Source organism: Hyaena hyaena, unplaced genomic scaffold, assembly GCF_003009895.1.
Source record: "Hyaena hyaena isolate Hyena2069 unplaced genomic scaffold, ASM300989v1 scaffold_432, whole genome shotgun sequence".
NCBI classification, from domain to species: Eukaryota; Metazoa; Chordata; class Mammalia; order Carnivora; family Hyaenidae; genus Hyaena; species Hyaena hyaena.
This window is the reverse complement of record NW_024081063.1, coordinates 1,186,499-1,310,287: the sequence shown is the minus strand read 5'-3', so window position 1 is coordinate 1,310,287 and position 123,789 is coordinate 1,186,499. Positions and strand designations below refer to the sequence as shown.

At 42.7% G+C, this 123,789-nt stretch overlaps 4 protein-coding genes across 8 annotated transcripts; 2 read left to right on the top strand and 2 right to left on the bottom strand.

Annotated features, from left to right (window-relative positions):
• The first annotated feature begins 15,396 nt into the window (after nt 1–15,396).
• On the top strand, nt 15,397–33,593 carry HSP90B1 (heat shock protein 90 beta family member 1). The gene is made up of 18 exons (XM_039252882.1): nt 15,397–15,581; nt 16,578–16,680; nt 17,389–17,530; nt 18,037–18,153; nt 19,187–19,518; nt 24,112–24,223; nt 24,432–24,551; nt 25,256–25,372; nt 27,360–27,497; nt 27,581–27,658; nt 27,993–28,058; nt 28,669–28,938; nt 29,192–29,437; nt 30,070–30,206; nt 32,054–32,132; nt 32,224–32,379; nt 32,640–32,756; nt 33,298–33,593. The coding sequence occupies exons 1-18, from the start codon at nt 15,533–15,535 to the stop codon at nt 33,325–33,327; spliced, it is 2,409 nt and encodes an 802-aa protein (XP_039108813.1). The 5' UTR covers nt 15,397–15,532; the 3' UTR covers nt 33,328–33,593.
• A 3,786-nt stretch (nt 33,594–37,379) lies between these two features.
• Nucleotides 37,380–44,478, bottom strand: CUNH12orf73 (chromosome unknown C12orf73 homolog). 2 transcript variants are annotated; one of them, XM_039252868.1, is made up of 3 exons: nt 44,367–44,478; nt 43,919–44,036; nt 37,380–37,858 (listed from the first exon to the last, which is right to left on the bottom strand). In XM_039252868.1, the coding sequence occupies exons 2-3, from the start codon at nt 44,024–44,026 to the stop codon at nt 37,763–37,765; spliced, it is 204 nt and encodes a 67-aa protein (XP_039108799.1). In that variant the 5' UTR covers nt 44,027–44,036; nt 44,367–44,478; the 3' UTR covers nt 37,380–37,762. The 2 variants fall into 2 exon arrangements, with proteins under 2 accessions (XP_039108799.1, XP_039108800.1); XM_039252869.1 differs by lacking the exon at nt 44,367–44,478 and adding an exon at nt 44,253–44,358.
• Nucleotides 44,479–50,983: 6,505 nt separating this feature from the next.
• TDG (thymine DNA glycosylase) lies at nt 50,984–71,324 on the top strand. Of its 4 annotated transcripts, XM_039252890.1 has the most exons (11): nt 51,005–51,090; nt 53,759–53,954; nt 59,016–59,158; nt 61,706–61,947; nt 62,998–63,067; nt 64,412–64,547; nt 64,732–64,814; nt 64,901–64,995; nt 67,817–67,988; nt 68,407–68,532; nt 69,436–71,324. In XM_039252890.1, exons 3-11 carry the CDS (start codon nt 59,065–59,067, stop codon nt 69,564–69,566), a joined length of 1,149 nt encoding a protein of 382 aa, XP_039108821.1. In that variant the 5' UTR covers nt 51,005–51,090; nt 53,759–53,954; nt 59,016–59,064; the 3' UTR covers nt 69,567–71,324. The 4 variants fall into 4 exon arrangements, with proteins under 4 accessions (XP_039108820.1, XP_039108819.1, XP_039108821.1 ...); XM_039252889.1 differs by lacking the exon at nt 53,759–53,954 and having other exon boundaries at nt 50,984–51,090; nt 69,439–71,324; XM_039252888.1 differs by lacking the exon at nt 53,759–53,954 and having other exon boundaries at nt 50,984–51,090.
• Nucleotides 71,325–71,493: 169 nt separating this feature from the next.
• Nucleotides 71,494–113,228, bottom strand: GLT8D2 (glycosyltransferase 8 domain containing 2). The gene is made up of 10 exons (XM_039252892.1): nt 113,053–113,228; nt 97,667–97,713; nt 94,631–94,723; nt 87,156–87,327; nt 81,265–81,382; nt 79,993–80,077; nt 79,260–79,372; nt 76,969–77,135; nt 75,594–75,706; nt 71,494–72,079 (listed from the first exon to the last, which is right to left on the bottom strand). Exons 2-10 carry the CDS (start codon nt 97,683–97,685, stop codon nt 71,907–71,909), a joined length of 1,053 nt encoding a protein of 350 aa, XP_039108823.1. The 5' UTR covers nt 97,686–97,713; nt 113,053–113,228; the 3' UTR covers nt 71,494–71,906.
• Between the last annotated feature and the right edge of the window lie 10,561 nt (nt 113,229–123,789).

Genomic DNA, 123,789 nt, shown 5'->3' with positions numbered 1-123,789 from the left:
GCCTGTTTCCGTCTGTGGCTCCCTCTCTCTCTGACCCTCCCCTGTTCACGCTGTCTCTCTCTCTCTCTCTCCTAGAAATAAATAAAACATTAAAAAAAAAAAAAAAGAATGTGCTAATAGCCAAATATGGAAAGAGCCTAAGTGTCCAACTGATGAATGGATCAAGAAAATGCAGTTTATATATACAATGGAATACTACATGGCGATGAAAAAGAATGAAATCTGCCATTTGTAGCAACATGGATGGAACTCAAGGGTATTATCCTAAGTGAAATATGTCAGGCAGAGAAAGATACCATATGTTTTCACTCATGTGGAACTGGAGAAACTTAACAGGACCATAGGGGAGGGGAAGGGGGAAAAACAGTTGGGGGAGAGGGAGGGAGGCAAACCATGAGAGACTCTTGAATACTGAGAACAAACTGAGGACTGATGGGGGGGAGGGGAAGGGGGCTGTTGGCCTGGGGAAGGGCACTTGTTGGGATGAGCACTGAGTGTTATACGGAAACCAACTTGACAATAAATTATATTAAAAATAAAAAAATAAATAAAAAAAAAGTTTAAAGCAATGATATAGATTTTCAAGTATAAGTATGTAAACATTGGTAAAGCTTTTATCTCACGTATAGCTATGGAACCATAAACTGGTAATTTCAGAAAGGTATTGGAAGATATATTTAGAAGATAAATGACAATGTATTTCAAAATATATTAAAGCGTTTATAATGTTTGACTCAATGATTCCACTTTCTGGGAATCACTCCAAGGAATTAATCGAAATAGTGAAAAACTATAGCCATTAAGATATTCATTACATTGTTTATGAGAGGAAAATGGTAAAAGAAAGAAAGGAAACTAAGTGGTCTTTGCCAAGGGACTAGCTAAAAGGATAAAAGTACAACCATGGATGGCAGATTGTGCATCTGTTAAAAGACAGTTATGAACTTTTGCTTGTAGCCATGATAGAAGGAGAGGTACTAGAGTTACCTATCCTCTTCAGAAAATTAGAAAACTGGACAAAACACATTAAATAGCTTTTATTCAGATATTAGACTTCAGGAAGTACGGGAGCATAAAGCCTAAGCAAACTAAAGTATATCAGAAAAAGTACGGGGTGCCTGGATGGCTCGGTCTGTTGAGAGTCTGACTTTGGCTCAGGTCATCATCTCAATGCAGTTGGGCTTTGCGTTGACAGTGTGGAGCCTGCTTCAGATTCTCTGTCTCCTTGTATTTCTGCCCCTCCCTTGCGCACACCTGAACACACTCACTCTCTCTCTCAAAAATAAACAAAAAAGAAAAAGTAGACTTCAGAACAAAGAGTATTACTAGGAATAGAGAGTGACATTATATGATGATAAAGTAGTCAGTCCACCAAGAAGACATAACAATCTTAAGAGTATATGTACTTAACACCAGAGCTCTAAAATACACAAAGCAAAAACTGGCAGAAATGAAAGGAGAAACAAACTCTTGATATACTTAGAGATTTCAACATTCTTCTCTCACTAATCAATACTTCAAGAAGACAAATAATCAGCAAGGATACAGAAGATCTGGAAAACACCATCAAACAACCTTACATTTTTAAAATATTCCACCCAACAACAGCAGAACACGGATTCTTCTGACATGCATGGAGAACAAGCACCTAGATAGATCGTATACAAGGCCAGGGGTCAGCAAACTACAGACAGGAAGTTAAAGCCCTTCTGCTACCTGTTTTTATAGAGAACATTCTATTGGAACATAGCTATTCCCATCCATATATTATGTATTTCATGCTTCAACAACAGGGTTGAGAAGTTGAGCCTGGGAGGAGGCTTTGAGTATAAAGCCTGAAATATTTTCTATCCAGCTTTTTATTTTATTTTATTTTATTTCATTTTATTAATGTTTATTTATTTTTGAGAGAGAAAGAAGGAAAGCAAGTGGGAGAGAGGCAGAGACACAGAGAGTCTGAAGCAGGCTCTGCACAGTCAGCACAAAGCCCAACACAGGGCTCAAACCATGAAATCATGACCTGAGCCGAAGTTGGATACTCAACCGACTGAACCACATAGGCACCCCTCTACCTGGCCCTTTAAATGATGTTTGCCAACCTCCATTCTATGCCATAAACCAAAACTCAACAAATCTGAAAAAACTGAAATCATATAAAGTATACTCTTTAACCACAAGGGAATTAAATTAGAAACTAGTAATAGAAAGATAACTAAAAAATTCAGAAATTTGGAGAATAAAACATCACATTACATTTCTAAATTTGTAAATTCATGGGTAGAAGAGAAAGTCAAAAGAAAATTAGAACAGTGATAGAAAGCAGTAAGAAGCCACCGCTTGCCTGGTGCAGGGTTGGAGAGGGTGGAAATAACTTAGAAGAGTCACATGGGAACTCTTCGGGGCAATCGGAATGCTCTATATCTTAAATATAGTGGTGGTTAGGTATAGGCATTTCTCAAAATTCATCAACTGAACATTTAAAATGGATGCGTATAGAGGCACCTGGATGACTCAGTCAGTTGAGAGTCTGATTTCAGCTCAGGTCATGATCTCACGGCTCTCAGTTTGGGTTCAGGTCAGGATCTCACGTTTTGTGAATATGAGCCCCGCATTGGGTTCTCTGCTGTCAGCGCAGAGCCTGCTTCTGATCCTCTGTCCCCCTCTCTGCCCCACCCCTGCTCATGTGCTCCAGCGCGGTCTCTTTCTCTCTCTCAAAAATAAACATTTTTTTTAAATGGATGCATTTAAATTTTATGTAAATTATACTGAAATAAGTTTAATTCTTTTAAATTTTTTTTTTCTTTATTTCTAGGAGAGAGAGAGAGACAACATGAGCAGGGGAGGGTCAGAGAGAGAGGGAGTCACAGACTGAAACAGGGTCCAGGCTCTGAGCTGGCAGTCAGCACAGAGCCCGACGCGGGGCTCGAACCCACGAACGCGAGATCATGACCTAAGCGAAAGTCGGACACTTAACCGACTAAGCCACCCAGGCGCCCCGAAATAAGTTTAATTCTTTTTTTTTTTTTTTTTATTTATTTCTAGGAGAGAGAGAGACAGCGTGAGCAGGGGAGGGTCAGAGAGAGAGGGAGTCACAGACTCTGGAACAGGCTCCAGGCTCTGAGCTGTCAGTCAGCACAGAGCCCGACGCGGGGCTCGAACCCACGAACCGCGAGATCATGACCTGAGTGAAAGTCGGACGCTCAACCAACTAAGCCACCCAGGCGCCCCGAAATAAGTTTAATTCTTAAAAAATCTGAGAACTAGCAAGAGGAAAATATTTATAATGGTTGGGGGAAAAGAAAAAACAAAGTATAGGCCCTAATAACAATAGTGTTAACAAAATGCAGCCAAGTATTGGAAACAGCACACTACAGAGGTGAAAGGTGCAAGCTCAGAAGAGCAATTCTTGGGGCACCTGGGTGTCTCAGTCGGTTGAGTGTCCGACTTCGCCTCAGGTTGTGAACTCATAGTGGTTGGTAGGTTCTGGCCCTGCATCTGGCTCTGTGCTGACAGCTCAGAGCCTGGAGCCTGCTTCAGATTCTGTGTTTCCCTCTCTCTCTGCCCCTCCCCTGCTCGCACTCAGTCTCTCTCTCTCTCAAAAATAAATAAACACTAAAAATTAAAAAAAAAAAAAAAAAGAAGAAGAAGAAGGCCAATTCCCTGGATTCAAGTTCTTAGAGTAAGTTTCTTAATTTCACCACGCTTCAGTTTCCTCATCTGCAAACGAGGAATGACAGGATCTATATCACAAAACAATTGAGAAGATCAAACAAGTTATTAGATGTAAAATGCTACGAACAGTGTCTATAACAAATATCTAATGAATGTTAACTAACATTATTAGAAGAAATGCACATGAGGGAAAAACAGAAAAGAAAAATGACACAGTAGCTGTGTTAGAAGGGCTCATTATGCAGATTGTAGCATGTCTATTTCTCTAACCAAAATGACTGTCCTCTTATGCCTGGGCTGCTATCCAGGGACATGGCATCCAGATCAAGGAAGACCCAGAAACGTCGGGGCCAAGGGAACTGGGGCACAGGAGCCACGGCCACAGCCGCCTCGCAAGTACCGGAAGCACCCAGGTGCTGGTGGAATGCTGGTGGCATGCATCGCCACAGGATCAGATTTGACAAATAGCACCCAGTTGGCATGAGGCATTACCACTTAAAGAGCATCTGCCCAACTGCCACCCTTGATAAAATGTGGACCATGGGCAGTGAGCAGACACAGATAAATGCGGCCAAAAAGAAAACAAGACAGGAGCCGCTATCATTGATGTGATGTGATGGCACTACTACAAGGTTTTAGGGAAAATAAAGCTTCTGAAACAACCTGCCATCTTGAAGGCACAATTGTGGGGACGGAGGGGGCTGGAGCTGTGGTTGGTAGCTTGCTGCTACGTGGAGGGAGGTTCATTAAATGCTAACAAGTGCTTTTCAAAATAAAAAGGCTGTAAATTATAGCGATATTATTCTATAATTAAAGCTTTAAATTAAAAACAATCTCCAGAGGCACCTGGCTGGCTCAGTTGGTGTAGCGTGTGACTCTTGGTCTGGTGGTTGTGAGTTCAAGCCCCACCTTAGGTGTGGAGATTGCTTAAAAATAAAATCTTAAAATTAAAAAAATAATAATAGTAATCTCCAGGGGTGCCTGGGTGGCTCAGTTTATTAAGCATGGGACTTTGGGACTTCAGCTTCGGTCATCATCTTGCAGTTCTTAAGTTTGAGCCCCACATTGGGCTCTCTGCTGTCAGCATGGAGTCCACTTCAGATCCTGTCTCCCTCTATCCTTCCTTTGCACCTTGTGTCTCTCTCAAAAATAAACATTAAAATCATCACCATCATCATCATCATCATCTCCACACCTTGCTCCACAACTGCTCATAAAAAGCCTTCTCAGTTTTGCCAAATTAGGGAATTAATGGTGGGGGGTAGGGGGGGCGGGTAAAGGACACCTAAATGGAAGGAGTCATTTAAGAGTGGAAAGAAAACATAGAAAAGTAAGACATGACTTTTAATTTTACTTTAAAGCAATTTAAGTCAAAAAAATTTTAACTAGAAATTTCATTATTACCATAAGTGGAAAACCCTTATCATATGCCACAAATAGATAGTAGCCATAAAAATAAATGCATTAAAAAACAGTGTGAAAAATTCTAGTTAGATACACTTCTCTTTTTATTGAAAAGGTAGATTAACATGTACTTATTAGAGAAACATTTAAGACAAACTTGTACCAAATTAACTTTCTCTTGGCATAATCAAAAAGACTGAAGCAGAAATGAAAGGTCCAACATCTACACCAGGAAATGAAAGGTATTTAATATCCATCCCTGGCCCATCTGACAGCAGCGAGGGGCATCATGGTGGGTACACTCCTAGAGGTTGAGCATGGGTTTTGGAGTCATATAAACCCTATTTCAAACTGACTCTGTAACTAACACCTGCATCTGTAAATCTGGAAATGATGACCATACCCATGTGACAGGATTAAATGAGACTTTGCATAATAAGCACCTAGTAAGACTTTTTTAAATAAAAATTTGTTTTAACACTTCTTTTTTTAAAAAATTTTTTAGTGTTTATTCTTGAGACACAGACAGAGCACGAGTGGGGGAGGGTCAGAGAGAGAGGGAGACACAATCTGAAGCAGGCTCCAGGCTCTGAGCTGTCAGCACAGAGCCTGACGTGGGGCTTGAACCCACAAACTGTGAGATGCTGACCTGAGCAGAAGTCAGAAGCTCAACCAATTGAGCCACCCAGGTGCCTCTTAGCACTTCTAAAATGGACCTTCCATAAATATCCTTCCCAACAGATTTCTTAAGCAAGTTATCACTGTTTTATATTTTATAATCTAAAGGTACATACTAAGCTCTCAATGTGTGCTATTCCTATTGTTGTCAAAGTTACTATTACCTTTATAACATGTTTGCCTTCATATTTTATGATAAAGTAGCCTCAACGGTCTTTCTCCATGGGTCAGCGCACTTTATAACTAAAAGTCATGAGAATATCTATTAACTGGTCATAAGTTCCTCTGACCTTTTACAGAAATTTCTCTCAATATTTTAAGGCTTAGAAATTTCTATATTCAAATGCCACACCCCTTACCTCCCACCCACAATGACCACAGCACCTAAGTTTGGCAATTTCACCCTTGACAGCCTCAGATTTTTTAAGCTTCTTATGCTTAAAATGTCAATTGGTGGGAATGTAAATTGGTACAACTATTCTCAGGGGCAATTTTTAGTATCAAAATCCTTTTAAAACAAGTCATACTTTTTACCAAGCATTCCAATTTTTTTTTAGAGAGAAAGAACGCAAGGCGCCCCAAGCATTCCAATTTTAAAAATTTATTTTGTATATCATTGCAGCAATATTTATGACGGTTTAAAATTGGTAAGAAACTAAAGGGCAAACAATAATAAGTTGGACAATTACAGCAGTCATGACATGAAACAGTGTTAATCCATTAAAAGACATCTTGGAAAAATATTTACATGGGAAACTGTTTACCACATATTGACAAGCGAAAAAGAAAGTTTCAAAAACAGTGTTATTGTGTGATCCCCATTTTAATTTAAAAATATATGTTAAATTTTAGGGTACCTGAGTGGCTCAGTCAGTTAAGCGTATGACTCTTGATTTCTCTCAGGTCGTGATCTCACAGTTGTGAGATCGAGTCCCTAAGGATTCTCTGTCTTTCTCTCTTTCCCTCTCCCCCTCCCTCATGGGCTCTTTCTCTCTCCCCCTTTCTCAATAAATAAATAACTAAATAAATAAATAAAAATATATGTTAAATTTCAACACAGATTTAGACACCAAGATGCTAATAGTGAAAAGTCTCATAAGGCATATGCATTATTTGAAATTTCTTTCTTGACTTTTCTTTTAATTTTCAATCTTTTTTACAGTACATATTCATGGCTGTTGAAATCATTACACAATAAAATTTCTTTTTTTAAAAAAAGCCTTTCAAACCCTTCCCAGTAGTCAAGAGGTGGCTAGAACAATGTAAGAAATGCTTAAGGGGTACCTGGATAGCTCAGTCGGTTAAGCATCCAACTTCAGCTCAGGTCATGATCTCATGGCTTGTGGATTCCAGCCTCACCTCAGGATCTATGTTGACAGCTCAGAGCCTGGAGCCTGTTTCAGATTCTGTGTCTCCCTCTCTCTCTCTGCCCCTCCCCCCTCACATTCTGTCTCTAGCTGTCTTAAAAATAAATGAACGTTAAAAAATCTTTTTAATGAAATGTTTAAAATATAAGTTCTACTTTGGTCGGCCAAAACCTAACCTGGGACTTCATCTAAGCTCTCAGGACAATAAATTTCCTAAGCTTGTTAAATTCATTTTTAAAGGGGGTGTGCGGGCGGTGGGGGGGGGGGGCTTGATATGGGAGCATACATTAGTATAGCCTTTTCTCAGAGGAACTGGTAAATACCCATAGAATTCTGAATGTACATACGCTTTGATCTAAGTATTCCAAAACCACATATTTATCCCCCAGACAAACACGCACAAACACGAAATCCTGTGTGTGTTAAAGCCCTGTCTGCAGCATTGATCGTGATAACAACAAAAGCTGGAAACAATACCAAAGCATATCAAATAGGACAGCAGATTAAAAAGGAATGAGATATCCAAGATGTATTAAATAGAATAAGCTAATGTGTATTGTTCAATTTGTTTTTTTAAAAAATCAAAGATTTCATCTTTAGTTTAACCACACACATGTACCTTTGCACAAATACACACGAACAAATTTTTGGCATGATGCATAAGGAACCTCTATCAGTAATGACTTCCAGAGAACAGGGGTGGGGAGGTGGGAAGAATCTACGACTTTTACCTTTGACCTTATGCTTTTCTGTACCAATTGGGCATTTTTTTTTTAAAGCCACAAAAATATAATAGTTTTATCACTTAAGACTGAAAGAGAGAGCTGTAGAACAGCAAGATTTCCAAGATTCCTTCTGGCTCTAAAACTCTATTTAGTCCTAACATAAATTGTCAGCAACATGGATTGGATCATGCAAAATATCAACTTACCACAACTTAAAAATTAACAAATCTTATTTGAAGTTCAATTCCTCTTATGCTCTGCTAGTGTCCAAAATTGATAAAAGACAATTGGATAGATATTTTTTAATTGACCTATTTTTCTTAAGCAAACTCTAGGGAGATGTTTGTTTTTAATGAATAGAAAAGGGGCACCTTGGGAGCTCAGTTGGTTGAGCATCTAACTACTAATTTCAGCTCAGGTCGTGATCCCAGGGTCATGGGATCGAGCCCTGTGTTGGGCTCTGTGCAGAGCACAGGACCTGCTGAGGATTCTCTCTCTCCCTCCCTCTCACTCTAACCCTTTCCCATTCATTCTTTCTCTCCCTCTCACTCTCTGTCTCCAAAAGAAGAAAAGAAAATATGAACTATAAGATTACGGGTGAATTTAATTTAAACAGGTTTAGGGGTACCTGGGTGGCTCAGTCGGTTAAGCATCCAACTTCGGCTCAGGTCATGATCTAGCAGTCTGTGAGTTTGAGCCCTGCACTGGGCTCTGTGCTGACAGCTCAGAGCCTGGAGCCTGCTTCAGATTCTGTGTCTCCCTCTCTCTCTGCCCCTCCCCTGCTAATGCTCTGTCTCTGCCTTTCTCTCAAAAATAAATATTTAAAAAAGAAACAGGTTTAAACTTAGGGCTCCTGGCTGACTCAATGGGTAGAGCCTGTGGCTCCTGATCTCAGGGTTGTGAGTTCAAGCCTCATATTAGGCATGGCACCTACTTAAAAACAAACAAAAAAATAGGTTTAAACTTTCTAATTGCATAAGAAAGTTCCAGCAGCCAGAGATTTTATTAGCAAATGCAGGTAACCATATTGTGAATCTAAAGTCAATTCTCAAGCAAGATAATTGGTGTGAGCTGGGGCAGGGTATAGGGACAAGATCACAAATAATCCAATATTGCAGTTAAAACTGGTCAAAAAGAAGGTATAATGTAAACTACAGGTGCAATTACATTAAATATTTAGAAACACATTTATTGTTCTATTGTCAAAATAATGCAAGTTCTACAGCTTGGAAACATTAAACATTACATAAATTGCTTGAAGAAAAACCACCAAAAAGTTAACATAAGAAAATAATGATGGCTACTTATTTTCTTTTTTTAATGTTTATTTATTTATTTTTTTTTTTTGAAAAAAAATTTTTTTAATGTTTTATTTATTTCTAGGAGAGAGAGAGAGACAGCATGAGCAGGGGAGGGTCAGAGAGAGAGGGAGTGACAGACTCTGAAACAGGCTCCAGGCTCTGAGCTGGCAGTCCGCACAGAGCCCGACGCGGGGCTCGAACCCACGAACCGTGAGATCATGACCTAAGCAAAAGTCGGACGCTTAACCGACTAAACCACCCAGGCGCCCCAATGTTTATTTATTTTTGAGAGAGGGAGACACAGAATCTGAAGCAGGTTCCAGGCTCTGAGCTGTCATCACAGAGCCCAACATGGGGCTCGAACTCAAGAAACGTGAGATCATGACCAGAGCCAAAGTTGAATGCCCAACTAACAAAGCCTTCCAGGTACCCCTAATTATGGCTGTTAAACGTCTTAGCAAAAAAAAAAAAAAATTTGTGTGTGTAATAGTAAACTAGGACGAAGCAATTCTATATCTGCTAGGTAGAGCCACATCTATTTTTACAACTTACCATGATGGACAATGTGAGGCCGACCAACCCTTCTGCCGGAACCACCAGAGAAGCCGGATAAGACACCTGAGAACTTACTGGAAGGCATCAGATAGCAACCCAGGAGACCAGGATTGGAGGAGACGAGACTCCAGAAAGAAAGGAAGTTCTGAGAAGTCAGCCCTATATTCTCTGTTCCTTTCCCCCTCAAAGTACTTGCGGATTCCTGTGCCACAAGGAACGTGTATTCTTGGAGCAAAGCACAGTACTGATAAGCTGCACCTCATAGTGCCAGTGCTAGAAATACAAAACTTGGAATTCAGGAACCACCGAGGAGGCCTGGGGAACACCATAGGCTTTCCATTCGTATTTTCTGGATGCTCAAGTGAAGGGTCTCCACATCCTTAGTGTGCTCACAGGTGCTCTCATTTTCTGCTAAGCAGTAATTGTTTTTTGTGTGTAAGATAGGAGCCCACTTCACTTTGCTGGAGATGGGTAACCGGTCAAGGCCATCATCACTTATGAAATAAACTGGCCATTTCCCTCTAACTAGAAAAATCGCTTTTGTCACATATGAAATTGAGACAATCTATTTCTGGATTCTCTCTGTTGTTAAACTGATCTGTTTGCCTATTCAAACATGGGCATTTATTATTCCTTTTGACTGTTCATCATTGAACTCATTCCTTTTATCTGGGGGAATCTTCATCTTAAGATTCTTATACCCACCTTATGAGCCCAACCCTCACAAAAGCACCTGAAAATGCCAGATAGAACCTTTCTCAGCTTCCCTTGCAGCTAAAATGTGATAGCAGCCAGCTTCTAAAATGGCTCCAGTGATGTCTGACTGGTATTCCCGTCTTTGTGTAATCCCCTTTCTCACTGAATAAGGGTTACTGCAGAAGGGATGGTGTGTGATTTCTGAGGTTGGTCATGACTTACTATGGCTCCTACCCTGTTTTTCACTCATTCTGGAGAAAGGTGTCATGCAATGTGCACAACCAGACAGCCCTATGAAGGTCATTAGGCGAAGAACTGAGACCTCCCACCAGCAGCTGTATGAGTGAGCCACCTTGGAAGCAAACCCTGCAGCCTGGCATACCTTAGATGACAGCACCGCATGCTGCAGCCTGTCAAACCTTAGATGACAGCACCGCATGCTGACATCCTGACCACAGCCTCGTGAGAGGCCGTGAACCAGAACCACCCAGTTCAGCGCTCCTGGATTCCTTACCTACAGATACGGTGAGATAAGTGTTTCCTGTTTTAAGCTGTATAGTTTGGGGATATTTTGTTACATGGCAATAGGTAATACATAGGGTCTGGCACCTGACCCAACTGTTCTATTTGTTTTATCTTCTTCAGTAGCATTTTCTAGTTGTTTTTCATGTTGGAACTATGTCTTTCTTGTCATATTACTCCTAAATATTTACTGGGTTTTGCCTCTAATATAAATGAAGTCTTTTAAATTTCCATTTCTTTTTTTTTAAATGTTTTTATTTATTTTGAGAGAGAAAGGGAGTGCAAGCGAGAGGCAAAGAGAGAGGGAGAGAGAGAATCCCAAGCAGACTCCACACATCAGCACAGAACCCAATGCGGGGCTCAAACCCACAAACCATGAGATCATGACCTGAGCTGAAACCAAGAGTGAGACACTTAATTGGCTGAGCTACTTAGGCACCCCTTAAATGTCCATTTCTGTGGTTTTTTTTGCAAGATTAGAGCAAGTCTATTGGTGTTTATATATTTATCTTATAGTTAATAATTTACCAAACTCACTGTGTGTGTGTGTGTGTGTGTATTTTTTCTCCCTAACTAGAGTCTCTTGAGTTTCCAGGGTATACAGTCATTTCACCATAAGAAGGAATTCCAAAATGAAAGACTTCAACTTTCCTAAGATTAGTGCCAAATTTCTTCATGTTCCTGTCTTAGACCCTCCTAAACAGTGTGGGACAATACTGACAATAAAAGTCATGTCTGTCTAGTTCCTGATTCCTACTGAAATGGGTTGTAGTGTTTTGCTGTTTACAATGATAGTTTATAGTTGATAGTTACAACGATAGTTGCTGTAGGGGCACCGGGGTGGCTCAGTCAGTTAAGCGTCTGACTTGGCTCAGGTCATGATCTCACAATTTGTGAGTGAGCCCCGTGTCAGGCTCTGTGCTGACAGTGCAGAGCCTGGAGTCTGCTTTGGATTCTGTGCCTCCCTCTCTCTCTGCCCCTCCCCTGCTCACACTTTGTCTCTCAAAAATAAACAAACATTTAAAAAAAATTAGAATGAAATAAGTCAGGCAGAGAAGGACAAATATCATATGTTTGCACGTATAGGAGGATTAGGAGGAACTTGACGGAGGAACAAGGGGGAGAAGAAGGGCGGAAATGGTGGGGGAAAGGGAGAGAGGCAAACCATGAGAGACTCTTGAATGCTGACAAAAACTGAGGACTGATGGATGTGGGGGGGAGGGGGGGATGGGCATGGAGGAGGGCACTTTGGGGATGAGCACTGAGTGTTATGTGGAAACTAATTTGACAATAAACTATTTGTAAAAAGAAAAATAAAAAAAAAATAGAATGACAGGTACTATGATTTATCAAGGTATAGTTTACATACAACAAAATCCACTTTTTTAAATGTTTTTTTAAATTTATTTCTGAGAGAGAGAGAGAGAGAGAGAGAGCGTGTGCAGGGGAGGGTCAGAGAGAGAGGGAGACACAGAATCTGAAACAGGCTCCAGGCTCTGAGCTGGCTGTCAGCACAGAGCCCGATGCGGGGCTCGAACCCATGAACCACGAGATCATGGCCTGAGCCAAAATTGGATGCTTAACCGACTGAGCCACCGAGGTACCCCCAAAATCCATTTGTTTAAGTGTAGAGTTATTTTTAATCTACCATGTGTACTAACCACCTCCAGAATCAACGTCAAAAGCACTTTCATCACTCCAAAAAGTCCCCTCATACTCTTCTGCAGTCATTCTCTCATATCTTTGCTTCACTTTAAACAAGACACACATACTTATGCAATTCTGCTGTTAATATTTGTTCAAGCTCTTCACAGAGACCAAATCTACACTGTTCATCTCTATACTGCCAGCATCTTGCATAACGCCTGGCACATACCAGGTCAACACTTCCTGAATGAATGAATCAATCAATGAATCAATGAATGAATGAACCAACCAGCAAATTCACCATGTCGCTCACCCCCATTCCTTAATGCTCCCTCATTGCAACTGCTTTCCTGCCGTCATCTCCCTGGTCTGCATTCTCCCTGACTCCTCACTGTTGGACCACACCTGTCACTGGGTAAGCTATCCATTGCCCCGATGGCAGCCCTTTGCCCATGTGGTTTTCTCTTCCAAGAAGAAACTTACCAACAACAATAACGAAGGTAGCTGTTTCCAGTAGTGTCCATGGACCTACGGTGTCAAAGGGAAAAACGAAAATTAGAAAGCAACGGAATGATTCAAATTTAGGGAGTTAATAACAGCCTGGGGTATAAGTTCTGGAGGACCTAGACCAAGATGGGAAGTAAGAATCAATAATGGGTCAAAAATCATAAAAGGTAGAGACTCCAGGGGAGAAACAGCAAGGCTGGGATCTGAATAAGCTGCCCTTTCCTTGTACAAGGTGCACAGTCAGGGATCCTGTCTTAAAGGGGCAGAGCTGGGCCAGACAACAGCCAGCCATCTTCTGCCAGACTCTGTTTTAGGTCGGCCTGCTTCATAGATTCCCACCACCATCAGATGGACCGTCTACCCACAAGCAATGGATCTATTTTGGAAGACAAGTCTCATTCTCAGTTCCCTCCAGGTGCAACAATGAACTAGCCACCACTGACCAGTTCAGATGGAATTAGCAGTTTCAGAACTGATTGCTTACTTGTTCAGAACTAGAGAGAAAAGGGGAAAAAAAAGAACTAGAGAAAAAGGTGAAGAAGTTGGGCTGTGAAATGCAGAAAAGTGAAAGAACTCCCCTTTTTCTAAAAGCAAAATAATAAACAAGGGTTAAAAGATACAAAAATGCAATTATTTGAGACTTCTGAATGTAATTCCTACCCTAGTTTACTCTTTAAAAAAAAAAAAAAGACACAATCACAGAGGCATTTTAAAGAACTTTGTTAAGGTACTCTTTGCTTACTAATAACAAATCTTGATGATTTGGGCAGATGTAAATAATTCACCACAATGTGTAAACACCAACCACAAGAGTTAAGATTGGCAAACCTAAATAGGGGAAGTTACAAAAGGTTATGGCAGACTGTCACTGAAAAGTTTGTCTTTAAGAATTTGGATAATTATCTAAAAACAAATTCAAAGTTCCATGTTCCTGGAGGAAACAAGAAGGGAGTGTTCTTTGTTGGAAACGGGGTCAGGTTCGGGGGCGTATGTAAAGACTAGGTTAAAGAGACACAGAAAATACTTCCAAAGGCTCGAGCTTAGGGTGAGGGACTTCCCTCAACGGAAAGACACCTGGTGCTTTGTGTCTTTCTAAACCCTGCCTAGGTGTTTCTATGAAGGGACAAAGCTGCACACCCTTTCATTTGCAGCCCCACAAGTTTTGCTTTCAAATATCTGCAGGTGTATCCTCCTAAATCGAGTAAACGAGTTTTGTTTCTTCTTTGTGTGCTAGACGTAACTTTACTTACGAACACGCTCTCCACCTGGCTTACAGTAGGGATTCTAGGGCCATCAGGCACCGCCTTTGAACTTCAGGAGTGAGTTGAGGGCATCAAAATTGTTCTTAATTTTCCCCAAGGGGAAAAAAAAAAAAACTCTTCTGCAAACCGAACCAGGGAGGCCACAGGAGCCAGCCACGGAACGCAGAGATGCAGCGTAGGATCAGTGGCCGAAGTGCTGCCGGAGGAGCCAGATTCGTGTTTACCAGCAGGAGGCGGAGCCGTGACTCGGAAAGGCCGACCCCAACACTGGGCGGCTCTCTAGGCCTGTTTCTACAGGCTGTGATACACTGGGGAGTCCTGGAATAAGCACAGACATCGACTACAAACAGAACAAGACGGAAATTCTAAAACCTGCAACACAGAATCCCCGCGACACGCTGGGTAATGCGGAAAGGCCAAGCTACGGAGCTGGCCCAAAGGCCAAAGACTTCAATTCCCAGCATTCAATACAATGTAACCCCCGCCCCCGGGGGCGTTGCATGCCGGGAACTGTAGTTTCTCACTGTCCCCATCTAAAAAAGTGCTCAGGGGAATTTCAAACTCTCACGTGTTTCTCTTTTCCCAGAAGCGCTGCCAAAGAGGAAGCTGACAGCGAAAAGTCGCGCTGGAATTATTCCCAATGTGACCCCACAAGTAGACCGGGAAAGAGTGAAGAACCGTTGCCATGACCACCGTTTCCCCTGGTCACGGAATAAACGCGCTCCAGGATCCGGAAGTAGTACCCTGCGACTTCTCTAAAACTGAGGATGTGTTTTGTGCTGACGTTCATTGGGCAGTTTCACTTAGGGGCAGAAGCTTCCCAGGCAGAGGGGCGGTCCTGTGTGAGACGCGCCCGCGGAGCCATTTGATTGGAAAAGAGAAGCTACGGTTGACCAATCGGAGGGAGCCACGCTTCGGGCATTGGGCACCGCACCTGGACAGCTCCGATTGGTTCACTGCGGTCCCCCCCACGAGTCCCCATTGGGTACAGAGGGTGCGTGGTGCGGCACCATTGGTGGGTTCGTGTTTCCCGTCCCCCGCCCGCGAGAGGCTGGGGTGAAAAGCAGCCCGACCTGTTTGGGGGGTAGTGGGCGGACCGCGCGCCTCGCAGTGTGAGGATCTGAGCCCCGTGGTGGGGGGGGTGGAGGCGTCTCCTGCGATCAAAAGGGACTTGAGACTCTCACCGGCCGCGCGCCATGAGGGCCCTGTGGGTGCTGGGCCTCTGCTGCGTCCTGCTGACCTTCGGTGAGTGATCTCGGAGGAGCGGGCACCCCCGGACGCCCCCCCTCCTCAAGCGCAGCCTCTTCTCGAAGGTTCTGGGGGCGTTGAGCCTGGGAGGGGGATAACGGGGCCTCCATGGGGCTGAGGGGGATCCTTCGCTTTTCCTCGAAAGAGGCTCGGCTCGAGGGAGTTCGCGCACTCTCTTCTTCCTCTGGAAAGGAAGAACGAGGACCGAGAACATTTAAATCCCTTGCAGATCTCCTAGTGTTCGCGCCTAGAGGTCTCAACCAACTTGGGGTGGGGCGCCTCTCGGTCCCCCGGGAGCATTGCGGGTGCCCATTCCGGAGGACTTTTTTTGTCAGACGCAGGAGCCTCCAGCCGTCCGAGCTTGAGGACCCCCCCCGCCACCCAGTCTTCGAGCCTTTGACCCCGCGTTTCCTTTTCTTAGAGGCTGGTCTGGGGAGCGTGGGGCTCAGAGTCAGGAGAAAGGCGGTGTCAGCGTGTTTGCTTCACTTTGGCTCGAGCTCTTGGCCGTCTCAGAATCTCCTCACCTCTCTCCCCCCCGATCAATTGGGCCCGATTTCAGTTCCTCTCGCCAGCGGTTGCGCCAATTCTATTTGTATTCTGACCTGTGAGACTGAAGGCCTAAGTTTTGGCGTGGTCACTCGGAGAGCCATGCGCCGGCCTGCACGCAACACGTGTAAACGTAGAAGGGACCTGGTATCAAATCTGCTAAACTTTATTTATAAAGCATCCCGGGGCCGCTCTTCAGACGTGATGCCCGCCTTCGCGTTTCAGAATCTACTGGACGGCCCAGAATCTGAACTTAAATACGAAATATGCCAAGTTGGGTTTACGTTGGCTGTTTAAACTAGTGGATCCTTTCTTCCCTCCCCACCTCCCATACTTAGCACCTGAATTTTGCAACCCCATACCCTTGCCCTGTTTGATCATAATCCTTCGGAGAAGCACACGAAGCAACGATGGTTAAGATTTTTCTGGTGTTAAATCTTCCTTCAGGGTCAGTCCGGGCTGACGATGAAGTGGATGTGGATGGTACAGTGGAAGAGGATCTGGGTAAAAGTCGAGAAGGCTCAAGGACAGACGACGAAGTAGTACAGAGGTCTGTGTTCTTTTGAAACTGTTCATCCCTACGTATCTCCTAACTTGCCCCTAGGACTGAGGGGCCGAAATGGAATGAATTTCTTTTGAGAACTGTTTTGATAACTAGATTGTAGATAGAATAGTGCTGTGACTTTCCAGAGGACAGTTGGCTTTATATTCCGTAAGTGTATAAACTTAGTAATTTTTAGGTAACCTCTTGGGCCCCCCCACCTTTGTGGACCCACGTATCACAAGTCACATGCTCTACCAACTGAGCCAGCCAGAAACCCCTAAACTTAGTAATTTTAAAAAATTTCTCGCAAATGGGCAGTGTTTTCAAACTTGGCCCCTTAGGACTTAATTGACAGTTTTGTAGGCCACTAGAGGCCAAAGCTTCCCAGGCAAAGAGGCGGTCCCACATGTGAAGGAACATAAAAGCCAGTAGGATTTTGCTTTCTATTTTTAGTAGAGGAAAGTTGGGTTTATTTTTCTGACAATTTTAAGAACCGAGTATTCTAGCTCAGTTGTTAAGGTGGTAAAATTTTACTGTGGCCAAAAAAAAAAAAAAAAAATAGAAATAATGTGTTAATAATATTTTATAAAGGTTTCCATTTTACCCCTTTAACCTGTAAGTCAATCTTAGAAGACCACTGTGCTCTCAGATCTAAGTTTTTAGAGAGAACTAAATAAGCAATGCAGTATTTGTTTATCAAACTTATTTCCTTAGAGAGGAAGAAGCTATTCAGTTGGATGGGTTAAATGCATCCCAAATAAGAGAACTTAGAGAGAAATCAGAAAAATTTGCCTTCCAAGCTGAAGTGAATAGAATGATGAAACTTATCATCAATTCATTGTATAAAAATAAAGAGGTAAGCAACATGTGGTTAATATTATTTTGTCTCTGTACAACAGCATACTTGTTTACTTTCATAATAAATGTACTTAACATAGGAATTTGAAGTAAGTAGTTCTTAGCAAAGTTTAAATACCCAGTATGTATAAAAATTGCCACTAGATACTTATGGGGGGGGGGGGGGCTTAGGCATTTTCACCTTTTTCCTTTCCCCTCCAAGTATGCTCAGAGCCTATTAATAGTCTGGAGGGCAGTCCCACAAACTGCGCCCTGTGTGTTGCATACGGAAAGGTGTTACTGCTCTCACCTGTTCAGGTATCCCTTATAGTTGCTACAGTTCTTTGTGTAAAGAGCTGTACCTCCTTTTACCAAGAGAGTAAAGCCACTTCTGTACCATAAAGAGTTTCATAGAGTGCTTTTTCAGAGTACCGAGGAGACGTGAAATGAATTTGACTTTAAATTTGATGTTTTGTGTTATCTTGAGGCTAATCTAAGTGTGTGTTAAATCTGGCTTTCATTTAGATTTTCTTGAGAGAACTGATTTCAAATGCTTCTGACGCTTTAGATAAGATAAGGTTAATATCCCTGACTGATGAAAATGCTCTTGCTGGAAATGAGGAACTAACTGTCAAAATTAAGGTAAGCTTAAAAAAGGATTTTTTTAAGGCAAAAAAAATCCTTAGTGATAGGCAGTCTTTATCAATCAAGATAGGCCAGGTTATGCTGCACTAATAATAATCCCCAAGCCTAGGGGCTTAAATTGGAGTTTAGCAAAATATGGCCTATGGGCCAAATCTAACCTGCTCCTTCTTTTTATAAATTTTTATTGAAACACAGCCATGCCTATTTGTGTGTTATCTATGACGGCCTTTGTACTACACAGTAGGTTTGAGTGGTTGTGACAGAGACCATATGGCCCACAAGCCTAAAATACTTACTCTCTGGCCCTTTTTCAGAAAATGTTTGCTAGCCCCTGGCTTAAATCATCAATCACAGGCCACTGTGGCCTTTGCTTCCCATCATCCTCATTCCTGGATACAGGCTGATTGAGTGGCTGCCATCTGGAGTGTAGGTGCAGAGAGCGCGTGGAGGGTCTCCTATCCCTTAAAGGCTTTAGCCTGAATGCTACATCCCTGACTCCCACTTGGCAGGTCATTGGCCAGAAGCAGTGACATGGCCTCAATAACCAAGAATGAAGGAAGTATATTCCTCCTGTTTCCAGAAGTCAGAGAGCTGGGAATATTTAGTGAAGAACATTGCTCACCACAGATTGCAAATTGAGAGTCGTTCAAGTTTTGAATCCTTTTATTTTCTATGAAAGAAATAGGCAAAATAGAAAATTTTATTTTTCTTAAAATTTTTTTTTCAAAAATAACTAGTTTTAATTAGGTCTGTCTCTGCCCTTTGACATTTAGACGAGTCTCTGCCACCTTTATATTGCTGCTTTCTCAAATACGCTGAACTTAAGATTATTCTCTATCAAGATGCTTGTGTGTAAGATACACATTCTCTGAGAAGGCCATAAAATACTATAAGAATCTAAAATAACCCAGTTTAGTTCTCTGTGTTGGAATTGATGTGACCCAAAACAGGTAGTTTCTAAATCTGCAGCTTACTGTTTACTTGTCATACAGTATTAAGCACATCTAACTATCTTGTTCTTGCCTTTCAGTGTGACAAGGAGAAGAACCTGCTGCATGTGACCGACACTGGTGTAGGAATGACCCGGGAAGAGCTAGTTAAAAACCTCGGTACCATAGCCAAATCTGGAACAAGCGAGTTCCTCAACAAAATGACTGAGGCACAAGAGGATGGCCAGTCAACTTCTGAATTGATTGGCCAGTTTGGTGTGGGCTTCTATTCTGCCTTCCTTGTAGCTGACAAGGTTATTGTCACGTCGAAACACAACAACGATACCCAGCACATCTGGGAATCTGACTCCAATGAATTTTCTGTAATTGCTGACCCAAGAGGAAACACCCTGGGACGGGGAACGACAATTACGTGAGTGTTGCTAATTCCTAATAAGAGTTAGCCCCGGCGAGCATCTTGACTCTGAGCAAGTAGCGTGTTCTGGGCCTTCATTCCTTGCCTGTAAAACGAGGAAATTGACCTGTTCTCATCACTTGAGGAACTATTTGGAGGCCCTCCTGAGGGCCAGACACCAAGTTATAATAGCTGCTGTACACAGAGGGCAGAAAGTCCTGAGAGTTAGTCCTTCAAGGGGAAAAGGCAAATTGGAGGCCTCCCGGAAGTGGGTTGATTCAAGATTTGGGAAAGACTTGGGAAAGAAGCGTCAGGTCTGTGGAGGGTTGTGGCATATAAAGGCATAGAGAGGCACAGTCTGTTGATTAAAGAAATTCCTTTCAGTTGGTGGCGATTAATGATAGAATTTCTGATTAGCTTTTTTAAAGTTTTCTGAAGATGATCTGGAGGGTGGTGGGGACTGGGTGAGGGGAGACTCTGGGTGACCCCCGAAAATCCTCAACTGTGGGAGGAACTGGTGTTGGGGACCGGGGGGCGGGGGGGAGGAGGGGAGAGACCAGGTGCAAATAAAGAGCTTAAAGTTCATGAAAGTTCTTCAGAAGAAAGAAAACCTCTTGTTTTGAGGACGGTTGCAAATTACTGAATCCAAATCAGAGTTTGGTTTAAGCCAGTAACTATAGATGAGGCAGTTCTTCCACCCAGTATCTCTCGGTATTTATAGCACCTTGAACAGTTTTCTGCCTCCCCCCACACCTTGCCCCCCAACAAACATGACAAGTTACTTCTATTTGCTTAATACCCCTGCAATGACAGGTAAATCTGAAGCTGCCAACTCTGGGCCACATCAGAGAAATTCCATCTCAGGGGTCATCTGACGTTTTCCTTCCTGCCAGGTGAAAATGTGCCTACAGCCTCCACTTTTCTTTTTTTTTAATTCAGTTGTAAATTTTCTCAACATAAGAATTTTTAAGTATTCCAAATGTAAGAAATCATGTATGTATCTGTTCTTTTGACCAGTGTCCTTCACTGAGAAACTTGATGAGAAAGTGCCATCTTCATTTTCATAAATGCTCATTTAATTAAGATTAATTACATGAGTGCATTTTAATACTTCTACTAATTTATTGTCCCCAATTTACCTTTCTCTCCCTTTGTTATTCAGTCCTAGCTCCTGCTTTCCTTAGGAGGCATCACTCATAGTTCTGCCCCAACGCCCTCTCTGTTAGGTGTTAGAGGAACGTAGGTAAATCTCCTCTCCTGACTACAGGGATAGAGAACAATGTCCCCAGAGGAGCTGGTGTCCTAGGGTGCTGAGCCACAGGCGGGATTATCTAGGTGGAACTTCCTTGGAAGCAAACATGGTTGAATGTTCCATTTTCAGAGCCTCACCCTTGACTGGCAGGTATTTATAGGAGTGAGTAAGTAGGGGTAATGGGCACATATGGACAGCTTCCTGCAGGCAGCATGGATGGCTGCTCACGGAATGAAACTTTATGAGGGCTTTCCCTGAGCGAAATCACCATTTTTCAAGTCCTTTACCCCAGCATTTATTCAGCAGGTAATCATTTGAGTGCCTGTAACCTGCTAGGGTTTAGAACTCCGGTGGAGAGTAAGACCAGTGCAATCTGTGCTTCCATGAGTCTCAAGTAAAAAAGAAAAATGTGAAATAAATTCAGAGTGGCAAATACCAGAAAGGAAGCTAGAGCACATCTCCTTTGTCGGGAGGACTTTCTGGGGCACCTGACTGGCTCCATCAGTAGAACATGCAACTCTTGACCTTGGGGTTGTAAGTTTGAGCCCCACGTTTAATGTAGAGATTACTTAAAGTCTTGGGGCGCCCCAGTGGCTCAGTCGGTTAAGCATCTGACTTGATTTTGGCTCAGCTCGTGATCTCACAGTTCGTGGGTTGGAGCCCCATGTCAGGCTCTGTGCTGACAGTTGGAGATTCTCTCTCTCTCTTTCACCCTCTCTCTCCCTCTATCTCTGCCCCTCCCCTGCTTGCATTTTATCTTCCTCTCTCCAAATAAATAAACCTTATTAAAAAACAAATATAAAATTTAATTTTTAAGGATGCCTGGGTGGCTCAGTTGGTTAAGCATCCAGCTCTTGGTTTTGGCTGAGGTCATGATCTCATGATCTTGCTGACTAGGCTGATAAGTGCAGAGCCAGCTTCAGATTCTCTTAAGATACATAAACATTAAAAAGTAGTAATAAAATATTTTTAAAAGAGGAGAGGCCTGCTGAAATAATGGTAAGTTAGATTCAGATATTCTAGGAAGCAAACAGAGTATGTTGGAAGTTCCAAAGGCAAGAGACCCATTTAAGGAACTGAAAGTCTAGACTGGACAAAGGAAAGAGAAGTCAAAAAAGTGATGAGGTCAAGGTTCTACCATATATATGGTGTACATATATGGTATATATATGTGTGTGTGTGTGTATATATATATGTGTGTGTATATATATATATATATATATAGGGCTTCCATCTTGTATTTGACCAACGAAATAGAAGTCTTCAATTCACCTGCTACCTACTCCTTCTATTCCTATCCCTAAATTAGCACACCCCCCCCACACACACACACTACTGAGAGATTTTGTGAGGATTGAATGAACTCATGAAATTAGCATCCAGTAAGTGCTGACTACTAACTAGTATGTGTGCTTCTGTCCTTGCTATTTATTGTGAGGGAGGTAGTCTGCATTGTTCCCTAAAGCTGATCGCTGTGTCTCATTTGCTGCTTCTGTCTTCCCTCCTCAGAGACTAAGCGTAAGTTAATTCCAGCCCCGTCTTTAAAGGCAGCCTTTCCCACATGCTCCCTCTTTACCATCAAAGCCTAAACATATTCAAGTCTCAATGGGGAAGGAAGAGGCAGGTAGTGCCTCACCCCCTTCTGTCAGGCATATCATGACTTGATTCACCACCTTTCCATTGAAGTAAGTCACCAGTAATCTTGTTAATTCCAGTGGGTTCAGGGCTTTTTAATTGACATTGCTCCTAGCAGTGGATTCCTTTTTTTCTTAGTTTTTCTCTTGTGTTTGCCATAGAATTCGGTGTCTACTGCATACCCCTTAAGACAATTCCTTAGTTTCCATGGCCCTGTGTATCTTTTTGTTTCCTTTCCGTTCTGCTTAAATGTTGATAGTATTTCTCTTTCAAAGGTAACTTTTCAGCCCTTTCTCATTATCTTGGTGTTCCTTAAGCAGTCTTCCTGTCATACATTCAGCTTCCAGTTCTTGCTCAGGGTCCTGAGATCTCTATTCTCAGTCTGAATCAGGGTTCAGCTGACTTTTTCGTAAAGGACCAGCTAGTAAATATTTTTAAGGTTTTGGTTAATAGGATCTGTCACATGTCACAGTCCTGATGTCCTTGCTTGGAAGTGACCATAGACCATACAGGATGAGGTTGTATCCCAATAAAATTTCTTAGAGGTGCCAGCCATTGTTTGCAAACCCTCAGTTTCCATCTCCCTACTGGGCTCTGCACTCCTTTATCTAATTGCCTTTTAAATACCTCTGAGATGTAATCATTAGCTTCAACTTGGATCTACAACTGAACTCTCCTCCAACCCCACATCACCAAGATCCTGCTCTGACACCAGAGGCAAGGCCATTTCGCTAGGCTTTGCCATCATGAACTGTCTACCTGTAGGTGATGCTACTATCCTGTACACTTTCCGAAGCAAGAAGGGACCCAGGATACGACATTGTCCATATTTATTAGAAGCCCAAACACCAGTACATGGGCTTCCCACTGGGTTTGAGGGTATGTTGTGAGGTGTTTGGTGAGTGAAGGTGGGTTTTGCAGAAAGGACGGTAAGGAAGGAAGAAGAGAAAGCAATAGTGCAACTTGCAGTGTTAGAATTCTCTAAGCCCACGCTGTTCGGGAGATCCAGAAGCACTTTCCCCCTGCACTCACTGCCCAGTATGGCAGTGCAGCTAAAGAACTAACTTGAAATTTTATTTAAATAAATGTGACTGATGACTACTGTTTTGGTCAGTGGAGAGATAAACAGTATTCCAGGTTAGTTTTTAAAGGAACATGTTTTTATTAAGGGTTTGCTATCTATAGGAGAGGTTTTTTTTTTTTTTTTTTTAAGATTTTATTTTTAAGTAATCCGTACACCAGTGCTCGAACTCATAACCCCAAGATCAAGAGTCCTATGATCTTCTGACTGAGCCAGCCGGGCTCCCCTGTGTTCACTCATCTATAATAATTTGGTTTTGAGAGTAACTGTCAGAATGCTTATAATTTCATTTTTCTCCAGAATGTTTTAGTGCCTTCGCACCTTGAGCTAGCTTAACATTTCAGTTCTTCAAATGAAAAAACAACAAAACATATTGAGAAGATTGGAACATTTGCACTTATTTGGGACTAAGGATATTTTCCACCTGAGGGATACAAGGAAGATTCTTCCCTATATTGTACTCCTATTTAGTATATTTAGCTCACAAACCATCACTGGTGATGAGAGTTTTTAATGCAAAAAACAGGGGCCATCTTGGATTTCGCCGAACTATTAGCATTGTCAGGGAGGTATTTAGATGAATTTATAGTCCAGTCTTTTAAACCAAGGATGTCTTTCTAAACATGTCATATCTTCATTGCAGCCTTGTTTTAAAAGAAGAAGCATCTGATTACCTTGAATTGGATACAATTAAAAATCTCGTCAAGAAATATTCACAGTTTATAAACTTCCCTATTTATGTGTGGAGCAGCAAGGTAAATCTACATTGATTAAAAGGTCACGTGTGCTACGTTGGCACATATTTAAATCTTTAACACTTAACAGCCACATTTGCCCTTTCAGTACAGAAGACTCTGGGTTTTCTTACTGAAGACCTGTTTGAGCTATAATTTTGTTTCGCATTCTCTAGATGAAATCAGGATTACTAAATAAATGAATTTAACCATAATTCTACTTCAATAGACTGAAACTGTTGAGGAGCCCATGGAAGAAGAAGAAGCAGCAAAAGAAGAAAAGGAAGATTCTGATGATGAAGCTGCAGTGGAAGAAGAAGAAGAGGAAAAAAAACCAAAAACCAAAAAAGTAAGTCTGGTTCATCTCCGCGCTAAAATGCTGTTTAGGATAGGTCCAAGAAAAAGACTGAGTTGATTTGCTAGTGTTTGTGCTTTCTGCCTCTGAAAATTTTAAATAGCAAACACAGGTCATTTTTTATGATTAGTTTTCCGAGTTCTTTATGTTGCCCAGGACTAGTGGCTTATTGTGTTCTGAACTTTAAAATTAAAAATCTTTCTGCTTTTGTCATGTGTATATTAATTATAAAATAAACTCTCTTACCTGTTCAGATAGCAGAGGAGGTAGAAGTAATGGTGGTAGGTTTGAGGAATATTTCTATTGTAAGATGTTAGGTTGCTGTAAGTCAAACTAGGAATAAATAATATGTATAGCCTACTAACCTGAAAACAAATATTTTCAAAAAATAACAGTTTCTAAAAAAAAGAAGTAACATTTTAGCTAGTTCAGAAGAAAAACTGTGATTTGCTTTTTATCAATTATAATGATAACCCATTGCCTTTTTTGTATTAAAGATCAGTCTTAAATGTTAAGAGAAAAAAAAATGTTAAGAGAAACACTTTGGAGTTTTTTTGAGATTTTTGATCCCATTGGTGGGAGCCATAGTAGATTCGGAGTGTCTGCTGGTGTTCCCACATTCACTTGAAATGCCCTGAAGTTCTAGTTAACCACGTGTATAACTGCTGGCACTGACTAACTGTGTCCTGTACCTTCAGGTTGAAAAGACTGTCTGGGACTGGGAACTTATGAATGATATCAAGCCGATCTGGCAGAGGCCATCAAAAGAAGTAGAAGATGATGAATACAAAGCTTTCTACAAATCCTTTTCAAAGGTAAATACTACTTTAGAATAACGTGGTGAACATTTCTAAGTCAAAGCATTTTTAAATGGTTTTATAACTATTTCAACACAGTTGGTTTCTTTTTTAATCTTGAGTGTTTTATATTATGCATCTTAAAAACCTACTCTGAGAAGGAGTCCGTAGGCTTCACCAGATTGTCAACAGGTCTATGTTACGAAAAAGATTAACAACTGCCTACATATGTAGGCAGATGATTTCCACAAAACATAATATTTGTATTGAATGGCTTTTAACATAATTTGGGTTTTTTTTTCCATTTCTAAGAATGAATACCTTTTATTTTTAAAAAAGTTTTTATTTGCTTATAGTTGACACACTTTAGGTTAGTTTCAGGTGAACAACACCAAGTCAGTGTCCCTCCACACTGTGCCCTGCTCACCACAGTGTAGCCACCGCCTGTCCCCATCCACTGCTGTTACAGTACCATTGGCAGTTCCTCCCGCTGTACCTTGTACTCCCGTGGCCCACTCATTCCGTAACTGGAGTCCTGCTCGTCTTCCCCCGTTCTGCCCATCCCCTGCTCTCCTCCCCTCTGGCAACCATCAGTTTGTAGGTCTGATTCTGCTTTTTGTTGGTTTATTCCTTTGGCTTTTAACATTACCTTTAAAAAGCCTACTTACAACCTCAGACCTTTATTGTGATATAATATGCTTAGGAGTAATTATTAAAGCTGTGTTTCTTTGCCTCTTTGCTTATATTGCTCCCTTTTACCTGAAGAATCCAAAACTGGCATTGATTAAGATTGTTTGAAGTTCATATTCCCTGTGTAGCATTTTGTACTGAACAGAATATTTTAATAGTCTTAGCATGGCTAGATAAAACTTAATATCCAGCGTTTATGTTTTGTAATCTTTATTTCATCTATTGATTTGTTTCTTAACCTTCTTTGTTTTCCTCATGTTAACATCCGACCACCTTTTAAGTTTTATACAAACTCATACAAACTCCCCTTGGTTCTACCTCCACCTCTATTGTCCTGAACCGGAGTTAGTCCCAGTGTAGGCAAACATGACGTACTTTCATCTAGTAGGTCAGCTGCATTAGAAACAGTGTGAGCCCCTGGGTGGTGCATCCAACTTTGGCCCAGGTCATCATCTCGAGGTTTGAGCCCCACATCCGGCTTTGCACTACAAGTACTGGGATCCCTCTCTCTCTGCCCCCTCCCCACTTGCATGCACACAACTCTCTCTAAAATAAACTTTAAAAAAAATAACATACTGTGAGCCACACGTGGGATTCTAAACTTCTTAGAAGCCACATTTTTTAAAAAGTTGAAACAGGCGTAGTTAATTTTTAATGATTTATTTAACCCAGCATACCCAAAATATTTGAACACATAATCATTATTTTAAAAATTAATGACACATTTTACTTTTTTGTTTTGTTTTGTACCGTATCTTCAAAGTCTGGTTGTATATTTCACGCTTAGCCGCATCTCTTGATTCGGATTAGTCATATTCCAAGTGCTTAGTACCCACATGTGGGTACTGTAATGGATAATGCAGAACTAGGGAATTTGTCTTTATGATTTATTTACATACCTCTTTACATCCACTGCTGTGGTCCATATCCCAGCGGAAGAAATGTGTTTCAGAGTACTTCTTTCTGGGTGAACAGTATACTCATGAAGCATTATATGTTGTCATTTAGATAGGATCAGGACTTCCATACCCTGTCCTCTGACACATGTGGAACCTGGACCCTTCCATCCTTCCCCCAGTTTAAGAGGCTGAGTGACACTATTGATGGTCATCAGCAAAACCACATGCCTAGCCACTTTATAAAAAAGCAATCTTAGCCAGTTCTTCCCTCCGTTCCTCTCCCCACCCCCCTTTAATTGGCAAGGGGACTCTCTTGTTAAGTGCTAAACTAAATGTGTGCCACAGAATAAATCACTTAGCCTTTGCACTGCCTTTTCCCGATGCCTTTTGAATGACTGAATGCCAACTTCCCATAGGAGAGTGATGACCCCATGGCCTACATCCACTTTACTGCTGAAGGGGAAGTTACCTTCAAATCCATTTTATTCGTACCTACATCTGCTCCTCGTGGTCTGTTCGATGAATATGGATCTAAAAAGAGTGATTACATTAAGGTGAGTTCTTTAAGTTGTAAAGACTGAGTTTAAAATTTGAAAGTATAATTTCCAGAAAGTGACCTTCCTTGGTCTCTGCTTAGCTCTATGTGCGCCGAGTGTTCATCACAGACGACTTCCATGACATGATGCCCAAGTACCTTAATTTTGTCAAGGGTGTTGTAAGTATCTGAAATATGGGGAAAGAGGGGGGGTCATTAAAAACAGGAGGGGCGCCTAGGTGGCTCAGTCAGTTAAGCATCTATCTCTCTTGGGTTCTGCTCAGGTCATTGTGAGTTGTAACCCCGTCAGGCTTCGTGCTGACAGTGCAGAGCCTGCTTGGGATTCTCTCCATCTCCCTCTCCCTTTTCCCCTCTTCCTCATTCCCTCCCTCCCTCTCAAAATAAATAAACTTTAAAGGGGTGGGGGACAGATATTTTTTTGGTTTTGGTTTGTTGGTTTGGGTTTTTCCCCAGTGTTTCTATTACTCACTGAACTTTGTTTTGACATCTGAAGGTGGACTCAGATGATCTGCCTTTGAATGTTTCCCGGGAAACTCTTCAGCAACATAAACTGCTTAAGGTGAGTGAGTGTCTCTGGGAAGAGACTGGCTGCTTTCTTTCCTCTTTGGGCCGTGGGAGACAGGCCCCGTGAACAGAGTCCTCAGTTTGAGACTAATCCTTGGCTCTTTAGCTGAAGAATTAAATTTTACTCTAGAATTATTAAATTCTATGAATCTGATTATTTTCCCCCAGGTTTTTATAAAAGTTTCAAACATACAGAAAAGTTGAGAGAATTGTGTAGTAAACACCCATATAATCCCACTACCTGGTCTAAAGATCGATATAAACATTAGGGGTGATCCCCGAGGTTCTGGGATCAAGCCCTGCGTCAGGTTCCACACTGAGCATGGAGCCTGCTCTAGATTCTCCCACCCTGCCCCTCTCCCCTGCTTGCACTCTCTCTAACATATCTCATCATTAAAACCATCTTGTGACTATTTCCACTGAGAGCTTCGTTTCTGCCCAGTCTGACATAGGACTGCTTACCATTCCCCGCCCCTTGATAAACGACAGTGACGAGGCCATGTCTTTGGATCTTTCACCCCTACTCTCTTGCTGCCTTCCATATGGAAGGTTCTCAAAAGTGTGAGATGACATTGGCTAATGAGTTATTCTCTAATTTTATTTAGGTGATCAGAAAGAAGCTTGTCCGTAAAACTCTGGACATGATCAAGAAGATTGCTGATGAGAAGTACAATGATACATTTTGGAAAGAATTTGGAACCAACATCAAGCTTGGTGTGATTGAAGACCACTCAAATCGAACACGTCTTGCAAAACTACTTAGATTCCAGTCTTCTCATCATGCAAGTGACATTACGAGTCTAGACCAGTATGTGGAAAGAATGAAGGAGAAACAAGACAAAATCTACTTCATGGCCGGGTCCAGCAGGAAAGAGGTAAGCAACTCCAGCTGTCGGGCACCCTGGTATGGAGCCAACTCTTGAGAAAAAATAACTTAATTGTGACGGTGCACTGGAGTTGTTATGAGGCCTGCTCAGTCGCTGACAGGAAAGTCATTTATATTCGCCGCACCTCTTATTTCTCCACCTGTAAAATGGGGTTGTTAGTTCTAGATTAATGTAGCTGCTGGGGTGAACAGGTATACCAGGGCTAGCCTTGGAAACTTTATCACTTCCTTTAATTTTACAGGCTGAATCTTCTCCATTTGTGGAGCGACTTCTGAAAAAGGGCTATGAAGTGATTTATCTCACAGAACCTGTGGATGAATACTGCATTCAGGCTCTTCCTGAGTTTGATGGAAAAAGGTTCCAGAATGTTGCCAAGGAAGGAGTGAAATTTGACGAAAGTGAGAAAACTAAGGAGAGTCGTGAGGCAGTTGAGAAAGAATTTGAGCCTCTGCTCAATTGGATGAAAGATAAAGCTCTCAAGGACAAGGTATACTTCTGGAAGTTAAAACTTGTGAAATTTTAGTGTCTGCATTTTTTGTTTTTTAATGTTTATTTGAGAGAAAGCTCAAGCTGGGGAGGGGCAGAGAGAGGGAAAAGTTGCACAGAACAAAATTTAATATAGTGGTTAAATTCGAGGGAGGAGGAGCTTAAAATTATAAACTACAGGGGATCCTGGCTAGAGTAGTCTGTAGAGCTGACAACTCTTGATCTTGGTGTCCTGAGTTCAAATCCTACGTTGGGTGTAGAGCCTACTTTAAAAAGATTTGTAAACTACAAAGAATTTAAAGGATAATAGTGGTTATTGTGTATGTATGTGGGTACTGTTCGGTTATTTTTTCTTTGTAACAAAGTTTTCTGTCGTTTAATACTGCTTTTGTGGTAACTTAAATTTTTACTGGTTAAATTTGTCTTCTTTGTGCTTAAAAGTTGGTGTTTATTTTTGACCAAAAAATTCCTATTAAATGACAAGAGTCTCCTAAGAATCTCAATAAGAAACCTTTTTATGACCTGCCTGTGTTTGATCTTAACTAGTGAGTCCTTAAGGAATTGAAATTCAATTACTGAATGGCCTTAACTGATGGTATTTATGTGTATCTAACTTTGATTTCTTATCCTAAGATTGAAAAGGCCGTGGTATCTCAGCGTCTGACAGAGTCTCCGTGCGCCCTTGTGGCCAGCCAATACGGGTGGTCTGGTAACATGGAGAGAATCATGAAAGCTCAAGCCTACCAGACAGGCAAAGACATCTCTACAAAGTAAGCGTCCTTGGGAAGGTCCCTGCAAGGTTTTCGTTCTTGGCCAGCCGTTAGTAGGTGATGCCCACTTCTGTACAAAGAACTGATGGGTTTTTAAGTGGCCGCCACTAGAGACAAGATTACAGACAAGCTCCTCGGGCATTAGATTGATAAAGTAAAGGTCTTGAGCTCATGATTTATTTTATAGTATTTTTATATACAAATGGAAATATATATAATCTGTTACATATATTGTTTTTTAGTTTGCATATATTTGGCCTGGTGTCTGTATTTCCTCTACTTTTTTTAGATATTAATGGTTAACAGATGAAGCTAATGACCATGATTTGTTATTTGAGATAAATCCTTTTTAACCCCCGTCCTTCCTTCCCCACATAGTATGCCCGGCAAAATAAAGGGTAAAAGACCCATGAGTGAACAAGTTTATGAACTTAAGGGCTAAGTACTGGAGGTACACTGGTTCTTCAGTGCCCTTTATTTTCAGGGAATATATATGTATGTCTTTTTTTTTTTTTTTTTTTTTAATGTTTATTTATTTTTGAGAGCGAGCACAAGCAGGAGAGGGGCAGAGAGAGCGAGACACAGAATCCAAAGCAGGCTCCAGACTCTGAGCTGTCAGCACAGAGCCTGACGCAGGGCTCAAACCCACAACAGTGAGATCATGACCTGAGCCAAAGTCAGACATTTAACCGACTGAGCCACCCAGGTGCCCTTGTATGTCATACTCACATTGTAATGTCACAGCAGTGGTCTTGAAAATGACAACTTCCCTGTGTTTATTCTCCCTTCTCCCACCTGGAATGTCTTCTTTTTATTTGCTCTCTACTCATGTTTTCCCCAAGGCCTAACTTACGGATTCTTCTCATAAGTGTAGTCTCCATTATCACATTTCCAAAACTCTGTATATATGAAGTATATTTCCTATTTACTTATTTTTATTTTATTTTACCTATTTATTTATATTTCCTATTTATTTATTCCCCAACATCTAATGTTTCCACAGTAAAGTGCTAACATGCTATCTTGCTTCTATTATGTCTTGTTCCCCTGAAGATTTTGTAGATTATAAACCCAGGTAGAAAATAGGTTTTTGCTTATACTCCCATTGTAACAGTATAGTTGCCATTAAATAAACGTCTGTTTATTTCAGTCATTTATTAACAGGAAGTTCCCTTCCATTTGACAAGCAAACACCTACTGTGTCTATACATAGTGAATAGACATCATGCTCTCTTTTTGCCACTCAGACCAGTCAGGATAACAAACCAAGTCCTAATCTTCTCAACTGTCATCTATAGAGGCCATACCAAGATAGGGATAGATGCGGTTCCTCCCTATCCTCCTCTCTAGGAGGGAGACCAGTCACAGCTGATAGCAGAAAACGAAAGGTATGAAGGTGTATTTAGAATGCATTGGGAACTGAGCTCAGATAAAGAAACCACTGATGTGTCTTGGAACCATATTGGTGAAGACATCATGAAGAAGGTATTAATTAACCAGCACCCAGAGACCGCCTAGATGTGTCAGAATGCCAGCGGGGGGGGGGGGCGGAGCTGCAGTTAATGAGGAAGTGAGAACAAGTGTAGAGGGGATGAAGACGCTAAATCCATTCATTCATCCGCTCAGCAAAGTGTTCTAGGCACTTGGGATCCATTAGTAAATAAAATTGTTCTCTTTATTGTACTCTTTCATCTACCTTGCCCTTTTTAAAAGGCAAAGCATGGTGTAGCAATATAAAGAAGTCTTGATATTTCCAAGAGTTCTATATAATTTTAAAAATGTATAGAATATGGGAAATGTATGGAGCCTGAAGTCTGATGTTAATGTTCGTTTTTACCCCTTCCCAGTTACTATGCCAGCCAGAAGAAAACATTTGAAATTAACCCCAGACATCCCCTGATCAAAGACATGCTTCGACGAGTGAAGGCAAGTAGTAGCACAGCCATGCTCCTTAATCTTTTCATTGGAATACTTAGTACCTTTTAATATTAATCAGATGTCACTTCTTCCATCTCAGGAAGATGAAGACGACAAGACCGTTTCAGATCTTGCTGTTGTTTTGTTTGAAACGGCAACACTACGGTCAGGATACCTGTTACCAGACACTAAAGCATATGGAGATCGAATAGAAAGAATGCTTCGCCTCAGCTTAAACATTGACCCTGATGCAAAGGTTTGAAACCATTTATTGAAATGTTTGACTCCCCAGTGTCACACTGTGCTAAAATTAATAAGAAATTCCCTTTTATACCTTTTTTTTTTTTAATCTGTCTCCCTTTGCTAGCTTGACTTAACTCTAATTAGCAGATTTACTGTGCAGTTCTGGATAAAACAGGAGTAAAGTTAATTATGATCTTCTACATTTAAATGAGCAAAGTGAAAATAGATCCAAGGTACTGGATCTGTTACTGAGCTTAGAAGTGTTGCGCTTAGGTGGAAGAAGAGCCTGAAGAAGAGCCTGAAGAAACAACGGAGGACACCGCAGAAGACACAGAACAGGACGAAGAAGAAACGGATGCAGGAGCAGATGAAGAAGAAGAGACAGTGAAGGTATAGCAGGGCAAGGATGGGACTTGTGTGGCAGTTCTTGCACAGCTAGGCAAACTTGTATTTTTAGTTCTGTCATTAAGACCGCATAGGTTCTAGAAGTCAGGCTTCAGGAAACCTGCCAAAAAATGGGCATCTAATCAAATTCAAAAGCTGGAGCAACTCCTTTTTTTTTCTCTCTAAATAAAGTGTATACTTTCGGCTTCCCACTCCTTTTGTTCCTTTATTTTAGCCATCCATTCTTGAGATATTTTTAAACAGATTCTTCCTTACCCCACAGGGCTTCTGCAGTCTTTGCCATTTGCTTCTGCCTTTCTATATAGCAGCTTTAGGCCAGTTGAAATTTTTGATGAATTATGTTCAGGGGCCGTTTATCTGTTGGATTCTGAATTATTTTGCAGATCAACAAATGATGTTCTAGCCTACAGGTGAAATAATGGAAATACACTGGGCCCATTTCAATTGTTTTTTTATATGTGAACCTTGTGAGCTAAGGGTTTTTTCTGCTAGTTTTTAATATCTTCTCATTTTTTTATTTTCACAGACATCTACAGCTGAAAAAGATGAATTATAAATTATACTCTCACCATTTGGATCCTGTGTGGAGAGGGAATGTGAAATTTAAGTCATTTCTTTTGGGAGAGACTTGTTTTGGATGCTCCCCCCAGCCCCCTTCACCCCTGCACTGTAAAATGTTGGGATTGTGGGTCACAGAAAGAAGTGGGTTTTTTAGTTGAATTTTTTTTAACATTCCTCATGAATGTAAATTTGTACTATTTAACTGACTATTCTTGGTGTAAAATCTTGTCATGTGTATAAAAATAAAAAAGATCCCAAATATTCAGTGTCTTGCCTATCTTCATAAAGATTGTATAGAACTTTGTATACTTGGTGGATTTAAAAAGGCACCTACATAGAGAAAAGATAATGTTCCTTATAGAATTCCAAAAAACATTGCAGGAGGTAGAGCGTGGAGCTTAAACTCCTTTCCATTTTGAAAGTGGCGAGGACTTAGTGGCTACTCTCTAGCGCACAGAAAGGGGAGAAATCGTTTCTTCGTAGCAGAGAAACCTGGCAGACATGACCTTAACCTAGTGATTAAGGTTAGTATTAGTGATGTCCTGTATCCCTGACAGGATGTGGGAAGAAGGATACTACCATCTCTGGTATTTCGCAAGATAACCTAATATCAGACAAACCTATAACACGAACAGTACTTCACAAAAGTTTCAAGGTCAAAACCAAGGACCAAAATAGGTTGACAGAGACTAAGGAGACATGGCAACTAAGTGTATTCATTACCTGGATTAAACTAAAATTTAAAGTCTGGTGTGTAGTTAATGATTCCTTGGCTTTTGACCTATACACCATGGTGATGTAAGAGGACAGCATCCATGGAAACCAGAAGGCACATGGGGACTCCGTACTATCTTTTTGCAGTTTTCCTGTAAATCTCGAGTTATTCCAAAATAAAGCTGTCTCTCAAACACCCATAATCCTACAACAGAGATAACGATAGATCTTGAGTGACGGTCCTCATCAAGTGATCATTTAATCTCTTTAGAAATGTATTCTTCTATATGAGAAACCGGTTTCTGTAATTTCACTAGTTTGTAGCCACCTGAAATGGTCAGTCTTTTTTAACTGAAAGTCTGACTTGTTTATTCAGAGATCATGTGTATATGAGAAAATTCTGTAGAAACTAACTTTATTTTCTTAGGGATTAAATTTTGATCATCTAGGACCCTTTTCTGGGCTTGTATCTCTGTTGCTTGTATGCTTCTTACTCCTCCCTCCAAGCTATTCTAGGGTTAATTTGCAATAATCACTTTAATGGCCACCTTACTTGAATGTATATTTTTAAAAATCTTTCTTTTATAAGAGAAAATGGGAACTCTGTCATCCTCATGGGGGAAACATACTATGGCTTCTTTTCGTGACAATGTTATATTGGCTATTAGTTGTACTAGTTTCCAGTCTTTTGGCCACTATAAATTGCCATTTTTAGTAAAAATTGTTATATAGAAATTAAAGCCGTCACATTGCATCAAATAACATCTAAAACTTTTGTTCCTCAGAGTCCTCCAGTTACAAATTCTGAGTGAGTTTCCATGGTTTCCAGCAGGAAGCTTAGAAAGCCTCCGACTCCCTCAGGTTTCGGGAAAACAAGCAGCTATGGCCTAGTAGCCTTGCACAGCTGTTTGACCTCATCTAATGACTAAACAGCTTGCAGCTGATCTATCTGGAGTTGTTTTCTCCCACAGCTGTATTAAGGAAGAATCTAGTACTACTCTTAATTTTTGGCTTATATGTCCAGGAAGCACTAGAATGATTTGGTATACAGGATGTTTGCTAAGGAATGCGCTTAGATCAGCACCTGTGGAAGGAAAGGAAACGGGATGGAGCAGAGGGAGAAGGTGAGAAGCAAAGCACGTCCAAAGATGGCCCCAGTCAACCCCTAGGGAACTGAGCTAAACCGGCCCCTCAGAGTTGTGCCTAATGATAGGAGGTATGTGGGTCTGAGCAAGGCCACTCTAGCTGATAAAATCCCTGCAGAAGCCAGGACAACTGAAGGCTGCTCAGTGATAAGCATTGACTGCCTTGCCTTAGGGAATCTTACTGCATTTCCGTGGCTGCCATAATGTATACTTTTTTTTTTTTTCTTTTTTATTTATTTCTAGGAGAGAGAGAGAGACAGCGTGAGCAGGGGAAGGTCAGAGAGAGAGGGAGACACAGACTCTGAAATAGGCTCCAGGCTCTGGGCTGGCAGTCAGCACAGAGCCCGACGCGGGGCTCGAACCCACGAACCGCGAGATCATGACCCAAGCGAAAGTCAGACGCTCAACCGACTAAGCCACCCAGGCGCCCCTGTATACTTTTTAATAATAGGGGTCCACTTCAAAAAAGGAAGAAATACATACTTTGGTGAAAGTCACTTATTATCCTTAGAATTAGCACTTTACTGGGGGGCCTGGGGAGGGGAGGGGTGCGCTCAGTTAAGTGTCCTGATGGTTTTTTTTTTTTTTTACATTTTATTATTTATTTTTGAGAGCACGCAAGTGGAGGAGGGGCAGAGAGGAAACAGAATCTGAAGCAGGCTCCAGGCTTTGAACAAACATTCAGCCCAGAGCCCGATGTGGGGCTCGAACCCATGAGACGTGAGATCATGACCTAAGCTGAAGTTGGACGCTTAACCGACTGAGCCACCCAGGTGTCCCAAGCATCTGACTCTTGGTTTCATTCACCTCAGGTCATGATCTCAAGTTTGTGAGTTCAAGCCCTGCATTGAGCTCTGTGCTGACAGCAGAGAGCCTGCTTGGGATTCTCTCTGCCCCTCCCCCATTTGCTCAATCTCGCAAATAAACATTTTTCTAAAAATGCAGAATTCCAAAAAACTCTTTTTGGAAGAATAGCCCTAAATAAAAAGCCAACCGCTCTATCAGTTACTTTTGTCCTTTATTTATAGACTCAGAGGAAGACTTGAAATGTTTGTATTACTTTCCTAGGGCTGCCATAACTAAGTACCACTAACTGGGTGGCTTAAAACAACAGAAATGTATTCCCTCACTGCTCCTGAGGGCAGAGGTCTAAAATCCAGGTGTAGCACAGGCCATGTGCTGAGACTGGCTAGAATCCCTCCTTGCTTCTTCCTGGCTTCTGGTAGTGATCCGCCATCCTTGGCACTCTGGGGTCATAGCTGCATCACTCCAATCTTTGATGTTGTCACCTGGCATTCTCCCAGAGTGTCTGTGCTTTCCTCTTCTCATAAAGACACCAGTCATGTTGGGTTAGGACCCACCCAGATGACCCCATCTTAACTTGGTTATATTTGCAAAAACCCTATTTCCAAATAAGGTCATGTTCACAGGTACTGGGGGCTAAGACTTCAACATGTTTTGAGAGAGGACACAATTCACCCAATAACAAAGCTCATTTAAGCTTTTTGGTTACTTTAAAATATATTTTATAAGAATAATTACATGGTGGGGCGCCTGGGTGGCTTAGTCGGTTAGGCGTCTGACTTTCGCTTAGGTCATGATCTCGCAGTTCGTGGGTTCGAGCCCCGCGTCGGGCTCTGTGCTGACTGCCAGCTCAGAGCCTGGAGCCTGTTTCAGTCTGTGACTCCCTCTCTCTGACCCTCCCCTGCTCACACTCTCTCGCTCTCTCTCCTAGAAATAAATAAAACATTAAAAATAATAATAATAATAATAATAATTACATGGTAACAGGGTTCTCAAATTTGGGGGTAAAGAACTTCCAACAGTCCAAATGACGTCTTTTATGATTTTGTCAAGCGCACAATCCCAAAAGAACTCCAAACTTTGGGGTGCCTGGCTGGCTGAGTCAGTTAAGCATCTGACACTTGATTTATTCTCAGGTCATGAGCTCTTGGTCTGTGGGATCGAGTCCTGCGTTGGGATTGGCACTGACAACACGGAGCCTGCTTGGGATTCTCTCTCTCCCCTCACCCCTCGAGGACCCCGCTTGCACGCATGCACGTTCTCTCTCTGAAAAATAAACTTAAAAAAAAAAGAGAACTTCAAACTTTAAATATTTCAACTTAATTCAGTTTAGTAAAAATAGCACTTTTCGGTTTTAGAGAAATATTAACTTCATACCATAAGCTTTCGTTGTCAATGACACTTTTATTATAGTTAATTTAGAAATTCCCATTATGCCATGGTAGTCAGGCTTATTCAGAGAAATAAACCAGAATTATAAGGGTAGGAAACACTGCAGATATTCTTTCTCACATGACATTCAAAACCAAGTATCTATTCAACCACATTCAAAAAGCTGATGATATACTTTGGCAGTTCTCAAGAAACACTGGTCAACCCATAACTAAATCTCAGTGCATCAGTTAACACCTGAGCACCTCCCCTTGCAGTCAGCATTGCATTAGGTGTTTAAAGATTAGCAGTTTGACTCAATAGATTTTAAAATATGAATTTAATACTTAAATATATTATTCACAGAGTTCTTGGCAGAGTTGTATTTTGAAGCTTCTATTGCTGAGAAATTTGAGGTTCATGTTGTCTCTTTTTCAGTCCCAAAAGCTCCGTTCTGAGTTCTCCAGGCTTTGGTGGAATTTCAGGTATTGACTATCAAAAAAAACAAAAACAAAAAAAAACCATAGGTAGCTGTGCTTTTGTAGTCTGTAAGTAAACGTGACCTGAAAGGCATCAAAGAAAGTAAAAAGTAGAAAAAAACAAAAAGTCCCTGTGCACTCAATCGTAAATCCTGATTCTGAGAATCTGTGGCTAATCGAAGTCCCTTTCTGGCCTATACTTGTAGGACTCTATTATCCAGACTGTGTCTTCAGTATTACAGAGCTCACAGAGGGAGAGTTTACATCAATATTAATGGACAGATCACAATCTTAATAAAGCTTTCCACATTTTGAAATTCATTCTGCACCATTTACTGACTCTCCACCATGTGGCTGGCACAGGAAACAGGTATGAGAAATCAATTCATTTATTCAAAAACAAGTGCCTCTGGGTGTTGTATGTAAGCCAATTTGACAACAAATTATACTAAAAACAAACAGTAAGTGGCTATTATGTGCAAACTGTAAAGAGAAAAAAAAAACTGACTTCAAGAAAAGTGGTCAGGAAAAGCCTAAGTTAACTTCCTCTTTTTTGTTTTTTTTTTTTTGCTAACAGCTTTAGTGACATATAATTTATACACCATACCATGCACCTGTTTAAAGTATACAATTATAATTCAATGGCTTTTGTTTTACTTATTTTTTAATGTTTTATTTATTTCTGAGAGAGAGAGAGAGAGAGAGACAGTGTGAGCAAGGGAGGGTCAGAGAGAGAGGGAGACACAGAATCTGAAACAGGCCCCAGGCTCTGAGCTAGCTGTCAGCACAGAGGCCGACATGGGGCTCGAACCCACGAACCATGAGATCATGACCTGAGCCGAAGTTGGACACTTAACTGACTGAGCCACCCAGGCGCCTCAAGTGGCTTTTAGTATATTCACAAAAGTGTGCATCCATCACTCCAATAAATTCTGGAACTTTTTCATCACCCCAGAAAGAAACCCTGTGCCCATTAGCTGTCACTACTGTTCCCCCACCACCCTCCTCCACACTACGCCACTGCCCTGGGCAACCACTGGCCTACTTTTTGTCCCTACAGATTTGCCTGTTCTGGACATTTCATATAAATGGAATCATACAACATGTGGTCTTTTGTGACTAGTTTCTTTTACTTGGCACGTCTTCAAGCTCTGATCCATGCTGTCAAATACATCTGTACTTCATTTCCTTTTAGGACAGAATAATCTTCTATTAAAAGGATATACCATAGTTTGCTTATCCATTCACCAGGTGATGGACATTTGGATTGTTCCCACTTTTTTACTCTTATGAATAATACTTCCGTGAACATTTGTGTACAAGTTGTTGTGTGAACATACGTTTTCATTGCTCTTCGGCTAAGCCTCGATGTGGAATTGCTAAGTCCCCTGACTCTATGTTGAACTGGTTCAGGAACTGCCAGACTGTTTTCCAAAGCAGCTGCACCATTTCACATTCCTGTCGGCACTGTAAGGGGGTTCCGGTTTCTCTACACGCTCACCAACACTTGTCACGAGCAGTCTGCTTCTCTTCGTTATAGCCACGATAGTGGTTAGGAAGTGGTATCTTACTGGGGTTGTCATTTGCATTTCCCTGATGGCTAACGATGCTGCACACCTTTTCATGTGCCTCTTTTGTCTGAAAAGGTGCCTTCTGAACAAAGACAGGGAGGAGGGGAGAAGGGCAGCCATGCAGGTATCTAGGAGTGTTTCAGGCAGAAGGAACCACAAATGCAGAGGACCTAAGGCAGGAACATGCCTCTATGGGCAAGGAACAGCAAGGTGGTCAGCACGGCTGGTATGACGTATTCGACTAGAGGTTAGGAAGAGACGAGGACAGAGGACAAAAGGGGGTGCAGAGATGCAAAACCACTGGAGAGTTCCAGGCAGAATGACATGCATGACCCGACTCAGGCGTAAAAAGAGGGCAATGGCTTTATTGAGGAAAGACTGTAGAGGAGCAGGGGTGGAAGGCAGAAGAAGGCCAGGGAGCTGACACGGTCACTGAGGTAGGTGGGAGGTGACTGACAGTGGCTTGAATTAGGCGGTAGCAATGGAGGTGGTGAAAAGCAGGGAGATTCTGGATGCATTCTTCAGATTGAGCCAGTGGGATCTGCTGTCACACACGGTATGAGAGAGGCGTTAAAGAGGACTGCTAGGTGGGGGCCTGAACAGCAAGAGCGATGGAGTCACCATCCACTGCGACAGGCAAGACTTCAAGAAGGCCGGGTGTGCTGGGGGAAGACGGGGAGCTCAGTCCTGAACAGGCTCACTGCACATCCAAGTGCAACTGTTCATGATGATTCAGAGGCGTAGCTACTTCTAGCAGCTGTCAGCTAACACTGTTAGGTCCTAAGGAAAGGGACCACATGGTGATCTCCTCATTTCTTACAATCCTAGGAGGTTATAAAAAGCAGGCAAAAACTGTGCTCAGGACCCTTATAAGTTCATAAGATTATAGAGAAGTAAAATCTTTACTCAAATTATTTTATATAAAATATTATTCGAGCATAATTTCAATCACATCAAAAAACCTCAATAGCTTTTCAATGCCTGAAGTTCAAACACCTTGATCTGGTTTATTTTACTCTTTTATCTCCTAACAACTAATTAATACTAAAGAAACAAAATCGTTTAGGAAAGAATACACAGTGTGGGGTCAGGGTCATAGGAGAAGTAGGGACCTAAGAGACATGCTTCACAGCAAAATTCTCATTTTGAGGTGAAAATGACTTTCCAAAAAAATCAGTGATGGGAACTGGAATAAAAGGCAGACTAACTAGTGTGACAATTTCCTATCTTAAAACTAGTCCTGGGATGTTGACATTCCAATCCCTTTACTATAGGCAAAGAATGTAGCTTGTTTCATGTTCATCAAACTGTGGAAACTAATTAATTTAGAAGGGCTCTCTTCTCCCCCAGGTCACAAAAGGAAATTACATGGGGGTGCCTGGGTGGCTCAATCAGCTGAGTGTCTGACTCTTAATTTCAGCTCAGGTCATGATCCAGGGTTGTGGGATGGAGCCCAGTATCCAGCTACATGCTGATCTTGGAGCCTGCTTGGGAGTCTCTCTGTCTCTCTCTGTCTCTGTCTCTCTCTCTCTCTCTCTCTCTCCCTTCCTCCCTCCCTCCCTCCCTCCCTCTCATGCCCACTGCCCCTCTCCTCCACTCACATGTGCTTTTTCTCTCTCTCTCTCTCTCTCAAATAAAAATAAAAAACAAAAAAAGTAAAAACAAAAGGAAATTATACGAAATCACAAAGCCCTATAAAATACAATAATACACTATACCATACACCTGAAACTAATATAACACTGTATGTTAACTAACTAGAATTAAAAGAAAAGCTTTAAAAAATATAATAAAGTACAGTAACAGCATGTTTCAAATTTCTACAAAGTACAGACACTCATGCACACACAGGCACATACATGTGGAGTAACTGGAGTCGCCAATACACTACAAAGCTAAAATGACAATTCAACTTTTATTAACAGAAAAATAGCACTTTCACTTACTAAAAATATATAATATATATTACAATATTATATGCATTTTATTATTATATGTTATATATGTAAAATATATAACTTTTAAAAGACTAAAAAGTTTACCCACATCAAAATTTAACAATGTCAGCAGACATTCTAAATAGCAATTTGCATATGTATACAGTTGTGTCTGGAGACACCCAAAAATGAACACTTCAACGTGAGTCCTGAGACTGAATTTTTTTTTTAACCAACCATTCCTTTGATAATAAATAGATTATAAACTAAGGAAAACAGAACCAGTAAGTGTAATGCAAAAGTAAATGAAAATGCAAAGAGCAGCTCAAGCAAAAGCACACTTTGCATTCCGGGAGAGTGTCCGCCTGAGTCCTGCCTCCGTTCCTATTCTGAGGAGCTAAGCTGGACAACTGAGATGCGTCCTTAATGCTGCTCCCTGAAGCCAGCACCGAGCATGAGCTCGAGGCAGCCGTCAGGGTGTCTTCTGCTCTGTGCTCCACCCAGACCTTCTAGCAGTGAAAGACTCCTACAAAGGTGGTTACAACAGTGACAGTGATTGCTAGAACAATACCAACAGACGCCGCTAAAGAACACAAAGCCTTTAAATATTAGTAAAGCATCCGGCATCCTACACATAGCTGGCCAGCCCTGGCAGTCAAGTCCCTAGAGAGGTACCCTACTGCTGACGTTATTGCCCAGTCGGGATGAAGTCGCCTGAGACGCCTCAGTATGATCCTTCTAGAGATTCTGGCTTCATGCTGCCTCTTCTCAAGGTCCAAGCAGCAACCCTGCATATTCCCACTTACAATGAGATGAGTGAATCAAACGTCAATTATCTGGTCAATTTCCCAGGGTCACATAACAGGCGTTCCTTCCTCTGTAATGCCTGCATCATGTCAATTCCTCACGAATTAATGACTCAATTACATTTCTCTGGAAGGTTCTTACACTTTTCTGTCTCCACTAAATATCCATGATGCATCCTCAGAACTCACAGGAGGAGCAGTCTATGGTGGTAAGAACGAGCTACTTCAGCACTGTTTGTACAAAAACTAGGTACCCCCAAAATGTCACTAAGAGACTGATTAAATAATATACAGAACACTCTATTATGAAATGTGATTCAATGGTCAGAAAGGAAAAAGGCTATTGATATAAACATACGTCTATTCATATAGATTTTAACCAAAACAAGCAAGTTACAGAGAACTGTGTGTAACTCCTAGTTACATGGAGGAAAACACCCTATAAACTCTGTGTGTGTGTGTGTGTGTGTGTGTGTGTGTGTGTTTATTTAAACAACAGTAAAAGTCTGCAAATATACACTCTTCAAAAAATGGTAGACATGTGGGGAACAGCCTGGAGAAAGGGGAGTTTAGTAAATGGGAGGGAGGGATTTTCACATTCTCCTCCACATGCCTGAATTCAAGCTGAATGTTTTACTTGCGTATTGCACCACTTTATTAACAGGATCAAAAAAGAGAAACACTAAACAGAAAGCTCAGGCTTCAAATCCTCAGTAAGCTATGTTATCCTGGAAAATCACGTTCACTCTTCTGAACCTTGGTTTCCTCCTCTGAAAACAGGAATACCTCCCAAACTAATTGACAAGGAACTGAAACTAGAAACACAACCGGTTGGTTCTCTGGGTTACCTGCCCAGAGTCCGGGCAGAAAGGACCGTTCCCTACGCGGTGCTCCAAACCACTCTATTCACACCTGCAGCGTAACACCTGGCACACGCATGTAATTCTTTCCACTGTGCTTCCTTGCCTCACCTCCGCAAGACCAGAACTCCTCCCAGGCACCTGTATTTCCTGTTCTAACTCCATAGATGCTTATTAAAATTAATGTAAATTTCTCCCTTTTTTGAATGTCTATATTACCTCCTTCTTCAATCATCAAATATTTACTGAGCATTTACTACATTCTAAGCTCTTCCTAGGTGACTGAGATAGAAGGTGAACCACGCAGGCCCAATCCCTTCATGGAGATGACATTCCGGTGGAGGAAACAAAGAACGACTACATTGACAAAGGAATAGGAGGAAACAAAGAACGACTACATTGACAAAGGAATAAAATACTCGCAAACTGTCACAAGTCCCTTCTGGAAACAAAGGACTGAGACAGAATAGCGCAGGAGGAATCCTTCAGGAACTATCCAAAGGACCCTCATCGCTGGAGGCAATACTTGAGCAGAGAGACGTGATGTTCTGAAGTAGGAAACCAACCCCAGATCTGGGAGGAAAACATTCCAGGAGGAGAAAAAGCATGGCCTCGAGATGGGGACAAGCTTGATGAGTTTGAGAAACAGCAAGGAAGCCAGTGTGGCTGCAACACTGGGAAGAGGTAAACGGCAGATTAAGGCCAGTGGCAGGCATGTGACAGCTAAGACCCGCGTAAGACCTTGTTAAGAACAGGGCATGCATTGCTCTTAATGCAATGGGAATGCTATCCTAGGGCTTAGGTCCACGGCGGAGATGCTTCTAATTCCAGTTTAAGATCGTTTCCGTTGCTGGGGGGAGAATGGAGTGGTCCGGCGGCCAGGCCCCTCCTGCACTCACCAGATCAGGCCGGTAGTACCTGTGCACCACTTCGGCTCCTGCGCACATGGCCAGGAGGCTGGCGGCGAACATTTTCAGGTAGGTGGCCCAGGACACGCCCGCGGGCATGGTCGAGGGGCTGGACGGGGACGGAAGGAGGGCGGCGTTAGAACGCTTCCAGCTCGAGGCGAAACAGGCCACCGGGTTCTCTCCCACCCCGCGCCCCGGGTCCTCAATTACGAAACGAGCGCGCGGAGGGGCCGAACGTCCCCTCCACGCCTGAGAGCAGCCTCCCAGGGGCTCTTAGTGTCGGGGCTGGGCCTTTGGAACTGAAAGGCAGATAGATCTTGCGCACCAAGCGGAAGGCCGACAGCCGGTGGCTTCCCCGCGCCCCAGTCACCTCTAGCGGGAGGGAAAGTGCACACCGCACTCCCCACTGGCCCTAACTGCGCGCCCCGAGAGACCTTACCGCCAAGTGCCCTAGCGCTCGGCAGACGGTCTGACCGCGGCCGGAAATGCGCCGGGGTCGGAGCCGACGGCCCGCGGGCGGAACCGAAAGTACAGGGCCTGAGAGCCCCGCCGGACCAGAAAGTCAGGAGGGGCGCGGCCACGTGACCGGGCAGATCTGGGACTCTGGGCTGGAGCCGTTGTCTGTTTTTTTCTTTCTTTCTTCCTCTCTTTCTCTCTTTTCTTCCTTCCTTTATTACTTTCTTCTTCTTCTTCTTCTTCTTTTTCTTTCTTTCTTTTTTTTTTTTTTTAACTTAGTTCCCAGTGCTTTCCCAGCCCCAGGCTCTCATCGGGCTCATTACTCTCCCTACAGTAAAATCTGCCGCATATGCGGATATCGAATTTCGGGCTCGAAGCTGGCAGGATTATTGTCCCTCGTTTGTCCTTTCACACGCCTAAGAAAATTGCTTACGGGTTGATTGGCATGCCGACCACTACGTGCTCAGATGAGGTCACCTCCAGTGAATGAAATAAAAAGCGCGCTCTGTTCTTGTGTCCTTGGACCTGAAGCAAAGGCACACTCACACTGCTGTTTTCTTGGGCTGTGCTGCCACTGAAAAAAAAGAAAACTGAAGTCCACATTATTTAATCTATGCATATTTAGATTGTGCTATGGGTTTTTGTTGAGGAAAGGTTAACGCAGGACTATATTCTGAAGCATTATGGTTGTGTATGTAACATGAATCATGATACACTCACCTTTTAAACACTTTTATGGAAGTATATGTGACATAAACCACTTATTTTAAATATGCAAATTGATGAGGTCTGGCATGTGTACATCTGTGTGACCATTACTACAATCAAAATAATGAACATATCTGTCACATTCAAAGTTTCTGTGCCTCTCATTCCTCCACAGTCTCCTCTGGATCAACCACTGATCTGCTTTCTGTCACAACAGATAAATGTATTTTCTAGAATGCTATGTAAATGGAATATTGTCATACAATCATGCACCCTCTTGGTCTAGCTTATTTCAGGCAGCACAATTATTTTGAGATTCATCCACATTGTCGCATGTATCACTAGTTTACTTCTTTTTACTGCTAAGACCGTAATTATACCACAGTTGGTTTCTCCATTCACCTTTGGTGGACATTTTGGTTGTTTCCAGTTTGGGGCTTATAGGAATAAAGCTTTTATAAACAGTAAAGTGTAACAAAAAGACTCATATACAGGTCTGTGAACATATGCTCCCATTTCCATTGAATAGAGCAGGAGTAGAATGGCTACAGCAAATAGTAGGTATGAGTATAGTCAACTTTTAAAGAAATTGCCAAACTGTTTTCCAAAGTAGGTACACGGTTTCACATTCCCACCAGCAGAGCTGACAGCCCCAGTTACTCTCCAACCTCTCCCAGCACCTGGTCTGGTTAGTCTTTTTCATTTGCAGGCACTCTAACAAGTTAGTAATGGTGTCTCATGACTAATGATGCTAAGAATCCTGTTACATGCTTATATTTTCTTTGCTGAAGAACCTGTTAAAGTCTTTTATCCATTTTTTATTGTGTTAGGTTTTTTATTATGAGTTTAGTCATCTTTATGTATTATGGATGTCTTTTATCAGATAGATTTGATCTGCAAATATTTTCGCCCAGACTATAGCTTGTCTTTATTTACTTTTCCTTAAAAATCTTTTGAAAAGCAGAAGCTTCCAATTTTAATGAAGTCCAATTTTCAATTTTCTTTTTTATGGATCATGCTTTTTGTGTGTACAGGCCAAACACCCAAGAGACCTGCCCTGCCTGCCAGCAGCAGAATTGATTTCCTACCCAACAGTCTAGCTCCTTACTTCTTGAGCTCACCGCTCAGAAACCTTCACTTCTCCTTAATTTCTGCCAAATTCTCCCCTAATTCATTAATTTAAAAATGCATAGGAGCTACATATTCATTCATGTTCTTTAGTTAACATGAGTTTCGTGTTAGAAAGGAGCTCTGAGGTTAAGTCATTTAATAGACACCTCAGAAAATTACGAGTAACTTTTTGTTTATTTGAGATCTTGGTTTGTTCCTTTTCTCACATTCCTGTCTCTGAGAAGTGAAAGCTACATCAGATTCCAAACATTAATCAAATTCTTGGCATATCTGTTGCAAATGGCAGTTGTTGATTAAATTCCATATTAAAGGTCAGAGGCTATTTTCTAAAAGCAATGCAGAAATACATTAACTTCTATTAGGATAATTTCATTCCTTCTAATAATATTTTAAAAAAATTTTTATGTCTGTTTTATTTTGAGAGAGAGACAGAGAGCAAGTGAGGGAAGGGCAGAGAAAGAGGGAGACACAGAATCCAAAACAGGCTCCAGGCTCTGAGCTATCAGCACAGAGCCCGACATGGGACTTGAACCCACGGACTATGAGATCATGACCTGAGCCAAAGTCGGACGCTTAACCAACTGACCACCCAGGCACCCCTCTAATAATATTTTTAAATTATACATTCTTATAAACTAATAAAGTATATACTTTTTAAATTCTTGAGATAGAATACATAATAAGAAATTTCAGGACAAGATCTTTAAGGCAAGATAAGTACGGCAAAATACCAGCCTAGCACAGCTAAAAACGATTTGGGGGACACCTGGGTGTCTCAGTCAGTTTAACCTCCAACTTCGGCTCAGGTTATGATGTCATGGTTCATGAGTTCTGGCCCCACATTGGTCTCACTGCTATCAGCCTGTCAGCACAGAGCTCCCTTCAGATCTTCTTTCCCCCCTCTCTGCCCCTCCCCCACTTGTGCTCTCCCACAAGTAAATATTTAAAAAGAAAAATAAATAAAAACGATTTAAAGAGCTGTTAAAAGACAAACCAGTAAGATTCAATTCCACTTTAGAGAAAAACTGTCTTTTATATCTTTTGAGTTTTTCAGTTTTTGTTGTTTTTAAGTAGCTCCATGTGGGGCATGGAGCCCAACTCGGCCCGAACTCATAACACTGAGATCATAACCTGAGCTGAAATCGAGAGTTGGATGCTTAGCCATCTGAGCCAGCCAGATGCCCTTATCTTTTGAGTTTTCTGCCATGAATCCAAAATCACTTTATGCAGTGCCCAACTCCCTTTCATATTGTAGTCTATCAGTAATGAGTCCTATGTGTATGTATCTCGTGTCTCTCCTCTTAGAAGGACACCAGTCATTAGATTTAGGGCCCACCTTAATCCACTATGACTTCATCTTGGCTTGATTACATCTGCTATGACTCTGTTTTCAAATAAGCCCACATTCACACATGCCAAGTGCAAACAAATGTGAGGGAGACACTATTCAATTCAGCACAAGCTCCTACCATCTACTCAAAAACTTTAAAAATACATAAATAAAAGTTTAAACATTAACTGGAAAAAATGTTCAAAGGCTCGTAAATTTTAAGGAAAGTCAATAGTTTCAAAGCCTAGAAAAATCTTGTATACTCCTCTAAAATAAATGTTCGTTAAATCCCTGACACACAGATTTTTTTTTTCCTAAATCATTTGCTTGGAACGTGTAGCGATTCCCCCAGGGTGACACCACAAATACCCCATTTTACAAAATATAGTTTAAGTATTAAAGACCTATAATAAAAGGCTGAGTAGATACAGGAGAGTGTGAACCACAGGTCTCCTCATTTGCTCCCTGTCACTTGTAAAATAAGCTCCATTATGATGGCTTTTCAAACTTTTTTTGATTGTGTTTCACAGTAAGAAATACATTTATAGGATCATGGTGCATATGTATGTGGAAACAAAACAATACTTCCCTTTATTATAAATAAACATTTTGACACTTGTTATTCTGTTGTATTTCTCCTTAATGCTTAATTAATTTCAGGACCCACTTGTGGATGGAAATCTGCAGTTTGGAAACCCTCCCTCATGGTAAACCTTGTTGACAAGAAGATGCAACTGACGGACAGAACACAAGCTAAGAAGGAAGCAAGCTTATCAGGTTCTTCACAGGGAGAGGAGGTACTGAGAGGAAGAGGGAAACAAAGTAACGTGACTTGACCTTCTTTTGCTGTTGTGCTATTATGTACAGTTTCTTTGACATAGAGACATATTGGGGTGCCTGGGTGGCTCAATCAGTTAAGTGTCCGACTTCGGCTCAGGTCATGATCTCACAGTTCGTGGATTCGAGTCCCATGCCAGTCTCTGTGCGGACAGCTTAGAGCCTGGAGCCTGCTTCCGATTGTGTCTCTCTTTCTCTATGCTCCTCCCCTGCTCACACTCTGTCTCTCTCTCCAAAATAAACATTAGAAATTAAAAAAAAAAAAAAAACGTAGAGACATACTTGGGAAAGATTGGAGAAGCATATTTGTCCTAAGCTTCCCCAAGCTCTGGTAGGCAAGGCTCACAAACACAAGTTTGGCTTCCAGATTCAGATTCAGAGGGTGAGAGAGAGACTGGTCGGATAGGAACCACTTTGCTGCAATTGCTTCACCAATTCCTGGTTTGATATCCTGCTCCCCAATATCTCTATCAGGCCTTTTGCAAGGTAGAACTGGGCAGAGGCCGCTGGTCTGCTGAGGTCATGACTGGAGCTGGCAGACCCAGGATGCACTGCACCCCACAGTAACTCCACATGTGTGAAAACGTTGAGAATCAAGGTTGCAGCTCTTTACACACATATTTTTTTATTTATCTATTTTTAATTTATTTGAGAGAAAGAGAGAGTGGGGGAGAGGGTAGGAGGGAGAAAGAATCTCGAGCAGGCTCCATTCTCAGTGCAGAGCCCGACATGGGGCTCAACCCTAGGACCCTGGGATCATGACCTGAGCTGAAATCAAGGGTTCTTCACAGGGACTGAGCCACCCAGCCGCCCCTTTACACACGTTTAGTCACTAGAATTTTCTCTGAAATAACTGAGGTAAGCTACCTGCTTTAAAACTTTTCTGGACTGTGGTCCTGAGTGCTTAGAAAAATCAGAGGGAGAGAGAGAATGGACTGTTGTTCGTTCATTCATTCAACAAATACTATCTACCATGAGTCAGGTTCTGAGTACTACCTACTAATGGACAGAGCATCTGTAAAAGATCTGAAAAGTTTAAAAATATTAAAAGTGTCATTTAAGCAACTGATATGACACAAATTAATCATTCTGCATTTACTCATGAAAGCCCCTTAGTGGACCCGAGTGAAGAAGACACATGAAGCACAGAGCCAGTCACTTCCCAGTCCATGTTACCTTCGTGAGCAATCGATAAGCCTGTGCTGCTGTAAACCACTGAGATTGAAAGAGGACTACCTCTTTACCACCTCCATTTTGACCACAGTCTGTATTTTCTAATTAAGTTTTCCTTTTCAGTTATCTCTAAACTCAGCAAGAAACTCAGCAGGCAATGCATCCCATGTTGGGAACCAAAAGTACCCCTCAAGCAATGAGGACCGCCCTGATGCCAACAAGACCTTGCATGATAGGCCTGAGGGCAGTGGTCAACTTGCCCTTGTCCCACAGTTCCCTTGCATAAACCTAGAAGTATTTCCAGCTATTTCGGACTACCTGGCTGTCTTCCCGGTGTGGGCCTCAGGGACATGAATTGTTTCACCACCATTCCTAGCTCTACCTTTGGATTTTGTCAGCGGTAAGTGGACAAATCTAGTACGTTTGGGACCCCTGGAGCTGGGTGCTCTTGCACCACAGCGCCCAGATTACAAGACTTTAGGGTCATTTGTTACCACAGTCTAACTCGGAAAAACTAATACAGCAGCCGTGTTTTTCATCACGCAAACTAGAGAATCAGAATAAGCCTATCTGCATTAAGAGTGAAGTCCTTGTACTAACACCTGTAACGATTTGAAAATTACTGAAACAAAAACCAGCTGTAAGAGCCATTGAGAAATAAAACAGTGGGGCTAGTCTGTAACGTAATAAAGGGAGCATGGGACTTAAATGCCACTCATCGTACACTTAAAATTTTAATTAATATTTTTATTAATTTTTGCATATGCAAATTAGACAACGGTTCCCGTAAAACTTTACATTTTACAAACCAGTTTTTATTAGTTATCCTCATTTTAAAGATTTTAGTAAACTGATGACCAACAGTAAATTGATGGTATGGTGACCTCAACTCCCAGGTTTTCTAACTCCAAAGTCTCTTATTTTCCTCACATTACACCTGATAATGGATACTTGATAATTAACGCAAAACACGTTCTTAACCAGTATAAAATTTGGGGTGTAAAGGCCGGGATAGTCCCGATAAGCATAACCGTCTCACCTACACATCGCCCCCAAACGACACCTCCCGCTCCTCACCCCCCGCCTCCCCACCCCGCCCACCAGCTACGAATACGGGTGGACAAAAAGCTTGCATCACCACAGCGCTCCTCATCCCGCCCTTTTTGTCCTCCACCCTTCCCGAAAGGCCACGCGGCGAGCAGAAGAACCAACGAGAGGGGAGCAAACGTGATTGGGCTGCCCGCATCACGTGACGACCACGAGGCGTGGGATTTGGCACCGAGCAGACGGAAGTGCCGCGCGGAGGTGGGGGTAGAGACGCGGGGGGGGGGGGGCGCTGGAAGCTCAGGGGAGGAGCTTGAGCGTCAGCCGCTGTCCCAGTTCTGCCAGCAATCGTGTCCACTGTCTGATTATCCTCGTACCGTCGTCGGTACGCCGCGGTACTACAGAGACCAGTCGCTCGCTTGCCCGGCAAGAATAGCCGCTGACTCGAGCGGCAGCGGGGAATGGAAGCGGAGAACGCGGGCAGGTAAGGCCGGGGCGGAGCGCCGCCCTTCCCCCCAGCGCCCCTCGCGGCGTGTTGGCCGGCGGGCGCGCGCACGCACGCAGGGGTCTTTAAAGGCCGCGGCCCGAGTACAAAGGCCGGGCCTGCGCGTGCGCACCGCCGGCCTCCTCGGGCCGCTCGGAAGCGGGACCGCCTGTGCCTGAACCCTTCTTCCGGTGTTCCCGGCATCCTGCCGGCTCTAACAGGCATTAATTAGCGACCAGCAGTGTCCGGTTAATATCTTTCCGGTTGTCATTCTTGCCTGCATTTCGCTTCGCCCTCCGTTATTATGCGAAGAGCTAGAAAGACGGAATATCACGCGTATCACTCCTGGAGCTTTAATTTTAGAATTAGTAGATTTATTGTGGCTTCCTTTCCCATCGGCTTACTAAGAGCAGTGTCAGGGGCCACAACGTAGATAACATTGCGGTACAGAGTCTCTTGAATTGTGTGTTATGGCCAATAGTCCCAAGAAGTTATCTAAAGTTGCTTTCTGGTGATCTTGGGGGTGAATTTAATCTGCTTTTTAATGTGTGCATTGAGTGGAGAGAACGTTTGGCAAAAGCAGAGATTTCGAGATTCGAACTCCTGGCAGAAAATTAAAAAAAATAATTTCTTAGGGTAACAGGTCCTTAAGAAAAAGTAATGATTTTACATTGGAATAAAATTCTGTTAGATCTAATAATTTTCCTGACTCTGCGGGGCCCTGAACTTAGGCAAGACACTTCACTTCTCTGGGCCTGTTCATGTCTGTAAAATAGGACATCTGTGGAGTCCAGTTCTGACATGCTGTGAATCTGTGTTGCGTGGGAGGGATTCGATCACCAAAATAGTCTTTAGAGGTTAGGTTAGGAAAGGAGATCGACAAGGTGTGGTCTTTATCCTGGCTTTTCCAGTCAAATCCAGAAATAAAGTACTGCGCTTCCTTCCCAGAAGAACTTGGCATTTAAAAGAATTAACCAGAATTTGTTGGACTCACTCCCACCCTTGTGATCCTGCTGCAGAGCAGAACTGAACTGAAACCTGGGTGAAGCCTAACGTCAAATGAATTACACATTAGAAGACCTTGCTCAGGGCCTCACAGCAAAGTAATAGGTCTCCAGTACAATATTTACCTAAAAATTGGCTTACGTTTTGTCTTAACCTGTCCACAGGGTTATAGATCATTTTTAATTTGACTCACAAAATTTTAACCTCAGGAAATAGAGAATTTTGTGTTAGTAGTGTAAGGGCTTTATCCTTGGGGATTCTGAAATGACCGAGGCCCCAAGTAATCCTGAGAAAGTGGTTCTCTGTCACTCTTGTCTTCACGCTAATCAAGGAGTAGAAGGGAATGCCGGATATAATGAATTTTCTTTTTATTTTGGAAGAGTAATTTCAAAAAATTCAAAGAAAAAAATTTCATTAATATGACTCTTGTCTTTCTTTTCTTTCTTTTAAGGAGAAGATAGTTCAAGTATCATAACAAATATTTAATGTCTAACCAGAGAGGAAAAAAGGGAGACTAGGATCTGTGTGTATCTGATGAGCTCTGGCATGGAAAGGGCATGTATCAAAACTGGAAAGTGGGATGCCAAATCGAAAATGACTATAAACGTGTGACACGGGCTACTGAAAATACAGACTGAAAGGATTAACCCTTAAATGAAATTAGCCTTTCTAGAAATGTTAGAGACCAAGAAGAACTTTTTAGGTTAGGTATTGACATCAAGGGCAAGAAAGGTTTGGGTTTTCTGCCTAGTCCACCGGCAAGGTATTAGTAGATAACAGAAAACAAACCTTTGGTTCTGAGTTTTGTTATCTCCTATGTTAAGAAAAATGGTTGGAGACAGGAAATGGCAGAATGAATGGCTTTAGGAGACAAGATCAATGAGGGCATTTAAGAGCATTTTCAGCTGCTCTAAGAGAAATCCAGTTTTCTGGCCTGGGTAAGGTACATGTCAAATGAGAAACTAGATTATAGCAGTCTTTAAGAACTTGCAGAAAACAAGTGAGGGGCCTGAAGCCTGAAAATAAACACATGAGTTCCTGTTTCTTCCAAGGTGGAGTCTTCTAATTTATTGACTTTGAGCCTAAACAAAATTTTTACCTTTCATTTGTTATTGAGCATATTTAAAAGGAACCAGTGGCCATGAGGTTATAGTATAATTTTAGGAAAAAGCAAGATGTACCAAGCTAGGTTCATTTCCCTTTTGGATAATGACAGTGGACTCGACAGCATCAGGAGGAGGTTGACAGGAGGTATCTAAATATTTAATCATGTCTTACTGTGTTTGTTGTTGTTAACAGCAAAATTACTATATACCAGGCACTGTTTTAAGTACTTTACATGTATTGACTAATTTAATCCTCATAACCAACAAATTAGGTACAACTATTTCCATTTTACAGATGTGGAAACTGGGACAAAGAGGTTAAGGAATTTGAGCTAGTAAATGGCAGAGCTGAAGTTTGAACCCAGGCAGTGTGGCCCAAAGTCTGCCTCCCTGACTGCTGCCGTATGTCACTTCTCTGTGCCCAAGAAGATGACAGACTGATGGCAGGCCAGTTAGGTGAAAGCAAAGCTGGTTTACTGCCGAGAGAATCCAGAGTAGGCTGAGAAGAGTTCTGTACTGATGTGCCATGCTATTCTACCCCAGCTTGGTCTTTTCAGCAATTTGACAACTTCAGGGTGCTGTTGGAATGCTGATAAAGTTTGTGTATGACCCAACTCTGGCAGAAGTTTGTGGAATTGATAGTTTGAATCAGAATCCAGAGCAGTCCTAACAGCTGGAATGATGAATCATCTTTTACCAAAAGAGGCACCGTTCTGTGCTCAGGTGCAGAAATATCAGCGATGTGTGGGAGAGGTAATAAAAGCGCAGTTTTCATTGACGTTAAACTCAGTTTGAATCAACAGTGTGATGTGGGTTCCTGCAGTATGACTCCAGAATGAGGAAGCCGAGCCCTGCTCAGTTTCAGGATAATGAGGCTGTATCTGGAGAATTTTTATTTTGTTTTATTTTAAGCACCAGAAAAATGACAGAATAGTGTGGGAACTTGAAGTCATACTCTATGAAGAACAGTTGAATGAATTGGGGACTCTGGCTTATTCTAAATCTTTGTATTTATAGTTTCTAGTAGATTATGTACAGTTAATACCCAGCAATGTGTGGTGAATACACACATGTCCACTTTCCAATATGAAATGTAGTCTTTAAATAGTTATGATGGTATTTCATGATGGTTTATATAACTAATTCCCGTTAGTTAAGCATTTGAAATATTTAGAACTAATTGTGTTAGTGTTTTGCTTTGTTTAGTGAGAGAGTGGGTAGAACAGAGAGGGAGAGAGAGAGAATGAGAATCCTAGACAGGCTACATGCTCAGCACAGAACTCAAGGCAGGACTTGATCCCATAACCCTCTGATCATAACCTGAGCCGAAATCAAGAGTCAGATGCTCAACCGACTGAGCCACCCAGGCGCCCAGGATTGTTATTTGTAATGATTCAGTGTTGTATAATCATAGTATGTGAATATTAAAATAATAAAATATTGCTATGGATTCTGTTCTTCCAAAATTCCTATGTTGAAACCTAATCCCCAACGTGGCGGTATGTGGAGGTGGGGCCCTCGTGAATGGAGCTCCCAGAGAACCCTCACCTCCTCCGTTTTGTGGAGATACAGTCAGAAGGCGACCCTTGTGAACCAGGAAGGAGGCGCTCAGCACACACTAAAGGGCGTTTTGTTGTTGCAGCCCAAGAGGACAAAGACAAATGTATATAGAAGAGAGCAACATTTTTAAATCTTTAGAATAGTAGAAAATACCTGTGGATTAAAGAAGTTCGAGATGTTCATTTTAGAGACAACCTTGAAGAGTTAGTTTTTGAAGTACGGCCCAAAATCTGAATTAATTAGACTCCTCAGTCGGCTGTATGTTTGTTTTAAGCAAGACTGTTAGGAAATACAGAGTTCATTAGGAAAAGACACAGTATATCAATTTCAGACAGCTGTAAAAACCAGTGCTTTGAGCATTGTTGTTCAAGAGACAGGGTGTGCATCTCTGATTTGGTCTTGTCTCATCTGTCTGTCGTGTGCTGCCCTCCCTACTCCAGATGTCCCCTACCCTCATGCCAGTGCGGATCATTCCAGAGATCGTATCTGAGAAAGCAAGACCCAATTTTGTTTGCCTGTGTCTCTGTTGGGTAGTACTGATTGTGTTTATATCATTGTATATTGACACACTTGGATGTCATTTCTAATTTTGGGGGTGGCTATCTTTTATGTTATGACTTGATGGGGGCATACGGTTGCTAGTGAGGCATCTGTCTCTAGTAGCATCCAAGCAGAAAGCCTCAGCCTCCTAGGGAACTGACTGCTGGCTGCCCCGGAGTGTGACTGCATCATACTTCCAGGCTGAAAGACCCTCCAGGGCAAGAATGCAAGGACACGTATGCTAAGTCTCGGGGCGCTGCCATTGCCGCAAGCAGAAGGGCCACAAAAGACCCTGAGTGGAAGAGAATCTCATCACCTTAGCTGAGTCACACCTTTCTGGATCATGAAGAGACTTGTATCCACTGGGGTGGGTAGCCATGGAGGGCTAATCAAGGGTGTGGTTGCCTGTGATGCTTTTTGGAGGAGTGAATAAAAATGAGTAGAAATTCTCCCCCCACCCCCCCACCCCCGCCAAAAGAGGGCTGTGAATGGAGACTAGGAGACGGGGGTGGGGGGGGTGGGGAGGGTAGCTTCAGGCAAAGGAGAATGGCACCTAGCAGTGTGGGGACAAACCAATGATAGGCAAGAAAAAGGGCAAGGGGAAATAAGGTCATCCCTCACGCTTGGAAATTTGTATCAAATATGAGTTACAGAAAATAAAAACTCTTTGGGGTCTGTTTGGAGTCTGGACAGATTTGGTCCCATTTCCTACATATTGTCCATATATGTAGAAATCGTTTTCATGGTGAGGGAACTCCGGTCCCGAGAGGATGAGTGATGACCAAGTACTCTCATGTCGCCGCCCCTTGCACAGAGAAAATGAGTCTTGTAAATTTTGCGTGATTCTGAATTACGGAGTGGCAAGCATATATAAATACAACAACCGTGTTAAGTATCTTCTAATTGAGGAGGTTGAACAGGTTTATGCTGCCTACAGATGTAATTATTGCTGGATAATAGGAAATTAAATTATCTATCTTTGAACTTCTCAAAGGTTTTTTGCTTGCTTCTGCCAAGTAATAAGAACATTGTATTGTACTCTCTTTCCTTTTGTTCTGTTGGGAAGACTAAATTTAACACTCAAAATAGTGTATTACCTTAGAACTTACACATCATATTTTTCATATCTTTATTTTCCTATTTCTGTTCTATTTTAACTTCCTGTAAAGTACCAGAGGTCATTTTTAGAAGGATTAAGGGACATGCTGATATTATACATAAGTTTCTCAATTTCTTTCAAAATTGATACGTATCTCTAAAATAAAACTTCTGGGTTTTTTTTCTTTTCGCTTTATCTTCAGGCAACTGATCTCTAAACTTTTAATTTTCAGGTTCTGAGCTCCAGAATTTAATGACCCCTAAATATGCGAAAGCCACAGTTTGGAAATTTATTATTTAAAGTTCAGAATCCTTTTGCTATGTAGAATCTTCCTAAATTAAATATTTTAAGTTCGGACTTTGTGAAGTGCTCAAAATGGAACACATCTGCGAAACTCTTGAGAGTGGTGGCCAGAAACACTGGCGAGGGTGGCAGGTTGCCCTCCTGACAGTGTGACAGACTAAGAACAGACATCCTGCATTCTTGGGCCACTCGCTAAATTGTGAGTTAACAGCCGCTGGCCACAATCAAAGGTTACAGTTCATTGTGCTAGAATTCCTGAAGGTTAACAATATACAAGATCTCTCAGTGTCACCTAGCAATATCTGACCCCTCCTTAGAGCACTTAAGTTGTAAACATTGAACAACCAATGTTTTTACAATTAATCAAAAGGAGCTATGAATATTATTAAAGAGAAGTGTGGCGGAAAAAAAGGACATTTTACTCTGTGCTGAGCATGATTTAAGTAAGCACTTTCCTTCTCTTCAGGTTTTATATTTGAGATTCTAAGACTTGTCTACATATTTTCCCGACATGTAGCCTTAGGTTACAATACTGTTTCATGTTCCTTTCTACTTTAAAGTCCATATTAAACATTTTCTGTGCTTTAAAAAATATCAGTACATTAATTTTGCTGCATTGTATTTTTTTCATGTTATTGGATTAAAGTTTACTGCATTGTTGTACCTATTTTTTTATATAACTGGAAACAATATATTTAAAGAAGTAAAAGTCATAAGATACAATGTAATACCTTTCTGTTAACCTTTTCTTTGCCAGCTTACCCTTAAAGATAGCTTGAAGCTAAAATTCCTCCCCAGTGATTTGTCCATGAGGATTTGACTCCTGTCTTTGAGCATCCATATCTTATTTTGTTTTATTTTATTTTATTTTATTTTTTTATTTATGAGAGTGAGTGAGCCGAGGAGGGGCAGAGAGAGAGGGAGATACAGAATCCTAAGCAGGGTCCAGGCTCTGAGCTGTCAGCACAGACCCCCAAGTTGGGGCTGGAACTCATGAACCTCTAGATCATGACTTGAGCCAAAGTCAGACACTTAACCAACTGAGTCCCTGGCCGCCCCTAGTTTTTCCTAATAATCTCTACTTTCTGAGTTTCCCCTTTTCTTTCCCCATAACTAATAAGTGTGTAGCTTGCCACAGAAAACATGACTTTTCTCTCCCAACTGGTAAATGACACTTACCCATTTTTTTTTCCTAGTGTTTTCCTTCCTGCTGTGTATATGATGGCATCGTTTGGCATTAGATGTAACTTGAGTTTCAGAAAATACATGTTTGCTTCCATAGCTTTGTGCTAAGGGCAGCAGTTTGAGATAGTGATGTATAGTCATGAGAATTTGTTTTAGGCCATTGTTTTTTGTGTTCCTTATATTGAACTGAGTACTTGGAACAAAGGCTGAAAAATGTTCAGAAAAGAGATTTAAAGTGTTTTTTCCCCCATACATTGACAGATATGTGCAGAATGTCCATTTCTAGCCCTCATCTAGTGGTAAAAACCCAGCAACAATTTAAAACCAGATCCATTAGTATAAGTCATTAAAAAGGCAAGTAAACCAAAAGAGAACCTTAAGTTAGACTGGAGGGAAGGCAGAAATGGGGAGCTGTTGGTGGAAGGGTGTAAACTTCCAGTTATAAGATGACCACGTTCTGGGGATCTCATGTATATGGTGGTGATTCAAGCTAATAATACTGTACTGTGTACACTCAAAAGTTGGTAAGATAGCAGACTTTAAATGTTCCCATTACAAAAAAGAAATGGTAATTATGTTACGTGATGGAGGTATTAGCTAAGACTTAGTAATCATTTTGCAATATATGTACCAAATGAACACATCATAACCTTTAAGTTACACAAAGTTTCATGTCAGTTGTATCTCAGTAAAGCTGGCTGGGGTTAGGTTGGAGGGGATCTTACGACAAAAGAATTAGATGTAAAGATAGAGATAAACTGTATGGACACTTTAACCCTGTATGAGCTACTGTGCCTTTTAAGTCTCTCTGCTAGCAAATCCCTATGATCTCATTTCAGAGAAAACACAGGCTGACTTGACAGGCCTGGCAAGTTTTATTGATGACACAGCTTGTCGTTAATCACTGGGAGAGTTCCTTAGTACTGGTTACTAGGCACAAAGTAAAAATCGGGTGAATATGCACGTTCAGGAAGAGACCTTCCTCCTCCCTTCTCCCCCTATTATCAATTCTAAATATTATAGTCTGACCACAGAGTGTTTGGATCCTGAAGTTTTTTAAAGCTGACTGTTTAAACTTCTAGTCAGGTAATTTTATTGTCATGTCTTGTACTTAATTGTTCTTTCAGCTGCTCCCTTCAGCAAGCTCAAGCTTTTTACACATTCCCGTTTCCACAAATGATGGCTGAAGCTCCTGGTATGGCTGTTGTGGGCGAGCAGCACATGCCAGCAGAAGTTCCGGAACCAGTGCCTGCTCAGGGACCTGTGCAAGGTGGTTTTCCTCAGGGTGCTTTAGGAAATTAGCTATTGGGTTGGCCAACTTTTGTGAGAAAGGGTTTAATCATGAATTCTTGTTTTATTTTAGTATTAAATTTTTTAACCACTCTTTAAGTATGTGCCAGGCCTTGTGATACGTTTGGTGGAATAAAAGAACATGGATCCTCCCCTCTAATATCTCATAATCTAGTAGGAGAGAATAGTAAGTAAACACATGTTGTGCTCTAAGCACACAATGGTGAAGGGGACACAGGATGCTGTGAGAGCTCATCGGTGACACTAACTCGGACCAAGGTTCAGAGGCAGCTTCCCAGAGCTCTCGAAGCCCAGGGTGAGGAGACTATCCCCATGGAGAAGGGAATGGGGGAACATTCCAGTCTGGGCAAAAGGCAGTGTGAAGAAGCATGACAGTTAAAGAGTAGTGATTCTGTGTCATTGGAGTCTGGTATTCAGCAAAAAAATAGTGATCAGTGCAGCTGGGAAGTGGCTTGGAACTTGAAGAATGTATATTCTCTCCTGAAGGTGGTAGAGAGCTTTTGAGAGAATGGAAGCAGAGGGTGACTTAAACAGAATAACTTTCTAAAAGTCAGCCTGGAAAAATTCTGGAGGATAGAATGGATGGTGGGGAGTAAGGCAGAATTTGGAGGCAAAAAGTGGATTTGAGACTGAATAATCTGGGGATGAAATGAGGAAGACCTGATGGGATGGAGAGAAGGTAATGGTTTTCTCCGGTAGCAGTGTTGTGTGAGAAATGTGCTCAAGAGTTTCATTTTATGATTCCAGAAGCACATCTGACTGCACTGCATTGGAGATAGCCCTGCCGATGACTCTCCTATTTCTCTGGGCAGGCAGTACTGGGACTTCCCCAGCTGCAAGCCAGTGGAGGTGGACCCCTTGGCGTAGGGAGTGACTAAATCAGCATAGGGTAGAAGAGGGGAGGGACAGGGCTGGGTTAGGGAGCTGCCTAATAAGAGTAGAATGAAGGAGGGGCCTAAGAAGTTAAGAAGGATGTTAAACGAGGGTAAGAAAACCAAGCCTTCCTGTTGGATAACTCTAGGTCAGTTGTTCTTGACCATGGGTGTCCTCCTCACCCTCCACCCCTCCTCTACCAAGGGATGGGCAGTGTCTGGAGACCACATGGATTGTCATGAGTGGCAGGGTGCTGCTACTGGCATCTATTGGGTGGAGGCCAAGGTTGCTGTTAAAACATTCTGTAACATACAGGACAACCTCCCCCCATCCCCCATACTAAAAATTATTCAACCTAAAATGTTAGTAGTGCTGAGATTGAGAAGCTCTGCTTTAGGTCCTGAGACAGATCCCTAGTCTTGCATTTTTTTTTAAGTTTATTCATTTATTTTGAAAGTGCAAGAGAGCGGGGAAGGGGCAGAGAGAGAGGGTGAGAGAGAATTCCAAGTAGGCTCCACACTGTAAGTGCAGAGCCCAACTTAGGGCTCGAACTCTCACAAACTGTGAGATCATGACCTGAGCCAAAACCAAGAGTCCAGACACTTAACTGACTTAGCCACCCAGGTGCCCCCCAGGCCTTGCCCTTTTTCTTTCTTTCTTTCTTTTTTTTAATATTTATTTATTTTTGAGAGAGGGACAGAGCAGGAGCCAAGGAGGGGCAGAGAGAGAGGGAAACACAGAATCTGAAGCAGGCTCCAGGCTCTGAGCTGTCAGCACAGGGCTTGAACCCACGAACTGTGAGATTATAACCTGAGCCAAAGTCAAACACTTAACCTACTGAGCCACCCAGGCGCCCCCTGGTCTTACCTTTTGAAGACTACTTTCCAGCCCAGAGATTTCATCTTTAGCACCTCTAAATTCACCTCTGTGGCTCTATGTGGAACAGAATATACACTCATCTCTGAAACAAGTCCACAAGCCATTTGAGGTTTTCTATTGCTAGAAATTATTCAGAAATTGAATTAAAATGTTTCCCTTCCTGGGGCACCTGGGTAGCTCAGTTGGTTGAGTGCCCGACTTTAGCTCAGGTCATGATCTCTCAGTTCAGGAGTTCAAGCCCCACATCAGGCTTGCCGTTGTCAGCCTGTCGGCGCAGAACCTGCTTCAGATCAACTGTCCCCTCTCTCTGCCTCCCCCTTCTTGCACTCTCCCAATAAATAAATAAATATTTTAAAAAATATTTCCTTTCATCCCTGTTTTTCTATCTGCTTATTTACTTGTTTATTGTGCTCTTTATGTATTTACATTTAGAACTTCCATGAAATAGTACATGGATGCTTTAACTCCCTGGGGAGATCTAGATGACAGGTCAGAGCCTATGGGAAGTCCATCTATGATTATTATGTATGTTTCATCCTGAGCACAGCCAGCAGGGGAAGGAGGGCAGGGTGTAGGGCCTCGAGGACCGGGACCCAAGGTGAAGGAAGGGGAGGGTACTGCAGAGGACTGTGAGGCCAGGAGACAGGAGACAAGGGGAGCAAGGGCGTTGATACGCGACTCTGCTGGGAAAGCTATCTGATGTTCATAAGTTATGTCTTTCTGCATCCATATCCTGGAAATTATTGTGTTTCAGAGACTCCAAAAGGAAGGAAAAGAAAACCCAGAGCAACACCACCAAAAAAACCAGTAGAACCCAAAAAGCCTGCTGAGGCCAAAAAATCTGGCAAGTCCGCAAAATCAAAAGAAAAGCAAGAAAAAATTACAGACACATTTAAAGTGAAAAGAAAGGTAGACCGTTTTAATGGTGTTTCAGAAGCTGAACTTTTAACCAAGACCCTCCCGGACATTTTGACGTTCAATCTGGACATTGTGATTGTAAGGATTTTTGTCCTCATTTGCTTTTATAAATAGTATTGGTGAATTAACTTTACGTAACCTCTGTTCTTGCAGATAGCATTTTGTTGAACCAGTTCTAAAATTCCTTTTGGTAGTAAATGGTGTCACTTTGTCACTTTCATAAGATTGTATTATGTGGATGCGTTTAAGAGGATGGGCTCCAGAGTAGGGAGATCCTGCCATGTGGGTATGACCTTGGTCAAGCCTTAAACTTCCTACTCACCAGTTTCCTTATTGATGATAGGATTGCAGTTGGATACAATAATCCACATGAATCCCTTAGATTGCCCGTTACCTGTGAGTTCTCCGTAAAGGATAATACTGATTTTGAGCTTTGATTTGTGTCCGTAACTGTAAGAAACATCAGCCTGCAAACAACTGTAGATGCTGTGGAGTAGGCGGCTTGGTGGGAGCAGAGAGGCAGGCTGTGGCTGGGCCCCGACCTCTCTCTTTCTAGCCAAGTGGTTGGGGGTGGGGGCCTGAGGACACAAGGGAGTCAAACTGGTTTTTATTTTTAAAATTTATTTTTGTTTAAAAATTTTTTTTTGTATTGAAGTATAGTTGAGACACTGTTCCATTCGTCTCAGGCGTACAACACAGGGATTTACAAGTTTGTATTCATTATGCTGTGCTGACAGCAAGCCTAGCTGCCATCCCTCACCGCACACTATTGCCACACCGTCGGCTGTTCCCTGTGCTGTGCCTCCCACTCTCCTTCACCCCCTCTGCCCATCTCCCCTGCCTCTGGCCACCACCGGTTTGTTCTCTGTGTTTATGGTCTGTTTCTGCTTTTTTTTTTTTAACTGGTTTTTAAAATAACAGCAGTACTTATGATATAAACAATTTTTTTTCCCTCAAAATGAAATACTTTATTCAGATCAAGAATAAGTACTTGATAAACAGTATTGCTGATGATGCTGGATTAAATTTTTATTTTAATATGTTTAGTTTTATCCGTCACTACTCCACAGAAGCCCTCAGGCGTAAACCCTACTTTTCAAGACTTAAGTGTATACACATTTTTTGCAGATTGGCATAAACCCAGGACTGATGGCAGCTTACAAAGGGCATCATTACCCTGGACCTGGAAACCATTTTTGTAAGTAGTTCCTTTTCTTGCTTTCTACTTTTAAACTGGATATTTTCGTTAATAGTTGGGGGGGGGGGGTTGTTTTGGTTTTTAGCCAAACTGTGTGTGTTTTTTGTTTTTAAGTTTATTTCTTTTGAGGGGAGGGGGAAGAGCACAAGGGGAGAGGGCCATAGAGAGACAGAATCCTAGCAGGCTCCAAGCATGAGCACTGAGCCCTATTAGGGGCTGACCCCACAGACCACGAGATCATGACCTGAGTGGAAATCTAGAGTCGGACATTCAACCAGCTGAGCTACCCAGGCGCCCCCAGATACAAACATGTTTTCTGTGCATGCATGCACAAAAATAAAAGGCTTAAAAAAGGTATGTCATTGTTCACGATTTGGTGTAAGAGCGGAGGGGAGGGGCAAGAAAAGTAGCACTTTCTCTTTTGTTTTGCTAATTATTTTAAGTGAGTTTCAATAATTTTTTAAAATGAATTTTCTTTTTTAGTTGTTACCTACAGTCACAGCAATGATAGTACATCTTGTGCCCTCTTGTGCCCATACAGACAGAGCACTGACCTTTCCAGATTTCTGCTAGTCTTCCTCAGAGAGATGAAATGCATTGATCTTGGGGAATCAAGCTGTAATAGTTAGGAAATTCTGTGATTAGAGACATTCTCTACAGATACTTATATCTGTATTAAAGACCCTCATACTTGTAGAGGGAATTTTAATCCCAATCGTAACTACGATTATATTGTCTTAATATGTAAGTCGACTTACCTGCCACCACTTACTAGGAACAGGCACGCAGTAGGCCCTCACCAAATACTAGTTGATTCTCTAAGAGTAACATTAAAAACATTTAGTGCCAAAGATATAGTAATGTGTTCTGGAACTAAGGACATACGGACTCCATTATTTAAAAAAAATTTCTAAGAGACATTTGAACTTTTCATTTTTTCCATTGTCAAAGTGTCTGAATGTTCTGGTTCTGTTGGTGTATGTTTGTTTGCTGGAGGTTTTCCAGTGGCAAGTGGTGGAGGAACTAGTTTCTAGAAAGAAAAACAGTTTTGAAGTTGTCTACACTGGCTGGCTGTATTCTCGACAGCCATTTACCTTAACTGCCCTGTGAAGAGGAGATAACAGTAGTAATTCATGTCATAAGATCGGTACGATTAGATGGGATAATCCGGGGAAAGGATTTATTAGCACACAGTAATCGCTTGATACGGCATTTGATCTATAATTTTTTAAATATTCTAAACCTTTTTTTTTTTAATTTCAGAATAAAATGTAGATTACCATAGTGGTTCATGGGGCAAAAACCTTTGGCCTACATGGAAATAAACTGACCTCTCTTTCACAGGGAAGTGTCTGTTTATGTCAGGCCTGAGTGAGGTGCAGCTGAACCATATGGATGATCACACTTTACCAGGAAAGTATGGTATTGGATTTACCAATATGGTGGAAAGGACAACACCAGGCAGCAAAGATCTGTCCAGGTGATTACACTGATTTTTATAGGTTGGAACCTGGCCATGCTGGTGCCTCATATACTCTAGGAATACTGTATGTACCAAGTTCCAGCTGAGCTTCACAAGTATATGATGTTGTATTCAAACCTATCTGAATTTAGCCAATTATAAATATTGCCATACTTATATTTTGACCATTTTTCAATTTCAGTAAAGAATTTCGTGAAGGAGGACGTATTCTAGTGCAGAAATTACAGAAATATCAGCCACGAATAGCAGTGTTTAATGGAAAGTGTAAGATTTACTTTTAAATTTTGTCTTTTTTCTTTGCTAACATTATGTAATGTAAGTATGTAATGTAAATATGTATTTCATTTTAGGTATTTATGAAATTTTTAGTAAAGAAGTATTTGGAGTTAAGGTTAAAAACTTAGAATTTGGCCTTCAACCCCATAAGATCCCAGACACAGAAACTGTAAGTCCTTAAAATTACATTTGTAAATCAGCTAAATATGAATTTTTTTCTAGCTAGCTTTCCTTTTTTCTTTGTCCTATCCATTGTAATTTGCGCTGTGAAAAAAAAGCACTGGATTTTGTTGAGTAATAGTTATCAACTCAAACTAATAGTTGCAGATTAATTCAGATACTATTATTCAAGAAAGAAACATTTGTCAGATAAAAGGTCTTACTGATGTTATTTGGCTAAAATACTGAGAGGAGCCGGCTAACATACTACATTCAAAATCTATTTAATGGCATAGTCTTACCAAATTCAAGTAGGTTAGCCCTTATTCGGTATGAAACAAACCTGTAACTGCACACATGCACCTGATTATGTAACTGCTCAGTGCCCCCTGTTTGTATACCTTGGCCCAGTGTCATTGTGGGGCCATATAAATAGTATACAGTCCAGTTGCAGACAGACATCCAGCCAGCCTGCCTGACACTTGGTACTATTTACTACTGCCTTAGGCATAAAGGCGTCATAAAGAAACAGTGGTCTTCAGACCGTTATCTGTATCACTTCTGCAGACACTTAGTTCAAATTTTGCTTCTTAAGTATAATTTTAAGTTGTGCACAAGTTTTAAAAAACAACATACAAGAATACACCCATGTGTTATAGACAACATTTTATTCCTTTACTTACTTTCTTATCTATTTATGTTTGCTTATTTTTGAGAGAGAAAGACAGAGCACAGTGGGGGGAGGGGCAGAGAGAGAGAGAGGGAGACACAGAGTCTGAAGCAGGCTCCATGCTCTGAGCTGTCAGCACAGAGCCCAGTGCGAGGCTCGAACCCACGAACCACGAGATCATGACCTGAGCCAAAGTCAGATACTTAACCGACTGAGCCACCCAGGCGCCCCTATTTTGTTTTGTTTTTCATAATAAATTTTTATTTATTTTTGAGAGAGAGGAAGGGAACACAAGTGGGGGAAGGGCAGAGAGAAAGGGGGACAGAGGAAATGAAATGGCTTCCACGCAAGCAGCAGAGAGTCTGATGCAGGACTCGAACCCACAAACTGAAATCGTGACCTGAGTTGAAGGCAGCTGCTTAACTGACTGAGCCACTCAGGCACCCCAACAGCATTTTAAGTGATGGAGAAGCCATTGTGCCAACAGGTTTTTGTTGAGACCTCAGAATAAAGTTCCTGCCATCTCCATTTGAACTTTTCCTTTTTAAATTTCTTCTGTTTTTAACTTGTTACAAATATGTGATTGATAAAGTAGGTGGTAACCCTGGTCTTTGTTTAAACCAAGACCTACACTTCCCTACTTTAGTAAGACTGTACCGGTGAGTTCATTGCTTCTTATGGATTACCTCATTATTGTCCCTTAAGGAGGCAGATGAGACTCAGGTACATCTCTTGGATATATGTAATGTAACAGTGCAGTACTAACTGAACTTGAATCCTATCATGATAGGTAGTTTTAGCTCTTATAATGAGCTGGAATCACTTTTATCTTTTAAAATATATTCTTTATCATGAAATTTTCACAGTTGTTGATGTTAGTGATTCTCATTTGAAACAAAATTTCTGGATCATTTTAATTGAAGAATACCTTGGGATTTGAAAATGTGCTATTAAAAAACCTGGTAGCATTTGTACCTATATATCTTTATGAGTCAGGAGTTTCCAAATGCTTTCTACACAAAAGAAAAAGAATAATTTGTTTTCTATAATGTTATGGAGGCCAGTATAAAAGTTGCAAGAAATTGCAACTGGAAATTCCATAATCTAGCAACCTCGCTCTTTGATATATATGTGATATATATATTTATATATTTAGTATTCTATGAAGGACAATTTGTCACCATTATCCAAAACGGTAAATGCAAATGTCTTTCTCCTGGGCATTCCACTTCTAGGAATTTATCTAAGAGATACACTCACTCATATTCAAAATGAAATATGTACAAGATTTTTCACTACACCTTATAATAATAAAAGACTGGAAACAACCTAAATGCCCACAGCTGGGCTTTGGTTAAATAAGTACTCAAGTACTACACAGCCGCAGAAAAAGAAAGTCTTGGGGCGCCTGGGTGGCTCAGTTGGTTAGGCGTCTGACTTCAGCTCAGGTCATGATCTCACGGTTTGTGAGTTTGAGCCCCAAATTGGGCTCTGTGCTAACAGCTGAGAGCCTGGAGCCTGCTTCGGGTTCTGTGTCTCCTTCTCTCTCTGACCCTCCCTTGCTCATGCTCTGTCTCTGTGTCTTTTTCTCTCTCAAAAATAAATAAAACATTAAAAAAAAAAGTCTTACTCTGTTCTAGATACCTGATACAGAATTGTCTCTGAATACATTGTTGAGTAAAAAAGCAAGGTATAGAACAGGGAATAAACAACATATTCTCGTGAGGGAGAGTACATACATTGGAGACATTTGATTTCTTATTCATAGCATACCTCTGGAACCAGCCAACTTTGATTGCCTCTGGAAGAGAACTAGGTTGATAGAGACAGAATTGGGCAGGAAGACTTTTGGGCTTTGAATGCTTCTGTGTGCTTTTGTGCCTTTAGAATTGTGAACCATATGTTTACCTTTAAAAAGACAAGACTGTTAATTGGTAAATGAACATGGGGGAAAGCCTCATTGTTTTTGATTTATTGACTTTGTAATAAGTAAAGTTTACAAATTTGAACTTGAGACACAACCACTTTTATTGATTTTACATATATTAATATGTGATAGGCGTCATAATTAATCCCCCCAAAGAAAAATTTTTTATTCTCAGTGTGAGTGGACTCAGTAGACTTGTAAGATTTACGTAACTGTAAACTTTTATGATTCTAGCTCTGCTACGTTATGCCATCATCGAGTGCAAGATGTGCTCAGTTTCCTCGAGCCCAGGACAAAGTTCATTACTACATTAAGCTGAAAGACTTACGAGATCAATTGAAAGGCATTGAACGAAACACAGATGTTCAAGAGGTGCAATATACATTTGATCTCCAGCTGGCCCAAGGTATGTTCCCATCTTCACCCTGTTTCTGCACGTCGTGGATACATATGTACTGAAAGCAGCTGTGGGGCTAACAGCAGGAGAGAGAACGGTTATGTTGTACTGTCTGACGACGGATGGTAGGCACTGTTCAAGTCTCCTTTTCTCAAAGTCATCCGTCTGTCGTGGGCGTTCCTGCAGATGCTGAAGACCAAAAGAACATTGTGGCCTCGCTGAAGTTAAGTCTGACAGGCTTTTACAGGCCCTGTGAGTTAATTTCGTAAATGTTATGAAGAGTTTAAAAAATGACAACAAAGATCTATCTCTGCACACACACACTTGAAGATTCAGGAAAAAGATTTGTTTGCGAGGATGTCTGATTAAGATGTTTTCAAAACTGTTGTACAAAATCAGTTTTAAACCCCTTTTACCCTCTCCACAGAGGATGCAAAGAAGATGGCTGTTAAGGAAGAAAAATACGATCCAGGTTACGAAGCAGCGTATGGCGGTGCTTATGCTGAAAATCTGTGCAATAGTGACCCTTGCGGCTTCTCTTCCAATGGGCTAAGTATGTTCCTTTTGGTGTGGTAGTTTCTTTTTTCTTGTTTCTTTTCTTTTCTTTCTTTCTCTTTCTCTCTCTCTTTCCTTTCTTAGAGCGAGAGAGCGGTCATGCACACAAGCCGGGGTGGGCAGAAGGAGAAAGAATCTCAAGCAGGTTCCACACCCAGTGCAGAGCCTGCAGCAGGACTCCATCTCACGACCCTGGCCTGGTATCATGACCTGAGCCAAAATCAAGAGTCAGAGGCTCAACTGACTGAGCCACCCAGGAGCCCCTCCCTGTTTGTTTCTTTCAAACCCTTGGTTTTGTCAGGCCTGGGGAAATGTGCTTTATTTTTTAAAAGAGAATGAGTCACTGAAGGGTGGGAATGGTACTATGAAAATCTTGTTAATGACTGATAGTGAAATGTGAGGGTTATCTGAGGTTTCACTTTGTCAGTGTTAACAGCTTATTTTAATTAAGTCATTAAGTCATCTAATCACATTCTCTCCTTGAATAACAAGTAAGGGTTTCTTAGTCCCCTATCTGCCGAGAGAACAGAAACTTATTGTATTCAAGAAGCTTGCTATTTTAACAGCAGTCCCCCTTCATTGGACTGCAAAACATCTTTTTTTTTTAATGTTTTTTTTTTAATTTATTTCTGAGAGAGAGAGAGAGAGAGAGAGAGACAGTGTGAGCAGGGGAGGGTCAGAGAGAGAAGGGGATACAGAATCTGAAACAGGCTCCAGGCTCTGAGCTGGCAGTCAGCACAGAGCCCAGCGTGGGGCTCGAACCCACAAACCATGAGATCATGACCTGAGCTGAAGTTGGACTCTTAACCGACTGAGCCACCTAGGTGCCCCCAAACATCTCTTGATGAATCGTGTAAAGCTTTTCGATGGAATGAACTAACATTCTTCTCCCTCCTGGCAGCAGACAGTGGAGAATCAGCGTTCAGTGACATTCCAAATGGGCAGTGGATGACCCAGTCGTTTACAGACCAGATTCCGTCCTTTAATAATCACTGTGGGATGCAAGAACAGGAAGAAGGAAACCATGCTTAAGACTCGTGTCTCTCAGCTCTACCTAAATGCTGCAGTTTTATTGCAGTTGTCAAGAGTGGCTATCAGTTTGCTAACTGAAGCATTTTATTAGTATTTTATTCTGGTGATAGAATCGTAATACGGTTGCGTGGGAGAATCAACTGTATGAACCTAAGTAAGTTTGGAAGGAAAAAGCACGGATTTTTGAGTTTTTGTATTTGAATTAACCACCATTCCAGCTTTTTATAAAGTATATTTCATTATGAAGAAATTGACTTTCTTTGGGGAATCACTTTTAATCTGTAATTTTAAAATGCAGTTGTGTGAATATTTATACTTGATTATGAATTGTGCATAAACCCAGATATACCATTATTCCTTAGCGTGCCTCAGAAGGGCACGCGAATAATAGTTACCGCTGGTAAAGAGGCAGATGTGTTGAATTCCATATGTGAAGTTAGCCCACAGTGGAGTCCCATTGGGTGGTGTTTAGCGGGCTTTGATGGGCTCCCTGAGGCGTGTTCACCCTCAGACCCCTTGGCCTCCCGAGCAGGAAGTGTTTGGGAGAGTTGCTCAGCAGTAGCAATGTCAAGTGTGGCCTTCCGGCAGCAAGGCTAACCCGGCCTCCTCTGACAGGGCACCGAGCCCTGCCTTTGGCCTCCTCACCCCTGCGTGGTAATCCTCTAGTACAGGCAGAAACTGCTCTGCTGGGATGGTAAGTTCCAGAGAATGCAGTCGACCTTTTAGAGGCTGCTACTTCCTCCGTGTTTTACTTGAGAGACATACATTTGACAGGGAAGTAACTGAATTTTTCTTAACAGTGTCTAGCACCTCCTGGGCTTTAAGGGTGTAACGTGGAAGGTGGTGAGAAATGAACTCAGGCTGAGCAACAAGATGATGGGGGTGTTTGATAATCTTATTTAAACTGGTGCTTTATGTACGTGAGATGTATTAAAATAACAATTTTCCTTGCTACATAAATCTAATAAGCAGGAACTTAAAAAATGTTCTCTGCGTCATTGCTGTCTGTTACTGTGGACTAAGTGAGCCTCGTGGCAGGGTTAGTTTGAAGTAACATACTTTTGTGATTTTTTAATGCCTTTTCCATGGTGCTACAGAGAGTCCAGACTACTTGGTCTGGTGGATAGTAAAGCTGGGTATTCAGAAATGCCATCTGCAGTTACTTCTGGTCACTTCTGAAGACCCTGATTTCATGCAGACCCAGGGAGCACACTGGTTTTCGAGATGAAAATATTTATGAGGTTTTTTCCCTAAGAGATTATATGGCCTGTTCTTCTCTATATAATAAGAGAAACAAATTCTTGTGAATCTTAACATACTTTTTAGCTGTGGCTCTTACGGATTTTATATTTCCTTTAGTCTAGGTCAAGCTGTGTGAAAGTCACTCATGTTATTTAACTCCTGTACTGTACTGCTGTTTACATCGGTGTTTCATGCGGGTGCTATGAAGTGCCTTGCATCAGGGATTAGGAACAATGGAATTATTTTTTCATGAGACTATGTGAAGCATGTAAGTAGGAATTGCTTTGGTAAAAAATGATTGTAACCTTACAATAGATTCTTTTTTTAATTTGAGTGGAGAAAATACCCTTTAAATTATAACAGACACTCATTAGAGAATGGGTTGGAGGATTTTCCAAGCATACAACAGTGGTGTTTTTCATTACATATGATGGATGAGTAGTACACGCTGATATATCTTATATGTGACAATGTAAGACTTTTTCATTAAATAATATTGGAAAGGTTTTTAAATCATTTGGAAGTCTGATGGTTTTTACAATAAAAATACCAAGTGATTATCCTAAGTTGCAGGTTTTTCTGCGGCAAAAGTGACTGGGATTCTTTCCCCCTTTACACCTGAAATCCGTCTACCTTGTATTATGTTTAACATGTAGAATAACATATATACTGCAAATTATTTAAAAATCTGCCAGTATTTTATTTTTACATACATTCATCTTTTAAATGTAGTTTGTTGTTTTACAAAAGACAAGACTGGCAACCTGTTAAAAAAAAATACCTACATGTGAAAAACACATTGAGAAATTTTAAAAACTTGTGGATATAGGTTGTCATTGATAGATTGTCGAAACCTAGACGGGTTTATTTCCTTCCAACAACATCTCTTGCTCACATCATCTTGATTTCCATAGTCACCACTTATACTTAAGGAATCAGTACCTACATAATCCAGGATATTCTTTGCCCAAGTAGTCTTTGTGCTTTTCATTGTGGATCATTTACACCAAAAGTACTGTTTATAAAGAACAATGATATAGTAGGGCTTATGAATGGACAATTCCACATTTTTATACAGGAAATATATAAAATGTTACATCAGCTGCTGTGGTGATGGAGTTTAAATATCCCTGCGGGGTCAGGAACAAACCAGCTTTCCCATAAGTCGTTGTGAACACTAGGGAAGTCCCAGGGTTTATGTCTTCCATTCCAGTGGAGTAGTTTTGCTTCCTGCAGAAAATGCTCCGAATATCTCGTATCTGGATTCCAGCCTTCATTGTATTCAGAAGAAAATAATAGGATTGTTAGAAAATAAAATTTTTATATTGAATGAATACAAGTTCATTATTTAAAAAATTAAGCAAATCAAAGAGTATAACAAGAAAGAATTTACCACCTACCCTAAATCTCCAAAATAACCACTGTCAGAGTTTCTCATGAAATCCTTCTAGGAATATTCTACCTGTATGCGCGCGCGTGCGCGCGTGTGTGTGTGTGTGTGTGTGTGTGTGTGTGTGTGTGTGTGTTATATAGCACATGTGAAGTTGCTGAATTGTTTTTAAATGTTTATTTTTGAGAGAGAGGGGGAGGGAGGGAGATAATCCAAAGCAGGCTCTGAGCTGACAGCACAGAGACTAATGTGGGGCTTGAACCCACAAACTGTGAGATCATGACCTGAGCCAAAATCAAGTGTCAGGTGCTTAACCAACTGAGCCATCCAGTCCCCCTGAAGTTAATGAATTATTTTTAGTGACTACATGGAATGGATATATAATCATTTATTTAGTGAGTTCCTTATTAAGGACCTTTCGGTTGTTTCTCTCCCCTCACTAACATATGTGGTGGTACAGCGAACAGGCCCTTGTGCAGGTTGGTGCGGGTCTGCAGATACATTTATAGGATAAAATCTTGTAGATGGACTTGCTATATTGAAGGGTGCATGCCTTTACATTTGGTAAGAGGTTGCCAGATTGTTCCCACAAGAACTTGGATCAGTTTTCCTCCCACCTAGAGTTTAGAGGAGTTCTTGTTTCCCTGCATTTTCCCTCCTTAGTGTGAATGACAACATTTTCCCATAACAGTCATGTTTTTACTCTATGAAATGTGACAAAGAATGAGATTCACTTTTTAACAAAGCTATCTCCATTTGAATATTTTTCCGCTCATAAAGAGAGAGGGTGCGTTTATCTTAAAATTGCCATTGCTCAGAATATTTTTAGAACATCTCTTCCAGAAATACTTTAAGATCTTGAGAATGTGATACAAGAAAAATAAAAATAAAAACCCATCTTCTGTTATTCATAAATGTAGCTGTGAAGGCAGTTACAGAAGAGAAGGTGGGTGTTTCAGGCCATGGTAATGTAACTGGAATAATGAACAATTTCCAAAGAATCTATACAAAGGAAATGTTCATTTGGGAAGAAGCACCTTAATTTTTTTTTAATGTTTATTTTTGAGGGAGACAGAGCATGAGTGGGGGAGGGGCAGAGAGAGGAGACACAGAATTCTAAGCAGGCTCCAAGCTGTCAGCACAGAGCCTGATGCTGGGCTCAGACTCACGAACTGTGAGACCATGACCTGCGCCAAAGTCGGATGCTTAACCAGCTGAGCCACCCAGGCGCCCGTAATTTTTTTTTAATGTTTATTAATTTTAGAGCACAAGCCAGGGAGGGGCAGAGAGAGAGGAAGAGAGGGAATCTCAAGCAGGTCCTGCACTTTAAGTGTGGAGCCCCACACGGGTCTCAATCCTGTGAACCATGAGACCATGACCTGGGCTGGTATCAAGAGCTGGATGCTTAACTGACTGAGCCACGCAGGCGCCCCCGGAAGAAGCAGCTTAGAGTCTCCACTCAGTGACACATCATCTCTCTGCTCCACAACCGGAGGATTCTCTGTGGGCTTGAAATTTGCTTGAGCTAAATACATTTCATACTTTTTTTTTTACATCTTAAGCCTACCAGCTTAGACACAAACTTAATACCCATTAATGTTACATTGCTTCCTGCTTCCAAAACACTCTACAACCAAATCATTTTTCAAATGATTTCTGTGTAGATTTACTTCGCAGGCTTCCCGGATTCCAAAACCTTCAACACAGATGTAATTTCTGTCTATAAAGAGAAATGACTTCTTTCCCTTGGGAAGATTCTGCCCCTTCCTACTTACCAGTTAGATATTTCATGAAATGTGACTGAGTCTCTGTTCCAAGATCATAGAATGCTCTAACCTTATCCATCTAAGTTCCACTACATTTTTTATAGACACACAACTTTGATGAGATTTTCTGCACCTTGATGACATGGAAATGTTGATATTTGTCCAAACAGTGAACCCACCATTATAAATCAGATCAGATGGAACACTAGCATCCTTAACTTCCCTGTGTTGTTCCTGTGTGCAATCAGAAAGTTGAGGAGCATTCTGGAGTGAGGCAGAAGCAAACCTATACAGAATCATGAAAAGGAGACAGGAACCCAGCTTCTGTAGTTTTATGTGTCCTTTCTTTTAAAAGGTAAGGGACATACCACCTTGCAGATCGTTCTGAGAATTACAAGTAATATTCACCTTTATCACCAGAATCGAACCATTTCTTAACAATGTAGAAGGTACTTAGGAAACCTACATCCATAATCTATTGTCCCCAATTCTTTTTTTTTTTTTTTTTTTTTTTTATTTCTAGGAGAGAGCGAGCGTGAGCAGGGGAGGGTCAGAGAGAGAGGGAGTCACAGACCGAAACAGGCTCCAGGCTCTGAGCTGGCAGTCAGCACAGAGCCCGACGCGGGNGTCACAGACCGAAACAGGCTCCAGGCTCTGAGCTGGCAGTCAGCACAGAGCCCGACGCGGGGCTCGAACCCACGAACCACGAGATCATGACCTAAGCAAAAGTCAGACGCTTAACTGACTAAGCCACCCAGGCGCCCCTATTGTCCCCAGTTCTAAAATAATCTTCGAGTGTCTGAAAACAAAAGGATTTTTAATTTTTTTGGTAGCAAAACCTAGATCCCACTCAGGGTATTGCATGACATAAATATATGCATTACATTTTTGAAATCCAAAACTTTGCAATTTCTAAACAGGTCTGGCCCAGTGCTTTTGGCTAAGGGATTGTGGCCATATGTTTGAATGAATGTGACTGTCATCGGGCCAGGCTGTGTTCCAAGCGGTTTACATGTATTAGGTAATTTATTCCTTATAAAAGCTTTATACAGTTCTATTAGCTTCAGTTTACGAATGGAGAAACTAAGGCACAGAAGGGTTTTGCCCAACATAGATAATAGCAGAACTGGGATTCCAGTCCATATCCAGGAGCCTGCGCACTTGTAATGAAGAGTGTATGAAAGACTCCTAGTACACAATCCAGAAACAACTTCTTTTCAAAAGATAAGTTGCCAGCTATCTAAATTCATCATAAACCATTTACTAATTGGTTTTGTCCACTGCAGGCTGCTGCAAGAGGGCGATGAAGACAAGCGAAAAAGTTTCGACAGTGCAAGTTCTGTTTTAATAATAGCTAATGTTCATCAAGCACCTACTAGATCCTAAGCATGAGTCTGATTGCTTTCCATGAATTCCTAGAAACACAGCTCTCCGGAAGGCCTGTGTTGTCAGCTGCATTTGTAGACTGAGTAGCGGAAGTTAAATAACGGGTCCAAGATCACCCGGAGGACTCGATTCGAGGAAGCTGGTGTCACAGCACACCCTCCTCCCCTTGTGCTCGTAGGCCTGTAACATGCATATCTGTGTTGTGTTCCTAAAATACCCAGGTGCCTTTCCTAAAGTACTTACCCAGGTGCCTTATGTGCCACAGAGGGTTGATTGTGGAGTATTTCCCGTGAAACACGATCAGCATCGGGGAGGTGGCCACCCCACCTCCCAGCGAGCTGCTATACAGATTTTCCCTAAGAAACGGAATAGAAAAACGACATTTGGCCTGGAGTCCCACAGACTCAGATAAAGTAGAATCTACTAATTCTGAAAGATGTGGAGACTGTCTCTCACTATATAACAAGACTATGGTTTTTCTTGTTCCTCCAACTCTTTGTTCTGAAAACTGTCAGACTTAACACAGAATTGTAAGAAGGATACCATGAATGCCCATATCCTTCACCCAGACTCACAGTGTAGCATTTTGCCATTTTCGTTTTTATCCTTTTTTACGGCAAATACTGAAGATCAGATTCTGATCCTACATTATTTAGAATAACTTTACTCACAAATTCAAAGCTATGATGGTATTTAAAATATCCAGATAGAAAAGATGAACAGGAAATACAGTGACATGATAATAGCAGTTATGTTGGAGGGTTCCCCCCCCATGTTTTAAAACTTCGATAATGAAAAATGATACATTTTTAAAAACTCAACTTCCAAAACCAAAGTTGAGTTTATAAAATAATTCTTTTTAACTTTATTTATTCTGAGAGAGACAGGTTGCGAAAGGGGGAGGGACAGAGAGAGAAGGAGAATCTCAAGTTGTTCCCCTCTGTCAGGGCAGAGCCTGACTCGGGGCTCGAATTCGTGAAACTGTGATCATGACCTGAGCTGAAATCGAGTCGGAGGCCCAACCGAGTGAACCACCCAAGCGCCCCGGAGTTTATAAAATAATTCTTCAAAACAAATTTATGTAAGAAGACACTCAACTGAGAAATGATTTTCAGTGGAAAAGGTTCACTGGGATTCTGGGAGGAGACTTAAAATCGCATTATCAGGGGCACCTGGGTGCCTCAGTTGGTTAAGCGTCCGACTTCGGCTCAGGTCATGATCTCGGTTCATGGGTTCGAGCCCCATGTCGGGCTCTGTGCTGACAGCCTGGAGCCTGCTTCGAATTCTGTGTCTCCTCTCTCAGACCCTCCCTTGTCCACACTGTCCCTCTCTCTCTCTCTCTCAGAAATAAATAAAACATTAAAAAAAAATTTTTTTAATCGCATTATCAATTCATTAGAAACGTGTTTGTATAACCAGACGCTGCAGATCTCACTTCCACCGACATACAGTTTGAGAAGAGACCGTCATCTGCTGTCCCCCTTCTCACCCAGGCCTCTGTAAGCAAATCTGACCTAAGATGTCTGTGAAATATTTCTAACCCCTGAGTTATGAGTAGAAGATTAATCACGAAATTTTGTTCCCAAGCCTGGAGAAGGGTAGAAAGGTTTACACGTACTCCACATTTTTTTGCATCCATTTCTCCAGTTGTTTGGTGATACGCTGGTGCTTCCACTCCGTCATGTTCGCAACGATCACGCCGGGGTTGAAAGAGCAAGTGCTCGGGCTTATGCCGAGGTCTTTTATGGTCTTCTTCCTGTAGTCCAGGTAGCCCATGTAGGTGTTCTGTAGAGGAACAGGATACACTTTTCACCAACACATCTTTCGCTTCTGGAAAACCATCATTTTCTTGAAACCACAGGGCAGTATATGCGGGTTTCCTCCTGTGTCACCAGCCGCTTCCGAGTGTCCTCTGCTGGCTTTCTCGCTGCCCCACGCCCTAAAGGTTGAGTGCTCCTTCGTCTCCCCACCAGCCCTGTTCCCATCTCCGGCACGCACTCCCCAGACAGCCTCCCCCAGCCTCGTGACCCAAAATACTACCCGCATCGCCAGCCTTGACCTCGCCTCTGGATCTCCAAAGCCTGCGCCACCTGCCAGCTCGGTGTGTCCTCCTGGACGCTTACTGCGGCAGCGCTGCTCACAGCCCAACACCCCATCCCCATCCCCAAACTCACTTCCCCGCAACCTGACCCGCCTCAGTTACCACAATGCTAGTCTCCTAGTTACTTGGGCAAAAAGACCCAGGGTTGTCAGGTCCTCCGTGGCCCCTTCACACTCACTCTGCATCCATATCTGTCAGCAAGTCCTGTTTGTTTCGTCTTCCAGAATGTATCTATAAGCCAACCACTGTGTGTGTCGCTACCTTCCTGGTCCAGGCCGTAATTGCCACTCACAGGATGTCCCCGAGCTCCTCTGACACTGCTCCTGCTTCCCCCTTTTCAACTTCACTCTGTCTCTATGTTATTCATCTGCTCAAAGCTTCTCCAGTGGCTTTCCATCTCAGTAAAAGCCAGAGTTCCTAAGATGTGTTGCTGTGCCCTATGCCATTTGCCACCACCGCCTTTACCTTTCTAACCTATTCTCACACTGTTTCCCTCTGCCACCTTGACCTCCTTGTTCCTTCAATAAAAGAAAGACACACTCCTGCCTCAGGACCTTTGCACTTACGGTTACCACTTCTTGGAATGATATCCCCCTAGACATCTGCCGAGCTTGTTCCCTCAGTTCTTTTACGTGCAGGCTCGGCGACACCGTGTCAGGGGAGCCTTCCCTGATCACGAATTTAAGATACAGTGCAACCTGCACCCTGATCCTGTGTTAAATATTTTGTTTACTGACTGTCTCTTCCCACTAACATGTAAGCTACCCAAAGGCAGGATTTTTAGTTTTGTTTACTGTACCGCTGGGACCTAAAACAGCATCAGCACATCATAAGCACACGGGTAGTTGCGGAGTGGCTGTCATAGGAGGCAGGACATTACTGTTCCAGCCATACAGGCTGTCATAATCCACCTCAACCTCAGTGTGATGCCCAAGAGCAACTCGGAAATCGTGGACACACTCAAGCAGTTTCTACGTGCCAGGCGCAGCTCTAGGAAATCTGCACACATTACCTCGCTAATTGCACACAGTAGCTTTACACATATTAACATTTAATTCTCACCATAACTCTACGAGGGAAGTTCGAGTATTACCTCTGACAACTGAGGGAGGAAAGGACTGGTAAGGCAGGGCCCCGGGCTACAAGCCTACTAAGTGATGGAGCCAAGCTGTTGACGAAGATCCACCTGAAAGCCTAGGCCTCAGAGTGTGTCACACCTCTACTGTCACACGTCTAAAGTGATGTCCTGGAACTTTTTTTAAAGAACAGCATTTGATTCTTAATAACACCTTCTAGTTTAAAGCCATTCTTTTGGTTTCGGTATTACATATAGGTTCAACTTCCCTCATTGGCACCAGGGTAAGTTGCTCTCTACCCTTGAGCCAAATTGGGATTTTCCTCTATTGAAAGAAAGAAAGAAAAAAAAAAGCAATGATCAAAACTCTGAAAACAGAACCACAAGTCCAGGGACTCTCTTATAGGAATCCCCATCTCGGACAGGGAGGGTCGTTCCTGCCAGTTAGGTCACAATTGTCATTTCTGTAGCATTACTGCAGGCTGGGGCGCTGGCGTTGTGTTATTTCATCACAGCTCACAAACAAACAGAGCAGGGACTGCTGTTGCCATGTTTCAGATGAGGAGAGCGGGACTCGCAGGGTTAACCTGCCCCAGAGTTGGGACCCGCAGAGCTGGGGCCCAATGGGCAGCCCAGGCCCCCGTGCTGTCCTCCAAGGTTAGATGGTTGTGTGCTGCGCAGAAGGGAAGGGAACAGCAGGGCGAAGGCAGCACCTCCACACCAGCGCGCCCACCTGCAGCCCCACGAATCTGTTCATGTCCTGAGCCGAGGGCAGATCACAGTCATCCGAAAAAGCCGCCGCGTGGCCCAGCGCCAAAGTGGTGTCATAGAGCTCCTGGATATCACCTGGATGCGGAAAACACCAGTAGTTAAAATAGTATAGCATTTGGCTCTGAGCTAGATAGAGCCTTAAATTGTCCAACAGTCCCTGATTTTGCTATTGGAGGAAAGGTATGTGATCCGAGTTTCGAGTGGCCTGGCGGTTTACTTAATAACATGGCTGGTCTCGATTGAGAAGGTCACTTGATGATAAGCTCAGATGGGCACTGGGTTCATGTCTTTACTTCTGTTGCCATGTAGGTACCACACCAGTGCCTACCTTGTCTGCATGGGAGAGAGAGAGCGGGCGACACTTAGACACCAAAACGTAGCTCGCTTTCTAGAATGTCATCAGGGAGACTTTATTCCTCTACATTTTAGGGATGCAGAGAAAGGAAAGGTTACTGAGCTATTTATTACTGACTTTGACAGTCAAAAGTGGCTCTCAGTCAACTGGACTGTCCAGGGAAGCAAGCATCAAGCCCCGTTTTCAAAACATTCCCAAATGTATAACAATACTGTTCTCCCGACTTGAACACGCAGTCACAGTCGCTGGGCATCTAGCTATTTGGAAGCTGAAGGAAATAGTTAGATTCTACTTATCGGATGCTCGTTTTCAGAGTGTCCTTGGCAGTCGGCATGTATACCTTGCACAATTACGTCATCGTCCAAATAGATGACTTTCTCATGTTGATGGATAAGCAGAGGGAGATAAAAGCGAACAAAGTTCAGCTGTTAAAACAAAACAAGAAAAAGTGATGGTGGGTAAGAGGCACGTGGCTCAGTGTCTTCTAGTGCTCTTAGAGGGTGCCTTTGACCATGGCCTCAGCTCTGCTCCAGGTGTGGAGCAAAAGAAACAAGCCCAAAGATGCCTCACGGCAGCTTCCTGGTTCCCAGTTATCTGGCCTCGGGCTGCAACTGACACGGGCCCATCAGGGCTCTCCTAGACCCAAACCCTCATCTGCCAAGACTGAGCCATGACTTTGATCTCTGTGAGCCACTGTAGTGGAAGTCACAGAGGCCTCCTGGTTGATCTTTTAGGACACAAAGTCCCTGCCCTCCTCTACACTAGTAATTTGACTACCATCAACTAAATCAGCCTTACACACACACACACACACACACACACACACACGGGCATCATCCCAATCACGAGCTCAACCTCTTAGCACCGTGGACCAGAAAAAAGTCAGACAAGCATGAGCTGAGGGTGAAAGTACTTTGTCTTATTAGCCATAACACTACCGAACCCAAAGTCCCAGCTCAGCTCACACTCTGATCATAAATACAGGGAACTGGGAAAAGATCATGTCATGAGAGGACATAGAATTCAGTAAGTTTTCAAGGATGGATGTAACAAACATGTAGAAAGCGGCTGCATTTTCTGTGAACCTGCTGTCAATACTACTCTTCATGTAAGAGAGAGTCCCTTTTGTATGAATTCTTGCAGTAAAATACCTTACGATCCCCAATTCTAGGAGGAAAAGTGAGGGTCACCTGAAATATTATCTTAGCTGATACTATGAGGTATATCCTCTATCATGCTACTGGTTTCCCTTAGCGGCCAGGATACTCCAGGCTAAATTCAATGTCCAGTTACAGCACACATAACACGCTATGGGTTGAGAATATTTTTCCTGGCCTCACTATTTGGCCCCTATCCCCATCCCCTACAGGCATATTCACACACCGAAATGCATCCTACATTTTCTTACACTTCATTTCTGCTTTAATAGCTTCATTATATTTATGTAAACCATCTTCCGGAGCAGTGGCTTATAAATTATAAATAAGCAGAGCTTGGTGGAAATCTAACGCTGCTTCAGAAATATTCTGTCTGCATCCCAGTGGCCAGTGCTCCGCACTGAGCAAGGGTCTCACCAAAGACTGTCCCCAGCGCATGCTCGATTCCTACTCACAGGCTGGAGCAATTCTGGCCTTGAAGAGTCTGGTCTGATCTTCCCTTTGAGGACTGTCGGGTTGAATTCCACGATTTTAAAATTTATTTCTCTTAGTTTAGAATGTTCAATCCACTTTCTAAAGACATGACAAAAAACAAAGTTTATTTCTCTTAGTTTAGAATGTTCAATCCATTTTCTCAAGAGATGACAAAAAAACAAACAAAAAACCCTCCAACCTTGGAGTGTAAGTATATACCTCCAACCTTTTTCCTCAATTTCCCTATTGCCTCAGGGTCTATCTGTGGCCTCCTTCGAAAGTTAAAAATAAAATGTGTATAACAGTAGAGTTTAGTATATAAAGCCTTCTGATTTTTTCCCCCATCTGGTCTGGCTTCAGATCTCTCCTCTCTTTTTTCTTTAATTCATATAACTCTGCAAAGGAAATGAAGCAAAAACAGTAATAACCAGATATCTCCCCAGATCCACATAATCTCCACAGGAAACTGGGAGAACAAAATGTGTTCCTTCTTTTTTATAAAGGAGCATCTGTGGTTGCTGGTACCCATTTGCCACGGGGCTGCCAGACTTGTGAAGTGATGAAGCAGGACGTGCTTCAAATAGAATCTTCTATTTGATGGAAGTCATTCTTCCTCTGCTGTTGTGACCCCAAGGATGATCTGAAGTTATCGTGGCCTCTGTGTCTCTGTCTCCCAATGTTCCCCACCTTTCCTCGCTTCCCGCCTTCCCCTCCCCCCTCTCCCCACCATCTCCCCTCACCTCAGACTCACAGTCTGTGACTATCTTTTATCCCATTCAGAAAACAATTCTTGGCAGAAATTATCTCAAAACAATTGTTATTGACTAAAGCCACACGTGGTACCATTTGTTGGTGCTCAAAATTTGACAAAAAAGTCAGTCTTCGTAATAAAATTTAGATCTGCAAAATTTGAACCATCAAAACCAGCCATTTACATAACGTTATATAGCAATTATATTTCTTTTTTTTTAATGTTTTTTATTTATTTCTAGGAGAGAGAGAGAGACAGCGTGAGCAGGGGAGGGTCAGAGAGAGAGGGAGTCACAGACTGAAACAGGCTCCAGGCTCTGAGCTGGCTGTCAGCACATAGCCCGACATGGGGCTCGAACCCACGAACCGCAAGATCATGACCTAAGCGAAAGTTGGATGCCCAACTGACTAAGCCACCCAGGCCCCCTATAGCAATTATATTTCAAATCTGGAGGTGGGGAGAAGTCATGTCATTTAAGAAAAAGACAACCCTACTGAAAATTTGGCAAGAGACTTGAACATGCACATCTAAGTGGCCAAGAAATCTGTGAAAAAAAAACAAAAGTGCTCGGAGCACTTTTGGATCAGTTGGTCAAGAATCTGACTTGGGCTCAGGTCATGACCTCACGGTTTGTGAGTCTGATGCCCGTGGCGGGCTCTGTGCTGAAAGCATAGAGTCTGGACTCTGCTTCGGATTCTGCATCTCCTCTCTCTCTGCTCCTCCCCCATTTTTCTTCTCTCTCTCTCTCTCTCTCTCTCTCAAAAATAAACATTTTAAAAAGAACGCTTAAATTTTTTTTTTTTAAAAAGTGCTCAAACTCATTTGAAACAAAGGAATCTCAAGTTAAACCACGATGAGATAGCCCTGGACACCTATCAGAATGGCAAAGTTAAAAAGACTGACCATACTGGAGCAGCTGGGTGGCTCTGTCTCTCAAGCATCCAACTCTTTTTTTAACGTTTATTTATTTTTGAGGTGAGGATGGGGGCAGAGAGAGATGGAGACACAGAATCCAAAGCAGGCTTCAGGCTCTGAGCTGTCGGCACAGAGCCCAAAGCAGGGCTCAAACTCACAAGCTGTGAGATCATGACCTGAGCTGAAGTCAGACACTTAACTGATTGAGCCACCCAGGAACCCAAAGTGTCCGACTCCTGATTCCGGTTCATGTCATGATCTCACGGTTCTGGAGTTTGAGCCCCATGTAGGGCTCTGTGCTAACAATGGGGAGCCTGCTTGGGAATCTGTGTCTCCCTCTCTCTGTCCCTCCCCTGCTGACAATCTCTCCCTCTCTCTAAAACAAACAAACAAACAAACATTAAAAAGAAAAGACTGACCATACCACATTGGGGTAGTGGTTGTTACATGGATATGCTTACTTTGTGATGACTCACTAAACTGCACACAGAATTTATGCAATTTTCTGTGGTTGTATTCTACTCCACTGAAGAGAAGGTTTTGTTTTGTTTTGTTTTGTTTTTCATAATTTAAAAAGGGCTAGTGGACAAGACAACCAAGAGCTGGGAACCAGTCCCTGCTCAGATGTCATCTAGCCCTGGAGCCCATGCCTTTGAGATCAAGTACAACACTTGCTCAGAAATATTACACAAGCAACCCTTCGGGGCTTGGTTATCTGGTTTTCATACCCACAGATAATTACATGGCTGTTAACAGCAGCTAAGTGAACAATCTGCAACAATAAATGATAAGGAGAGTGAGAAATGAGACAGAAAGTCTAGACCGTGTACATAAGCCCTCAAAACCCATAGGAGCCAAAGACCACTTAGATTAGGAGCGAGTGTCTTCCATATCTCAGTATCTCCTAATGGTGCTAGGACTTAAAAATTGAATTGTAAAAGCCATGCATAAATACATTCTCAGGGGCCCGCCAAGCTCAGTTGGAAGAGCATGTGACTCTTGATCTTGCAATCATGAGTTCAAGCCCCATGTTGGGTGTAGAGGTTACCAAAAATAAATAAATAAACTTAGAAAAAGATACATTCTCCTTCTGAATAATGAAAATAGCACTAGAAATACCTTGTACCTCCCTTCATCACTGCTCTCCCCATGCTGTCCACCCTCCCCAGAGAGGCTAGCAGATGGAGATCTTTCGGGTCCTTTTCTTTACAGAAACACATATATGTACATCTACACATTTATAGTTTGGAGTGTTTTTTTCTTAAGATTTTATTTTGTTTTGTTTTATTTTTTAATCTTTTTTTAATTTTCTATTTATTTCTGAGAGAGAGAGAGAGAGAGAGAGAGAGAGAGACAGCATGAACAGGAGATAGTCAAAGAGGGAGATACAGAATCTGAAACAGGCTCCAGGCTCTGAGCTAGCTGTCAGCACAGAGCCCGACGCAGGGCTCAACCCCACGAACCATGAGATCATGACCTGAGCTGAAGTCGGACATTTAACTAACTGAGCCACTCAGGTGCCCCCTTAAGATTTTATTTTTAAGTAATCTCTACACCCAACATGGGTCTCAAACTCACAACCCTGAGATCAAGAGGCGCGTGCTCTACCAACTGAGGAAGCCAGGCACCCTTGATTTTTTCACTTTTATTTTAAGTTTTATTTATTTCTTTAAGTTCCAGTTAGTAAACATACAGTGTAATATTAGTTTCAGGTGTACAATATAGTGACTCAACAGTTCTATACATAGCCCAGTGCTTCTCACACCAAGTGCCCTCCTGAATTCCCATCACATGTTTCACCCATCTCCCCCTTCCCCACCCCACCCCCATCCACCTCTGGTAACCAGCAGTTTGTTCTCTATAGTTAAGAGTCTGTTTCTTGGTCTCTCTCTCTCTCACTCTTGCCTTTGCTAGTTTGTTTGTTTCTTACATTCCACCTATGGGTGAAATTATAGGGTATTTGTCTTTCTCTGACTGACTTATTTCATTTAGCATAATACTCCTTAGCTCCGTCCACGTTGTTGCAAATGACAAGATTTCATTCTTTTTTAGGGCAGAATAACACCCTGTTGCATATATACCACATCTTCTTTATCCATTTATCTGTCAGTGGAAACTGGGGCTGTCTCCATAATTTGGCTGTAGCAAATAATGCTGCTATAAACATAGGGATGCATCTGTCGCTTTGAGTTAGTGTTTTTGTATTTTGGGGGTAAATACCCAGTAGTGTGATTAACTGGCTTGTAGGGTAGTTCTATTTTTAAATTTTTGAGTAACTTCCATACTGTTTTCCACAGTGGCTACACTAGTTCTATGCATATAAAATTTTATTAGATATTGCTGTATGGCCCCTCAAAATGTATTGCCAATTTACAAAGTGTGTATTATTTAAACAAGGTATAAGCGTGTCTATTTTCCTGCACTAGATATTATTGTCCTATGAATGTTTACCATCTTGATGAATGAAAAATTATACGTCACTGTTGTTTTGATTTGCATTTCCCTCTTAGTAACACAGAATACTTTTTCACGTCTGTTGACCATTTGTATTTTTTCTTCTGTGAATTGTCTGTATTCTAAGCCCATTTTTTAAAAAAATTTTTTAATGTTTATTTATTTCTGAGAGAGAAAGAGAAAGAGAGACAGCGTGAGCAGGGGAGGGTCAGAGAGAGAAGGAGACACAGAACGTGAAGCAGGCTCCAGGCTCTGAGCTAGCCATCAGCACAGAGCCCAACGCAGGGCTTGAACCCATGGACTGCGAGATCATGACCTGAGCTGAAGTCAGACGCTTAACCAACTGAGCCACCCAGGTGCCCCTATGCTCATTTTACTACTAGATGCTTGCAATGTTTAAAAGTTTTTTGTCAGAATTCTTTATATACTTTGGATAGTAACCCTTTGTCTGTAATATTTATTGAAAATGTCTTACCTAATTTATTGTATGATTAATTTCAGTTACAGTGTTTTTTATCATTAAAAAATTTTTATATGTTATGCAGTCAAATCTGTCCATTTTTTCCTTATGATTTGTGGGCTCACAGAATCACTTTCCATAGCAAAAACTATATATTATCCTGCATTTTTATTTAAAATTTGACCTTCTGTTTATTTCTTTTAGATCTGTTTCCAACTTACTTGTTAGTGTGTTGTATGATAGGAAAGAGATCACTTTGCAGTTCAAAAGTTATAATTAGTGATGGTTCTTGGTCATCTTAAAATGATACTATATTAATATCTTCCCAGGTTAAGAAAGCAGAAACTGTTAACTTTTTGTTTTGTTTTTCAGAGAGAGAGAGAGAGAATGTGGGTATGTGAGCAAGTGAGGGAGGGGAAGAGGGAGAGGGAGAGAGAGAATCTCAAGCAGGCTCCATGCCCACTGCTGAGCCCAACAGAGGGCTCAATCTCAAAACCATGAGATCATGACTTGAACCAAAATCACAAGTTGGACGCTTAACCAACTGAAACACCCAGGTGCCCTCTACCTTTTTTTTTTTTTTTTTTAAATTTTAGAGAGAGAGAGTAGGGAGAGGGGCAAAAGGAGAGGGAGAGAATCAAAGTAGGCTCGACACTTAATGCAGAGCCCAACATGGGGCTAGATCCCACGACCCTGGGATCATGACCTGAGCCCAAATCAAGAGTTGGATGCTCAACCGACTGAGCCACCCAGGCACCCCAAGAGAAACCATTTTAGAAAGACTTCCGGGGAGCCTGGATGGCTCAATTGGTTAATTTCAGCTCAGGTCATGATCTCACAGTTGGTGAGATCTAGCCCCATGGTGGGCTCTGTGCTGACAGTGTGGAGCCTGCTTGGGATTGTCTCTCCTCCTCTCTCTCTGGCTCTCTGCCCCTCCCCTGCTCTCATGCACATGAATGCTCTCGCTCTCTCTCTCTCTCTCTCAAAATAAATAAATAAATATTTTAAAAAGAGAGAGAGATTTCCACATAACCTGTTTAAGGCTTGTAGTTCTTTAGGTCATTAGCCAATTCCCTTCAGCAGAATGATGCATCGCCCTACCAGATTAATGAGACTTTGCTGGAAACTTCCTTAGCTAGGCCACACATTTGTCAGGTCTCCATGTAAACCTGAGGTCATCCCCTCATTAATTCAAACGACATTCATCAAACCCAAAACAGAAGGAAATGCATTTAAGATACGGAAGATGAACAGAAAGCAGAAAACTCCAAAGTCTATAGTACACAAATTACCGGATTCGAGACAGAGTGTTCCGGAGTCCGACAACATAGAACAGAATGTTGGCGTCAGTGTTGCTGTAGATGCTATTGATGGCAGCCATGGCGGCGCCCATTCTCCCTGCAGCAGCACAAATCACCACAGGAATCTCATCCTCCATTTCCTCAGGAGGCTCCGAGTCATCATCTGGAAACATCACAAGCAGTGTCTTAGAACATGAAGGAAATTCACAGCAGAACCAGTTCAAATTGTCTTCCACACTCCTGGGGGAAGACCGGGCGTGGTGCAGAAGACACTGCCAACCCTTCTCCAACATCCGGTCTCTTCTTCTCTTAGAAATAGAATATTGTGGGGGTGAGGGAAGGAAGAAATAGAACACTGGAGTTTTAATTTTAGCTGGCATACAGCCAACCACTAAGAATAGATTTCTGAGACTCCCTAGCAAGTGTGTATGATCAAGTTCTGACCAATGTGAGGTTAGTGCAAGTATGTGTGCGACTACCAGGTTTGCCTTTGGAAGCGATGTGCTATCCCCATTGACTGGAATGTGGATTTGATGACAGAGTTAGGGCAGCCATCTTGGACCACTACTTGGGATCGACCTGTGGAGGACACCAAAACCCCAAGACAGAAGGAATCTTGATCTGGGTGACTGTGGAAATGACACATCACTGTGTGGAATGACACACATTCACTTGAGAGAGAAAATATTCTGCTTCAGTCACTATTATTTCGGAGCTCTTTTACGTAAGCCAGTCGGATACACATACACAGTTGAAAAACGTGAAGAACTGGAAAGTCTCATTTGATTGAACAATTCTCAACTCTTTCCTACATTGGAATATTTCTCCTGCCATGCTGCCGTAAAATCTACTGCTCGTGATCTCCCCTCTCTTACTCGTCTTCTTGTCGAGTCTCTCCTAAGTTGACAGTAAGAGAAATGTGGAAAATGAAAGAGCATGACTAATGCACAAGATGAATAATTGATTGTTCCTTTGAGCTGTGGCTGTGATATAAAATGCCAGTGTTGTAACATCCTATTTTGGCACCACAGTACAATTTTCTGGTAGGAAGGATAATAATTATCAGTATATAGAGTATCCACTATCAGATGCCCTTCTGGTTTTTACTTCAAGCTCTCTCTCTCTCTTTACAGATAAGTACCATTCAGATGCAGGGCAGTTCTAGCTGATATTTAATCCAACAAATATATAAACTAACCACCAGGGACTGTGCTTTATGTAACTTAAAAAACACTGAAGGGCCTCCCCCTTCTCCTCCTACATCTCTTCCACAGGCTGGCCACCACATGTGAAATGTCCGTCACGAGAATAATTCTAATTTCACAGTATATTTACTGGCACGAGAGAATGCTCTTTATACAACACTAAGGGGAAAAAGAATACAAAAATTCTCTCTAGTATTTGATACACAAAATCACCACAGGAATCTCATCTAGTGTATGATCCCAATGGGATATATACAAACATACATATTTTGAAATGGATCTACATCTGTTTATGGAAGTATGTGTGATTTCAATTTCTTTATTTGCATTTCTTATATTTTCCAAATTCTCTAAAGCAACCACGATACATTTTTTTGGTAATGCTTATTTACTTATTTTTGAGAGAGAGCACAAGCAGGGGAGGGGCAGAGAGAGACAGGGAGACGCAGTATCTGAAGCAGGCGGCAGGCTCCGAGCTGTCAGCACAGAGCCCAACGCAAGATTTGAACCTACAAACCATGAGATCATGACCTGAGCTGAAGTCGGACGTTTAACCAATTGAGCCACCCAGGTGCCCCAACCATGGTTACTTTTGTAAACAAAGAAGAAAATATTTCTTAAGGGATTATTCCTTTTGGACTCAACCATCAGTTTGGGGAGGTTCCCTAATCATGCGGTATGTTACCTGCAGGCAGGGAAGTGAACTTCCCCAAATGGAAATGTGACTACGTTTCTTCACCACTCACCATTCTCCAGTGGTTCCTGTAAGGGAAAGCCACCTTCCTTTGCCTGGCACACAGGGCGCCTCATGACCCAGCCCCTGCTCCCTTCCCTAGCCTCCTATTCCAGCAACACCAAACTCTTTGTGCCTCCCTGAACACTGCACCGGGTTGTCTCTTTTCTCAGTGCCCTCGCACATACTGTTCCAGATGCCTGGAATGCTCTTTCCATCCTTTCCTGCAGGGCTAACTTTTACACATTCATTCCAAATGCAAGGTAGACACCAGAACCTTCGGGAAGCCTTTAACAGCTCCTTACACGCCACTCGCTTTGTCCTTGTTTGTGGTCACAATTTATTTGGTCGCATGCTTTCCCTTTCTCTCCTATGAGGGCCGAGACAGTATCTTGTTCATCTCTGCCTCTTCATTTGCGGCTAGCACAGTGCCTGGACCCCAAGCAGATTCTCACTACATTTTGGAGGGATGGATGCATGGATGGGTGAGTTTTTTAAATACCTCTATTTGAGCATTTACCACACTGCACAGAAAGAATCTATTCATGCATCTGTCTCCTTCACCAAACTGTGAGCTCATTATATTTTCCCTGCTGAGTCTGGCACCTAAGAAGCACTTCATAAAAGTTTGCTGGACTGAAATGAACTGAACTGATGCGTTGATGGTACAGAACAGGGCTCTGGAGGAATGATTCTTTGACTACTCCTAGGGGCAAAGGGAGAGAGGAGGGCTGAAAAGCTGGGGCAGAACCAGGCTCTCAGGCAACAGACAGAATGAGGGAGGAGGAAGGTGTCCCCATGAAAGAGGGCCACCCGAGAGATCAAACACCACGTTTGCAGACATGTCACACTGCCAGGCTTCTTAGGGGACTCTGCCAGTCAGAGGCGCTGGGAAACTAACCTAAGCCAAAAGTGCTGCTCTTTGCCAAGAAGTCTTCCCTGGACAGGATATGGATGAAGACACCCTGAAGAAAGACTGGGAAAGATTTATTAGCTGTAAACTCTTCACCAGCATTTCATCATCGCAGCTTCTTTGGGAATCACCTGTTGGTACTATTGGGATCCATTGTGCCAGTTGGTGCCTATACCAATTCACCAAAAGGTCTGGCTATGTGAAACCGCTTGGTGCCTGTACCATCTCTAGAAAGCATCGTGCTGATGGCGGTATGGACTGGAAATGTATTGTGTTGCATTAGTCCCTTCCCACAAGCAGCTCTTATCAGTCCATGCCCATTTCTAGAAAAGGTGAAATGTCTACTCTCCTAGCTGCCAAATATTTGGATCCCATTTCAAAGTAGGATTGTTTTTAGCCGAGTCTATAAACTTGTCTCACCTCAAACGGCCCAGGAGTGAATCCCCAGCTAATCACAAAAAAATGACCAGGAGATTAGATGGAATGTCATTATCAGAACACACAAAATGGCACTATGCCTTTCTTCAGCAAATGATTTCATAGGGCTTCTGGACTTTACCTTAGAACACCAGTTCTTGAATTTTACGATTTTTGAAAATATAAAAATTAATATGAAATAGGCAAAGTACTAAGGATTTTGGGGGCAATGAAACTACCCTGTATTCTGTAATGGTAGATTAATGTCATTATACATTTCTCACAACCCAAGTACAACATCAAGAGTGAATCCTAATGTAAACTGTGGACATTGGGTGGTAATGATGTGTCCATGTAGGTCCATCAGTTGTAACTAATGTACCATCTGGTGGGGGGTGTTACTAGTGGGGGAGACTGTGTACCTTCCACTCAATTTTGCTATGAACCTAAAACTGCTCTAAAAAATAGTCTATTAAAATTACTGATATGCACTTCTTGAAAAACTTCCAGCCTCAAATTCCAGTAAGACATGATGGTTTTCTGCAGACTTTTCTACCCCATTCCAAAGGTAGATCTCTGTTACCCACGCAGTATGTGCCTCTCAAATCCTTCTCTGTGTTATTCTAAAAGGAAATATACCACCTACATATGTTATTTTAAAACCAAAATGAAATCATACTTTTCATGGTTTTCCACAACTTGCTTCCATCTCAACATTATAGTCTCTTGAATGTTATTTCATAACACTGATTCTTCTTAACACTGAATGGGATAAAAATGTGATAGTGAAGCCATTCATGTGTTCCAAATACTTTGTTTATGAGTATACGGTTGATTAATAAGTCATGATGTGCATTTCCTTACAGTTGTTTTAACAGCTGTAACAAAAGCTACGTGCTTCTCTCTGGAGAGAAGAGTTTGCAGGGGATTCAAGTGGCCAAATGTGTTGGTTTATGGGCAGGGAGTGACGTGTGAAGAGTCAGGAACTTGAAGTTCAGACAACTTTTGACTTCCTATGGCTTCCTATCTCTATTGAGGCATAAGGTAGCTATCGTTAGGACTGAATTGTGTAAATCAGTGTGTGGAAGCACTAAACCCTAGTACCTTGGGATGTGACTGCATTTGAGGACGGAGCCTATAAGGAGCAATTAAATGAAACTGAGGCCATTAGGATGAGGACTTAATCCAGTATGACTGGTTCTTATAAGAAGAGGCAGGGACGGCAGAGATGGGAACACACAGGAAAAGTCATCTGAGGACTCAAGGAGAAGGCAGCTGACTGAGCCTGGAAGAGAAGCCTTGGGAGAAACCAGCACTGCTGGCGCCCAGGCTTCCAGCCTCCAGGTCTGTGAGAAAACAGATTTCTTTTGTGTAAGCTACCTAGTCTGTGGTACTTTCTTTTTTTATTAACAAATTTTTTAAACATTTACTCATTTTTGATAGAGACAGACAGAGTATGAGCGGGGGAGGAGCAGAGAGAGAGAGGGAGACACAGAATGAAGCAGGCTCCAGGCTCTGAGCTGTCAGCACAGAGCCTGATGTGGGGCTCGAACCCATGATCTGTAAGATCATGACCTGAGCCGAAGTTGGACACCTAACTGACTGAGCCACCCAGGTGCCCCATAGTCTGTGGTACTTTCTTAAGGCAGTCCAGGCTGACTAACAGATTTCTTAAAATTTGGAAATAGTGGAAATTTCTATTTTAGATATAAAAAGTTTCCTATTTTAGATATACAATTCCATGATTTTTAGTAAATTGACAGAGTTGCACAACCATTACCACAATCCCACTTTAGACTGTTGCCAGAGGCGCCTGGTGGCTCAGTTGGTGGAGTATCCAACTCTTGATTTTGGCTCAGATCATAATCCCAGGGTTGTGGGATTGAGCCCAGAGTCGGGCTTTGTGCTGAACGTGGAGTTTGTTTGGGATTCTCTCTCTCTCTCTCTCTCTCTCTCTCTCTCTCTCCCTCTTCCCTTCCCCTGCTTGCACTCTCTCTCTCAAAAAAAAAAAAAAAAAAGTTCACCTCTCTGAAAAATTTGCTTAAACTGAGTAATAGTCAATCCACTCCAGCTCTCAGCCCCTGGCAACCACTATTCTCTTTTCTGTGTAGATTTGTCTTTTCTAGAAACTTCTATAAATGGAATCATATAATATGTGGACTTTCAGATCTGGTTTCTTCAATTTAGCATAATCTGTGAGTTTTATTCACATTGGAGCACATGTTAGTAGTCTGTTGCTTCTTGGGGTTGGAAAGGGCTTCATTGTGTAGATATACTACATTGTATCTCATCACTAGTTGATTTACATGTGGATTGTTTCCAACTGGGGCTACAAAGAATGACGTCCTGGACAAATTTGTATGCGCATCTTTATGTGGAAATCATTCCCTTTCCAGATGCTCTTCATGTTTATTTAGACCAGATTATATGTGTTTTTAACTGTTTTTTAAAGTTTATTTATTTATTTTTGAGAAGGGAGGAGGGACAGAGAGAGAGAGAGAGAGAGAGAGAGCACCCCAAGCAGACACTGTCGCAGAGAGCCAGACATGGGGCTCTATCTTGTGAACCCTGAGATCACGACCCAAGCAGAAATCAAGAATCAGATGCTTAACCGACTGAGCCACCCAGACTTCCCTTCATGGTTTTTCTTAAATGAATTTTTATATTAAAATAAGTCAGCTTTGTGAAAGTAGGGGTTTTGTTTTTTTCACTGTTGTGTGTCCAGTGCCAAAGCCTCTGGTTAAAAAAAAAAAAAGTACAAAATGAATGTATATAATGCACCAAAATATTAACTGTATTTGTCTTTGGATGATATAGCTACAGGTAATATCTTTCTCTTCTGTATTTTCCATAAATTTATTTGCATGACTTGTATAAAATTAATCTAAATTATTTAAAAATAGGGGCGCCTGGATATTTCAGCCGAAGGTTTGTGCAACTCTGATCTCAGGGTTGCAAGGTGGAGCCCCACATTGGGTGTAGAGATTACTTAAAAAGAAAATCTTTGTAAATAAATAAATCATTTAAAAATATAATAAACAGGATACAGTGTTTCTTAATTTCTGTGAAGGTTGACTTTGTGTGTTTAGAAGTTGGGAAGGTGCCGTCTCAAGCAATTCACTCCTCGGGAGGGAAACTGGGCTCCTCAGCACAGCTGGAAGAGGATGTAGGGTCAATGTGGGACCATTTCTAAGTTGAAAGTTCTGAGGCTACTGGTGAACTGATGAGAAGACAGAGAAGGCGATTGCATAAAGCAAAATTATCGAGAGACTCCAAGCTGAGTGTAGAGCAAGTCGCCACAAGTGAGGTCCGAGAACCAAGTGCAACATCAACCGGGAGCGTATCAGAAACGCATGCCCTTCTCAGGCCCCGCCCCAAATCTACTGACTCAAAATCTCTCAGGGTGGGTCCACGTACTGTGTTTAACAAACCCCAGTTGTGATTCTTATACGTGCTAACGTTTGAGTAGCACGGATCATTCTAGAATATCACTGGAAAGTTGGCCTTGGATGGATATTCTCACAAGCAGGTCCTTGGGAGCTTGTCTCTGAACCCAGCTACTGAAAGGAAGCAAAGGAATGTATTTAAATCACATCCACAGTTATCCCATTTTGATGCGTTACATGCTTATTTACCTGCTTTATTCTTTTTTAAAAAATGATTGTAATAAAAACACTTAAAATTTATCATCTTAATCATTAAAAAAATTTTTTTTAATGTTTATTTATTACTGAGACAGAGAGAGACAGAGCATGAGTGTGGGAGGGGCAGAGAGCGAGGGAGACACGGAATCTGAAGCAGGCTCCAGGCTCTGAGCTGTCAGCACAGAGCCCGACACAGGGCTCAAACCCACAAACCGTGAGATCATGACCTGAGCTTAACCGACTGAGCCACCCAGGCGCCCCCATCTTAACCATTTTTTAAATGCATAGTTGCTGTATTAAATACATTCACATTGTTGCACTATCACCACTACCCTGTCCCTACAATTCTTGTAAAACTTTTATAAGTAAGACTTTTATAAACTCACAAAACTGCAACTTCTACCCCTTAAACAAGAACTCCCCATCCCCCCCACCCCGGCGCCTGTCAACCATCATTATACTTCCTGACTGGATGACTGTGACTAGCGAAGTCCCTCATACAAGAGGAATCACAGTATGTGTCTTTTGGTACCAGCTTCTTTCACTTAGCCTACCTGTTTCGTTCCTGAGCACAGTCCCCTTATGAACTTTCTTATACAGAATCCCACAGAGGGTCACAATCAGAAGGAACAGCAACACCTGATTAACTGAAATAAAAACAGAAACACATTTAGGTGTGACCTCTCGAGCTGAAATTGTGGGAAAGTTTAGAATAGTTGTACAAGCAGATGCCTTCCCTGACATGGATCCGGGTGTGGTCCGGGACCTTCCTTTCAGCAGGTGGCATGTGGAATAAAGGGTTAACCTGGGATACTGTTGCTACTCAAGGGTACAGACACGTAGTTTAAGGAGGATCCGGGCTATTCCCAGGCGGCCTGATGGGAGAGGCTAAAACCTTAATGCCAACATGATGCTGTGTCTGGAGCCAATTTCTGTGTGTGAGCATTTTGTTTCAATTAACAGCCAACATTTATATAATGCTTATGGTGAGCCAGTACTTATTATGAGTGTATGTTCTTAGCTGTTACAACAGAGCTGCTTCTCAGTTCATTCAAACACTGGGCAAGGATGACATACAAAAAATTCTTGCCCTGACTAAGAGGCCAGAAAACCCAAATACCTTTTCCAGTTCTGAGCATTCAGGACCATCTGTTCCAGATTCCCTTGGGAACTGCTGAGAAACAGAGTGACATAGGACAGTGTTTTCTGAAGTACGGAGCACACACCACTGATGGTACACAAGATGGTTTCAGAGGCTCATGATCATGGCATTAGGTAACATTAAGTCACAGCCTGAGAAATCAGTTTTAATTTCATGTGCAGGCAGGTGACAAAAGCTACCCAGAAGTGAATTACATTGTTCCAATCATATATATTTGTATGATCACATTCTTTGTACAATAGGAGATAGTTTATTCTAGTGACAGTAAAGACATACATTTTCTTGTTTTTATTTTTTAATGTTTTTATTTAGTTTTGAGACAGAGAGACAGAGACAGAGTACTAGTGGGGTAGGGGCTGAGGGAGAGGGAGACACAGAATCCAAAGAAATCTCCAGGTGCTGAGCTGTTAGCACAGAGCCCAATACAGGGCTCGAACTTGTGAACCATGAGATCACGATCTGAGCCAAAGTTGGATGCTTAACCGACTGAACGACTCAGGCACCCCAGGATATACACTATCTATTATAAAGTACACATAACTTTTAAATAAGTCAAGAAAACAGTAAGTCATGCATAGGACAGAAGAAACACAGATGATGAAAACCTGAGAAGGTGGTGCATTGCTATATGCAGAAAACAGGCACCTGAAGTTTGGAAAGTGTTGGTAGGAGAGGAAAGGGCCAGGACTTCAAGTCACACTCAAATCTTATTTCTGCCACCTCTTAGCTGTGTGGCCTTTGGCAGGTTACTGAACCTCTCTGAGCCTCAGCTTCCTCATCTGCTCAATGAGGATTTATAATTGTAATAATAATCATCATCTCACATGGGGGTTTTGAGAGTTAACAAAGGCAATGTAAGCCTAATAAAGACTTTATAATTGTCATGTATTACCATTTACTATTTTTTTAGTTCATTTATTCATTTTTGAGAAAGAGAGTAAGCACAAAAGAGGGAGTGACAGAGAGAGAGAGAGGGAGAGAGAGTATCCCAAGCAGGCTCAGTGCTGTCAGCTCAGAGCCTGATGCGGGGCTCATACTCAGGAACCGTGAGATCATGACCTGAGCTGAAATCAAGAGTCAGACACTCAATGGACTGAGCCACCCAGGTGCCCCTAACATTTACTGTTTTTGCCCATTGAGATATTTACATTCGTTGGCCTCATACTGATCTATTTTCTGGCCCCTGGGCCTTTGTCTTCACTCCTGTAGAAAGAAGGAGTTGGTCTTCATGGATATCTTCCAGAGCGACATTCCGAGGCTCAGTGATTCTACTGTGCTTACATCCAGTCTGTCTCCGCCTTTCTTGACTATGAAATTCAGCCAGAGACAACTGGATACGAGACTCAGTTTAAAACAAAACTATAGAGAAACAGAAGATGAGGAAGAAAGCCCTATAGTTTATCAGGATGTCTGATTAGTATTCACCTGCCACAGCCAGTTGGGGAAGCAACTCAATGTCTTTTAACACTTGACTCTTCTTAGTATATGTATGTCCTCTGCAGTATTTGGCATATGCTTAGATTAACATATGATTCATAGTTAATCTGTACTTCAAATCTAACTGCAAGTCTTGTCTTGTCATCTGCTGTATTAGACAGCTCTGCCCTCAGGCTAACAGTAACACAATTAGGTTACTATGTTTCATCCCAGGTTCACAAACTACTAGATCTAAAATCAAGGGCAAATTCAGGTTTTGATGGAGTCTCAGGATTATATAATATAAGGCAACTCTTAAGAATAGGGACACAAGGGGCATCTGGCTGGCTCAGTGGGAGAAGCATGTGACTCTTGGTTTGGGGGTTGTGAGTTGGGGCCCCACACTGGGTGTAGAGATTACTTAAATGAATGAATGAATGAATGAATGAATCAATCAATCAATCAATCGTAAGAATAGAAACACAAAATTATAGCGCTAAAATTAGATAGGAACATGAATATTTATTTAAAGAGAGAAAATAAATTATATTCATAAGTTTTATAGAAATGTATGCCCCTTTTCATGATAAACTCACCTGTGGACAAAATACCTAACAACTTTCTGCATGAATCATCCTAAAATGATGATGCCAAGGACTGCCTGTAGGAAAACTATTCATGAAAACAAAGATCTCAAAAACAAGATAATCCAAGACCCAGCATCAAAACAGTCCTTTAAGGGATGCAAGGGTGGCTCAGTCAGTTAAGCATCCGACTTTGGCTCAGGTCATGATCTCATAGTTCGTGGATTCGAGCCCCGTGTTGGTCTCTGTGCTGACAGCTCAGAGCCTGGAGCCTGCTTTGGGTTCTGTGTCTCCCTCTCTCTGCCCCTCCCCTGCTCATGACCTATCTTTCTCTCTCAAAAATAAATAAACATAAAAACATTTTTAAAAACCAGTCCTTTAAAATATCTATTTTTAATAATCACGATTGTCAAAAGCTGCAATCTTACTTTTTCGTAACAAAGCCATCTGTGTTCACGCAGACGAAAGCTGTGACCTGTAGATTAAAGAATAAAAATTTTTGTAAAGCAAAGTCAATCCCAAAGTCATCATACAATTATTAAGCACTGTGTCTTTGACTGTCTGATATGTGGCAAATTGTGCAATCATTCTTTATTGTTCTGGATCTAGAAGTCTGGAAACAAATATTTCTTAGATGTACAGGTCACCCCTTCAAATTAATGTCTCCAGCTGTATGAACAGTCCAAAGGGCCCCAAATAGATAATCTTTTGTCTTCAGGTTTTTGTTTTTTGGTGGTGGTGGTGTTTTTTTTTTTTAACTTTCTCCAAAAAGAGTCCTATCGGCTCTCTGGGTTAGCAAATCAGATGGTGCTAACTGGAAGAAAAGTCACACAAGAAGGCCTCCTTGATCTAAAATATCAACCCCATGCATACTTTCTGCTTATCATAATTTCATTCCTTTGATAAGGAAATTTTCACATCTTCAGGGATCCCTTGTGGAAACAGAACTATACCTTACACTAAATTCAGTCATGCATATGAGTATTTCCTGAGATGCTACTAAAAGCCCAGCACTGTGCTACGTACTGAGGATGTACCAATGAACAAATCGGTCCCAGTCCCTACCATCACGGGGCATTAAATCCTGTGGGGAAAACAGATAATAAAATGTAACAAAATAGGTTATGGTAAGAGATATGAAGGAAACAACAAAAGTTCTGGGGACACAGATCAGAGGAGGTGAGGAGTGTATCAGGAAGAGAAATCAAGAAAAGCATCATTGAGAAGATGGCATTTGATCAGAAGGAAGAGCGGGAGCCAGTGGGGAGAAGGCAGAAGGAAAGAGCAAAGTGCAAAGGAAAGGAAACAGCAGGTGCGAAGGCCCTGTGGCTAAAAGAGCTCTGGGTATTCTAAGTACTACAAGAAGTGCATTGGGGCTGGAACATAGTGGACTGACCAAGAGACTGGCCAGATGAGGCTGGAGAATGTTGTCTACAAAGGAGTTTGGATTTTATTTCATATGCGTGTAGTTCCCTCCATCAGCTTTTGTTTTCATTAAAGTCTGAAAGCAACACTTCCTTTTTTTTTTTAAATGTTTTATTTATTTCTGAGAGACAGAGACAGAGCATGAGCGTGAGAGGGGCAGAGAGAGAGGGAGACACAGAATCTGAAGCAGGCTCCAGGCTCTGAGTTGTCAGTACAGAGCGCAACTCGGGACTCGAACTCACAAACCTGAGATCATGACCTGAGCTGAAGTCGGATGCTTAGCCGACTGAGCCACCCAGGTGCCCCTAAAATTTTTGTTAGTGTTTTTGAAAGGGAGAGAGAGATAGAGTATGAGCGGGGGAGGGGCAGAGAGAGAGGGAGACACAGAATCTGAAGCAGGCTCTAGGGTCTGAGCTGTCAGCACAGAGCCCAGTGTGGGGTTTGAACTCACAAACTGTGAGATTATGACCTGATTCAAAGTCAGACACTTAAACGACTAAGCCACCTAGGTGCCCCTTTTTGCCTAATTTCTAATAGGATCCCCAGTTTTCTTATTTTTGAGTTTCGAGAATTCTTTACATATTCTGGGGACAAGTCTGTCATCGGACATGTGATTTGTAAAATACTTTACCCCAAAAGTTTTTAATTATGATAATGTCAAATTCATCAATTTTTTTCTTTTATGGATCATGCTTTTCATAGGATATCTAAAAATGTTTGGCCTAATCCAAGGTCGTGATGCATTCCTCCTGTGTTTTCTTCTGAGAGTTTTGTAGTTTTATATTTTACATCTACATTTTGAGCTAATTTTTGTATATGATGTGAGTTGTGGGTTAAAGTTCATTTTTCAGCAGATAGAGATCCAGCTATTCCAGGACCATTTGTCGAGAAGACAGTCCTTTTGACTGAACTAATTATTTTTTGTTAAAATTCATCCCCATCGCAGTGTCCAAAGGGAGACTTGAGAATTGCCAAGGTGGTTGAATCTTGAGGACCGTGTGTCCCAAAGAAAGGAGACAGGGTTCAGGGGACGTTTGGGATTCTTTCCTATGCTATCTATAACGATTGTAGATCTGGACAGCCATCAGCGGCCAAAAAATCATACATTCCACAATGTTCTCAAAGTAGCACCTGGCTTACAGAGAGAAAACAAGGGCCAACACATCATGAAAAAGTTTCAAGCAAACGTTTCCCCAAATTCAAATCTTATCTTTGCACAGTTTTCGGGACTATTTTGTGCTCTGAAGTCCAAGAATGCTAACATACTCTTTTTCTCAAAATACATGTAACAACTTTGCTTCCTGGCTGTTGCAGTTCACAATTTATGTTTATGCTTAGTATGGTACCTTATATACTTATTAGAATAAGCAGTGGCATAAAGAGAAGCAGAGAATAAAAAAGGTAGGCTTGAAGAAGATGTTTAGCTGTTAGAATTTTAGCTTATAAAAATAGATTAAGGGCACCTGAGTGGCCCAGTCAGCTAAGTGTCCGACTTTGGCTCAGGTCATGATCTCACAGTTCATGGGTTCGAGCCCCGCATCAGGCTCTGTGCGGACAGCTCAGAGCCTTGAGCCTGTTTCAGTATCTGTATCTCCCTCTTTCTCTGACCCTCCCCTACTCACACTGTCTCTCTCTGTCAGAAATAAATAAAACATTAAAAAAATAAGAAGTAGATTAGAATTTACTTATTTATTTATTTATATTTATTTTTAAAGTTTATTTTTGAGAGAAGGGGAGAGGCAGTAAGAGAAGGGTACAGAGGATCCTAACTGGGCTCTGTGCTGTCAGCAGAGAGCCCGATGCAGGGCTCAAACTCACAAACCATGAGATCGTGACCTGAGCGGAAGTCAGATGCTCACACTCAACTGACTGAGTCACCCAGGCACCCCTATATTAGAATTTAGATTACAGTTAGATTATAAAAATAATTTAGATTATTTGAAAAATTCACTCTAACCTAGAAAGCTAAAAGAAAAGTATTTCATGTTTATATGTTCATTCCCTTCTTTGTAGCATTTTGCCAATTAGCCCAGGAGTTGGAAACTGACTTCCTTTATTTTAAAAATAAATAAATAAATAAATAAATAAATAAGTACAAAGCGGTAATCATCAAGACAGTATGGTATTGGCACAAAAACCGACACATAGAACAGAGAACCCAGAATTGGACCCATAAATGTATGGCCAACTAATCTTTGACAAAGCAAGAAAGAGTATCCAATGGAAAAAAGACAGCCTCTTTTAACAGATGGTGCTGGGAGAACTGGACAGCAACATGCAGAAGAATGAAACTAGACCACTTTCTTGCACCATACACAAATATAAACTCAAAATGGATGAAGAAGCTGAATGTGAGACAGGAAACCATCAAAACCCTAGAGGAGAAAGCAGGAATCAACCTTCTCAATCTCAGCCACAGCAATTTCTTACTTGACACATGTCCAAAGGCAAGACAACCAAAAGCAAAAATGAACTATTGGGACCTCATCAAGATAAAAAGCTTCTGCACAGCAAAGGAAACAATCAACAAAACTAATAGGCAACTGATGGAATGGGAAAAGATAGTTGCAAATGACATATCGGATAAAGGGCTAGTATCCAAAATCTATAAGGAACTCACAGAAGTCCACACCCAGAAAACAATCCAGTGAAGAGATGGGTGGAAGACATGACCAGATAATTCTCCAAAGAAGACATCCAGATGGCCAACAGACACATGAAACGATGCTCAGCGTCACTCATCATCAGGGAAATACAAATTAAAACCACACTGAGATACCACCTCACGCTGGTCAGAGTGGCTAAAATGAACAAATCAAGAGACTATAGATGCTGGTGAGGATGTGGAGAAACGGGCACCCTCCTACACTGTTGGTGGGAATGTAAACTGGTGCAGCCCCTCTGGAAAACAGTGTGGAGGTTCCTCAAAAAATTAACAGTGAACTCCTCTATGACCCAGCAATAGCACTGCTAGGAATTTACCCAAGGGATACAGAAATGCTGAGGCATAGGGGCACATGTACCCCAATGTTCATAGCAGCACTCTCCACAATAGCCAAAACATGGAAACAGCCTCAGTGTCCATCAACGGACAAATGGATCAAGAAGATGTGGTTTATCTATACAATGGAATACTACATGGCAATGAGAAAGAATGAAATCTGGCCATGTGTAGCAACATGGATGGACCTTGAGGGTGTTATGCTGAGCAAAATAAGTCAGGCAGAGAAAGACAGATACCGTATGTTTTCACTCATATGTGGAACAGGAGAAACTTAACAGAGGACCATGGGGGTGGGGAAGGGGGAAAAATGTCAAGGAGAAGGAGGGAGGCAATCCATGAGAGACTCTTAAATACTGAGAACAAACTGAGGGTTGATGGGTTGGGGGAGAGGGGAAGGGGGGTGATGGGCATGGAGGAGGGCACTTGTTGGGATGAGCACTGGGTGTTATATGGAAACCAACATGACAATAAACTATAAAAAAGATTTTAAAAATAAATAAATAATACATAAATAAAAAGTTCATTTTCTGTAAAGAACAATTTGTCTTGAAAACCTAAAGTTTATTTTAGAATTAAGTTGAGCCCTCTTAATTACGGTTCTTCAAAGGAACTTCTGAACTTGACATTTGACTGGAGGCAGCAGTCAGCAAACAGGGAATAATAACCTTTAGAAAGAGCAGCATGGACAGAGAGCCTACGGGAGGCAAGCAAGAAAGGCGGGATGGCCCAGCACCCCAGGGGTCCCTTGTGAATCCAAGTGCTGTGAGAACTTGTTGGCAGTGATCTTGGGAAACTCTTCCAATAGGAGTTTGGTTCAAGTCTTTAATTTGCTGTAAAGAGCCAGTTATAACATCCCTTTTATTCTCTCAGGCTCTTGAGTGAGAGGGTGCATGTGCACCTCCCTGGGAAAGAATGGAGTCAAAGCAGCACATTACTTAGGACTCTTTGAATATTGATTTCAGGTACTTTGTATCCATTTATGATTTTAGGTGATATGCATTCAGCTAAGTCTTTAAGATGAGGTGAGCGTAGAATGGTCTTTGGCCACATGCCCCCTCCACCCCAGTCCACGAAGAAAGGCCATCTGGGGGGCGCCTGGGTGGCTTAGTTGGTTAAGCGTCTGGCTTTCGCTTAGGTCATGATCTCGCGGTTCGTGGGTTCAGGCCCCGCGTCGGGCTCTGTGCTGACTGCCAGCTCAGAGCCTGGAGCCTGTTTCAGTCTGTGACTCCCTCTCTCTCTGACCCTCCCCTGCTCACGCTGTCTCTCTCTCTCTCCTAGAAATAAATAAAACATTAAAAAAAAAAAAAAGAAAGAAAGTCCATCTGGTAGCGGTGGAGAGAATGAGGGGAAGGTCAAAATAGTCTGAGCTTGAGCCCCTGATGCCAGCTCTTCCCTGGGCAACCCCATTAGTCAAACAATAAATTCCCCCTTTCTTCCTTAAATTGCTTTGAGATGACATTCAGTGTCTTACAAACAAGAGTCCTTATAAATACATTCCCTGTGGCTAGAATCATGTGCACATATGGGGAGAGATTTGCAGGGATCAAATAATAATAATAATAGCTACCATCTATTGCAAGCTTATTTGCACTCAGCTTTATGCTGATCATTTAGGTACATCATCTCCTTTAATTCTTACAACACCTTTCAGGTGGACATATTGCTCTCTCTAGGTTTCAAATGAGGAAATTGTGGCTCAGAGAGGTTCAGTAAGTTGCTCAAAATCACACAGGTACTAAAGGGCAGAGTAGGGATTTGAAATTAGGGCTCTCTGACTTCAGAGCCTATGCTCTTTAACTGCAAGGTGCTGGAGCCCTTCGAGGGCCATTCTGGCTACCCCCAGGAGGCAGGGGACTCGGGCTCCAGGCAATGGCACTTTGTGCTGATGGAGTGTCAGTCAAGTTTGGTCTGCTTGCCTCCCAGTGCTCGATTACTGTAACTACTGAGATCATGCCAGAAGCAGAGAGATAGTCAGTGCCGACTCATCCGAGAAGGGGGCTCATCTTTCCCTCGTCCAGCATGTTGCCAATTCGAAAATCCCTTTAAAATGAAACATGAGGTTGGGGCGCCTGAGTGTCTCAGTCAGTTACACATCCACCTTTTGATCTCGGCTCAGGTCATGATCTCAGCGTTCCTGAGATGGAGCCCCTTGGCAGGCTCTGCACTGAAAGCGTTGAGCCTGCTTGGGATATTCTCTCTCTCTCTCTCTCTCTATCCCTCCCCCGCTCATGTTTTTTCTCTTTCTCTTTCCCTCTCTCTCTCTCAAAAGAAATAAACAAAACAAGAAGCTTCAGGAAACCTGTAAAGGCGCATCCAATTGCAAGGCACGGCAGCAGCGAGCCAAGGAGAGAAGTTCCCGACGCACATTCTCACAGGAAACGTTTGAGCAGCTTTTAGAACATAAGGCAGGAGTGGAGTCCTTGAGAAGTGTGCGCTTCCAAAAGAAAGCCTGTATTATTAATTTTTTAAATATGAAATTATAAAGATTGGCATCCTTTCCCTCTTGGCAATTTCATCTCATGTCTGACAGTGGCACTTTCTGTGTAAGCTGCCGTAAATTGGCATTTCTGGCACTTGCCGTCAAAAGCATTCTAATGGATCAAGTAGGTGGTCAAGAAACGTTTGCAACTTCTAGGTAGGAACTGATGATGCGGATTTGGTAGGGACATCAGAGTTGTAAAGAGGCAGAAAACTGATGGGAGGAAGTTCAGGGGCTCGTGCTTCGGGGAACTGCTGAGGTGCATCCTAAGATCCCATAGAATAGAAGGCAGAGACCTGGGGCCCAGAGAAACTCATATGTTTAGGGGCAGAGCCCGGGACAGCATCATCTCGTGGGTTAACACGATCCCTGTGGGTAAAGAAAGACACGAAAGGACTCATTCCCGTGCTGCAGGGGCCTGGGTGCGTGGGGGATACAGACCACCTGCTGGCTCTCTCTCCTTTACACACGTCTCATCCTGTGCACGGCCTGCCCTGTGCACGGCCCGCACGGCCACACTCCTCTGCTTGTCCACAACCTTTCTTTGTTTTTGTTTTAATGTTTATTTTTGAGAGACAAACAGAGCGCAAGTGGGGTTGGGGCAGACAGAGAGGGAGACACAGAATCCGAAGCAGGCCCCAGGCTCCGAGCTGTCAGCACAGAGCCCGACGCGGGACTTGAACCCACAAACTGCGAAATCATGACCTGAGCCAAAGTTGGACGCTCAACTGCTCAACCTACTGAGCCACCCAGGTGCCCTGCCTGTGACATTTCTGACAGCTCATCTAAAGTCTCTTCTGCGGGTTCCGCCTGTCGCGTGAGCTTCTAAGTGCTGGAACGCCTCAGGACTCAGGGTTTGATTTCTTCTCCTCTCGCTCGCAACTCACTCCTTCAGAGGCTTCCTGGCTTTAAATCCCATTACATGGCTGCCAACTCCCAAAGTACTGTCTCCGGCCTGGACCTGCCCTGCGGACTCCAGGCTCCCACCGCGCACAGCTCACGCGGCACATCCACTTGGGGACGTCTACCTGTCCAACACTGAGCTCCTGAGAGCCCCCCCAAATGTGTACCTCCCCTAATCTTCTCCAACTCAGTTAATGGGAAGTTCACTTTTCTCACTGCCCCAGCAAAAATAAACTTGGTGTTGGGGCGCCTGGGTGGCTTTGTCGGTTAAGCGTCCGACTTTCGCTTTGGTCATGATCTCGCGGTTCGTGGGTTCGAGCCCCGCGTCGGGCTCTGTGCTGACTGCCAGCTCGGAGCCTGGAGCCTATTTCGGAGTCTGTGACTCCCTCTCTCTCTGACCCTCCCCTGCTCACGCTGTCTCTCTCTCTCTCTCCTAGAAATAAATAAATTTAAAAAAAAAAGTTTAAAAAAAAAAAAAAACTTGGTGTTATCCTTGAGCTCTCTGTCTGTCATCCCGCATACAGATGGCAGCTACTCGGGTCAGTCCTACCTTCAAAATATACCGGAAGTTTTGTCCCCGGCAGTGCCTCTACTGTGGCCCACTCACCATCACTCTTTCACTGAACGAATCTGCTTTTGTTTCCTTTTAGGTGATTTTCAACAACGCATTCACAGTGAGCCTGTTAGAATATGAGTCAGGTATGGGGTGGCCGGGCGGCTCAGTCGGTTGGGCGTCCGACTCTCGGTGTCAGCTCAGGTCATGATCTCACAGTTCGTGGGTTTGAGCCCCGTGTTAGGCTCCGCACTCTCAGCACGGAGCCTGCTTGCGATTCTCTCTCTCTCTCAAAATAAATAAATAAATAAGTTTAAAAAAATAAAATAGGAGCCAGGTTATGTCATTTTCTGTTCAAAAGCCTCCAAGGCCTCCCGTCTCCCTCAGAGTAAATCATGCTAAGTCCTTACAGCCTTCTCCAAGGTATCACGCGATCACACCGGCCTCCTTGCCAGACATTCTCCTGCCTCACAGCTTTTACCCTTGCTGTTCCCTCCACCTGAACCGCTGTTCCCAGACACCCACGTGGCTTGCTCCTGTGTGTCCCTCGGACTCTTAATCGAAAGCTCCTCACCCAGCCATACGTGTATCACTTCCCAGCACCTGCCCCTGCCCAGCTTTCTGCCCATGTCATTCCTGGTTTATCGTCTGCCCTCCCACGACAGGTTAGAAACTCCACAAAGGCGGGACGTGCCTGTGTGTTCGCTGCCCAGTGCTACAAATCCTCACAACCACTTCTGGACTGAAGAGATAAACACATGGCCCCTTCCTCTGCTGTCCAAGCTCCCCAGACCCCATCTGTTCACTGCTGAAGTCGGTGCCCCCACCCCAGAGAAGCCCGGCTCTGCTGAGCCCTGGGCGTCCGCTTACCTCCTCCCTGATCGCTCATTCACTCCACCAAACCCACAGTTTCACCCCCTAAATGGTTCTTAATCCATCTTTTTTCTGCTCTGCCTCATCTTACCCACTCGCTTCCTCTGCAGTCACCTCCCACCTGGCCTTCGAGCCGCCAGAGTTTCCGCTCCCTCCCCTCCCCCATCTATCCCTGGGGTGACACATGGACTCTTTTTGCTGTTTGATAATCACATTAAACGAATTTTACATGCAGTTTGAGTACCTTTATTATTTTTTTTAATGTTTATTTTTGAGACGGGGGAGAGAAGGGGAGGGACAGAGAGAAAGGAAGACAGAGAGAGGGACAGAGGATCTGAAGTGGGCTCTGTGCTGACAGCAGCAAGCCTGACGCGGGGCTCGAACTCAGAACCACGAGACCATGACCTGTGCCGAAGTCAGACGCTCAACCGACTGGGCCACCCAGGCGCCCCACCCAGCGCCTTTAATTTTTTTTCGTTCTATTTTCCTTTGCTTCTTGTTACTTGAGACATCCCAGTCTACCGAAAAGTTGAAAGAAGGAATCTTAGCCCTCATATACCTTCTCTCAGAGTCACCAGTGGCTAACACGCTGCCGTATTTACGTTCTTTCTTATTCTCTCTCATCTGTGCGGCAGACATCATGACACCTCACCTCCAGGTATCTCAGCGTGCATCTCTCAAAACCGGAGGCACCTCCTATATAATACCTACAATGCCATCAACACCTCTAGGAACAAGAACATTATGTAATAACATCTAATAAATAATCCATATTCACATTTCTCCCATTATTATCGTCTTTTATAGTTTGCCTGTCATATCCTTAGTTTCTTTTACTCTTAATCTTCCCCCACCCACACTGCCTTTTTAGTTTTCATGGCCTTAATTTTTTTTTTTTAAGAAAACTTCAGCTCAGGTCATGATCTCACAGTTAGAGTTCAAGCCCCATATCGAGCTCTGTACTGACAGCACAGAGAATTGCTTGGGATTCCCTGTCTTCCTCTCTCTCTCTCTCTCTCTCTCTGCCCCTTCCCTGCTCATGTTTGCTCTCTCTCCTAAAAATAAATAAACTTAAAAAAATAAATAATTAGGGGCGCCTGGGTGGCTTAGTCGGTTAAGCGTCCGACTTTCGCTTAGGTCATGATCTCGCGGTTCGTGGGTTCGAGCCCCGCATCGGGCTCTGTGCTGACTGCCAGCTCAGAGCCTGGAGCCTGTTTCAGAGTCTGTGACTCCCTCTCTCTCTGACCCTCCCCTGCTCATGCTCTCTCTCTCTCTCTCCTAGAAATAAATAAAACATTAAAACAAATTTTTAAATAAATAAATAAATAATTAAACACAACTCTGAATGTCCCTGTCCTGCCTAAAGCCCTTTGCTGGAAATCCACTATGGAAAGGTTAAGGTTGGAGTTTAAGATGCCCGTAGGTCCTCCGTGCCATGCTTTCTGTCCAAGCTGGACTGTTTGAGGGTTTGTCTCTGGTCATTCACTGTCCTCCACACCCAGTCTGTGTCTTTCTTGTCTCTGAACTTCGGTTCATACAGTCCCTTCTGCCCGAAATGCCCTTTCCCCTCCTCTCTTCCCCAGTGGATTGTTACTTATTTGTTAAAGACTCAGTGCAGGCATCACCACCTTCAGGAAGTCCTACCTGATTCCCCTGCCTGGCTGCTCCGCTGATCTTCGTTCCTATCCTTATCCCTGTCCTCAGAACTGTTCTAATATGATGAATGTGCCTGTCTCCTCCACTAGACCATGAGGTGACCGAGGACAGGCACTGAGGCTCGCCCACCTCTGTGTGCCTCAGCAAATGTGTGTGGAATGAATGTGTGAGCAACAGGAGAGAGGAAGGAAGGGAAAGGGGCTCTTGTTCTGTTCTTCAACCCCAGAGGAAAGGGGAGAGCATACCTTTATGGAGGACAAAAGCCAGAAGAAAGGGACTGTCGATCTAGACCAGGAATAAAAGCATAGGGCTCTGGTCTTCTTACCAGCCTTTTACTGACCATCAAAACAAGAAGCTCGAGGGGCGCCTGGGTGGCTTAGTCGGTTAAGCGTCCGACTTTCGCTGAGGTCATCATCTCGCGGTTCGTGGGTTCGAGCCCCGCGTCGGGCTCTGTGCTGACTGCCAGCTCAGAGCCTGGAGCCTGTTTCAGTCTGTGTCTCCCTCTCTCTCTGACCCTCCCCTGCTCGCGCTGTCTCTGTCTCTCTCCTAAAAATAAATAAAACATTAAAAAAAAAAAAAAACAAGAAGCTCGAGGAACCATGTCCCCTGTTCCTTTGTAAGCTTTCCTAGGCTGAGTGCCTTTCTGTGCGGTGTTTTCTCTGTAGCAGTAAATAGCCAGGCCTTAGGCATGAAGGAGTCTGTGGGCTCGTCCTCGAGATAGGAAGAAAGAGGGGGCCTCACAGCCAGTGCTGGAAAGAAGACTGTCCTGGGAAAGGGACTGGATGGTGGCACCGTCAAAGAGTGCAGGAAAGAAGGCTAAGGTCCTGGAGCCTGTGACTAGAAAGAAAAGGAGAGTTTAGGGAATTGGTCTGGACCCGAGAAGTGTCTGTTAGGTTTAAAAATGGGTGTCTGAAAGGCGCCTGGGTGGCTCCGTCAGTTAAAGTTGGTTAATCGTCCAACTTTGGCTCAGGTCATGATCTCATGGTCTGTGGGTTTAAGCCCTGCGTCAGGTTAGGCTCTGTGCTGACAGCTTGCACCCTACAGCCTGCTTCGGATTCAGTGTCCCTCTCTCTCTCTCTCTCTCTCTCTGCTCCTCCCCAGCTCATGCTCTGTCTCTCTCAAAAATAAATAAACATTAAAAAAATTTTTTAATTAAAAAAAAAAAAACCACAAGCCCTTGAAGACCTTACACAGGGAACTATTTTACCAAAGGCCAAGGAGTTTGGGTCCGTGGCCAAATCTGGAAAGAATGTTTTAAGACTTGGCAGTGGCTAAGCAACTGAGCTCTGCCTTGGAAGAAAAGGCAAAAGTGGGAAGGGCTCCAGAAATATATTTCAAAAATCAGAGTCCCTAAGTGTTACTCTACATGCCAGCTCTAATCAGTCGGTAGGGGCTTTCAGTATTGCTAAATTGAGAAGGAATCTAAAGCTATCACCAGAAAAGAAAGAAAAAGAAGGTAAAGAAAGAGCTCTTATTGATTAATCCTGCCTGCTATGGGTCCAGGCGAGGAGGAGTAGGAAAGAATCTGGAAATCAGAAGGAAAGGTAAAAGAGAGGGCTCCTTAAAGATATTGTTGAGTGATTTATTTTTTTTTTAAATGTTTTATTTATTTCTAGGAGACAGAGAGAGACAGTGTGAGCAGGGGAGGGTCAGAGAGAGAGGGAGTCACAGACTGAAACAAGCTCCAGGCTCTGAGCTGGCAGTCAGCACAGAGCCCGACGCGGGGCTCGAACCCACGAACCGCGAGATCATGACCCAAGCGAAAGTCGGACGCTTAACCGACTAAGCCACCCAGGCGCCCCGATTGTTGAGTGATTTAAATCTGGCAGGGCACCTACCTGAGTGGAAAGATCATGGGCTTTGTCGCCCCATTCCTTAGCCATGCAATCCCGGGCAGTTTATAAAACCTCATGAGCAAAATGAGACTGCGCTGCAGACTTCATTAAACAGCCTATGGTAATAATAGGTAGCACTTACATAACAGCCTTTCTGTACGTTCGCTCATTCAGACCTCACAACAATCCGTAAAGCGATTACCCCGATTTACCGATGAGAAAACTGAAGTTCAGGGAGGGTGACGCAATTAACGAGCGGCAGAGACTCACACCCAGGCGGTCTGGCTCTGAGTCCACATTCTCAACCATCTCCAGAGCCGACCACTTTCCATTGCTGGGTGCAATCATTATGTGTCAAGCAACGGATGTTAAGCTCTGTGACTTAACCTCCCACCCACAGGCCCTGCACCCTGAAGGTCACGCACGGCACAAAACATTTAATAGAGCCCTTCCTCTCAACCCAGGCCAACAAGTGAGCCATGAGCAGGACAAAAGCGTGGATTCACCTGAAGAAAAGAGAAAGAAGGACAGCATCGGGCCTCAGGAACCTGGCCTCTAATAAAACATCTGGCCTTTTACTTCTTTGCTCTAGCACGAAGGCTTACTCAAGATTGACCCAAAGACACGGGATGGGGGAGCCAGGTGCGGGGGGTGGGGGGGAGGGGGGACGTTTGGAGGCTCTGTTCCGCTTTCTCCTGCGCTGGAGGGAGGCATTCTTTCACAAAATGGCACTAGAGCAGGTATCAACGTTACGGGGGGGTTGCTGTTTGTGTTTTTTTGTGTTTTTGCTTCTGTAAATAAAGTCTTATTGGAACATAGCCAGGCTTATTCTTTCATGTTTTCTCGAAGGCCAGTCTCACACTACAGCAGCAGATCTGAGGAGGCACGACACAGACCGCGAGGTTTGCAGAGCCACCTGCCCGGCCCTTCGCAGAAAAACTGCTGATCCCAGGTCTCCACTTCAGGCCAGATTTTCTAGATATCGCTATGGCACAGGAGATCAAGCTCATGTCCTTACCTAGGGAAAGAAGAACACCCTGTCTGCTTGGGTGTCTGCCAGGGGAGGGGTGGGGTAGAATGTCTACAAGAAGAACTGAAATGAAAACAATGGGGCCAGAGGAAGATGTTTGCAGACTGTGCTCTGAGAAATGCTCATCGATGTTATGTGGAAAAACGGTTCAGGGGTCAACTGGGAACTTCTGTGTTAAACAACCTTAAGCAGACCTCTCTACTGCAGGACTTCTCAGGACCTTTAAAATGCCATTATGCCTTGAGATTTCTCGAAATGTGATATGGTTCACCGAACACATCTTCCCCATGGGACTGTGTTCTTCAGAACAATCTTTGGGAAATGCTGAAATAGAAGAAGTATTTAGTATCATGCTCCCTGGCAATGAGAATGAAGAGTATGAGAACTGTGGCTTAATTTAGCATGTGCTTCTCTCGGGAAGGAAAGAGAACAAAGAAGAAATAAAAAGTGACAGGGTGAAAAGAAAGAAAAAAGAAAAGAAAGAGCAGCGTTTGCAAGGAGGAAGGAAGAAAGCAGGGCTCTGGAGAAATAACATGTGAGGAAGTGAGGAACACTTGGAAGACTGGACTATCAGAGGGAACAATGTGCCAAACGCTGGCCGGCCACCCAGCGCAGGGCGTGTGGTCACTTCCATCATCACCAGGGTCATCATCAGCACCACCAAAGAAGCTAACCCTTCCCTGAGGCCTCACTACCCTGCAGATACTGTGTTACGTCCTATAGACATACAACGTCACTTAATTCCCATTTTCCAGATGAGGACATAGAGGCACAGACAAGTAACTACTCGAGTCAAAGCTTATAAAGCTTGTAAGTGGCAACGCGTAGATTCGACTCTGTGACCTGGAGCCAGGGCCATGGTCTCCCCCCAGAACCCGATGTGGGGGTTTGATCTCAGGAACCGTGAGATCATGACCTCAGCCGAAATCAGATGCTTAGCCGACTGAACTGCCCAGGCGCCCCCTCAACTGTTCCTTCTTAACTCATATCATAAGTTACATACCAGGCCATATCAGGCTTATCCAATGTACTACATTCATTCATAAAGTGAGCATAAGACAGTTTTTGAATGTTAAAAGAGCATTTTGAACCCAAACACTGTGATTACTGCATTTATAATAAGCTTCACTTAAATTTTCCACAACTACCAATTCCTTTTTTTAGAATGGGGGCCCTATGAATAGCTTCCTATGACAGCTTCTGAGAACGTGAATCACAGCTCAATTAAATCTTTTGTGGCTCAGCCTGCTAAACATCCAACTTTGTCATGGTTTGTGAGTTTGGGTCCTGCTTCTGGCTCTGCTGACAGCTCAGGGCCTGGAGCCTGCTTCAGATCCTGTGTCTCCCTCCCTCTCTCTCTGCCCCTTCTCTGCTCTCACTCTGTCTTTCTCTCTCTCTCTCCAAAATAAATAATAAACATTAAAAAAAATTTTTTTAATCTTTTGTGGCTCAGAAATGTACCTGCATTTAAAGACTAGCATTTATCCCGTCCGACCTAACCACTGATTTCCATTAAAATATAATGAAAATAGGGGCGCCTGGGTGGCTTAGTCGGTTGAGCGTCCGACTTTCGCTTAGGTCAAGATCTCGCGGTTCGTGGGTTCGAGCCCCGCGTCGGGCTCTGTGCTGACTGCCAGCTCAGAGCCTGGAGCCTGTTTCAGTCCGTGACTCCCTCTCTCTCTGACCCTCCCCTGCTCACGCTGTCTCTCTCTCTGTCTCCTAGAAATAAATAAAACATTAAAAAAAAATAAAATAGGATGAAAATAATAAGTCACCCTGGGCAAGGGGGTTCCACGCAGGTCTGGAAAAAAACCAGTCGGCCAGCATGTGCACTCTGAGTATCCTGGGTTTGCTGCAATGGCAAAAAAGTAAAAAAATAAAAAAAAAAAAGCTCCCTCGGCATGCTGCAAACACTGGCCGGGAGCTCCTGAAGGCAAAGATCTCGTGGGACGGTCCACCTCTGATTTCCGACCCGGAGTCTACGGAGAGAAAGGGTGCGGCGGGCGGGCCGGGCTGGAACGGAGAGGCTGGCGCGCGCCGGCCCGTTTCTGTTTACCTGCTGGGCGGCGAGGGCGCCGGGGTCCAGAGCTGCCGCGCAGAGCGTCCCCCTCCTGGCCGGCCCCGGGCTGCGGCGGCCGCTTCTAACAGCCCATTGGAAAGCCCGTGGCGCCGGAGAGCTCCGAGGCCAAAACTGCGCTTCCGAGAGAGGATCGCTGCCCCTGCCCCCTCGCCGCCCCCCTCCCCCTTGCTTGCGTTGACTTTGCAGCGGCTCGGGTTTCCTCCACCCCTGCGCCGAGCAGCTGGGCGGCGGGCGAGGCGGCCCCTGAAACCACTTCCAGATGTGCTGGCAGCCCGGCTTCCCCTCGCGTCCCGCTCCCGCGCTCTGCGCGCAACGCGTTTGGGAAACGAGGCCGCTCGGGACGAAACGGTTCAAACCTGGAGAGGAGCAAACCCTGCGAGGTTGAATTTCCACCACGCGTTGGGTCTAAGGTAACCTTTGAAAGAGCAGAAGCGGAAGAAGTTAAGTTCACACTGATTTGAAGACTATCTTGGGGCGCCTGCGTGGCTTAGTCGGTTAAGCGTCCGACTTTCGCTTAGGTCATGATGTCGCGGGTCGTGGGTTCGAGCCCCGCGTCGGGCTCTGTGCTGACTGCCGGCTCAGAGCCTGCAGAGCCTGTTTCAGAGTGTGACTCCCTCTCTCTGACCCTCCCCTGCTCACGCTCTCTCTCTCTCTCTCATAGAAATAAATAAAACATTAAAAAAATTTTTTTAAAAGAAAAAAAAAATGTCTTCATGACACCAGTTTCCGCCTGAAATCTCCCAGACATTAAAATGCTGTGGTTCCCAGATGCAAGCCCAGCTAACAGCGACGGTCTCATTCTACCAAGGTAGCAACAGCAATAGAAGTTTTAAGATGGTGTATTTTGAGCCTGAACATGGAAAGGAATCAAGCAGGGAATCAACCCCACCCAGCTCTGCGCTGTTCTGTTTCTGCTATTGATTCTCAGAAACCTAGGAAATGGTGCCAGCACTTTGCCTGGGATCAGGGAATGTATTTCTGCAACCTCTCTCCTTCGCTCCTACAGGGAAGTGAAGATCCCTGGCTCACTGGTTCTTTCTAAAGTGGTATTTCCAAATAGAGTGCAAGCCGTCATGTCATTTTAAATTTTTTAAAAGTCACTTTAAGGGGCACCTGGGTGGCTCAGTCAGTTAAGTGTCTGACTTCTGCTCAGGTTATGCTCTCGAGGTTCCTGGGTTCCAGCCCCGTGTCGAGCTCTGTGCTGACAGCTCAGGGCCTGGAGCCTGCTTGGGATTCTGTGTCTCCCTCTCTCTCTGCCCCTTCCCCACTCTCACTTTCTCTCTCTCTCTCTCTCAAAAGTAAATAAAACAAACACAAAACACTAAAAAATACTTTTTAAAAAGATAAGTACAAACAGGGTGTGCCTGGCTGACTGAGTTGGAAGAGCATTCGGGTAGTGAGTTGAGGCCCACACTGGGTGTAAGATTACTTCAACAAATAAGTACAGGAACTTTAAAAAAGAGAGAGAATAACCATGTGCCACGTGCTGGGCTGAGCATTAAAAAAAAAGAGACATCAAGGAAATACAAATTAAAACCTGATGCAGAAATGACCCCACTAGCTATTTACCCAAAGGATACAAAAATACAGATTTGAACGGGTACATGCACGCCAATGTTTACAGCAACACTATCAGCAATAGCCAAACTATGAAGAGAACCCAAATGTCTATCGACTGATGCATGGATCATCATGCATGATGTGGTGTATATACACAATGAAAGAGTACTCAGCCTTCAAACAGAATGAAATCTTGCCATTTGCAACAATGTGGGTGGAGCTAGAACGTATTATGCTAAGTGAAATAAGTTAATCAGAGAGAGACAAACACATTATGATTCACTTGTATGCGGGTTTTAAGAAACAAAACAGATGAACATATGCGAGGCGAGGGCAGGGAGGAAGAGAAGAGAGGAAGCCACAAGAGACTCTGAATGACAGAGAACAAACTGAGGATTGATGGGGGGGAAGTGAGTGGGAGATGGGCTGGATGGGTGATGGTATTAAGGAGGGCACTTGTGATGAGCAGTGGGCGTCATATGTAAGTGAATTCTATGTGTTGTACTGGATTCTACTCCTGAAAACAATATTGTGCTGAATGTTAACTAAAATTTAAATTTTAAAAAAGTAAGTACAGGGATACCTGGGTGGCTTAGTCGGTTAAGCGTCTGACTCTTGGCTTCAGCTCAGGTCTTAAACTCGCGGTTTGTGGGTTCAAGCCTTGTGTAGGATTCTGTGTTCATGGTGGGGAGCCTGTTTGGGATTCTCTCTTTCCCTCTCTCTCTCTGCCCTTCTCCCTGCTCTCTCTGCCTCTATCTCAAATTAAGTAAATAAACTTAAAAATTTTTATAAAAAAAGGTAAGTACAAAGATAAAATTTTAATGATATTTTATTTCATATAATATATACAGAATATTATTTCAATATGTAATTGATGTAAAATTTTATTTATTTATTTTTGAGAGAGAGAGAGAGAGAGAGAGCAGGGGTGGGGCAAAGAGAGAGAGGGACACAGAATCTAAAGCAGGCTCCAGGCTCTGAGCTGTCAGCATGGAGCCCAACACAGGGCTCAAACCCACCAACTGTGAGATCTTAGCCTGAGCCAAAGTCGGACGTTTAACCAACTGAGCCACTCAGGCGCCCCTAAAATGTTATTTACAAGATATTTTACATTCTTCTTTTCTTTTTGCATTAAGTCTGAAATCTGGTGTGTATTTTCACTTGTAGCACATCTCAATTCAAAGACTAAATCTCATCACAAAATGATACGTATTTAAATTTCATAAAATTTACAGTTTAAAAAGTAGGCTCACCTACTCAGGCTGTTCCAAACATACTTAATGGCTTTCCAATACTGAATCAAATATCAGTTTTTCAACTTAAATCATTAAAAGTAAGTAAACTCTAGAAGTCAGTTCCTCAGTTGCACTAGTCACATTTTAAATGCTCAATAGCCAATGTGATAAGTGGCTACTGTATTGAACAGGCATCTCTAAAGGATTTAGTATTTGTTTGTTTCAGACCTGAGCCTGGAGAGTGGGAATATCTGGAATAGCTTCCGTTTGTACAGAACTCTGAACATTGACAAAGCAGCTTCACATCGTCTGTTTTGTTTTATTCTCATAATATTGCTATTAGGTAAGTTGAACAGATGCTGTTGGCCCCAATTTGCAGATAGGCAAACTGAGGCTTTGAGCACGTTAGAGTCCAAGTTCCCAAAGCAAGTTGGTGATGAAGCCAGGACGGGAATGCCTGTCAGTACATCTCACCTGTTTCTTACCTGAGGCATGTTCCAAATACAGTAAAACCTTGAATGTAACTCGTTCTGCGAGTGTTCCACATGACAAGCAAACATTTCTAATACATCTGAACTTGATAAAGAGCGATGTCTTGCAATACAAGTAGTATGTGATGCCGAATGTCACATAATCACAGCTGAGCCAATGGTTCTTCTCTCTCTCTCTCTCTCTCTCTCTCTCTCTCTCTCTCTGCAGGATTGTGGGTGATCGTCTCCCATGCTTGGAAGCGCGGTCTCAGGCCATGGTGTTTGTCAGAAATCAGTGATTTCTCAGAACATTGGAAGGTGCCCACAACTGACACTAGTGTATTTTTTGTCACTTCAAAGCACCTATGGACAGTTCTTTGCTTTTCCACATAAGAGGAAGCTTAGGATGCTTTGTTTCATTCTATCAGGCTGCCTGCAGATAGGGACCCTTTCCTCTGCTGCCGTATTGCCAGTTACATTAAACTCAGTGCATCACAAGAGTCTATTAACACCGTACTATATATGTGCGAGCGCATACAGTGGCCACCATGCAGAAAGAGATTCCATCGGGCCAATAGAGAGCAGTGATTCCATTAGTGGTAGTGAAAGTTCTCCTACACAATAACCCTCCTCTCTCACGTCTTCCTCACACCAGCCACCAAGGTTTTCACAGGTAAGTGCAGGTTAATTTGTTTCTTTTTCTTCATAGTTTGTACTTTCTTTATTATTTTGTATGCTATTACAGGATTGTAATCATTTTTATATGAGTATTTTTAGGTTGTGGAACGAATCATCTGAGTTTCCATTGTTTTCTTATGGGGAAATCGCTTTGACATAAAAAGTGCTGTGGATTACAAGCACATTTCCGGAATGAATTGTGCTCGCAAACCAATTTTTTTTGCTGTACTAGGATTTGTGGCTGCAACTCTAAGAGTTAAACTGTATCTGTTGTTTTGGCGGTCTCCACTTAACTGGCCGTCAGCATCGGTCACTGTTCCTACGGAATCCGCTGCCCTGGTGGTGCTCCCTGACAGCCTCCTGTCCTGAAGCCCTCACACCATCCAGCAAGTGTGACATTTTTCTTTGAAGCAGGCCTGACATTATGCTACTCCTCTTTTCTCTTCCCTTCCAGGAGGTGTACTCTATTGATTTATTTATTTTAATGTTTACTTATTTTTAAGAGAGAGACAGAGTGTGAGTGGGGGAGGGGCAGAGAGAGAGGGAGATACAGAACCCGAAGCAGGCTCCAGGCTCTGAGCTGTCAGCACAGAGACCGACACGGGGCTCGAACTTATAAACTGTAAGATCATGACCTGAGCCTAAGTCAGATGCTCAACCGACTGAGCCACCCAGGTGCCTCGAGGTGTACTCCATTTTAAAGGACAACCTTAGTCAATGTTTTAGCTAACAGATATGGTTGTGATGCATTTGTCTTCGGTTGCGGCAGATACGCTGGATACACGGATCACCTTGGCGAGGGAGAAGGTTCTGTGGCAGCACAGAGTGCTGGCCCCAAGCACTCCTGCTCTAGTCCTCATGGCCTTCACTCGAGCAAACGTATTTCCTGGCTCAGGGCTTAGCTCTGCCCTTCCAGAATCATGTGCCGTCAGGAGCAGAGGGACAGTCGTCAGATGTGTCTCGAAGCATCGTGGTGGAAAGCCCTCCAAACTGACTCCTGCCTGGCCCTGTTTCCTCCAACGACTGGACTGGGCTTACTCCCTCTTTCCATCTCTGATCCCCTCAGCAGAATGGCTGACCCAGTGTGAAAGCTGGTGAATAAGTAGATTCAGAGAGTATGACAACCAAAGTAGCCCAGAGGGAGACTCACGATGGAAATAATAATGTTGTTTTCATAGGCTCTGTTTGATATTCATATTAACTTGCACATGGACCCAAATCTCTCTGCTCATTGTTCTTTGTACCTTTCTCTCTGACCCTCTACTGTCTCCAACTTTGGAACTTCTCTCTTTTATTCCAGTGGGCCATGTTCTAAGGATGCAAGAGGCTTAGTACCTACGACCTTGACTTCCACACTGTGCACAGATTTTGCTGGGGAAGAAATGAGGAGAGCAGAAAGAGACACAATTTTTAAGGGATACTCTGATAAATGCAGTGGCTACCAGCATGAGCTCTGGGGACAGACAGACAGACCCAATTGTTAGCTCCGACTTTATCCTGAACACATTACTCAAAATCTCACCTTCAATGTCCTCATCTACAAAGTGGAGAAGCCTCCAAGGACTGGTGTGAGGGTTAAAAGGCGTCCTGCATGTCAAAGGCTCAGTAAGGGCTTAGTACATGGAAATTATCAGTCATCCCCACTTATCTTCAGGGAGTCTGTCCCCAGACCCCCAGTGGGTGCCTGAAACCATGGATAGTTTCAAAACCCTATGTTTTTTGCATATGCAAAACCTATGCAGAAGCTTAATGTATAAGTTATGCTTAGAGATTAACAGCAATAATGACAAAATAGAATAATTACAACAATTTACTGTCATAAAATCTATGTGAATGTGGCCTCTCTCAAAATATCTCATGCTTTACTCACCCTGTTGTGCTGATGTGAGATGACAAAATGTCTATGTGATGAGATGAAATGGACGAAGTGACGTGAATGACTCAGCCAGTGTGTCATAGTGTTGGGCTACGGTGTCCTCTGTCATCAGAAGGGAGACCATCTACTTCCTGACTGTGGTTGACTGGGAGGGTAAGTGAAATCTCAGAAAGCAAAACCACAAGTAATGGGGGACTAGTGTATTTTTACTATTAGATGAAGACACCCAAAGGTATGAACTAGGGAAAGGAATTATAAGAGTAACTTCTTTGTAACTTTTTCTTAAAAGATACTAAAGAGTTATATGATGTTGCAAACACTGCTAGAAGCCTACTTACTAACCCTCTCTGCTTCTTTCCTTGAAATAAAAACACTCTTTCATTTGGGGCAGGAATAGCCCAGTTACAAATAATCCCTCAGGGGCGCCTAGGTGGCTCAGTCAGTTAAGTGTCCAACTTCAGCTCAAGGCATGATCTCTGTTTGTGGGTTCGAGCTCTCATGTTGGGCTCTTTGCTGTCAGTGTGGAGCTTGCTCGCTTCAGATCCCTGTCTCCCTTTCTCCCTGCCCCTCCCCTGCTTGTGCTCTCTCTCTCTCTTTCTTTCTCTCAAAACTAAATAAATATTAAAAAAAAAATACCTCCCCAGACATCCTGCAGCTAGAATGGTAGGTGAACAGAGAGAAGTTTGCTGTCTGTGACTTCCCAGAAAGCTACTGTTTTCCTGGCAAAGAGCTGTTTAGTGCCTTTTGCCATTTCTTCTCACCTGAGGTCCAACCTGGATGCCCGCAGGGGGACCAGCCACCTTGTAGCTCTGGGCATAAGAGGTCCACACTGTGCTGCTTGCATTTGGCCACATATGCACCGACTGCAGTGTTGAATCAGTCAAGGTCCTGGCAGGAGACAGATGGTTCACTCCAAAGGCTAATGGTGGAGACTGAAAAAAAAAAAAAAAAAAGAAAAAAGCCCTATTTGGAAAGGTTGGTATTAAGGAAACACAGGTTAAGAAAGGGTGCAGTTAGCACTGCAGGGAGCTCTGACCACCTGCAACTCTGTAGGGCAGGGGAAGGAGGGGTGACCAGGACTAGAAAAGTCATTATACGGACAGGGGTGCCCAGCAGGACAGCCTGCAGTGACCACACAAAAGCGACTAGGTGGCTAGTTTACAATCTGTCGGTGGTGCCGCTCATTGGCCAATCCACTGGAAGTCGGAGCGCAGGGCAGATCCAGTGACGTATTATCTTTAAGTCAGCCTCTCAGGACACTGAACGAGTTGAAGAAGAGTGGAGAGTAGGTCTGTATAAGCAAATGGAGAATATGCTGGCACAATGTGGGTCCCCCTGGCCTCGTACGATTCGGCAGCCCTGCACGTGTTAAGGAGGGCAGAGCAAGCACATAGGAGGAGCCGACGTCCCTGACGGCGCTGGGAGTCACCATAGCAGCCGTGAACGAAGTACTTTGAAACATCGAACCGTGTAAGGAAAATAAACCATTATGTGGGAACCTCACTCTGGTCGGTTTCAGTTATATGCCTGCAAGCAGTCCTATGTGATCTGTATGCATCTTATAGTTGTGGTATCATTAGTCGACACAATGTGTATCTGAGTCATTATCATTCTGTGTTTATTTTGTATTAGTTGAGAGTCAATCGTTCATCATTCCTTCTCACCCAAAGGGCCTGCCTTGGCTGGGTGTATTACTCGGTCGATAAGGTCTTAGATAAAATCTGTTAAGGCTGATAGAAGGACTGGAGGAAAGGAAGAAGCATTCTATAGCGGCAATTACGACTATGTTGGGTCAGGCTGAGAGCCTCTATTATTTTGTCTGTCTCCCAGGGCTGGGCTCCAAGATCACCCACATGGGGCAGGAGCTAGAACTATAGGAGTCTCAGCTCCTTCACTTTTGCCTGATGGGGCTCAGTGATGGGTCATCTTGTCCCAGGTGGAGGTGCTCTGGGCTCTTCTCTGCTGACCCCTAAGCTGCAGCCATTGCATCTGCACCTGACTCTGTACCACGGGGACTCTTTCACTTGAGATGAGTGCTTTTCTTCTTTGACTCATGCACCAGTTGCCTGTTCTGGTAACTGGTGTGGGCTCTACCTGGCCTAGAGTCCTGGCTTGTTCTTGCTTGCTGCCCTTTCCATGCCTTAGCCACAGCTCTAGCCAAGAGTGATGGCCGGAGCCCTGTGATCTGTGAACAGACCTCTTAGATACCATCTGCTTCTCTCATCTCAGGAGCAGTGCCTGCCCTGCCTCTCTGCTGTTGAGTCCTGCCTTCCTGCTGGCACTCCCCAAAACTCCTCCCCAGACCTCTGCCAATAAGCCCTTGGCCTAAATCCTCACTGGAGATTAAGGCATCCTTTGGACGTGGCCATTAACCCTCTTGGCTGAAAACACAGCACTGTCTGCCACCTCCCAGCACCAGCCCCTCCCTCTCCGGCTGACTCCTCAGTAGCCTGTAGCTCAGAAGGAACAGTAATAACAGTAGTAATATTAAAAAAATGACAAAGATGATATGAGTAAAACAATCTACTACTTACTAAGTGTTAACTACGTCACGCACCGCATAAGTGCAGCATAGCCCTTTGCATGGTGACAGCACAGATTTCAGTTATCAATCGTTCAGTTTCATGACATGAGGCTCTCAGCAATCCAGTTCACAGTTCAAGTCTGTTGCCATAGTACATTAACTGTGAGTACTTGCCTAAGTACAAGCTTTGCTGTGAGTTTTTTAGTCCATGAAATGACTCTGCAAATAACAGATCCAAATCATGATCTGTGACCAATCGTGTCACCTCTCTATCAGTCAGCCAATCAATAGATGACTGGACATTTGTTATTCAGGTTATGCGAAGATAACAAAGCATGTGATCACGTTGTCTCCTTCATTCTCAGTGGTAAACGCCTGTGATAATTACAAATACGCGCACTAGAGAGAATTGGCCAACAAGGATAATAGCGTAGCAAAGAAACGAAAAGCAATAATGGTGAGAGTGAAGTTCAAGTGAAAGGTAAATGGAGATAGAGAAGAAACAGCTGGCCGTGGGATGACACTGTCACTATTTCATTCTAGATATGCAGCCAGAAGGATTTAGTAAAGGTAAATTTATGAATAAACTGCAGAGAGTGGCTGTGTAGAAAAGGATGAAGAAGTTCCAAGGAAAGAGACATGGATAAAAAAATCATCTTACGGGAACTCTCAAAGATATTTCATGACATTGGAAGGTGCAAAGAATAAAATACAGAAAGATGATCCAAATCTAGAAAGGAGCATGGCAATTTGCCAAGGCACGGAAAACATGCTCAGTCCATACAATAAGTTACATGGCAGACGGGAAGGTAAGCGCTGTTCAGACTACCCTGGATTAAGTTTTATACAAAAACAGACTCCCAGAACTCAGACATCCAGTTTGTTTCTAATGTTTCTAATGATTCAAATTCAGTATAACAAATAAAATATTGGGTCTACTAATTTTCTCATTTCTCTAGCCATTTAAAACCAACAGTAAGAGTTTTTGTTTGTTTGTTTGTTTGTTTTTGAGAGAGAAAGACACAGAGCATGAGTGGGAGAGGGGCAGACAGAGAGGGAGACACAGAAACTGAAATAGGCTCCAGGCTCTGAGCTGTCAGCATAGAGCCTGACACGTGGCTCGAACTCATGAACCACAAGATCATGACCTGAGCTGAAGTTGGATGCTTAACCAACTGAGCCACCCAGACACCTCCCAACAGTAAGAGTTCTTTTTTTTTTTTATTTTTATTTTTTTTACAAATAGTTTATTGTCAAATTAGTTTCTACATAACACTCAGTGCTCATCAACAGTAAGAGTTCTAAATGTTTTGACAAAAAAAAAAATTTTTAAGTTTATTCTGATGGGGTGCCTAGGTGGCTCAGTCAGTTAAGTGTCCAACTTCAGCTCAAGTCATGATCTTGCAGTCCATGGGTTCAAGCCCCACATCAGGCTCGGTGCTGACAGCTCAGAGCCTGGAGCCTGCTTCCGATTCTGTATCTCCCTCTCTCTCTGCTCCTCTCCTACTCATGCTCTGTCTCTCAAAAATAAATAAACGTTGGGGCGCCTGGGTGACTCAGTTGGTTTAGCATCTGACTTCAGTTCACGTCATGATCTCACTGCTCATGGGTGTGAGCCCAGCATTGGGCTCTATGCTGACAGCTCCTAGCCTGGAGCCTGCTTTGGATTCTGTGTTTCCCCCTCTCTCTGCCCCTCCCATGCTCATGCTGTGTCTCACTGTTTCCCAATAATAAATAAATGGTAAAAAAAAAAAAAAAAAGGGAAAAAAAATAAACATTAACAAAATTTTTTTAAGTTTATTTGGAGAGAGTATGTACAAATAGGGGAGGCAATGAGAGAGAGGGAGAGAGAAAAATCCCAGGGAGCTCTACTCTGTCAGCTCAGAGCCCAACATGAGGCTCTATCTCACAAACCATGAGATCATGACCTGAGCTGAGATCAAGAGTCGGAACGCTTAACCAACTGAGCCACCCAGGGGCACCTATTTTGACAAAATTTTTAAAAGATTACAGCACAATTGTAATCTTCCCCATTGAGGTTTAAGATCACTTTGCTAGGTTTCAACTTACATGGTCATTTTTGTAGAACTACACTACTATGCAAAGCAAGGACTGCTTAATACTTTACATACATTGTCTCATTTGGTCTTCAAAACAACTCTAAGAAATAGAAGCTATTATTATTCTTGTCTTAGAGACAAAGAATCTGAGGCTCAAAGAGGATAAATAATTTGACCAAGACCATATAGCTAGTAAATGGCTACACCTACTGAATCTTAAGTCTAATTCCTGCTATGTTGAAAGTTCAAGTGCATGATGGGTATTTGATATAGGGGAGAAGGAGTGAAGGCGTAAAAAGGGTGAGAGATG

Coding starts and splice junctions, on each gene's coding strand:
- HSP90B1 (XM_039252882.1), top strand. CDS start 15,533: ATGAGGGCCCTGTGGGTGCTGGGCCTCTGCTGCGTCCTGCTGACCTTC. Junction 19,519..24,111: donor GGACGGGGAACGACAATTAC/GTGAGTGTTGCT, acceptor TCTTCATTGCAG/CCTTGTTTTAAAAGAAGAAG. Junction 27,659..27,992: donor TTAATTTTGTCAAGGGTGTT/GTAAGTATCTGA, acceptor TGACATCTGAAG/GTGGACTCAGATGATCTGCC.
- CUNH12orf73 (XM_039252868.1), bottom strand. CDS start 44,026: ATGCCCGCGGGCGTGTCCTGGGCCACCTACCTGAAAATGTTCGCCGCC. Junction 37,859..43,918: donor GGTACTACCGGCCTGATCTG/GTGAGTGCAGGA, acceptor TTTTTTTGATAG/TCAATACCTGAAATTCCACC.
- TDG (XM_039252888.1), top strand. CDS start 51,068: ATGGAAGCGGAGAACGCGGGCAG. Junction 64,815..64,900: donor AGCAGTGTTTAATGGAAAGT/GTAAGATTTACT, acceptor ATTTCATTTTAG/GTATTTATGAAATTTTTAGT. Junction 64,996..67,816: donor AGATCCCAGACACAGAAACT/GTAAGTCCTTAA, acceptor TTATGATTCTAG/CTCTGCTACGTTATGCCATC.
- GLT8D2 (XM_039252892.1), bottom strand. Junction 80,078..81,264: donor GGCCAGAATTGCTCCAGCCT/GTGAGTAGGAAT, acceptor TTGTTTTAACAG/CTGAACTTTGTTCGCTTTTA. Junction 75,707..76,968: donor TGGATGCAAAAAAATGTGGA/GTACGTGTAAAC, acceptor TCCGTTTCTTAG/GGAAAATCTGTATAGCAGCT.